At 51.2% G+C, this 141,106-nt stretch overlaps 1 protein-coding gene across 1 annotated transcript; it reads left to right on the top strand.

Moving 5' to 3' along the window:
* Positions 1-25,922: 25,922 nt before the first annotated feature.
* Positions 25,923-103,105, top strand: LOC110474083 (ephrin type-B receptor 1). The gene is made up of 17 exons (XM_021537200.3): positions 25,923-26,027; positions 50,849-50,913; positions 53,842-54,523; positions 73,538-73,693; positions 76,286-76,621; positions 78,908-79,089; positions 80,758-80,920; positions 83,077-83,185; positions 83,383-83,447; positions 87,314-87,436; positions 88,547-88,794; positions 89,125-89,340; positions 91,432-91,581; positions 92,094-92,287; positions 92,734-92,889; positions 93,192-94,543; positions 102,771-103,105. Exons 1-16 carry the CDS (start codon positions 25,970-25,972, stop codon positions 93,298-93,300), a joined length of 3,012 nt encoding a protein of 1,003 aa, XP_021392875.2. The 5' UTR covers positions 25,923-25,969; the 3' UTR covers positions 93,301-94,543; positions 102,771-103,105.
* Positions 103,106-141,106: the final 38,001 nt, after the last annotated feature.

Genomic DNA, 141,106 nt, shown 5'->3' with positions numbered 1-141,106 from the left:
GACAAAAGAGTTATATTGACTGCCCAGCCAGCCTGGTATTCTCTAATACAATGGCAAAGAAAAATGGAAGGCAACTTTGGAAGAAATACCTGGAGCTCAGTGTGAGTCGTGGTGTTTGAAGGAAGTGGACATAGTAGGAATCATTCCTTCTGGAGTGACAGGGACCCTGCAGGGCTGAACCTCCAAATCTTCCTTCCTGAGACACCCTAAGAATGGGGCTGTTGTTCCTTGGGAGCTTGGCCTGCAGGAGGACAGGCTTCTTGGCTGTGTTTATCTGGGCTGGAGCTGAAGGACCTGAGTGGTCATTTAGGGGCAAGATCATGGAACAGCCCTCACTGGGGTTATTTCTTCTCTACCCGAGGTGCCAGGATGCTGTGGAGGGAGCTGGATGCTCTCATGGTGATCCTGGACACCTGAGCTATTGGATGAGCTGAGGACACAACGCTGGCAACAGAAACAAATTCAGCACTGACCTGGAGAAGTGTAGAGGTAACTGGCTCTTGTTTTTGAGAAGTTCTCTCCATATTTGCTGCAGTGTCAGGAGTAAGAGTCAAACAGTTGGAATTTGCTGCAAGTCTTCTGTTTGAAGAAGTACCCCTGGTGTTTCTTTGGGCACCCCTCTGAGCTATGGCTACCAAAACATCATCTCAGGTGCTCTTCAGTGCAGAATCTGGTGCTTGTCAGGATGGGATGAGGTGTGACAATGCCAAAAGGAGACACATATATTTAATTCAGAGTGAGTCAGGCTGGGTTTTGCTGCCTTTGGGCATCGCTGGACCTGAAACCCTGCTGATTCTGTGTGTTCTCAGGACTGGAGTAACACAAAGGAGGTTTGTTGTGTCCCTCACAACATGTGAAACTGGCTGGCAGGAAGAATGTGTCCCCAGGGGAAACTGGACTATTTCTTCTGCACATTTTTGGCTAAGGCCCTGGAGGTATGGATGAAATCCTTATTTTCTGCATCTCCTGCCTTCCTTGAGGGCTACACCTTCTCTCAGGTTGCTGTTACTGCCATTCCCACCTAAAATCCCAACACCAGAGTGGTGTGCTCTACTCCTGCTGCCCTGCCATGGGGATGCTGGGGTATTTGATATGGGCTGGAGTATGAAACACCCGCCAGGTATGGGCTGCTTGCACACTTACAGGCTGTGGGAGAACCCCAAAACGCCAAATCATTTTGTACCTGCCAAACCTTCCAGAAATTCTTTTATCAAGTACCAATACCTTCCAAAAAAACCTGCCAAAAACACCTTTGCCAGGAATTTTGCCACCAGCTGGGAAGAGCCATTTGGCTTGTTCCACAGGTCAAAGCCCCTGGGTGTCTGATGTGCTGCTCCTCCAGCAGCCTGGGGGTGCATCAAGGGGAATCAGAGCCCCTCTCAGTTCCTTCTGCTGAACCTGGCAGCTTGAGCTCCCACATGGACATTGCACCCAGCTGGGATCAGCATTCCAGAGTTGCCATGGAGATGCCTGATGGGCATCTCTAACTTTTCAGAAACCTGTCAGGATGCCAGGGCATCCTAAGCAACATTAATGATGCTGAAATACATTCCTTCTGCTCCAGGAGGCCCAAAAGTAGTCAGGGAAGGCTTCTCCCTTTGGGAGGGAATGAGCTCACCTGTGGAGCTGAGCTGCCTGTCTTCTTCAGTCACTGCTCCCATCTCCATGTGAACTGCTGGGAATAGGAGAAAATATTATTGGACTTTTTTCTGGACCAGCTGCCCAGAAACCCCATTATGCTTTTTGCTCTGCATGCACAGGGCCAGGAAGCTGAGTGCTGAAGGGCACAGCAGGTCTGTGCTGTGGTGTGCACTGTGCTCTGTGTGGAGAAAGGGAAAGTTGTCCATAAAGAACTGGGAGAAAAAGAGGAAGAAAGCACAGTCAGCTGCACAGTACATTGGCCTGAGTACCAGAGCCACACCCAAAGGGTTAAAGCAGCCCAGGAAGCCTAAGGGGATCCCTCAGGATGCCTCTCGAACATCTCCAGTAATGAGTTTTCACTCCTGTACTTTCATTATCATCATCCCATTGTCCCCCTTAGCTCTGCAGCGCATTATTCCTGTCATTGAGGCAGCTGCAAGGACAGCGCTGTTCCCTCAGCATTCCTCTTGGAAACATGATGGGCTCAGCCTCAGGGCAGGAGTGTGCATTGGCTGTTACCCCAGGAGTGATGCTCTGCTTTGCCTCTCTCTCCCTGGCCCCTTCAGATTGCCCCCAGAAGTCCCAGGTTTGTCACAGTGCCCAGCAGAGCCTGGAATTTGGTTATTTTCTGTCTTTCTAGAAATATTTTATAACTTCATGGGACTGGTTGCCCAGAGAGGCTGTGGCTGTTCCACTACTGGAAGTGCTCAAAGCCAGGTTGGACAGTGGTCTAGTGGAAGGTGTCCCTGCCCATGGCATCACAAACCATGCCCTAATTCTATGAAAATTTATTAGTTCCTTGGAAGCTGGGGAACTAGGGTGATGCCAGTGGCAATTTGCTATTACATCCACCATACAACACCACTTGGAGTTTATCCCTCCTGATTGATAGAATTGGAGAACGTTCTCTTTCTTTTTCCCAAGATCTCCCAAAAGTGGAAAAGCAGAAGAGGTAAAGCCATGTCCTCCATGAATCCTAGAGTGCTCTACTTAAGGTCACATTTTTAAGTACCAGTGTCACCTGATCTGTCACTCCAGTGCTGGTCTCACAGCTGACTTACTGAGGTCATTGGCTTTATTGTCATCCTCACTTGCACAGCCTGGGCAGAGCCTGCAAGGAAAACATGGCTGTCACTTCTCAGTGCTTGAGTGACCAAGCTGCAGACCTGCAAGGGAATGGTTCTCCCTCAAACCTGTGCTTTGCTTCTTGCACTGGATAACTCATGGGGACATCCATTGGTGACATGCACATGGCAGCTCCTTCTTCCCTGCCCTTGCTCAGGTTGTGTTTGGAGCTGGTGCCTCTGGGCTGAGGGCATGGGTTGCCCTCCTGATCTGTGCTGCTTTCTGCTCCAGGCTTATTCAAGCTCATAAAACTCAACCCCAAAGAGCCAAGGAAATATGGAGCGGTCCTCATTCAGTGAGGGAATACCCTGGAGAGGCAAAGCATCTTTATCACTCTAAAAGCACTCCTTAAATAAGCAGCCGCAAGAAAGGTAAGAGAAGAGCTCCTGGATGTTAGGTGTGGGGGTTGTGCTTGTTGTGTTTGGTGTTTGGACACCCCAGTAGAGTCTGGAGTTCTGTGGATGCTGTTGCCAGCACAGCTCCTCTCCAAACAACCCTGCAGCCCTTCCCATCGGTGGTTGAATGCCAGTGCTGGGGGCAAACCCAGGCACCAGCTCTTTGTCTCTCCACACAGGGTCAGATGACAGCTCCCCCCACCCGCCCATTGTTGTTGTTATTTATTTGTGTCCGAAGTGCCTGGGAACATCCCCCGGGGCAGGGAGCCTTTCTCACTAACTGTGGACACAGCACAGGTGAGGACATGCAGAGCCAAAGGAGTAAATGCTGAGTGTCGCTGCAGTGACACCCCTGTCCTCAGCTGTGCCAGCATGGAGGCAGCACCCAGCCAGCACCCTGCCTGCCTGCCTTCTGGTTCATTTGGTGACCCAAAATCGTAGAATCACAGAGTTCTTTAGGTTGGAAAAGACCTTCAGGATCATCAAGTCCAACCTCTGCCTGATCCATCCCCTGGTCAACCAGAACAGAGCACTGAGTGCCACCTTCAGTCATTCCTCAAACACCTCCAGGGATGGTGACTCCACCACCATCCCACCAACAGTGGAACTGGCAGTTCCTTGTGTGGAACAAACAGAGCTTTGGTGGGCAGCATGGTCCCACTGCCTCTCACTGCAGGGATCTCTGGGCAAATCAGGGCTGTACACACAGTCCTGTTTGGTGAAAGCAACAGGTCTCCAATTTAGCAGGAATTGGTTCCCTGGGTTTTGCTTCTTGATCTCAGCTGTCCTAATTAGCTGGCTCCCCTTACAGTGTTTTTCAACTGTACAGAGATGAGCCAAGGACACATGAACGTAACATGATCCAGGAAGATTCCCTGAGTGCCAGGAAGTTGGAGCGCGGCTGCCTCTGCTCTTTATGGCCGTGCTCACTGCTCGGGGCTCCTGGAGCAGGGTTTGGAGCTGTTTGGCTCTCATGTGCTCAGGGCTATGTTGGTGCTGCAGTAACTCCCTGGTGCACCCCTGAGCCCCCACTGTGTCCTGCCATGGGGGCTCTCGTGCCATTGCCCAGGGTGACCACTGCTCTTGGCCAGAACCCTCCCAGTTTACTGGTGAGGGTGCAAGGGCAGGGAAGCACCAAGGGGTGCATGCAGCCAATACCTGCACATGGCTTCTCTCCCTGCAGCCTGGCAGCAGGAGCTGACTCCAGGCCCATGTCCCCAGCCTGTGAGGTGGTGGCCAGGCACAGGACCTGCTTCCTGCCATTGCCACCCCTTCCCTGCTCTTTTCTGCAGCCCAGGAACCCTGTTGTATCCTGCTGTGTCCCTTCTGCTCCTTGTGCCCTTGTCTGAGGAGCAAACGGGGCAGCGGCTCCTTCCTGGGAGCTCTGGGCAGCAGGATGAACCTGCACAACTACAGCCACCACAGGTAGGTCATTCCTGGGTGATTGTGGCTTTTGAGGATTTGCCTGAAGCGCTGTGATCCCTCTGCCATCCACCTTTCCTTAAGGCTGTTTTTTCTTGCCAAATGCTGCCCACGGCTACCCCAGTCTGCTGCTCACCCTGGAGCGGGAGCAGGATCCTCCACAGCAGATGGTGATGCTGGGAGGGCGCTGTGGTTTTGGCGACCGTTCAGCGCTGACCCCTGCCACTGCCAGCAGCTGCTGTGGCCTTGTCCCCGGGGCGCAGTGTCCTGCCCGGCCCGGGAGGCCCAGGTGGCCTCGGCGGGCCCCGTGTGCGGCGAGGAGCCGGGGCCGGCGGCGGCCACGGGCCAAGCGGCTCTGGCCATCTGCTCCGTGCCGTGCCAGGCCGGCGGCTGCTCCGGGCAGCGTCCGTGCCACGGGGCGCGGGCAGCGCCGTAACCGGAGCCGCAGGGCTCGCACAGGAGCTGACTCTGGCTTTTTGGCTCTGCCTCGTGTGTGTTTATCTGGACGTGCAAACAGAGCCCTGGCTGAGCTGGCTGGCTGCTCCAGGCTGAGCCGGTGTCTCTTGTCCCCGTGCCCAGGGCCGTGGGGAGTGGCCGGCAGGGCAGCGAGGGCTGCTGAACGTGGGCAGCGGATTTGGGGGTGTTCTGTGCCTCTTTGCAGTCCAGAGCGGTGGTGTTGGGGGTCTCTGCCTGCTTGTGGCACCAGGTAATGCCAAAGGCCAGGAGCCATGAGGCACCTTGGGATGGGGGAGAGCAGGAGCAGAGCCTGTCCTCTCCCTCTTGGGAGCAGCAGTGAGTGCTCGGTCAGAAACTGGACTTTTATCTAAAGTACACACCTTGGCCATGCAGAGGAAAAGCAGGAGAGGGCTTTTTTCAGCACTATAGAGCAGCTGACAAACACCTGACTCTACATTTTTCATTTGAGCCAACCAAACGAATGCAGCCCAAGGCACGGCTTTCTCTGAGTTGGGGTTTGGTTTTTCAGGGGAGTCTGTTATCAAAGGCAGAAATGTGTCAAAAGGATTGAATGAGCACTGCTGGAGTATTGTGTGCCCATGGACATGGCACAGCATGGGGCTGTGCTTTAGGACCTCAGAATTTGGGAATTTTCTAATAGTCTGTCTTTGAATTTCAGTCTTTGGCTTTCCTTGTAACCTATAAAATGCATAAGGCCACTCCTAACCCCTTGTGAGCCAATCTGGACAAACCTCAGGATTCCCTTAATGCTGGTTTGGGTCAGAGTGAACCTCAAAGGGAAACTCATTTAATTTGAGCCTAAAAATGTGTCAAGAATTGCCTTAAAAGGAAGGATTATCAAAATAAGGCAACATGAAAAAGAACTGCTTGAAAATATACCAGCACTTATGATAACTGAATTTAGGGGACCAGGAATATAAATGTGGGAAGAAATGGGTGGTGGAGGCTCCCTGTAACATTCCCTAATACTAAAGAGGTCTTTTAGTTCCATCCAAAAAGCACAGCAAGAGTAAAAGAAAAAGAAACCTGAATCTAGTTGACTTAAAGGTCATGAGACTTAGCATTGGGATATTTGAGGTCTTGTGATTTTTTAAATGTTAAAACTGCAATGCCTGCGGTGGGAGATTCACTGCCACAATCACCAGCTCTGACCCAGGGATTTGAGCTGCTTCTGCCCTGCTTTAGTGGGGGTTTGATGGTGGAGTTACCAAGTTACCTGTAGGAAAGGTCTTTCATAAGATGTCCATGAGAAAATATCAAATGGGATTTTTTTTCCTAATTCCTATAACTTTTCTGCTGTTTTCTGACCAGCCCCAAAAGTGTTTAGTTATTTAGGATTTTGGCAGCTGAAGTCACCATTGCACCATTTTTTTTTTGTCCTCAGGGATCTCAGCACACCTTGATGAGGTCACCTGAGCCCCTGCCCAAGTCTCAGAGAGTGAGGACCGAGATCTGAGGGTGCAGAGCTGAGGTTAGAGGCACATTTCTCTGTAGCATATGACTTTCTGAGGCTGCCTCTCCTTTCTATAGCCCTGAATTTTACCCACACATCATCTGGAAGCTGTTGGTTGAAATATTTCATGCTCAGTTTATATGTAACGCTCAGCAAGTGTATAGGGCAGCTCTTAAAAGGTCAAGTTTATATAAATCTATAATGCAGTGTATAAAATAGATAATAAATTCAGGACCCCTGTAAAACATGGAAAGGTTTTTTAGGGTAACCCATTTTAATGCTAAGTTGGGGGAGGCCTGCACCTGATCACCCTCATTGGGAAGAATTCCTTCCCAATATCCCATCTAACCCTGCCCTCTGGCAGTGGGAAGACGTTCCTTGTGTCCTGTCACTCCATCCCTTGTCCAAAGTCCTTATGCAACTATTCTGGAGCCCCCTTAGGCACTGGAAGGGACTTGCAGGTGTCCCTGGAGCTTTCTCTTCTCCAGGTGAACACCCCCAGCTCTCCCAGCATGGCTCCAAAGCACAGGGGCTCCAACTTCCACTGGATCCTCCTCATATCCTTTTCATGTTGTGGACACCAGAGCTGGACACAGCACTGCAGGTGGGGTCTTGCCTGAGTAGAACAGAGTGGCAGAATCACCCTCCTCAACATATTGTCCTCAAGCCCTCTCCCATCTCTCCCTTTCCTGGAAATGGCTCCAACATACACCAATCAGCCACCAGCAGATTGTCTCCTCAGCAGCTCTTACCCTGGGCTGGATCCCTGCCTGGGGATGGGGGTTTTCCCTCCTGGAGTTCCTCAGTGTACACAAGATAAGGAAGTGTACACAAGATAGGAGGTACTGTTATGGCCTGAGCAGAAGGGCTGTGATTCACAGAGCCAGTGACATCCCCGGGCCAGTGACACCCTTGGGCTGGATGGTCCCTGATTGACTTCATTCTGGGAAAAGACATCCTCAGTAACTCAGCTTACTGAGAAGCAAATAGTGATGATTCAGTATTGCTGTACATAACTTAAGTGAGGTGAATTCTTGCTCTGCACTTAAATACAGTGAGGCAGGTGCTCAGCTGCTGGAGTCACGTCTGCTCAGAGCAGATTAGTCCCCGTAGGGCAGCAGAGCTGTGGTATTTACACTGTGGTTTACAAACCCGTGGTGCCTCCATGCCAGGAAGCCTCTCCGGTGATTGCCCACACTCTGCTCAGTGCCTGCCAGTCCCTTCCCCACGCAAACACCTCATTAATTCCCATGCTTTTAAGGAAATGAAGCCATACAGAAATACGCCACCGGTAACAAATTACATGGTACTGATGCCACCGATTAATGCTGCAGGAAATAATACTCTATTTCAGATGCTGAATGGTTTTATTTTCCTCCTAAATTAATTTGCCACTGTACAATAAATCATAGAATGAATCACAGAAGCATTTGGATTGGAAGGGACCTTAAAGATCATCCAGTTCCAACCCCCCTGTAATGGGCAGGGACAAAACTACTGTTCTGTCTGCAAGATGCTAAAATAACATGCAGACATTGTCTGAAGGGCTAGAAAGGAGCCTCATTTTTCCCTCTCTAGTTTTCACTCTCTGAGAGCAAATAAGTGGGTAAGTCTGCAGTACCAGGGATGCCCCAGTGCTTCCAGCCTCCAGCACACCTCCCATCCCAGTGCTCCCACCTCACCTATAGGTCCTGCAATATTTCTAAAATCCAGTGGCTGCCAAGACACCATCAGTCCCTCTGGGTTTATCATTACCTCCTTGCCCAGGTGATGCAGAAGCTGTGGAAGTTTCCCATGCTGGTAAGGATGCAAGCAAGGCCTTCTGGTACTCTGTCAAGTTGGTTGAAGCTTTGCTTTCCGTGGAGTGGATGAGTTATGGGAAAAGGAGGAAATGAGATTAAATACTTAGCCTGACAGGCTGATCTTTGCACCTGCCAGGTCAAGCGTCTTTATCATTTACGGAAGCCCATAAAGGAGAAGGTCCCTCTACCTTGCCAGGTGTGGTGGTTTTGAAGGAATGTCCATGTGTGAATGCACCAAGAAATACCCAAACGTGCAGGTGCCATGGAACACAGAGAGATAACAAGGAAATGAGCTGGGGCAGAAAGTGAAAGGAAAAGGAAAAGCAGGATTGGAAAGCAGAGAGCTAGCTGGGTGGTGGCACCTGGGCAGAAAGAGGTGTTTAATGGCATGGGCTGCCTAGAAAGTTCTCTTGGGTAATCACCAAGGTCTTCTGTGGATTCCAGGAGCAGTGATTAGTTTAAACACCAAATTAATCTCACTTAAATTAGGCCTCAGAGTTGGAAGGCAACATTGGTTTAGCAGGGCTGGCATGCAGGGTGTAGCCCACCTCTGTCTGCAAAGATTAGCTCAAAAATAGCCGGGCTATCATTGTCAATATTTTTAATTCTTTATACATTATTTAAAACCTTTCTAAGTGTATGATTAACCAAAACTAGCATCCTAAGACATTTACCTCTCTTGCTGGGTTGCAGTGTGGCTCTGATTGGTGCCAGGCAGTGTGTGGGGAGATGAGGAGGTGCTGCCATCGTCTTTGTAAGGCCATCAGAAGTGGTCTCAGGCCATCAGCCAGGGAAACATCTCAATGCCAGGGACAATGAGGCCAAGACCAGAGACTTCCAGCGAATCAGCAGGGAGGGAGAGCAAGCAGGGTGAACAACTCTTTAGCAGGAGCTGCTGCATCCACAGCTCCAGGTGGTGCAGGCAGTGCTGCAGGTGAGGACAGGTCACATTCCAGGACATTGGGCACATGAGCTGTGAGTCCAAAGGCAGAAGAATTCAGTTGAGAGAATGTGAAATTAAGACTGTTACTGACCTAAACCAAGCTCTGTGAGTCCAAAGGCAGCCACTTGTATGATGTGTTTTAAAACTGGTGTCATGCAGCAGCTCTGTAAGTTCTTATGTGGCGCTTTCCCCTCTTCCCAGTCTTAGTGCTCTATCTTGCCAAGACATAGAATTAGTTAAAAAGAGATTTTCTTTAACCCCACAGACTCTTACCTGGAGAGGATACCCATCAGCCAGGTGTGTTCTCTAACAGCCCTGCAAGTTAGGACTTTGACCTAACTCTTGGCAGCTCAGCTGTCTGGAAGGAGCGATGCAGTGATGTTGGGGTGCTCCACCTGGCTACCCAAACACCAGTGTGGGTAATGGGAAATCACTTTGACAATGTGGAAAATCTGGGCATTATTGAGAAATTAAATCAGTCTCCAGCTGGATTAATTCATTGCTAGTAGCTGGAAAAATTAATTAAGTGAAGATCTGTATCAATCTTGGTGACTTTCTGTAAAGCTGTAAAGTATGAACATTATCCATGGCAAACTGCTACAACAGGAGCTCAGGCTCGGACCAGTGGGAGGTTTTGTGTGCTGGGTTACTGCAGCCCTGGAGCCTGCTGGGAAGGGACTGGGAGGGATGTTCTGGCTTCCAGCCTCTCTGCCAAGGTTGGCAGGATGTTCATATGGGTTCCCCGTAGCCAGCCAGGATGTCCCTGCACTTGTGCCAGTAAAGCGGAGTGGCACCGTGGGTGTGCCTTGCTCCTGTCATTCCTCACATGTTGTCCTGAGCGTGAAGCTGGACATTTAAATCCCCAGCATCCCAAATACCAGCTTCAGGATGAGGCTTTCAGAAAATAAAGCCTGATGAGTTGAGCTCTGACTTTAGGACTGCAGTGAACACAATGGAAATCTATTAGGCACCCTGCAAGGGAATAATTTCCCAGCTTGTACTGGAAAAAGTTGAAGAGATGAAGTCTGAATTTGGGCTAGAGGTATAAAAAATGCACAGGTTAAACTGGCTTTTTGTACATGGCAAGAGATGAGTATCTGAAAGTTAAACTGGCCTTGGCTAGTGTTGAGTGGGGTTATCTGTGCCGGCCATAAATCGAACCAAGATGGCTTAATTGCTCCTTCGCAGTAAATAAAGCTCTAACTGAGATGTCTGCTCTATAATATAGAGGGGATCTCCCAGGCTATGGAGGATGATAGATAGCCATAGAAATCCATTTGGAGGCTCTTTGGGATCGATAAGCAGTTAAGGGAGCGGCGGGAGGATGACATTGCCTGTCTTTGTGCACGGGCACCACAGGGAAGCTGGGCTGTGAAACATGCGAAGGGCAGGGCTCGGGCTCAGAGCCATTGGCTTTATGGTGGCTTCAGGTGTGATTCTGGACACCTGATGTTTGAATACAGAGAGGTAAGAGCAGCCTGTATAGCAGAGTAAAAGGTTCCTGATGCCACAGTGATGGGCTGAGCCATCAGGTTTATTAATACTGTGAGGGCTCCATGGCTCAGAGGGCCCCCAGGGCCAGCCCATCTTGCAGGTAACCAGCCCTGGGGCTGCCTTATTTGGGCTGGAGCAAACCCCCTGTCACAGCGGAGGGAGCTCAGAGGCTCAGAGCTGGTTTCAGCTGAAGGCTCTGAAGAGGTGCTTCGGTGGGGCAGCAGCTCCATCCAGCTCTGTTGGAAGAATCCCTTCCACTCACTCACTGCTGGTGGAATGGTGTGTGTTCCTGGAGTTTTCCTGTGCTGTTTCCCCCATTCCTGGGGCAGTCAGAATGTGCCATTGACCATGGGAAATGTAAATGGCAATGAGCAGTTCATCCCTAATAATTTACCTTGGAATGCTGTTGTGCAGAAGGGAGATGAATTGGCACTTAGCTTCCAGCACCCGCCCTCCTGCCTTTGAAAATGGAAATATTGTCTTCAAGAGGCAGTACTCCCCACCTGGCCTGTGTTTAATCATTAATTCTCCTGTGCTGGGGGACTGCAACAGGAGCTGGCCTAAGCTGCTGCCCCTCCAGCCCCAGTCTGACTGGGATTCAGAACAGACCAGGAAAACCCCAATCTTTTCTGCAGTGGTTGTGTTTAGTGACCCACAGGTGCTTCACCTAGCATCGTTTTCCCTTGGGCACACACTCCTTCCTCATCCAGGAATGCAAAATGCTGGAATCTGTGGGTGATACCAAACTCCCACTGGCCCCAGGAGAAATTAGACACCCTTCCATCCTCTGAATGATTTCCTGTCCTTTTGGAAAAAGGAAAGTTCTCCCTGATGGTTCTGGAGCAGATGCACTCAGCACCACGGTTTGCCAGCAAATGCTTGGGAAGTGCTGGGGGTTGGTCATGCTGTGCAAAATGATATATTACATTTTACCTCATGAGCACATGAGAAAATGGCCTGGCTCACAATACTTTTGGAACGACATGAGGATGTGAGGCTCTTCAGAGCTGATTTGCTTGGCCTTTTTTAATTTGCTGTCCTTGAGCCAATTTTCTTAAGTGGCACTGAGTGTACCCCCATGCAAAGTCCAGACTCATAAAGATGGAGCTGCATGACGTGTTCAGTGCACGAGGGCACTGTCATCTTCTGCCTTGATTTTTTCCAGCAGAAGCTTTGTGATCCAGTCACAGGAATGTTAATTATAATGATTTTTTTGGGGGGGAAAGTGGGGCAAACCCCTGCTAAAAGCTTGTGGACCCATGATGTTCAAGCTGGGCAAACCTAATGGGACAGTTTGAAATACGAGTCCAAACTTGGCTGGGTATTTTTGCTGAAAGGATATTATATGTATTTGAGCAAGTAGCGCCATAATTCTCCAAAAAGTGTGGAAGTATGGAGAAACCCACAAAGTGTAGGAGCAGAAACTCCCTTAGCCACCCCCCTGGCTAAAATGATCCAATTGGTTCTAAAATTGTGGACAGGGAGTGGGGCTGGGTGCAAATGTGCCTCATTTCCTCAGGGAGGCCGGCTGCAAAAACTTCCTTGCAAAAAGAAGGTACCTGTTTTGCTCTTTACCATCAGGAATGTTTTCCCCCTTGTGATATCTATTAAAATGAAACTTTAACTGTTTAAATTGATCCTGCCCTTACCTCTGTGGCCTTATTTAGATGTGCCTGCTGCCTTGCATCCCGTCCTTGCTCCCTTCCTGTGCCAGCCCTGTCACACTGGCATGGAGTGTCAGGATATTGCACATGTACAGGTGGTGCTTCCAAAGGCATCTGTGGGGACAGACACTTGGATCCAGGCTGTCAACATGGACATCACTGCCTGTCCCATGGGAGCATCAGGCTGCCTTCCCTGGAATAGAACATGTTCACAGCATCATTCTCCAGCACTCTCCTGCCAAAATCCCTTTGCCCTCATCCCTTCTCTGCTCTGGCCTCAGGATTATGGTTCTTTTCCCCCAGAAATAACAAATCCCTGAGCTTGGAAGCATTGCATGGACACGTGTGAGCTGTGGGAGGGATGGCAGCTTTATTCTTCGCTTTGGCCACACCATCAGATGTGCTGGGGGAACTGAAAAGCCTGGGCAGGGGCATTGCTGAGACTTGCAGCCATGCAGGAACTGCTGTCCAAATTCAAGATGTTCTCTGTATTTATTTTTCTGTCTGGCTACATTTGGTGACAGCAAATGACCCGTGGTTTTGGGCAGCCGGGGTCTGTGCTACATATTTTTGTTCATCTGTCCCTCCCTGCCAGGTGCTGAAGTCAGACAAGTGGCCCCGGCTGGTGCCAGCTCTGGTTGCTCACACTGGGATTAGCACGTAAACTGGTTCGCTCCCCCTCTGGAGGCTGAGCAGGACCTTCTCTCTTACCCTCCTGCTGCAGTGAAAGATGTCTGTGACTTTGCTTTTGACTTTCTGCAAGAGGTTGTTGTAAGAAAAGGCTTCTCCTGGTTTTTACAGGTGTTTCTGCACCCTGGGTGAATGAGCATGAATGCCTCGTGGTACTCCCTGTCTCAGCTTGGTCTTGTTCTCGACTCTTAAGTTGGACACCAAGAGGGATTAAGGGGAAATGTCAGACATGGGGATCTCCAGGAAATCAAGGAGTAATCTCCAAGTGCTGGGAGACCAAAGAAAGCAAATCCTACATGAGACGGTGAACACAACTGGACTGCTTACAAGTGAAGCTCTTGTGGTTGGTTGCTCTTTTCTGCAGCCTTTGCCCAGGACTCTACAAGTAAAATTAAAATCAGCTGAAAAAATACAGGAGAGAGGAACTGGGCAGATGATGAAGTAAGACAGTAAAACCAATACAGAGATCCTGGGCCACCTCATCAAATAGCAGGAGCTGGCGTAGGGGTATTGATTTCAGCAGAGCTATGCCAGTTTATGCAAGTTAGGACTTTGACCTAACTCACAGTAATAAAGATATCCAAATGCTGGAAACCTTCCAGGGAAACTGTCTCCTTGGAACACATTGATTATTGATGTATATACATATTGATACACACATATTAACACTAAAATCCCACACTAAAGGCAAGTTACAGCTCAATTTCACCATGCCAGGTGGTTACCTGCACAACCTGCCAGAGCGAGGTGTTGTCCTTGGCAGGACCAAACGTCATTGCTGTTCTCTGGTGCTCAGGGAAACTTGATCTTTGCTCTTCCCGTCACCCAGAGCGTGACTGGGAGGTGGCCAGGGGGGTGAGATGTGGGATTTCTGTGAACCTGCCGGGGAACAGGCGTGAGGGGGTAGCCAGGGCGGGAGCGTGCTGCAGGGGGAATGTGCAGACTCAGTCCTTCCTTGGAGAAGCTGGGGCAGTGCTGCTGCCAGGGGGGCTCCTTTTGGGGTCCCTGGGCTGTAACCCTGCCCACCTGCTGCTCAGCAGTGCTGGATCTCATTGCAGGGAGCAGTGCTGGGCAGAGCCTGCCTCTGGCTCACTGGGGGACCCCAGTGAGGAGATACTGGTTGTGCTGGTCCTGCCTGGGGTGCCTGTGGGTGCTGTGCCCTTCATCCACACCCCAACTACCTCCTCAGGGCATCCCAGGAGGTGCTGTCCTTCAGTTAGGACCTGTGAGCCACCTGCACATTCCAGGACCGTCCTCTGAAGCCTACTCAGGTTTGGCTGCCAGAAAAATAAAGTCAGGTCTAAAGCTCTAGGCTTCCCATGCTTCCAACAGGTCCTTGTGAGTGCTGAGCAGGATGCTTAGAAGCCACTCGAGTGGGAATGGCTTGCTTCCATACGCTGTTACACCTGTTTTGAACAGGCTTCTTGTGACTTTTTACACAAAGCCCTCTCACCTTGGAGCAAAGTGACTGCTTAGGTCTAATTTCTTTCAATGGGACTTCAGCATGTGCTCAAGTACTTTGCTGATTTGGTGCCCCAGTCATTAGCTTTACAGTTGATTACTCAAGTGGATTTTAGGTGAGGAAATGGGAATGCTAACATCCAGTAGGAAGAGTTGAGCCAGCACTCAGGCTTAAATTGAAACCAGCCTCAAGGCTGGCCCGTCAGGAGTGTTGGTCAGCACTGAGTTCCAGTGTTGTTCCCATGTTTCCCTGAATCACCCAGGTGTCCTCTGGCCCAAGGGAGCACCTGGACAGTGCCTGGTCCTGGCAGCATCCTCCCCCGGCTCCACTGAACAGTTTAATGGTGTTTGGCAGCTCTAAAATCATGGTCTAAGCGGCTTCCCCCACAGCAGAGAGGAGAATGCCACGGAGCTGATTGCATACACTGGAGGAGCTGATTACCTTCTGGTGTCACAGATCATCAGAAATGCAAACAACCTGCACAGTAAATATACATTTAGGGCAGATCAGCAGTGTGTGCATGCTCTCAGGCCCTCACCAATTACACAAATTGGTACGTTTTGCTCATCGCACCGGCGGATTTGGATGTAATATATCATAGAAAAATCAGCGGCTCACAGCTAAGGTTGTCTGTTGTGCCGTGCCTCTCAACTTTTGGTTGTCTTTTTAGAAGAAAGGTAAATTGATTATTTAAGATGTACATTTATGAAGTTTGTAAAATTGCAGGCACAGGTAGGGGTGGAGTGTGTCAGCATCAAGGTGCTGTCTGGCCTTGAAATAGTGGCATTATCCCCATTCCCAGGCTCTGGCATGTGTTGTGCTGGCTCAGTGGTGCTGAGGGGAAACAAAAGATTTTTTCTTTATTTGATGGATGATTTGCAATCAGCTGTGGGGGCTTGGATTCTGGCAAAATGACAACATTCAATGCAAATGGGGAAAAAGTGTGTTTTTATCTCAGCACCCCCAATTCAGGCTGGCCTGTGTGCTGCAGCCTCCGGCTGCCAGCCACATGGCCTGGAGCAGCAAAACCAAAGCAAACCCTGTGTTTTATCCCTTTGAAGGGGCTTGGCCACACCCTGCAAGATTTTTCCAAGTTATTTAACTAAATGCAATACTGAATAGCCTCAAAAGTGGTATTCTGCTTCAAACATATACATACAAACCTGCATGGTTGTACTGACCTTTGAGAAAACCAAACTCACATGAAAATCAGCTAATCTGAAATGAAGGCTTGATTTTGTCATTGCAGAAGAGGCTGGGAAGTGTTACTTTGCTCAGGTTTATCTCTTCTCCCTCTCCCAGGTCTTGCTCTGGTGTGTGGTACTGTCTCCACACCCTGCTGGTGGGAGCATCGCACCTGCAATCTGGAGATAACCTTTGTGCCTCCAGCTGTGTCTGCCCATCCAGCCCGGGAGATCTTCTTCCCTGTTTCTTCCTTTGGCATTCAGGATCACTGCTGTCTGTGCTGGCGTGACCCAAGCACGCCTGGGGGCGTGGAGACTCCCAAAGATTAAACACTGTGTTTTGAGCTGGTGTTAAACACACTTCATTATAAATCTCCATTTTCTGGGGATGTGCTTGTCTGATAGACAAAGACGTGCATCTCATCCCACGGAGCTCTGTTGTAACTCTGGGGGCTTTTTAGGGAGCTTGTGAGACTCAGGGGGGGCTTTGACACCGCGTTTGCTCCCCCTGGGAGTGCTCCCATCTCCACACTGGGTGCAGAGCCCTTCCCAGCACAGTGGCTCAGCTCTGCAGGCAGCAAGAGGTAAACAAAACACCGAAGAGAAAGGAGGTGGGAGATGAAAAGAAACTTTGATGAAAGAAATGAAAGGGCAGTGAAGGGAAGGGGGTGTAGCATGATGTCACCAGGATATGCTTGAAACTCCTGGAGGGAAAGTGGGAGCCATACTGTGGGAGAGTTGCTGGTTTGAAGGAAATGCTGATGGACGGGGACAGTGAAGGTGCTGGTGGCAGCCCTGTGGCTGCCTGGCCACAGCCACAGTGTGGAGCAGTTTAAGTTGGGAACATGTCATGATCCATCAACCCAACCCAGTCAGAGACTCACAGGATGATTTGGATTGGGAAGGACCTTGAAAATAATCTCAGACTTTCTTGCTATAGGTAGGGACACCTTCCACTAGATCAGGTTGTTCCAAGCCCTGTCCAACCTGGCCTTCAACACTTCCAGGGATAGTGCAGCCACAGCCTCCCCTCCTCCTGACTTTGAAAGATTATCCTCAGCTCAGAAAGAGCTCCTCCTGATGCAGCAGGAGAGCTTTCACCTGGTATCTGAGAGTTGTCACCTGGTGAGGAAGAGCTGGACATGGAATAATAGGGAGAGGTGGTACCCATTGTCTGTGGGTGCTCCCCAGCAGGGCTCTCCAGCTGCAGAGGAGCCCTGCTAGGAAGAAATGAGTCTCAGTTGCCATGTGGCTGCAGGATAAAGAGGGGTCCAGGTGTGCTGCAGGAGGTTGAGTAGTTGAAGTGATGCTTATTGTCCCCTCTGGCAAAGTAGGGGCCTTTTGTTCCTTCCGCCAGAGTAGTGGTTGGAGTTGGCCATCTGCTCCACTGCCCTGAGCCTGAGTGAAGTGTCTGATCCATCAGCGAGCTCTTGGGATGTCGTAGCCTACCTTTGATGGGAGATGTCCTCTGCCAGGTGAGCATTTGTTCTCTTTGCCCAACACAATTCCAGACTTGTTACCTGCCCTTTGCTTCCATCCATTTCAGGGAGTGATCTGGTATTGGTGCACAGTGGACCCATCCACTTGTCTGTGCTTGTGCTGTGAGCCTGGAGCTCTGAGAACACACCTAGAAATGTAATCTAAAAATAATGAGATTAATGATCCCCACTGAAAGTCAGACTTTAGCTTTCCTAGAGAGCAGGATGGAAATTGTAATGGGAACTTTTTTTCCAGTGGGCAGGAATTCTTGTTTCTAGCTAACCAAGACTGAGCTGTAACCCAGCCCGAAGACAGCTTGCCACAGCCTCATTTGTGGAAAATCCACCTTTTTGGTCAATATTTAGCTTCTGGCACACAGCAGAGCAGTGGCTCTGAGGGATGCTGGCCCATGATATCCTGGTGATGCTCAAGGAAGCATGTCCCTGGGAAGAGGTCTCTACCTTGTCCTGTCAGACCTGCTGCCCTTCCCTGCCTGGCTGGGGAAAGCAGGAGGATTTCTGCTGCTTTCCTCTTTTGGTTTTTATCTTTTTGGACCAGATGAAGGTAAGGACTCTCTTTCCTGCTCTGCACAAGGGAGTCTGGATATGCTTCCTTCCATCCCTCCAGTTCACTTGCCTTAGTTCTTGTTGGTGTCTCACATTGTCTAGAAACCTGTTATTCACTAGGAACGTGAAGATTTATGCAGGACAATGTCAGATTCTGTGTAATAAATTCACCAAGAGGTTTTTTTTTTTTTTTACATTACCAGCAACTTGTAACCTCTGTAAAATCAGTAATGATTTAGCTGTAAAGGGTTTGCTGTAGCGTCCTTCAGACGTGAAATGAGCAAATGACATTGGAGGCTGGCAAAGTGAAATGGGGATTCATTCCTTTTCCCAGAACGGGGCTCACTTGTGGACAAATTGGCACAAGACCTGAAGATATTAAATGGGCAAAGCAAGCTTTGGAAATTAATCATTTCCTATTAACGAGGAAGGTTCTGCACTTCTGCATGCCTGCAGGGAAGGAGAGCAGTGGAGGGAGGATGTGTGCCAGTCCCTGCAAATGTTTAGGTCACCTATGGTGTGTAGAGAGCATCTTGTGTCCAAGCCACCGGGTCTTTCCCCGAGTTCCATTGCTTTTCTGGCTCGGGCTTTATTTCTTTCCAGCGGCAGCTGCCGGTGAGGAGCCCCAGTGCTGCCGGCTGCTGACCTCCAGAGGTTGGTGGGGGTAAACCGCAGCCACCTGCGTGGCCAGAGGGGCCTCGGGGTGCTGGTCCCCAGCCCAGGCAGCAGCAAAAGGGGGTGTCTGGCCCCAGCCCTGGTTGATGAGTGAGGAAAGGAGATGGATGGTTTGGGTGAAGCCTTGAGCAGCTCTCCTCACTCGGGTGCTCCCCGAATTTGTACAAGCCAGGAGCTGTTCCCCAGTCTGATGGGTCCATGCAGATCCATGGCCAAATCTGGCCGCTGTTGCTCAGGCTTGGGGATCTCGGGGTGTGCTCAGACTGTAGGAGTGGGGACAGACCCTCCCAGTAACCTGTGCTTGGGTATGTTGTTGGAGACTCACCTCAAATGCTGCTCTGTGAGATGGTCCTGCTGAGGAGCTGCTTCCTCTGTCCATGCCCTGGAGCTGGGATGAGCTGTGGCATACATGGGAGAAATGCCAGCAGAGAGGCATATGTGTTCAGGCTTCATTAGGACAATTTCCTCTGTAATTGGAGAGCTGCCTTGCTGCTGCACTACCCATTCCTGGTGAGGACTGTCACTGTCCCCAGCTGGCTGCAGCAATCCCAAGTGCAAACCTGGCAGAGAGATGGAGAGCACAGGATGCTGCTCAGGTGGGGATTGTCCTTATGACCACAATGAAACAATCTGGTCACAAATGATGGTCTTACACGAACTGTAATAACTCATGACAGTTAAATTTCAGAATTACCTCTGAATAAGTTTCAAGTTTTGGCTGAAAGATCTCTTTAAGCTTTTTTTTTTTTTTTTAATCCAAATTCAGATTTTCCTGTTGGTTTTCTGTAAATTGGTATTTCTAAATGGAAATAATTTGATGTCCTTATTAACTTTATAAAAATAGAAATACAGGTAACAATTAAAAGCTTTTTTTGCAGACCCTGATCAAAAGTCTTTGCGGGCTTTGATCAAAAAGGTCTGATTTTGGTTAAAAAAAAGCTGTTGCTGTGTTTCTTCTTCCTCCACCTGTATTACCCCCTCTGTTCTCCTCCTGCTTCCACTTAGACAAAAAGAAATAACATTTCCACAGGCTCAGTCCGCATCAAAGAGTCGCTTACTTAAAGGGAGGAAGAATATAGTGATGTTTCACTGCCTGTTTTGGATTCTGTGAAGGAATTTCATCCCCTCCCAGTTGCCACATCTCTGGCATCCCTCCCAGATCCGAACTCTCTGGAGGACGAAGGCAGAATTATCTCTGAGCTTTGCAGCTGCCAGATGTTAACCGATGAAACAGCAGCCTTGCTGCTTCCCTCTTCACTCCGGGTAAACCTCTGCCTGCCTGCCCTGTTTGAAATGCAAAACTCCCTCAAATCCCTCTTGAAGGGTTCTTGATGTCTCCTGCCAATCAAGCCTGGCGAGGACTCCCTTTATCCCTCTTTCAGCAGGCTGCTTTAAGAATTGCACTTGTGTGTGGCTCTGCGGAGTGCCTGGGCATCCTGAGCTGTGTGCAGAGGGCTGGGAGCTGAGGCTGGGGCACTTATCCTATCCCTGGAAGTTATTTGTCCTCCTTCCTGTAAGAAAACAATCTTCCTCCCCTCCCTGGATGGAGATTCATGGAACCACAGCTAGGAATGTGCAGGTCACTGGCAGGCTTATCACAGAATCACTGAGGTTGGAAAACACCTCCAGAATCATTGAGTTCAAGCTGTGATGGATCCCCACCTTGTCACCCAGCCCAGAGCTCTGAGTGCCATGTCCAGGAGTCTCGTAGACACCTCCAGGGATGGGGACTCCAAATGTCCCTGCACAGCACTTTCCAATGCCTGCCCATCCTTACAGTGAAGAAATTCCTCTAATGTCCAGCCTGAGCCTTCTCTGGCACAGCTTGAAGCTGTTTCCTCTTGTCCTGTCCCTTGTTCCCTGGGACCAGAGCCTGGTTCCACCCTGCTGAGTTGTAGAGAGTGAGAAGGTCCCCTCTGAGCCTCCTTTTCTCCAGACTGAGCCTCCCCAGCTCCCTCAGCTGCTCTTCATATGACTGTGAGCCCCTGTCAGAGCAGGAGGTTGTGCATGATGGGAGGCAGGATGTGGCGTCTCGTGGTCTTGGCAGCTGATCCCTTGGGAGTGACTGTGGGAAGGGCTGGCTGGATATTGCCAGCTGCCCTGTGGTACCTGTGATCCCTGTTCAGAAGGGCCCAGGGTCACTGCTGGGGCAGTTCACGTGTGTCCCTGGGTTACTGAAGAAGTAGCTTGGTAAAGACCTGGTTGGGAGGCAGGTTTCTCTTGCAAGCAGTGAAATGATCACGGCAGAACTTGCTGTGTGAGGTTTGGTGTGTGCAGAGAGGCCAGGGGGGTGCAGCAGGTCCTTCTGGCCATCGCCTCCTGTGTCTGTGAGGCTGATGATCAATGCAGAGACATTCACTGGCTTGTATGTGTGACTAGCAGGTTTAGGGCCTTGAATGTTCCTGGTTTTGTTCCTTTTACCTGGGAAAAACTGCTGTTAGTGCCCTGGTGATGCCAGCAGGACCAGGCACTTGTGTCCTCTGTGTAAGGGTGCAGGACACATGCTCTTGCCCTTGAGTGCAATCATCCATGTAATTACCCTGTGAGCGATAGGATTGGGGGGAAAAATCATATTATCTTTATGATAGTGTTCATGGGACCACTGATCAAGGTGACAATTGGAAATTCATTACGATAAAGCAGGAAAAAATGGCAAGTTTCCTGTGCATGAGGTGAGCACCTGACCCAAGCCAGCTTTTTGCACTCTGATGTGTGATTTCAGTAGGAAAATATCTGAATGGGACCCCAAAGCAGCGGATATGGAGTGGGCTGGACCATTCTCCCTCCTCCCTCCTTCTTTGGATGGACTTGAACCTTAAAAACTTCCCATCCTTTGTGTGCTTCCAGATATGGGAACACAGCTCAGACTGCAACAAACCAAATGCTAAGAAAAAGTGAAACTCTTGTGGCAGGTTCCCCTCCCTGCTATTTTTTTTTAAGCTTCCAAAGATAAATTGCATTTCGCTTCAAGATAATGAAATTTCCTTGGAGAAGCGACATATTTTTCTGTAGCTTTTGCATTTGGAACATGAGGAGAGTTTTTATTTTAAATCTCCATTGAAAGTGTTTGTCTGTCTATATTTTGCTTTCTTCCTTGTGAATGTTCTGACTTCACAGAGCTAGCAGGGACTCAGAGATTGAGTGTTTCTGTCACTTATTATAGCTTGCCTTGGCATAAAATTTAATCTTTGGATTTTTTTTTTCTCTCCTAAAGAAATGGAAGTTGAAGCTAGATTAGAAACAGATAAAAAGATGCCATCCATCCTCAGACAAAGGAGTTTTTGTTTTTCTCTTGCATTTGCCTTTGTTAATCCTCTGCCTTCAAAGGGAACAAAGAGATCCTTCCACCTGGAGATCCTGGGAAGAAAAGGAAAACGAGGAGAAAGTGGCACAGCTGATCTGTGCTTGTGTTGTCCCACAGCTAGTGGGTCTGCTGGGACTTGCAACTGCCCTGAAAAAAGCAGTTAAGAGGAAAAGCCAGGTAGCAGAAATTGCAGCATCTATGAATTAAAGTGAATTCTTCCTCTCCTAAAGGAACTTATTGATCTTTATCTGTCTTTCCTGTCCTTTGCTAGAGGAGCAGGTGCCTTCCCTGCCTCCTTCCCCATCTCTGTGTCAGGGTGGAGGGGAGGGTGTGGCATGACCATCCCCTTACATGGTGCTTGGTGTCACACTGAGCTGCCTGAACACTCATCCCATCAGTGACTAATATGTTCTCAGGCACTGAGAGGCTCGAGGCACTTGGCACTTGACTATCTCCTGTTTTGGAGCATAATAAACAGAATATTCCACCAGTAGAACCTGCAATTTATCTTTCCATACTGTGTGAGGAGTTACTCCATGGCCTGGCTCAGGCTGCATCTCTTGCCCAGGGAATTAATAGACTCTTCCATACCCCACTCCCTCTGTTCTCACTCTGGTTTCCAAATTAACCTTCATCTCACCTACTTTTTCTTCATGTCTCACTTCAATTTAGTCCTCAAATTGTTCACATGACAAAGGAGTTGTCCTTCCTACAGCTTCTTCTGCTCTGATAAGACACCTGAATTTTCTGTGAATGCCTGGAGAGGACAATAACTTCTCTCCCTCCCTCTTTCCCTTCAGCTTCCTGATGGTATTTAAGCCCAGAAGTCTCCCTGAAGTTATTTCCCCTGGGAGAACAGTAAGCAGTTTGGGTTGCACTGTGCCAAGTGGCTGAGTTGTGCCTTGAATACACTGAACGTTTAATGCTGCTAATTAATGTTATTACATCATATTACATTTATTTGGACTTGCAGGAAGGGGTTCAACTGCGCAGGAGGTGTTGCAGGGGCTGGATGCTGCTTGCCAGCATTGCCCTTGTTACCTGTCTTACCTGGCTCTTGTTACATGGTACACAACAGACAAGTCTGGAATGCTGGAATATTGAAGGGACCTGCCTCTCTTATCAGGGAGAGGATTTACCAGCTCCTCAGGCTTTGGCTTTTAGGAGGATGCTGTAGGTGCAGGCTTTTCCTCTACAATTAATGCACATGCAATCTGCTGGGAGCAGCCTGTGCTGCCTTGGCAGGATTAGGGATGCAGGAGCAGTGCTCCTGCGCTGTGTGAAAAGCTTCCTGCCCTCCCTGCAGGCCTGGCCTCGGCTTGGAAAATAAACCGGGAGTGTCACGGCTGCTTTAGCTCTGTGCTTGTCCTGGCTGGGGAGGCTCAGCATCCTCTGCCAGCTCTGCTGCTCTGTGAGGCTGATGCAGGGGAGGTTTGTTTGACCTTTATCCTGCTCTGAGCCACTCCTACGTTAGTGAGTGGCTCATAGGATTCTCCTGCCACCAAGGGCACCATCCCAGTGAGCTCCCAGTCTGAGCTGGGTGGTAGCTCTGGTGCAGGGCAGGAGCCTTGGTCACCCCCCACCTACTGTCACAGGAGATGTCAGGCTCCCAGAGTGTGGGCTCGCTGCTGCCACCAGATGCACCAGGATGGCCTAGTGGGATTCATGTTTGTGCTTCAGCTGGTCCTGTCACAGCCAGCGTGGTGGGGACGAACGGGGACTGGTGCAGGCTGTGACCCTTCTGCTCTCAAAGGTGGCTCTGAGGGTTTTTTGAGAAGGAGATCTGTGCCATGCTATATGACAAATCTTGATGCTTCCTTTCACTGGGATCCCAGATCTTCATCCTCCACAAAGGCCTTGGCATCTCCTGAAGCAGCATCTGAGAACAAAGGCAAAGCTGTTAATTAAGACAGAGCTAATTCTGGCAGCCGACTGCTGCCATCGCAATGTGCTGCGGGCTGTGAGCACGGAGGGACCAGCCGTGCACCCTGGGCACAGCACCACGCAAAGCCCTCCCTCTGTGGGGCTGCTCATGCTCTGAGCAGGTCTGTGCCCCATGTCCTTCCCTCACAGGGGCCTGATGGGCAGAACTGGAGGTTGCTGGTAGCCCAGAGGGTGGTTTTGCCTTCTATGGGGTGTTTGCCTCCCGCACATGGCTGGCTCACAGAGGAAAATAGAGCGAAATGTGCCCAAAAATCCATCAGGCTTTAATGCCCTTGATGTGCCCTCCAAGGGGATGCTGGTGGGCATTGTCTCTGGGGCAGGTGGTGACAATCCAATGGTGTGCAAGGAAGAGTGGCCCTGTGACAGGATGCTGCCACCTTCCCACTCCCACCCCCAGATGGTACACAGCTTTTTTGGAGATGTGTCCTCCAGGAGAAGCAAAGCCTTGCTGTTAGGAGACTTGGAGCAAGGCTGACAGAACAGAAAACATTTTGAACAAACACAGCTGGCTTTCACCCAGCGCAGCCAACTCTTTGGCCAGCTGAAAAGAAATCAGAAGAATATTGATGTGTTATTCTTTTTTTTACCCTACAGAAATTGTCAGGCTTTTTTTGGTCAAATGTTAGTTTCTGAATGCAAGGTTTTCAGTTGTTAGCTATTATTTGGGAGGAAACCCCCCCTCCCCAGAATGAGGCACTTCTCTGGGTAACTCACAGGCTCAGCTCTTTGCCTCTTGTATTCTCAAACGATTAACATTTTTTTGCTTTGCACATCATGAATATTCTACACTTGAGCTGTTACTGAGTTGTGCTAGATCAGATAAATAACATGGTGTTGCTTTTATGGCAGACTGGATAAAGATGCAAATAATACTGACATTTACTTCACAGTTTTCTTTCTGTGATCCTCTGAGTGAGTAAACTGGATTGCTGAGATATTCATGGGAAGGAAATGAAGAAGGGTTGTCAAGATGAAAGCAAATTTCCTTAAAACTTAGCCAGAAGGTTCTTGGCAATTTTTTCTGTTATTTGCTCAGCTGAATAGGAGCCGCTTGCAAATATATTTTGCACAACCGCAAAAGGAAAACTCTTGTTCCCGTGGCACCTCTGACTGTTTTTTGCACGCTCTTTCCCTGAAAAGCTGACGATTTTGCAGCGTTCGGTGTCTCTGCAGGGTTTCTGGTCCTTCCGTGGCGGCAGGTGTGCGGCCGTGACCGAATGAGCCCGTGCTGCCCGGCGTGCCCGCGCTGTTTTCCCCAGCGCTGGGATCCCCGCCGAGGAGGGCCGCGGTCCGCTCGGCTGTCGGGTGGGCAGCGGGGGCTGCTGAGCCCTGCCAAGGCTGACCGGGGCGCTGCGTGGGGTGAGCGGGACCGCGCGAGGGTCCTTCTGGATGGTTCCCTTTGGAGGCTGTGGATGCAGATCGCTCCTGGCTGGGTACCAGGGCACGGCCCCGGGCTGGCAGTGGCGGGGCTGCTGCTGAGCATCGCGGTGTCCCCCGAGCCACGCCGCCGCTCCCGGCTGCCCATGTGGCCGCGGCGCCCGGAGCGATGCCCAGCGAGGGGTGAGGGCGGTGGAGAAGGCAGGAGGCTGAGGGGGCCCGCGTTGTGCCCGACCCCTGCGGCCGCAGTGGCTGAGCCTGAGAGGAGCGGCCCCGCTGAGGGCGGCTGGGCAGCGGGGCCACGTCTGTGGGGCGACGGTTCGCTCCAGATTCCTTTTGTGGGTGAAAGAGGGGAGCGGGATTGCGGCACTGTGATCCCGCCGGCACGTCCCCGCCGCCGTGTCCCCGCCCGCCCCTGCCCGTGTCCCGGCGCTGCGGGCCGCGTCCGCCCCGTCGCGGGTCCCGCTGAGGGGAGACACGGTGAGGGGGGGCGTCCTTTGGCCGCCAGGGGGCGCCGTGCCCCTTCGCACGGGCGCTCGCGGATGGTGGGGGCGTGGCCGAGGCGGGGCGCGGCGCGGGGATTGGCGGGGCGGTGGCGGGGGCGGGGCCGGGCGGGCGCGGGGATTGGCGGGGCGGCGGCGGGGGCGGGGCCGGGCGGCGGCGGGGGCCGGCGGCGGCGTGGCCGCGCGCGCCACTCGCGGCGGCGATGTGACCCGGGCGGGCGGGCAGCGGCACCGGCACTGCCACCGGCCCGTCCCGTCCGCGGCCCGGCCCGCCCTGCCCCGGAGCCACCCGGCCCGCGGACGCACCCCCCATGCCCGCTCACGGCCGCCCGCCGGTAGGGGCTGACGCCTGCGGGGCCCGAGGAGGCGATGGCTGCGGATCTGGTGGTGCTGCTCTGCCTGGCCGCCGCCGCGGCTGCCGTGGAAGGTGAGCGGCGACCGGGACTACCGGGAGCGGGTGGGATGCTGAGCCGAGGGTCTGTGCGCCGCCCGTGGCGTCTGCAGCTGGGGAGCAGGCAGGGAGCGACTCCCCCGCTGGAAGGCACCGGTACTGGGCTAGATCTGGCCCCGTGGCCCCGGCCTCTGGTGACAGCCCGGGTTACCCGGCCCGCGGGCGGTGCTGGCAGCCCGTGCCCTCGGGAGGGGGGGCCGGGGATGGAGGAGGAAACCCGTCCGCATCCGCGTGGGGCTCGCCTCCCCTTTCCTGCGGAGCCCTGCCGGGTGCCGCGGTGGGGTCACCTCCGAGGTCCCTTCTGGTCCCCGGGGCCGCGGTGGGGCCGTCTCCGGAGCCCGTCTGGGTCTGCTCTGCTGCCCGGGGCCGCGGTGGAGCTGCCTCGGTGGGCCGTGGCGGTGCGCCGAGCCGCCTCTGCCAACCCTCCTCCTCGCAGCCCCGGCGGAGGATGGATGCGCCAGGAGCCGTGGGCAGGTGGTCTCCGTTTCTGGGGGTGAACTGAGCCGGGGGACGCTTTGCCCGGCCATGGAGCCACGGAGCAGGTGCGTGCTCGTCCTCTCAGCACAGTGCGTGCCAGTGGGCTGGGATCTTTTCCCCGTCTCCCTCTTGGTCGTGGGATTTGCTGGGCAGCAGGAAGGTGCCTGCAGCCAAGACCCAGGCTCCGGGCGGTGGCCTGGTGGGACAGCCAGCCCGCCCCAGCCTTGGTGCTGTGTCGCTGCTCCGTGCCCGGCACGGTTCTTGAAGTATTGCTTCGATTATTTTGTCTCTTTATTTTGCCACGGCCACCTTTTTTGCTGGTGCAGCAGCAGCTCGTGGCAGGGTTGCCCAGCGCCGGAGCGGTGGCTGCGAGCAGGGGACGTGGTGCAGCCCCTCGGTTGTGAGCAGCGAGAGGCGCGGGTGGGGAGATGATGCTCAGGCTCTCAAACCACTGCCGGCCGGCGTGGGGCTGGCCCTCCTCGGGGGGTTTGAATGTGGGCATGGCTGTGGCTGAACTGGAAGCTGATGGCAGGAGACTCCGGCTCAGCGCGGGCAGCTGGTTGAGGAGCTGGAATGCTGCTCCGGTGGGGCTTGGCCGTAGTTCCTCTCTGCTCGGAAGCGCGGCTGCGGGATCGTGGCGGGGAGGCCCGCTCGATGCAGCATCCCCCTTCCTGCTGGCTTTTGGCTGGCACACGTGTTTGCTTTCCGTATTTCTGGGGCTTGCCTGATGCCATCTCTGTAGGAATACCTGGAGGTGGGAGTGCTGGTGCCATGCCGGAGCGCGGTGCAGCGAGCGCGCGTTTGCTCGGTGGCCAAGCCGCCCGTGAAGAGGCGAGACCTGTTAGCTGTGCCGTGGCAGCGGCAGCGGCTTGAGGCGCTGCTGGAATTGCGGCTGGATGGGAGACTTCGGCTCCCTCCTGGTCTGAGGCCACTCCTGGGTGTCACCCCCAGTGTTCCCCGGGCTCTCCCCGGGAGCACTGGTAGAGTCAGTGTCCCTGCCCAGGACCAAACCTGTCGAGGAATGGTGATATTTCTACTCTGCTGAGGAAGTTGCTTGGATAGTAAAGTAGTATCCTAGGAGAGGTCTCAGATTTCAGGGAAAATGTTGGATGGGGAATTTCTGAAGGTAGAGCAATCAAATCTGATTTGGAGTTAAGGCGAGAGTCTAAAGATGTGGTCATGTAAAGAAAATGCCTTTTAATGGGGTTTATTTAAATCTTACTGGATCTCTTGATACAGAGATTGAATTTGCTAGATTGAAACATGGTTTTCGGAGCATCTCCTGGGACCTGCCCTGCCCTGGGGTCTGGCTTTTCCCCTGGAGCATTGGCGAGGCTGGATTAGCCGGCAGCACTCTCTGAAATCATGGCAAAGCCACGGCTGGTGCCCTGCTCTGCCCTGAGCTGCAGAGGCAGCTGAGCCAGGGATGGCTTCCTGCATCCCAAATCAGCCAACGAGACAAAAATTCTTTTGCCTGTGATGGTGGGGGAGGCATCTGGGGGTCTGGACCTGGCTGGAGTGGGAGGAGGATACAGCTGGAGTCAGGGCACAGGCTGCCTCCAAACCACTCTCGTTATTCTCCATAAAACCTTGCTAACTCATTGCCTGTGGCACGCGAACCTGGATGTAATAGAGTAACTTATCTGACTTTTTTTATGGTTCCTTGACTTTTTGCTAAATCCTGTGGCTTAGCTGACCCTTTTCTGCTGGACACCTGGACGTTTGTAGTAATTTATGATTTTTTTTTTTGTGGCTTGCAAAGAGGAAGAAGGATGTGAGAAGATGACAGCACCAAATACTCTGTCTCTCCCACACCCTGCAATCACTCAGGAGCCGCTCGCGTGCTCTCTCTCGTGTTAGCTGAACCAAATATAATCCATTTAGCATACAGAGAGGGTGGTAATGGACTGACGTTACATGTTTTAACTCAGGTTGGGGCTGTTGGTAGGTCATATGGGGCTGATGACCATTCGGTGCAGCTCTTCTGCGTACTCTGTTTCATCTGCCTAACCTGCTCGCCTCTCCAGCATCTCCCTCCCTCGTGCCTGCTCTTTTAAAACCCAGTTTTTTCTCTCTGTGCTTGCAGCATCACGATAAGCAGAGCACAGGAGGGAGGTAGAAAGCTCTGCTTGGGGCTGGTGGACCCGGCTTAGTTTTCTTCCCCTGCTTATCCACTGGCTTCAGAACTGCTGCCTGGGAGGAGAGTAGGGATGGGGTTTGACTGGAGAGCGAGTCCCTGGCTCGTGCTCCGTGCCTGCCCTGCTCTCCTCCCTGTTGGCTCGGGATGCACACATCTGTTGCAGGCATCCTTTGGGCTTCCTGCGCTTCCACCAGGCGCCGGAGCGGTGCCTGTGCCGAGCAGCCTGGGCGCTTCCCCGAGCACCAGCACCCCTTGGGCTCCCACCTCTGGCCCAGCTGCTCCACCCCGAGCTGAGCCCTTCTCAAGGAGAAGCTAGAAATAAGTCTTCAGAAGAGAATTTGCAAGTGCAAACGGTAACCTTCATGGGAATTTGCAAGTGCTACTATTCAGCTGTCCATTTACTCTTTTTGCTTTCTTTGCTCAGACTAACTGAGGGAAAAAAGAAAGCCCTAAGGGGAAAACCCTTATTCTTGGGATGATGAGTGAGCCCAGATTTTGTCAGCCTGAAGGGAAAGTGTTTTGTCAAGTCATGGAAAAGGGGCTTGACATTGCAGATGCTTATGCTGCTTTTTCTTTTTTTTTTTTTTTGACTAATTCCTGGTATCCCTGCTCATGGAGAAGTGAGGTCTGTGTTTTCCTATTCTTTTTGGATATTGGAGTGCTGCATGTTCTCCCGTGTGTTAAGCGGCCCTGACTGCTGTGGCATGAGCTGCCAGAGGGTTTGCTAGGTGTCCTCTCATCCATGTTGGGTGCAGCCCCTGACACAACAGGAGGGAATAAAACCCTTCCATTGGTCTTAGAAATTGGAAGAAAATACGGATGTTGGATGATGAAAGAGGTCAAATATGTTTGTCTGGATCTGGATCCAGGCTATGGTGCTGAGTAATTGATGTTTCTAGCAGAGATGGGTAAGGAAAATAAGTGCTCAGATTTGATGAAAAGGGGGAAATGGTATCTTGGGCAATGGGTGACTCTATGCTCAGCAAATCAGATCAGCAAAGTCTCAGAGACCCTGGTCCTGGTGCAGTGGGAGTGCTGTGGGATGAGGCTGGTGGAAGTGATGCTCAGAGCAAGGCTGAGGAGGCTCCTGTGGTGTGTGCACTGCACTGGCTGAGTCCAACCAGCTCCAGGGGCTTTTTTACCTCTCCCAGCTGGGGGTACCCTGAGCTCAGCACACATGGAAAGGGCTTCCTGCAGGAAGCCCAAAACTGTGTGATGCTGCCCAAAGGGCACCATGGTGCTTTGTTCCCTCTAAACAGACAGCGTTGGTGTGAGGAGCCATTTAAGGGCACAGCAAGGCCAGGCAAATACTTGGGGTTATGGGAGGGAATGCTTTCCCCAAATATTCCTTACGATTTGAAAGTGCATTGCAATTTGACTTTGTTCTGCTGCAAAGAGAGCTCTCAAGGGTCGATGCACACATCAGTACTGGGGTAAGGCAAATGTTAAGGCTGGATGTTGGCTAGGTGGCAATTTGGGAAGGCATCTCCCCAGCTGGAATGGTAGAAGGTTGGAGTAAGTGTTGCTTACAGGGGTCCCAGGTTGGTGTGGGAGCAGAAGGGTGTGGAAAAGGATGGAGTGATGGCAGAGTAGTCTCAGGAAAGAGCTGGGGCCTTGGGTGGCCTCTGGACTCTGAGCTGGCTATTGCATTGTTCAGCTTTTTGGGGTAAACACACAGACATTCCAAAAACGAGCAGCTTGAGAGGCTGACTGAGAGTGTGCAGGGAAGGGAACGGGCACAGGGTGTTTGCAGACACAGCCCTTCCTTTCCTTAGGGACAGTGGGAGCAAACCCTTGCCCAAATCAGCTCCATGGCTTCCCAGATAAGTGGCAAGTGTGGATGGGCTCCCTCCTTCCCTGTAAATGTTGCTCACAGCCACAGCTGAGTTTTTGGAGCTCTTTTATTTTGGTCACCATCCATTTTCCCACCAAGTCACATCATGAGAAATAGTGAGAAAAACAGGACACGTGTTTTGTAGGCACTAAAGGATCTGTGCTCTATTTATTTATTTCTCACAACTTTTGAATTATTGAAGTGCATTCAGGGGAGATTAACTTTCCCTGCTCAATATTTATTATTGTTTCATTTCCCTGAAAGTTGGAGCTACAAGAGCTTTGATGAATGGGCTGGAAGGTTCTGTAGTTTCTCTATGGCTAATCTAAATATGTCCGTATCCTTTGCTGAAAAGCTAATTTGTAATTTCCTATGGTAATGCTGCTTAGTGAATTATAATGATACACCAGGGCCTGCTTTTCATCCCAGCCCTCTGTCAGGGGAATAACGCTACCATTGGAAAACGGTGTGAAACCTGGAAACTGGCCATTAGTCCCCTAAATTTCTGGTCTAATAACAGGAATCCAGAAAGCCTGTGCACCATCTGGTCTGTTTTTTCACGTCGGGGCTGGAGAGCATCCGTCTGCCCCAGGTTGGTTCCAGGCATGGGAGAGGTGCCCTGTGCTGATGCCACGAGCCGTGGGTTTGCGTCAGCGACCAGAGCTGGATGGTGCACGCAATCCCTGCTTCTGGAAACCTCTCCCACCGCCCCACTTATAACCAAGTGTTATCAGTCTTTTGAATAATTGAAGAGGCTTTCTGTTGAATATTTAATTACAATAATATTTGGTTAGCAGGGGTTGTTGGGCTCAGTTTGTGCAATTGAGGATTGCTGCAAGAAAGGCTGTTAAAGGAAAATGTTGTTGTCTATGATCATTGATTTATCTTTTTTTTCTTTTTAAGCTAATCAGTTACTTAGTTGAAATTGGTTAATTAGCTCAGCTCCATTAAGATTCTTTGGCATTTAAACTTGATGTTTCTAAATAATTATAGTTTTGCCTGCTAAGCCCACAACCCAGGGTGACCTAATTACTATTAAAGCAAGACGTGCTTTGGTCTGGCTTTAATAAGTTCCTGCTGGGAGCCCCGCAGTGAAAAATCACAGAGGCAGCAGTTCAAAGGGGAAGGGGCTTGTGCTGAGCCCTGGACAAGGAAGATGAGTGTCCTTCAGCCCCACTTCTTCCAACTGAAACCAGGGATGGTCTTGGCTTGGGAGGAAGGGAGTCCCAGAGCATCACATGGTCGACATTTCCATATTGTGCACTTATGTCACAATGGATGGTCATGGCAAGCAGCCGTTTGGAGGATGTGAGGGTTAAGATTGGTTTTAGTTAATCGATGAATTTTAATTTGCTTTTTTCCTCTTCTCAGTCATTCCCCTTAATAAGCAAGATGAGTCCTTTCAAGGTCTTTCTGGATGGGGGGAGGAAAAAAAAATGGTATTATGTTAATCTTGGTGATTTTTAACAGTATTAAGGTTATTTAGCTTATTACTAAGATCTAGTGGAAGTTATTCCTGCCCACAGGAAGGAGTTGGAATGAGATTAAGGTTCTCCCAACACAAACCATTCTGGAATTCTAGGATTTTATTTATTTATTTAAAATTTTGAAATATCCAGGCCAAGTGATTAGGCATCCGTAGAGCCTCAGGTATGTGCTCATTAGTTAGTGAAGGAAGTGTTTATTATCTGGGGAGGCATCCAGTGAGGGTTACTGGTGGTTGGAGCTGATGGAGCTTTAATTTGTTATGCAGTGAGTAAAAGTGGAGGGTGGGAATAGGTAAGGGGCTGTGGAAATCCTCACTTCCAGGCTGTTTCCTGCCATCCTTGATGGGGGTTTCATCACAACTTCAAAGGATTTTATGATGCTCTCTCCTCAAAAGCCCTTCTTTCCTCCCACCTGCCTCTCCAATGCACTGGTACCCAATGTGCCACATCCCAGCAGCAACTGGGAGCCAAGCTTTGGATAATTCAAACCCAACCAGCATTTTTCTTGGATTTCTCCAAGCACAGCTGGGTTTTGGTGTCTTTGCTTGACTATATATTATTTTTATGAGAGGATGGGCAGCTTAACTCACTGGATGCCCCCTGCTCCTGGCTCTGTCTCCCAGGAAGCCTCTGAAGTCCTGCAAAGCCCAAGACCTGCATGTCCACATCTTTCCCTCCCTTTCTCTATTTTCTTCCTGTTTGCAGGGCAGAGCAGGGGGACGCCTTTATTTGTGTGTCCTGGGCAAGTCACCTTCAGCTCAGAGGGGGACCGCTTCTCCTTGAGCCCCAAAATCTGGGCAAACAGGGCTGCTGTGCCTGCTTGGAGCAGCAGGTCGTGCTCTCTGTGTGCCGTGGGTGACCTGGCAGGTGACACCCAAAATGCAGCTGGCTGTGATGGAGCTGGTGTTGGTCACTCGTCTCCTGCTGCTAAAACCACACCCCGGGTGCAGGGATGGAGCAGGGAACAGCCGTGTTTGAAGTTTTATGGAGGTTTTTCATTTCTTTTCCAGCAGTCAGAGGCCAGGGACGGGCCTTTGATTACTCGAGGCCTTCAGCCTCTTCCGTAGCCGCGGGGCTGGAGCCGCCTCATTATCATCCTCACTAGGGCCCTGTTGATATGAGGATAATTGCATTTTGCTCAAAAGACATTAAATCACCTCAGAACAGGCAGAGGATGTGAATTACATATTCCCCAGGAAAACTGGGAACTCAGCAGAAGAGTTAAAAGGGAAACACCGTCCTCAGAGGGCAGGAGAATGGGGCTAGCTGTGGGGGGCTGCTCTGGGCTCCTGGGCATTCCCTGCTCTCTGAATGGGGGAAACTGAGAGGGAGACAGCTGATGTACTGGAGGCAGTCTGGGGCTGATCTTGGTGTTTTCACCAAAAATCTGTAGTTTCTTATTTCCAAATGCCCAAGGAACAGGATGGACATGTAGGGAGAGAGCATGAGTGGGATGCCCTTGGAGTGCTCTGATGCTGGCTTTGCTTTTCATTTGAAACAAATGTGTTTGGAAGTAACAAAATTGTCACAATTGTATAGTCAGAAGTGCTTCTTGTAATGGTTTTGACTATTTCAGGACCTTTTCCTCCCATGATGTGCCCATAGAGCTGGAGAGGCTGCTCCACTGGTGTGTTTGCCCTCACCACGTGGCCACTCCATCCCTGCTCTTCTACTGTGATTATTTTTAAAGCAGTTTTTATTTAGCCCTGGAAATTATGGGCATGACCTGGCTGCAAGTGAACCTGGAGCACAGAGCTCTTCCCCAGCTTGTGGAGTTTGGTCGAAGCTCTCCAGAAGCTCCACACAAGTGGGTGAATCTCCTGGCCTTTGCTGCCTGTGCAATTTCAGCTCAACTCCTTGAGCTGAATTTGCTGGTGGGGGTCTAAGATGTTCAAGCCCATCAGGCTCTCAACAGAGGCGCTGTGAACTCAGATACAATGAGGTTATTGTGACCAGAGATGGACTGTAAAGTGGTAATTTCTGGTGTAATGAAATAAAGGAGGATCAGTTCTGTACTGTGTTTCCTGGGGAGGGATGTATGGCTCCTTGAGCTGTGTGCATTGTGCCAGGTAACCTCCCTCTTGCTCAGTCAAGTGGAGAAAAGCAGCAGCTGTGCAGGAATTAAAGGCATCAGTGCTTTTTTCTTTGGACCCAGCTCAGGTCGAGCCCTCCCGAGCTCTGTCCATGGGCTGGCGGTGTCCCCCCGACCCCTGGATGCTGCAGCCAACTCAGTGGAGGAGAGGAGGTGGCTGCTGGGAGCTGTAAGGGCATGAGCTGATTGTATTCAGTATCCTAAAACTCTGCTTTTATTCTCCTGCCGTGCGTGGGTTATTGCTGCGCTGGCGGCACTGCTGCGTGCCCACGGGAGGGAGGCTGCTCAGAGCCTGCCTCCAGAGCCTGCTCAAAGCCATGGAAAGCTGCTCCCTAACTTCATTGGGCTGTGGCTGTGGCAGGAGAAAAGGGGCTGCTTTGAGAAGGATGCTCCCTCCAGCCTTGCTTTGTGTGCCAGCGCTGGGTTCCGCTTGCAGGGCTGATCAGGGATGAGGAAATCCTCGTTTTTGCATGGTCGGATCCTTAACTTGTGGGAAGATGGTCTGGCTACCTCCCACCAGTGGGAACCACTTGGCAGCATCCCTGAAAGTAGTCCAGCTGCCTCCCACCAGTGGGAACCACTCAGCAGCATCCCCAAAAGTGGTCTGGCTGCCTCCTACTAGTGGGATGCACTCAGATCACCCCCAAGAGACTCTTTTATTAAAAAGTCCCTCCTGTTTCCTGGTGAGAGGGCTTGGGAAGTGATGGGTGGGTACCGACCTTAACCTGTGCCCTGATAACTCCTGTGTTTTCCCACTCTGGACCCCTCTGGGCTGGCCTGTGAGGCCACTCCCATCTCCTGAGCCACCAGCCCAGCAGATTTTTGGAGGTGGTTTGCAGCGAGGCACGTTTTTATTTTGTTCTTTAAAGCTTTGCAGCATTTGGGGGAAACTGGGATGTCTTTGAACCATTTAAAGTATTCCTAATAGGTTACCTTGAAAGCTTTCTGCAGTCTTGAATGAATCAAAGTGCAAATGTTTATAATGCAACACCCACACAGGCTGGGAGAGGAATTTTATTAAGGCAGGAGAGTCAGAAAACAATAATAATAAAACATGTTTTATGAAGTTGGTGAGAAACTTATAAACTAGGTGGAGTTTTACAGCAGATGAATTTGATACAAGTAGTAAATTTGAATTCCCAGGCTGGTCCTCAGGTCCTGCTCTTTATTACCTGAAATAACATTCTCCACTTTTAATAGCTGGCTGCGGCAGAGTGAGCGTGGTTTTATCTTTCTAAATGATCCACCGTGCGTGTCTTATAATCAAACTTCTGCCCATCCTCAGGGTTCCAGCCCTTTCCTCGAACAGCCAATTAGCAAATTGCTGCTCTTTCCTTTGCTGCTACAGGGGGACTTTGGGAATCCTTCAATACCTCCCTATGTCTGGATTAATGATATTTTTTTTCCAGCAGAAACCACTTTATTTTCTGATAAGAGAATGTTTTATTAATACATCAGCAAAAAGGGATTGAAAGATGCTCTTGATAAATCAGTGTTTTGCAGTATCACCCTACTGTGTTTCCCTGCTCCTGGCACTGCTGGGAGGGATGGGGGCATTTTCCAGAGCATCGTTGTGAGGGGACTGATGGCCTTTTGAGGTGTTTGGTGTCTGTTCCCATTTTCATTTCCCATGTTGCCTTGAGAATCCCCCCTTTTCCAAACAGTTTCCTTGTGGTGCACTGCAGGGACCAGCAAGGTGTCAGGGCATGAGGTGGCTCTGTCCATATTCCAGGGGTGGCCTCCCAAGGGTGGCATGCACTGAGTTCCTGACTCCCCTCAGTTCTGTCAGCCCCTCCATGGCACTTGGCTGTTAGCAGCTGTACCCGAGGAAAGGGTATAAAAATGGTTTCTCAGTCCCCTGTCCTGTCTGTGCACACACCAGCAGATTATTCCTCTTGAAAAATAAGTGATTACTTAAGTAAAGCATTTGAGCTAATGGCCAGATTATTCCCTTTAAAATGGGAAAGTAATTAGGGATGTTTTTTAAATAGGCTTCCCACCCTTGGATCTGCTGGGATTAGCTTATGTGGGTGTGTAAATATTTAGTTTCCAAGGACTGGGTTTTTTTTTTTCCTTTCTTTCCTCCTCCCCTCCTCTTCCTTGAAGTAACAGCGGTGATAAGCAACAGAAATGAGGCAGCAACTGTTCTTGGACCCTTTCCCCAGCACCCGAAATATAACTGGAATTAAATATGATCCTAAAAGGCAAACAAAATCGAGGTTCTGCTGATGTGATGCACGAGAGGTTTCCTCTGTGTGTGTGTGTGGAATTGAAGTCATTGGATGCTGGGGTGTTTGGGATGATGGGAGAACAAGTCCAACCCCGAGTAAGAGCTGTGGTTGAGCATGGTGGGCTTGATTGGATCTTCTTCCCGTGGCTGCCTGCTAGCTGGAGGGAATTTTTGAGCTTGTTTCCCTGTGTGGAGGTCTCTCTTTAACATCCAAACAATTTAAACTTTGTGAACCAAGGCGCTTTGATGTTTGGCTTCAAAACCGCTTCTTGTTTTGAAACTTGTTGCAGTGCTTGCAATGTGTTGGTGAAGCTGGGAAGGCAAGCTGAAAAGAAGCTGAAAGCAGAAGCAAAATATGCAATTAGATGCAAAAGTAGTTTTAAGAGAGTGATGTGATGGAGTTGCAGATTAAAGGAACGGTTGGAACCAGTCATTTATGCAGCTCTCTTCAAGGTCTGCATCCATGGAGACTCCTGCAGCTGAGGAGCACCTTGCCAAGCCAGAGGAGGCCAGATCTTGTATTCCCCCATCTATACAATGGATAAACTCCAAGCCCTAGTGAGCCACCATAAGAAAACCTGGCTCAGAAGAAAAGCTGCACAGCCCCAAAGTTGGAGCTGTCATTGATTTACCATGTAGCTTTGGTTCAGTCCTGCTGCTGGGAGGTACTTAGGAGATACTTCTGGGCCATCGGCTTCAAATCTTCATGCACCCATCATTTTTCTTTCTGGCAGGGATTATTTATTGCAAGCATTAACCTGGAGCTGCTTTCAGGTGCCTCAGTCATTTTTTAAAGGCTGCATTTGTACTGTTCAGCTGTTCTTGGCAATTTGGGACTTTTTGTTTGCTTGCCTGCCTGCTGGAAAGTCTTCAGAGGTTGTTTAGGAGGCAAGGGGAGCCTGTGGATCCAGATTTTTTTTTTTGTTATTATTATTATATATTATTATAATTAAAACATATTTTTAGCAGCTGAAATTCAAACCCGTCTGGGTATTTATACAGCAAGATGTTTTGGATGAGGAATAGGCCAAGAGAGTCACGTGGTTGGGGCCAATGTGAAACAAAAGAATCCATTTATTATCCAGGCAGGAAATTTGTTCCTCGGGATGTTGTAGCTGCAGACATAATGATTTCATTTCCTCTGGTTCACCCAGATTAATGGCTTGTGCTCTTTTGTTTGTGTGCCTGTGTTATTCCTGCAGCCTGCCTTCCCCTCCTGCTCCGTGCCGGCGTGTGCGAACATGTGTGCGAGTGCCCTGGGCCAGGAGGGGGCACGGGGGTCTCCAGGCTGCAGCAGGATGCCTGGGATGGTGGGTTGGGGTGCTGGGAGAGCTGAGCAGAGCCCCAGGGACCACCTGGGCGAATCCTTCCTGGCAGTGATGTATGATGTGTCTGGAGGTCTTCTCCTGCTGCATCTGTGGGGTTTTTATCCTACGTTTCTGGGGATCTTCTTCTGCATCTGTGGGGCTGTGGTCACCAGAGCAGTGAGAGGTGTTTTCCTGTGAAGGTGTGATGGGATGAGTGAGATGAAGAGTTTTAGACAAGTGTGAATGTTGAACTTGAGGAAGGTGTGAGAGCAGCGTGTCTTCTCCACAGCCGTGCTCCAGGGTTTTTGTAGTTTTGTAGGTTGAGTACTTGGTGGGAAACCCAAACCTTTGCACCGTCCCAAACATCAGGCTGGGAAACAACCTCTTTCCCCAGGGAACTGTGCTGATGCACAGGGATGCAGGAGTTGGCCACATGGCTATGGGTGAGCAGCTCCTTCCTGGCTGTGAGTTGGCCTTTCATTTCAGGTTGGTCCCAGCCCTCACTGGTCCACTGGCCATCTGGGGCTGGTGGTACTTACACTCTGTCCTTGATAAAAACCCAGCAGATCCATTTTGTGGACACTCCAAGATTAGCAGAAGCCTTAATCACTCCCTTTCTCTCCTTCTGAGTGTTTGCCTTTCAAAAGTGATGTGACAGGCAGATGGTGCCTTTGTGTTGCTGTTGTCTGGTGGGTCCTTGTGGAGCTTTGGTGAAGAGCTTTTAATTTACTGTGTGCAGCATGACCCTTCTCTTCTGGATTGATCTGGAGCAACCTTGTGGATTGGAAGCACCCATTTTTGATGAGGCAGCTCATCACCAATAAGTGTGGTGCTGCCTAGAATCCACCTGGGGAAGGATTGGTGACCACCTTGCTGCCCACCTTGCTGCCCCCATGCCTGGCTCTTCCTCCTTCCCTTCTTTACATGTTTCTACTCCAAACTGGGGGAGGAGAGTTTCTTCTACTTTTTCTGGAGGAGGTTTTCTAGCAGGGACATAACTTGCTGAAGGAAGGCCCTCTTGGCCATCCAGGTGCATGGGCCAACTCCTTCTACCATCCACATGGGGCCTTGGTGCACTGGTCCCATCTTGGACATGTATTGCTCCTTCTTGCTTTTGTTCTCCTGAGCTTTTGTGCCATGAGGGGTGCGAGCCCACTATTCAAATGCTGCAGATGAGAGGAATGGGAAGCTGGTACCCCTGTCAAGCCCTAGGCGCTTTCTTCCCACCTGCCTGCCCTCCCAAATGGCTCCTGTGTCGCCCAGGTGACAGAGTTTTTGAGGATGTGACAGCTCTGTTGCGCAGAAGATGATGAACAGTAATGAGACCCTGAGCACAATGTGCACTTAAAGTGATTTATTTCAGCAAGGAAACCACAATCAGGGAGGATGGGTCACCGTCATCAGGAGAAGAGGTGGGTATGGAGATGAGCTTCAGGGGAACTTTATCATCAACGAGCAATGCTTTAAAAATGAGCAGAGCTGGTGTTGCATAAAATGGAGCTCTTCTGGTTGTGCTGGGACCATCCCTCACCTGCAGCGGTCGCAGGCACTTCCTGGGCTTTGGTCAGTGACTGGGCTGGCTGACTGGAAAACTTCTCCTTGGTTACCTCCTGCAACTGTGCTGATGTTTTTTGGTGAGGTGTCACCTGTGTGTAAAGTCAGCATTTGGGAAGGAGACTGTCCTGAGGAGGAGAGGGGAAAAAACATCCCTGAACCCGCTTTGGCGCAGCTCCCGGCACGCAGATGGCCGTCCTCATGCTGGAGCCTTTTCCCAGCTTGCGCAGGCGCTGGGGCTGGAAGCAGGGGTGTGCCAGGCAGGCTGGCTGCCAAGTGGCACCTCCTGCCAGCATCCTCCTCTTCTTCCTCCCCTTCCTCACCTCCAGGGCCTGTGGGAACTGTGGCTATGTAGCAACTCAGCTGGGCACTGCAGCTTGCAGGATAAGCATGGCCTAAGAATGGCGCTGAGCAAAATTTTGTGATTTAAGGTTGACTTAGAGTAGTGCTCGTCTTTCTTCCTTCTCACAGAAGAGGCTGCTGGCATGGGGGGGATCCCTGGTGCTGCCTCTGCTGGCACAAGCTGGGGGCAGGCAGCTGCTTGCCCATTGCTTCTGGCACCATTTGGATGGTGCACCAAGAGCTTACAGCAAAGGGTCCTGAACCCCTCTTGATGAAGAGCGTCTTCCAAGGCAATTACAGTTGCTCATCGTTGTTGGTGAATTTGGGCAAAGATTTAACCCAGCCCCACTGGCCTGCTGGAGCTGGCACCTTGTGTGAATGGGTGTTTGGAAATCTCGGCAAACACTCGCCAGACCAGCTGTGTGTGTACATACCTAAAGGCAGCTCAGACTGATAGGAAAGCTTTTTGGATAGGTTGCAGGATGGTTACAGATCTTGGCCACTGCTTATTTTGTCTAAATCTAAAAGTGGAGAAGAAGAAAAAAAAAAAAAGAAAGGCAAAGGATGAGTTTCCAGCACATTTTGGGAATTCCAGGGCATTTGTATGTTTAGCCAGAGCAAAGAACCCAGCAGGGTCTGCTGATGGCGTGCTTGGCCCTTTCCAATGGACTGGTTGGCTTTGCCATGTCCCTTTTTGATGGTGGGGGGGTTTGAGTGGGTGATGGACTTCTCCACCAAGACATTCTCAGGGATGCAGGCAGAGCCTTCCCTCAGTCCCATCCGTGTCCTGACGGAGGCTTCCCTGTGCTGCTGGCAGCCGTATGCCGCTGTGGTGGCACAGATTTATTGCTCTTTGCCTCGTTTGCACTCCGAGCTGGCTCCATATGGTGCAGAAGCCGGAGAGACGATGCTCGGTGCTCGGCACGGCCGGCGCCGGGCTGGGGGACAGCGCAGGAGCGGCGCTTTTGCAGCTTGCTCCATTTGAGGTTCAATATTTCCACCTCCTCCCCTCGACGACTCTGCTCCCGCAGCTGCAGAGCGCTCGTCACCTCCAGCGCAGCCGGAGCATCCCGGTGCGATTCATCTCTCGCCTTGCTGCTTTCCCTCTTCTCCCCATGAGATCCCCTGTGCATGGGTGGACCAGAAATGCTATTTTTTAGTTCTTACTCGTGAAATTTTTGGCTGGCCTCCCAGAAGGCTTTAGTGTGTGTCAGAAGCTGCATTAAAAAATAGAGGATCAAAGCCACCAACAGCAGCTGGTCTGTGCTGGGGTGAAAAAATGTTGGTGACTGGGGGAACACCAAGCCCTTGGCTGCGCTGGGAACAGTTGTGCCCGGGGTAAGCTTGAGTCCCCTGGCAGTGCTTGCTCTGAGCAGTCTGTCATGTTTGTGGCTCACGTAGAATCCTTGTGACATTTTAAAATAAGATCTAGTAAATAGGAGCCGGACGGTGCCAGGTGCAGCTCTGGGCGCGAGGGCTCTCTGACAGCAGGGCTGGCATTTCAGAGTTAGGGCTCTGTGAGATGCCTGTTTTTGTAGCGAACGTGAAGCTTTTCTGGAGAACATGGTCCAAGACAGTGACTCATCCTGAATCTCTAAAGATGTGATAAAGGCGTGTAGGGAAATGCAGGATAAATGTTTTGATTTTTAGAGTTTTCCTCACAGGCGGTGCTACCCTGGAGTAAGGCAAAATAAATCCAGCGGGGAAGGAGAGCTGTGGGAAAAGGTGGGGACAGGTCTGGCACATGAATTCACCAAAGCTCAGTGCACCCACTGTACTCCAGCACTGGAAGTTTGCTTTGGAGTCAAGCACATGCCCCTGTAAGACATATGTGAGCCCGCTGCTTGGGAGATCCCCTGCAATCCCATGGGTCCTGTGGATCCAGGCACAAAGACTGTGGATCCTTGTAATTCATCCTAGCACATGTAATTGCAGATGCTATTGATGTTTATGGCAGCTCTGTCTTCTCAGATGACTAATTCTGTATTTAGAGGCTCTCATTTCCAAGGGAATCCCAGCTGATAAGGAGCCCACTTCCACGGAACTCATTAGGCTTCAAATGGCCCTTGTCTGCTAAATCTCACATGCTGCTTGTATTTATTATTTTTTATCTCTTTTTGGAGTTCCTTGCTCTCTGATAATGTGATGCAATTCCCTTTTCCCAAGAGGGGAGCTCCTGGCAGAACATCCTTATGAGTGAGCTCACTTGCTTCCATGGAACCTGGCTGGAGCACACCACATGCAGCCCATGTGGGTACTTGGATATTGACCAAGATGTGAGCTATGGAAAAGTAGTGGAAAACAGGAAGTTGTTGGCATTATTACCCAACAATGCTTGGATTATTCTTAAGACTTGGTGCTTCCCCAGGATGTATGATGGGTTGGGGATCTGGATCCTCCTTGTTCTGTCGGCTGTGAGATGGGTGTCCAAGCCAGCTGGTCTCCACCCAAACAGTCCAGCGATGTGAGGCCACTGTGCCCTGTCTATGGTGGAGCCACCTGACTACATGGACAAGGGACAGAGTATCCTCAGGCACCTGACCTTCAGCCTTCATCTGCTTTGCCCTGTGCTCCTGAGGGGTGACCTCATGGATACTGAAGATTAGATGAATGCTCTGCCCGACCTCACTGATCTTTCCTTCAAACCTGGCCTTCTCCACCACTTAGCTGGACCTTCTCTGAGGTAGTCTCACAAAGATTTTTGGAGGTTCAGGTTGCTCAGAGAGCCTCTGCCCATCCGTGGTTGGCTGAGTTCCTCTCCCACATCTTGTGGAGGATGAAGTGAGTTACATGCCAAGCCCTGACATATGGTGATTTCTGGGGCAGGCTGTGGCATTCTGAGAGGTTTGCTGGCAACCCAGCCTCGAGAAAGCAGGGATGGGGATTTAGATGCATAGTGACATTGTTCTGGAAAATGTTCTCCTGAAAGACAACTGTATCATCTGCCTGCCCTGAATGGGCCCTTGGTGTGGCTGGGTCTGTCTTGGGTGGGGGCAGGATGTTCATTAAAATACTCTCTCAGCCCTTGTTGCTCCTTGACTTTGAGTTGCCAGACTGTAAATGATGATGTATGGATGGTGACCCGTGCGGATGGTGTGTGTAGATTTTGGGTATCCAGGGCCTGTGTGCAATTATAAAAAGTATGATATCAGCGACTGATTCTGTCATGATAGGAGCAAATGAGTTCCTGATAGTTAAAAGCTTGTTTCCAAATTTTCTAAAATAGGTTTGCAATTTAGAAAACAAAAGGTATTGAAAGCCCTATCTTTTTTCTCTTATCTTTCCATTTGATTTGGTCCCCTTTGTTTGTTTTTTTCCTGTGATGTGTGCATTTTTGGGTAATTCTCTGTCATTTCCTTCCCTTTCCCTTATCTCTCCCTCTGCAGTTCTCTCTCTCTCTTCCCTTCTATCCCTCTCCCCTTCTCCCTCCCCTCAGTAATTTATTTGCAGGCGGGTTGTCTCTTTGATTTACTGTCTCTCTCCTCGGTAGGATTATGATAAATGGATTGTATGGCTTCATCTGAGCTTGTCCAACATCACGTACCCACGCTGGGTCAAGTCCCTTTGGAGCCTGGAAACCAAGGGGCGATGCTGGGGCTGGAGGTGGAATGAGAGTTGTAAACAGGACTTGGTCCCTGTGGTCCTGACTTTGCATCACCTCCTGAACTTTCTCTGGCTGGGGTTTTGCTTTGGGTTTTTCTCTTGCCGCGCATGGGTATGAGTGCATGGATGCTTGCAAAAATGGAAGCAGGTATTTGATTGGGTGCTTTCAGGCACATCAACCAGCATATTTCAATTTAGTGTATCCTGATGTGGGGAGTGTTTGCCACTTGCAATTAGAGCGTTTCATCCCGCGGCGCAGCAGGCAGCGCTTTATTGATAAAGTTGTTCTGTAGTTGCTGAGCAAACACCCCCAAATCTGAGCTTCATTAAGTTATCGCCTGCCCTGCTGCGATGCATCTTCATTGCTCGCTGAAATCCATGGCATTGACGGGGGATCCCGGAGGAGGCCGGGACTGTGCTGTGCAGCCACAGCTTAATGCATCCCATCACAAATTGACACAGCACACTCGTTCTCGCCTGATATATAGAAATTCCTTCCCTTTCCAGCTGGAAGTGAGGGGTTTTTTTGGCCGGCACAGATCTCCTCATGCTGGCAATGGCTGGGATGTCTTTGCAGAGCAGGCTCAGCTGTTCCTCTCTCCTGAGAGGTTCGCACAGACCCTTAAAATACAGGAAGGCAATATTTTGTGTTGACTTGTTGTTGTTTAGCGCATCCTCCCCCTCCGTGTCTGGGTTTGTTACCCGGTGGGTAATCCTTCATAACGAACCCGCGGGAGATTGATGGGGAGAGCTCGTTATGCACTTCCAGAGCTGTTCCACCGTCGTTCTGTAGCAGCAAAATGCACCATTAAAGGCAGAGAGCCCTGGGAATGATGGGACGTAATTAGTTGTTGCTGTAATATTTTTGATTGAAGGCTCAGAGATGCTGGAAGCGGCTTGGGGAAGTCAGTGCTCTCAGGAAGCTGTGAAGAGCAGCAGCTCTTGTTGGAGGGGAGAGGCTGATCCTGTTCTTACCTTTGCTGCCACTCCAGTGCTGTAATTAAACGTCTGGGAGATGCCACAGCGTTCCTGCTGTGCAGGAACTGGGCTGGTCCAGCACAGCAGTGCTCCCCTCACAGTTCCAAGCAGGAACCAAATGGGGAGTCCCCCAGCAGAAGAGACATTTTGGGTGGGATGTGCCTCCAGCAGCTCACTGCATTAGTCCCTGTGGCAGAACTGTATGGATTTTGTGTTCCTTCTTTTTCCCTGCTTAGTCTAAATTTCAGGATATATTAAAAACTTGCACAGGCAACCGTGGACTTGTGGTTAGAAATGTGGTCACAGAGAGGAACCTGGATTTACTCAGGCAACTTCCTGGTGTGTGCTTGAATGCTTTCATGGAATCATAGAATCCCAGAATGGTTTGGGTTGGAAGGACCTTAAAGCTCCTATTCTTCCACCCCCTGCCAGGGCAGGGACACCTTCCACTATCCCAGGTTGCTCCAAGCCCCATCCAACCTGGCCTTGAATGCTTCCAGGGATGGGGTAGCCATGGCTACTCTTGGAAATGTGTACAAGGCCTCATCTCCCTCACAGGGAAGAATTTCTTCCCAATATCCAATAAAAATGTACTCTCTTGTCAGTGGGAAGCCATTCCTCCTCGTCCTGTAACTCTATGCCCTTTTTCACAGTTCCTTTTTGGCTCTCTTGGAGCCCCTTTATGTACTGCAACACCAATATATGGGAGCCTTCTTTTCTTCAGGCTGAACAATCCCAATTACCTCAGCTTTAACTCATAGCAGAGCTCCTCCATCCCTCTAGGTATCTTCTTGGCCTCCTCTGGACTCCCTCCAACAGCCCCGTGTCCTTCCAGAGCTGGACACAGCACTGCAGGTGAGATCTCACCAGTGTGGAATAGAGGATAAATTAACCTATGGGAATAGTGGGAATTAAATTCTGATTATTCTGCCGGCACCTGTGAGACTTTCCTTCATTTGGCATTGGGAGGTGATGCACACCACGAGTGTATGGAGTGGTGATGATGGTGCCACTATAGTGCCACCTGCACGTGGACATGGCTGGAAGTCACGACAGCCCCGGGAAGGCAGAGCTTGCAATACCATAGCAGTTAATGTTATTTAGCACTAGGCTTGAGAATAAAGCGTCTTGGCGCTGTTTCCCTGTCATTCCCTTCCCCTGGTAATGTCACCAAACTTGGACAGAAGCTTCCCAAGCTGTGCGTTTGCCTTGGGCTGATTTTGCTGAAGCTCTCGGAAGGGTAGGAAGAGGTAGGAAGCAAGCTTGGCATTTATGAGCGTGAAATAGAGGGGAAAATATAGTGCTTTCCTTATGGATAAGAAGCCTTGCTATTGTTCCCCTTCAGAAAACCACGCTGTGGGGCTGGGAGTGCCCAGGGACTGGATTTTGCCCCCATTGACACTGACTGAGGCACATCAGGATGAATCTCTGAGGATCCCACCTGTGGAGCGTCCTCTGCACCCCAAACCCGAGCCCTGTGTGCCCTGCCCCACCCCTCACTCGCCTGCACTCCCACCTCCCCTCCCTCCAAAGGCTCAGCTATCAGCACCCACCTCCCCGCTCCCCACGTATCTTGGGGGGCTTATTTCCAGCAGCTGGCATACTTTCCAAATCTCCCTCTCCCCATCTGTTGTTATCAAGCCTCCTCTCTCCTTATTTTGCTTAATTTCTATCTTTTTCCTCTTGGTTGTCTTAGACAAGCCTGCGTCTCTCTACATATGCCCAAGCATTTGCTTTCGAGTGCCTTAGGCTGGTTCCTGCCGTTATCTTCTTGCAGGAGGGAGAGAGCTGCTGTTCCTTGCTTTGGGAGAGGGACCCGAGGCAATTACTGGGGAGCGATGCACTTGCAGAAGTGTCTTTGCGGCCTCCCTGAGCAGAAAATTTGTTGTTGTATCTCTTTCTTTCCAGATAACAGCATCAAAACATGATCAGGTTGGGTTAGTTTGGGTTGACCCTCTTCCTTTATGTGTCTCTGCCTGCAGCCAGACCCCACCCCTTTCTAGGAAGAAGTGGCACCTTCTCATGGCATGATCGGCAAGAACCTGCTGTTGGGAGGTCTGAAATATGGGTTTCAGGCTGGGAGTTTTGGGAAATAAGTTCTGCTTCATTTTGGACAGTTCAGAAAGGTTTTTCTGGAAGAGGCTTCATTCCTGCGGGAAGAGTGGTTTGCAAGACGGCATCAGCTGGTGTGAGATGAAGGCTATTCTCGCCCAAATAACTTATTTTTTCCTTGCTGTTGGAAGGATGCCAGCCCATCCTTCACTCCTCTGAGGCGCAGCTTATCCTGCCGCAGGCATCGTCTCTGACCAGGTTTGCCCAGGAGGGTGTGGGGAGCCTGGGACAGCAGCGAGTCCTCCCTGCCTGGATCACACGAGTGCCATCCCAGATGGAAGCACTGCTCGGTACAGGGAAGCTGGTGCATTCTAATTGCTGGCATCTTTACTTGTTACGAGTGTAATTGTGAGTAGACGTTTGTTTTTGTATTGATAATTAGGGACTGGAACAGATGGTGAAGGCTTAGTTTAAAGTAATGTGTCCATTAAAGAAAATCTACTGTATACAGCTGAAGATTCTTCACTCCAAGAGAGCTCAGCTCTCGGTAGCCGAGCTCCTCTCTCCCTAATGAGGGGTTGGGCTGTCACAGCCTGGCCAGCAGAGCCTCTGATCCTGGAGACTTCTCCCAGTGAATGTGTTGAGCTCCCTCCTGATGACAGAGCATCCCCAGGGACCCGCTGTGCCCATGTGCAGGTGGGCAGGTGTGGAGGGAGATGCTGGAGAAGCGAGCCTGGGGCAGGCAAAGGGGTGTCAGGAGCTTGAGCTTGGCATGGTGGGACTGCTTGATCCAGGTGACATGATTCACTCCACCTGGCCAATGTTGCTGTGCTGATGTCAGAGGTGCAGGGAAAGGATGCTCCCCTGGGGGTTTAATTAATACCCTGTGCCAATTAACAAGGACTGGTCCTTATGGAAGGGTGAGGCAGGTGGGATGGGAGGTGCAAGGTGTCCATGTGGCTTCTCCACTCATTAGGGCTGCTCTGGCACTGATCTGCACTAATCCCCTCATTACCAGCGTTCCCTGCCTGTCCTCCTTGCCCAGTCCCAAGTGATGGATAGGTGGGGGTTGGTCCTGTGTCCCCCAGCCTGTAGGGATATTTTGCAGATGTGGGTGGTGGTATCTTGATCTTGTTCCCCATTTCTCAGCAATGATTTGAGATCTGTGAACCCTCTCCTGTTGAAGGAGGGTTCTCAGCAGCCACAGCCCCAAGCAGCCTGGCCATAAGTGCCCCACCAAGGTCACAGGGTCACTTTTTCATCACAGAAAATGAAGTAAAAGCCAAGGTTTCCTCCAAGAGGAAATAGGAGAGGTCAATAGGAAGTTGCTGAGCCATGTCCTTCTGATGCCATTGCCTCTGCAGTCACAGGGTTGGGTGAGCTCAGCAGGAATTTGAACTCAAAGGGGGATTTAACCATCTTATTGTATTTAACAAAAAACTCCCAAATTAACCATTTTTCCAATTTATGGATCTTGTCTATGGCAGTGCCCTTGGGAGATAGGACAGGATCTGTGCAGGAGATGGTCTATAGGGGGGTCAGGCTCTCAGCCCTCTTTTTCCCTTGCTTTGCAAATTTCTTTGGAAACATGGAGCCACGAAAGTGCAAATGTTGTTCACAAAAATGGGATCCAGTATGCAGCAAGCCAATAATTACACACTTGAGAGAGACATTGATTATTTATTTCAGAGTTGCCCAAGCCTGGATGCTTGGTGGTGTTCAAGCACTCCAACTGTCAAAGCTTTTTACTATTTATACATTTTAGCAATCAAAAGAATTAGCATTTGTTGGCTACAATATTCTCTTATTAATTAATATTCTATATTCTGTTGGTTAATGACTATCTTGTTTCTCATGCTAATTAGTCCCCATGATCAGTCTTTCTCTTCTTTTAGGTCATGGTCTGTGAGTTGCTGGTCATGACCTGCTCCTGCCAGAATTACCTTTTACCCAGTCAGGGCTGATTTCAGCACAGTTGCTGGGTTGGCTTTATTAGTTTCTTCCTTATTTTGGGGGTTCTGCTAAATGTCCTTGTGGCCTCTAAGTTCTGCATTCTGTGTGCCCACTCTCAGTGGCACATCACACACATCCTTCTTCCCAAGCATTGTCAACCTCCCCTAGGACTGGGATCATTGAAACATGTGGAGCCCCAGACCTTAACAAGGCAATTCTACCAAAAAAGGATTTCTCTTCCCAGTGCCTGGACAACACTTAGAGTTGTGAGTTGCTGTTTCACAGATTAAATCTCCTTTCTTGTTGATTAGGCTTGAAAGTTACGAAGATCAAACATTATGAAACATCCTTTCTTAAGAAAATTCTTCATATTCCACATTTTGCATCACAGGCTCTGCATTCTGTGGTGGAAACTTCTTGAATGTGACCTGCCTGGTCACAGGCCACAGAATCACCCAGGGACTCCAGAAATATCCAAAGTGAAATCTTCTCTGCAGTTTCTTTCCATTTATTCATTTATTGTTAATTAATTTCTCTATTTGCTTAGTTATTTTGAGCTCTTCTTCCATATTGCTGCTGTGCCTTCCTGCTTTCCTTCCAGAACGTGGAGGCTGTGGGGAGGAGCTCAGGAGGAGGGAAGGGGTGAGACTTTGGGAAGGGTCCTGGTGAGAATCATCTCGGAGCAGAGCTGCTCATCGCGTGCTGCCGTCCCACAGGGCAGCCGTGCTTTATCAAAAGCACATTCCTCTGTCAGCGCCCGGGGAAGGAAGCTGGGAGTGTGTGGGACAGGAAGGGAGATGATGGAGTGAAAAGCCTTTCTGAATAAACCTTTGGAAGAGGTGCCCTTCCTGTAGTGGAGCCTGTCCTTATGTATTACAGAGGGTGGATGAGCCTGCTTGGTTCCCATCCTGGCCGTGGTCCCCGTGTCTCCCTGTTCTGTGCTGCCTCAGTTTCCCCTGTGTGGCACAAGGACACCTTGTTTGTTTTGGGGGAGAACACCAAGTGTTTGAGGGGCTATCAGATCATCCCTTGCATGCAGCCCACTTGCAAGGGGCACTGGAAAATGTTTGCATGGCCTGTGGTTTCCATCTCCAAACGCATTTATGCCTGTACACATCTTCCTGCTCATTTGAAGGGCTGTTGCAAGGATTAATGGCTGTTTAATTAGGGGCTGGGCTGTTTGGAAGGGAAGGAAGGTGTGGAGGTGGTAGGAAGGTGAAGGGTGGTGAGAGTAGAAATTTGCTGGAGGCATGGAGCACAAGCCCCTGGCCCCATTTTGACAAGGGCCTGGAGCGACAGAACAAAGGGGAATGGCTTCCCACTACCAGAGGGCAGGGTTAGATGGATTGTTAGGAAGAAATCCTTCTCTGTGAGGGAGGTGAGGCCCTGGCACAGCTTCCCAGAGAAGCTGTGGCTGCCCCATGATCCCTAGAAATGTCCAAGACCAGGTTGGACAGGGCTTGGAGCAACCTGGGATATAGTGGAAGACGTCTCTGCCCGTGGCAAGGGGTGGAACTGAGTAAACTTTAAGGTCCTTTCCAACCCAAATAATTCCTGGATTCCATAATTCAAGGCTGGAGAGGAACTGCAGCTGGGATACTTCATTTTTAGCTGCCTCCTGCCAAATGGAAAATGACCAAAACTCTAAAGTGATGTGTGACAGTGTGAAGGTCACCACACTTTTCTGTTTCCCAAGTGGTGCAGGAGTGAAACATCTCCTCTCCGAGGGCACTGAGAGCAGGAACAGCCTGGCTCCATGCAAAACAGGGGGGCTGTGGGTTTTGAACACCCCTGGCAATGCCACTGCAGCATCCTGGGACCTGTTTGAGGTGCAGAAGCTTTGCCAGCTCCCAGCCCCTTTTCACCCCATGCCTGGGGATTGCCTTGCTCCCCTGCCCTGAGGCCACGCTCCCCCCTGGGAGGGGTTTTGGGAGCGTTTATCACTCGTGTCAGGGTGGGGAGTTCCTGGTCACGCTTCTCCAGCTTCGCATCCTGGAGCGCCGGCAAAGGGAGGGGTTGGAAGATTAATCGGAGCCTTGTTTCCCGCTTGTGATTGCTGGAGCAGCCGTGGAGAGATTAAAAGCAGCAGCCCGGCGGCAGCACAGATTCCTGGGCTGATTTTTGTTTCCTGACCTTTATTTCTCTGGTTGCACCTCTTTTCCTGGCACTGCTGTGAGTACCTGGGCCCAGGCAGGAAAGGGGAGGGATTGGGGATGCTCAGCTCTGCCAGTTTGCCAGCGGCACAGCTCCTTGTGTTTGGTCGGGATGCAGGAATTGAGGCAATTAATCTGCATGTCTGCTTGCTGCAAACAAATAAATAAAACCTGGAGGGTTTTCCCCATCTGTTTCTTTATGGTGTTGCTCTTGCTATTATTCTTGTTTTTTGTTGTTTTGTTTTGGTTTTTTTTTTACAGTCTAAAAGTAGGGAATGATGCGACTCTGTGAAATACAGCATCCTTTTTGTGTTGGTGATAGTATTTTTCTTTCCTGGGCAGGGAAGGGTCAGAGCTGGCAGTGTGAGCTGGGTTTAGGCCATGACTCCTTGCAGAGTCTTGTCCTGCACCATTTGCTCCAGAGCAAAACTGCCTCGAGTCCATTAGGGCACCTGCTGTTGATTCCTGAGCTCTCCAAGGGTCAGGTGCATGCTCTGGGAAAGCAACTGAATGTTTTCCCACATCTCTGTGCTCATAAAGTAATGGAAAACTTAGGGAATAACTACTTCACTTTCCTTTTCTTCTGTTTCCTCAGAAACTTTAATGGATACGCGGACGGCAACGGCCGAGCTGGGCTGGACTGCCAACCCACCTTCAGGGGTAAGTTCCACTTGTCCAGCTGACCCTTATGTGATCTAGGAGATGTCCTTGCTTTTAACCCCACTATTTATAGGGGTAAAACCTGGTGGGAAGCCAGAGGAGTCACAGTGGGAGCAGCAGTACCTCATAGGGCTGGTGTGGAGTGCCAGGGCATCGCTGTGTGGCTGAGCCAGGCTGAGCATCCTTCCCTGAGCTGGTCCTGGGCCTTGGTGAAGATGGAGCTTGTCTCCATCTCCTTGCTTTCTCTTTCCCTTCCTGTCCTCCTTCCTCGTGAAGGGTTCAGCCCCATCACTGCTCTCCATCCCCCTGCTCGTGCCTTCCCTCTCCCTGTGCCAAAAGGCTTATAATTAGGAAACATTAGCAGGCTCCAAACAGCTTTCATACCTGGAACATCATCCATAATTGCACTCGGCAGTGCTCTTCCTTGGCTATTAATGTCACTTTTATGAAGTAATGAGGAACCAAACACCCTGAGGCACTTAAAACATCTTTTTTATATAATACGAGCCTTTGAGGAATGGAAGCATAAAATAACCTGACTCACATTCTCCTGGCAGAAAAAGTGAGAGATGAAGCTGCAGGTGGGAGGGGATGTGAGCTGATGGATGGGCACCACGGTGGGACAGGCAGGCTGGGAGCAGCAGCAGGGACCATCCCTGGGAATGTGGCACCAGAGGGGAGAGGATGCCAGGCTGCATCTTTGATTGGGTGTCACTGGCTTGGCCAAGTCTTCAAAAGAAATTGTTTTGCACACCATCACCAAAGCTGGGCCGCACCTGCAGCAGGCATGAAATCCACTCCAGACATGTCAGAGCCCCTTAAATTGGGGTACTTTGCTACTGAATTGCTTTGGAAAAATTCTAGGCCCGGATAAATTTCTGGAAAAATGCAGGAGGGGCACGTGCAGGTGATGGAGACAGGATATAAATAGCTGCCTGCAGCTGCTGTCAATGAAAGCCTGTGCGAGGCAGGCGGGGAGCTTGTGCTGTAAGGCATGGTGGTCTCACCCTCTGCAGAGCAGCTCTGAAAAACCCCTCCCCAGCCCCATCCCTGCATCTCACTGTGTGCATCCCTCCAGCCCTCTGTGCCTCCCTGCAGCCATCCAATTCTCACTCCTCTGAGTGTTCCTGAGAGTTCCTGGGGAGGCTTCTGCTTTGCAGGAGTGTGTATTAAATCATCCAAAAAGTATTTTAAATACCAAGTCTTTTATCTAAAATCATAGAATCACAGAGTCCTTTGTGTTGGAAAAACCCTCTCACACCATCAAGTCCAACCATTAACCCAGCACTGCCAAGGCCACCACTAACCACGTTCCCAAGTGCCACAAAAGCTGTATGGATAGCTTTTACATTGCTCTAGAAATGGGGACTCCACCACTGCTCTGGTGCCAAGGCAGTGCCAGGATCTGGCCCTGGACTCTACTGAGGGTTTTCCAAGGGCATTTCATGTTATTCCTAAATGCAGGAAACGTTGAAATGCAGAGGAGTTTGTTGGCAGGTTTAGGCTGAGTTTTGAAGGTCTGAGGTTTATGAGGATGAAGAGGAGGACTCCTGCAGTGAAAACAGTGGAGCCATGGGCTGGTGTTAATGCTGGAGGAGACCTTGTTGTCTGGCCTTAATTTGAGGCAGGGCTGTAATGCAAAGCCCAGGTGGGAACAGCAAACAATGGCAACCCCCTTGGTTGGGGAGCATTGTACAGCTCCTGCTCTGAAAAGGTGTCTGGTTATGAAGGGGCGCTGAATCCCCATGCCTTGTGCACAGGGGAGAGAGGGGGTTTTGCAGTGCTTTCCTGGCATGGAATGAGAAGGAAGAACACTGGGCTGGATGAGGGAGGCTTTGTTCCTGGTTTGGTAACCGTGGCTTAACAACAATGCGCAACCTTGAGTTCTGATCTTGACTTAAGTGTAGCAAAGCTGAGTAGGTGGGCCTGGGAGTGAATATTCTGCTGCATTTGTTGGCAGTGTGAGGAGGACCCTGCTTTGAAAACAAAACAAAAACCTGTGTTTTGTTACATGAAGGCTGTGGTCCACAGGAGGGAGGCTTGGGGAAAAGATGAGAAATGTGGTTGTTCAATTTAAAAGGGAAGAGGGAAAAAAATCTGTGAGGTTGCAGGGTTGGTTGTCGTGCATCAGCTTGTCAGGACTCAGTGTGACAGGGCAGGGTGGCATCACCTGTTGTGCCCTGTGTAAACACAGGCGTGAACGCTGCTGCAGCATTGCTCCTGGAAGTTATCACTGATAGTGAGGGAGCTGCTTAAAGATTGCCATATGAATAATGCTGTTATGAGGAGACTGTAAACATGGATTAGTTAAAATGAATGGATTATGAGGTTGTAAATCTGTCTGTAGGACTCTAATGTCATCATAGACTATTCACAGTTTGCTGCTGTCCCTTAATTGAAATTGTAGCCTGGATTATATTAATGCCCTCCTATAAATCGAATTGCGAATCTATATTTCCTCTCTCCACAGCAGTAATGTTTTATTTAGTTGGTATTCTTTGCTGGGGGAAATGATCCCCTTGTGCCGAGAGCTTGGGGTCAGGCTCACTCTCCCACCCACATGCTGGCTTGGGTTTTAATGAAGCTGTAGCCTCCTGTGCTGCCTTCTCTCCTGCCTCCAGATGCTTGGGCCATCTTTCTTCCCATTTTTTACATCCTCTCAGGGCAGATAAGGCAGTTGCCCATGTGGAAAAGACATTTTAACATCAATTGGGAACAATGGGGAGAGGTGTGGAGGGGTAAGAGGATGGGGATTTCTTCTGGTCCTGGCCTGGTTGGTCCTTCTGCATATACATCACATTATGTGCCCATAACCACATTCCTCATCCCCTTTGGAGCTTTGGGATTGTCCTCCCAGCCCTGCCCTGTGCAGGCTATTGCTGTTCCCTCTTCCTCCTTCTCAGCACTTCTCCCTGCTCCTTTCTGCAGTGGGAAGAAGTCAGTGGCTACGACGAGAACCTCAACACCATCCGTACGTACCAGGTGTGCAACGTCTTCGAGCCCAACCAGAACAACTGGCTCCTCACCACCTTCATCAACCGGCGCGGGGCTCACCGCATCTACACCGAGATGCGCTTCACCGTGCGGGACTGCAGCAGCCTCCCCAACGTCCCTGGCTCCTGCAAGGAGACCTTCAACCTCTACTACTACGAGACAGACTCTGTCATTGCCACCAAGAAGTCTGCCTTCTGGACAGAGGCACCCTACCTCAAAGTGGACACCATCGCTGCTGACGAGAGCTTCTCCCAGGTGGACTTTGGGGGCCGGCTGATGAAGGTGAACACGGAAGTGAGAAGTTTCGGGCCCCTGACCCGCAATGGCTTTTACCTGGCTTTCCAGGACTACGGGGCTTGCATGTCTCTGCTGTCTGTCAGGGTCTTCTTCAAGAAGTGCCCCAGCGTGGTGCAGAACTTCGCCATCTTCCCGGAGACGATGACGGGTGCGGAGAGCACCTCTCTGGTGACGGCGCGTGGCACCTGCATCCCCAACGCCGAGGAGGTGGACGTGCCCATCAAGCTGTACTGCAACGGCGACGGCGAGTGGATGGTGCCCATCGGCCGCTGCACCTGCAAGGCTGGCTACGAGCCCGAGAACAACGTGGCTTGCAAAGGTAAGGTTGGCTTTGGGCAACAAGCCCCTTGTGTTTGTTTTAGGGCAAAACGTTCGTCCCCAAGCAGACCGTTTTGTGCAGCAGGCAGTACTTTGGCTGATGTGGTTTTGCTCCAGGAAGTAGGCAGGAATTTGGGAGCAATGGTCAGCCTGTGTTTTCTTGGTGTGCTCTGGTCAGTGGCCAGACCTGGTGAGCAGTGTGGCAGTGCTGGTGCCGCTGCCACCCTGCTGGAAGTCACCTCTGTGATGTGCTGCCTTCCAAGTGCTGCACTCGCCAGACAGGTTCTTCCACCTGCCTCCTTATTTCCCTGGCAGAACTGGGCAGCTGCTATCAGGCCTGGCTGCTGTGGGGCTGCTCTTGATTCTCTGTGTTAATTGGAATTGTTGTGCTGGTTTTTGGGTTCCCCAGCCACGCTGCCAGCGTGCTGCTGCCTGCTGGAGTCCTGCAGTGTGAGGTTATAAATAAGGAAACAGTGCTCACTGATTTTTGTCTCCTTTTGCCCTTGTGGTGAATATTTCCCAAATACCATTGGACTGTTGGTAATTTTTTTTTCTATTGGCCGCTCTTTCCTTCTCCTCTCTGTAATTAAGGTTTTGCATGCTGCTTGGAAGGAGGGGAGAGGAGAGGGCTTTTTGCTCACCCTGTTTTGTGAGTTCCAAATAGCTTCTAGAAGGTCAAGGAAGGGTTGGGTTCCAAGGAAGGGTTCCTGACAAGGAAGGGTTGGGAAGAAGGAGAAGGTCAGTGTGCTTAAGGGCTGGTTTGGCAGGCTGTGATGGGAAGAGGTCCAGCTTGGATCTCCTTTGATGCAGGCAGGGGAATGTCTGTGCCACCAGGCTTGGCTGTGATGCTCCTTGGGGAGTCCCTGAGGGTGTTTCTTCTCCACCTGTAACTCTGGATATATGGAAATAGCAAAGCTGGGATTCAGGCTGTGAAGAAGCTTGTTTGATGGTTTGCTCTAAACCTGGGAACTTGTGTAGGTTTTCACCACGCAAAGCCTCATTCCTGCCTGGCCAAGGTGGGGGTGGTGACACCTTCCTGTGCCAGGGGTGCAACAACCAGGAAACCCCCAGAATCCTTTCTCAAACAGCATGGCTGGGGGATTCCTATGAGTTTTGTGGTTGAGCTTTAGGGTGGTTTTGTTCCTACCAGGAGATTCCTGCGAGGAGCCGAAGTGCTCAGTCAGAGGGAGGGCTCTCTGCAAACAGAGCGTTTCTGGCGAGACATTCCTCTGCTATTGAACCAACACACAGAAAGCACACATGGTTATATGGCAAAATGACATTTCTCATCATGGGAAAACAAATACTAATTTTAGCTAAACACTAGAATTGGGAAGTAATGTCACTCTGCCAGAAATGGAGGAAAACAGTGACAATGTAAAACCGTGGGTTTTGGTGGTGTTGACCTTTCTGCCAGCTGGAGGAAGGTGGGGTCTTGAGTGCTCCTGACCCTTGGGAGGACCGTGATGCACCTTCTCATGCTTGGGGAAGGGCAGAGGATTGACAGCATCAGGACAAGAAGCATGGGAGCAAACCTGCCAAGGTTGGGTGTTAGGCCCATCTCCATGGCTTTGCTTATTTCCTTTCCTTGTGCAAACTCCACCAGGGATGTGAAGTGTTCATGCCATCAAAGCTACATCAAGCAGACCCCAGGAGATTGGGGATTTGTTGGGTTTTCCGTGCCCTGGTGCCTGTCTCCAGCTGTGCTCCCACTCCTCAGCACTCATCTCCAAGGAGAAACTGCTGAGCCTCCAAGGAGAAACTCCTGAGCTCCTGGTGAGCATTTTGCCTTTGCATGGGGAGCTTGCTTTGTATTCAGACTCCTTGAGGCGAAGATTAAGGGATACTGGCAGCTCCAAGGAGTAGGAATATCCTTTGTAGATTGACTGGCAGCATGTAGGATCCTGAAAGGCACCAGAATATGCTGTGGGTGCAGGGCAAGCAGGTGTTAAAAGGCGCCAAGCACGTCTGTGATGACAGGAATGTGCTGTTTGATGATTCCATGGGTGCTGGTGAGATGCTGTCTGTGGAGGAGAGCTCCAAGTGTTTTCCAGTTCCTATATCAGGAGGACAGAGAAAAGGCTGGGATTGAATGACACCTGTGTGTCTGACAGCCCTGCTCAATGCTGCTGAGGAACCCAAATCCTGTATATCCCTCATCCCCTGGAAGTTCGCTAAAACCCCTCCTAAAAGCTTGATCCAGGGTTAACATCTTGAATCTTGGAAAATTAACTGTGTTTGAATCTTGAAAATCTGACCTTGGGTTGGACTCTAGCTCTGTGGTAGTTCATTGGCCATTAAGCTCCTCCTTGTAGCCACATGGGCCTTGGAGCAGGCAAGGGAAGACCCAAGCCCACTGCTGCCCTTCATGAAGGTTGGTGGGCGGGAGGTGGCACATTGCAAAGTTTAGAAATAAAAATTCCTTGCTTTTCTATTTGACTTTGTTTTCTCAGAAGGGGTTGTATTCATCTGCCTGGTGTGCCTGGCAGGGAAGCTGCTGGGATTGTGCCCTGGCTCCTGGGAAGCACATACTCCTGACATCTGCTCCAAGCCTTCATCAGCCTGAGACCAGACACTTAATGAGCCTGTGGGAATTGTCACCAAGGAAAAAAAAAACAAAAAAGAAAATCCCTCAGTATTTGAAGGCTGAAGAAATAGGCTTAATTCCTGCGTGGTGGGGAAAAAGATAGGGTTGGATTGTTTAGCTCTCCCAGCTCTGTCTCATCCTCACTCCCCTGGGAAGGAGGAGGCTGTGCCTGTCATGGGGCCATTAGGCTGGAGCAGGTTGGGGCTGACAGTGGAGCTTGGAACACTCAGGGATTCATTAATCCCAGCTTTTAGCGGCACTTACAGCTTGAGGGAAGCACGGGCACAACGTCACATCTTCGTTGGGGGTACTCAGAGCCCTGAGGAGATTATCCTCGTGTTTTGGGGTCAGAGGGATGGGGGGCTGCTGCCACCACTGAGCCAGGGTGGGCGTGGGAGAGAGGGGAATTGTCTTTGTGGATCAGCCCCATTATTTGTTCCCATCCCAGGCTGGATTGGCACAGGCTCCCTGGCACAGCTCTCAGCTGCGTGCCAAAACCCAGTGGACTGCCCAGCCCATCCTCTTGGACACGCTGTGCCCGTGGGGGCGGCGGGGCAGTGTGAGATGGAGGCTCTGCCTGAATCCCAAATGAATAATTCATTTGGTGTGCAGGAGAGCCCACGCTCTCCTCGGGCTGATATTAAATCCATTTGTCTTGCTCTGCCCCATCCCTCAGCCCTGCTTTATGGCTTCCTTGTGTGGTCAAGGGGCAATGCATCACGGTGCTGGGGAAGAGGTGGGAGGGAAGTGCCAGCTGGGATCACTGGGAGGTGGGGAAACCTTGGATGAGCAGGTTGGGTGGATTTTGCTTTTTCTCCCCAATGGAGATTGTTAAACCCTTTCTCTCCTGGTGTTTGAAACCTGATGGTGGCAAAGGAACCCCTCACTAGAATGTTGGCTGCTGGGTCTCTTGGCTTTCATCCTTTTTGGGTTTGAGGACTGGGCACTCACTGGAATCATGCTGGCTTTATCTCTGACCTTCCCAGTGCCAGGCACTAACTCGGGTGTACGAAGAAGGAAAAAGTCTGGGAGTGAACAAGCTTTGTGCTGAATTTCTATGTTGTATTTATAAACTCAGGAAGAAGGGGTGAGAGAGCAGTCCTGCTGCTTCCTGGCCTTGTCTCACTTTCAGTTTTCCCCTCCTGGCAAATTCCTGTGCTGGCGGGTTCAGGAGCCTCCGATCTGCCGCTGCTGGCCTGTCTGCTACAGCAGCTGGAAATCTGACCTGGCAGGGGGAAAAAATCAAAATAAACCCCACAAAACAAGAGCAAAGCTGGGCTGCATTGCCTGCAGTGCAAAGGCTGCTCATGGAGCAGCTTTGCTTCCAGGCATCCCTGGCTTTGCACACAGCAGCCGCTCCCCTATCCCATCTCCAGCCAGGTCCCCCATCCTTCCTCACCTGCTGACCCATGTGCTGGGCTCTGCCCAGCCTTTGCCAAAGCTCTGTGTGGGTTTGTCCTGATCTCCTTCATCCCTTAGATTTCTCTGCCTCCTTGCCGTGTTTGTCCTTCCCTTCTGCCTTTTGTGGTGAGGAATGAATCGGGAAAGGAGCAGCGGGAGGGGCAGGCCCGACCTTGAATGTTGAGGAGTGAGCAGCTCCATGCTGGTTCCCCTGTTATCCTCCCCTCCTGCCGAGCAGCCCTGGTGATAATTATTGATTCCCTCTACTTATCCATCACAGAAGATTGGAAACAATGTGATTTATAAAGTGATTTTTTAAATAATTGCGAACATTTTGCAATTAGTGGTAGAATAATTTGCTATCACTTAAAACAAGGGAATTGTCACATTTTCCTAATGAAATTGTTGCTTGTATTGAGAGCTGGGAATTTTTGGTCTCTGGCTGTGCCCTTGCCTGCCTTTTCCCTGCTCCATGGTGCAGTGTGGTGCCCCTGCACCATTTTGGGGCACCGAGGAGAGGTTTTCTTGGTGATGAAGGTGATGTTGGTTTTGTCCCATGGTGAATGGCAGCAAGGGAGGTCATGGGGATCAAAGACCCTGCTCCCTGTGCCCTTAGCTGTATCTATCCCACCCCAGTGTGCTGCAGCTCCGTGCCCAGCTGCCAGGATGCCTGGGGCAGGGTGAGCACACCAGGCATTGGCAGGGGCTGCAGAAAAGGGTTTTTTTAGCTTTTAAGGATGGCTTATTTTTTTTTATTTCTTCTCCAATCTGCTGGTCTGTGCACTTGTGTGTCGTTGGAAATCATCTTCTTTCCAGCCTCTCTGCTGACCTCTCTCCTCCCCACCACTCCAGCATCTCATTCCAGATCATTCCAGGCCTACAAATGATCTTTTTTTTGGGTTTTATCCTCTGAAACAGGCAGGGGAAAACAAACAGGTAAAAAGAAAGCGCTTGCCCTGCCCTTCTCCCCTTCCACCTGCCCCTGGATTTGGTTTAGCAGGGCACAGGATGGGGCCAGCAGCATCCCAGGGTAGGCCAGGTAGAACAAAGGCTGGGGACAAAAAAATAAATGTTTGGGCTTAAAAACCATCAGCACTTCCCAAACCTCTTTACTGGGGACCAAGTTTAGGTCAACCAGTTTGTTCCCAAACTTTTCCAGACCTGTGGACAAACAGCTGATGCACTCTGGGGTCTCTGCCTGGCAGCTGGATAGAAAGGAGAGTCTGTGGGTGATTCTCATGATGATTTAAGTTTCCCTGTAGATTGGAATTGGGGTTTCAAGCTTTCCTCCTGCTCAGCATCCCATGGCTGGGCAAAGCCAGCATGCTGGGGCTGTGGATCTCCTCCTCCCCGTGCATTGCTGTGCCTCTGCTGGCTGGGGCTTGGGCAGACCTGTGACACACTACCCCACTAACCTTCCCAAAAGCTGCTTTTAGACCTAAACCAGAGCAGCTGGGGCACTTTCCACCCTGAATGGCAGCAAAGGTGTCCAGGGTTTTTTTTATCTCAGGCTTAGCTGAGCCACAAACCTCTGACTGCTCAAAATGGACATTTTCTCCGTTTTTTTTTTTTGTTTCCCTTCCCTTTTTTTTTTTTTTTTTTTTTTTTTTTTTTTGGCATAGTATCAGGTTTCCTGCCCCTCTCCCATCCTGCATCAGCCCAAGCCTCTCTCCCTGCTCGGGCTGTGCTGGGAAGTGGCAGCTCTGCCAGCTCCTGCCGAATCGGTCTGGAGGGAGGGAGGGAGGGATGCTCTCCTTTTGTTGGAGGGGCTTTGCCTTTGCCTGGAAGCGATCTCCCGGCTTCCACCACTGGGTGGAACAGGCAGCCCAGTTTTACCACGGCCACACTATGGAGGAGAAACAGTGGAATCAGAAAAAAAAAAAAAAAAAAAAAAAAAAAGAAAAAGATAAAAAGAAAAAAAGTGTGATTTTTCCTAAATTATGCCTTAGTGAAGGCATCCATTAACCTCCGTAATAATATTGCAAGGAAAATGTCCAGGAAACCTTGTTAACTTTTTTTTTTAATGAGTGTGATGGGTTTTAATGAAACTCTTAATTAGACATTATTAGCCCAAATGTGCCTCTGATGGATTCAGGCCCTTTTCCTTCCCCCAGCACAGGGATGGGGAGGGTCCATGAGTCCTGGCTGCTGCCAGGAAGGAGGCTTGGGCACCACAGCCACCACACCCTGTCCCTGGCCCCAAATCATCCCTGTGATCCAGACCCATCCAAAGGAGAAAAAAAGGAGAAACATAGAAAATACCCCAGGCAAGGTGTGAATGAGGGCCAAGTGAGCATTGCAGGGTTGGGATTCCCAAGTTGGACTGTTGCAGCAGTGACCCCAAAGGGATTAGGGATTAGCTTCCACGTATGGCTTTATTTTCCCATTTGTCAAATTTCCCACTTATAAATTGTTCCATGGGCCATTTATGTATTTCCCTTCCCTACCATGAGAACTTCTGAGTGTTAATAACATTGATTCCAGCCTTAAAACAGGAAAAAAAGTCCTCTTTTGATTTTTCCACTCACCTAAGGGTCTTTCCTTGCAAGTGTTTGCAAATGGAGTCACAAAACTGCTTCCAAACCCTTGTTCTGTTAATGATCCATTTAGGAAACTTCCTGTACTAGCTGAAGAGTCTGGGGAAATTAAATTTTTGGGGAATTTTGGAGTGCAGAGCTCCATGTGTGCATATTCATGAGCATCTCTGCAACAGTGGGCTGTGAATCCCACCCATCTTTCCCAGCCTTCTCCACTGACCCAGCCCAGGAGACCTGGCTCTCACCCTGCTGCCAGCACGTCGGGGGCCTTTGCTGTCCAGCAGGAGCAGGGATTGTTCTCCTGGACAATGGGAGAGCTGCAAGGAAGCGCCAGATCCGGCCCATGTCCGGCACCCGCATTGTTTCACCCTTGTTTGCAAATAGCCAGCACCTGGCAAGCCCAGTGACTCAGCCAGGGACTTTTAAAGCCTTTCTATAACTTTTTCCTTTTTGTTTTTTTGGTTTTTTTTCTTACAGTCACGAGAAAACTCCTTTGGGAATGGCTCTTCTTGCTGCAGTTTGCTTGCCAAAGGGTGGGAATCTCATCCATGTTTGGGGCTGTGCTGCACCCTGCAGCCCATGGCGCCAGTGTCTCTCCCAGTAAGACAGCAGTAATAATTTAGAACATGAAAAAAGGAGTTTTTTATCCTGGCTGGAGAAGGGGTTGGAGCACCAGGAGTGGCTGAGGGAGCTGGGGAAGGGGCTCAGACTGGAGAAAAGGAGGCTCAGGGGAACCTTTTGGTTCTGCACAACTCCTGACAGGAGGGGACAGGACAGCTGGGAGCTTGGGCTCTGCTCCCAGGGAACGGGGACAGGACAAGGGGAAATGGCCTCAAGAAGTTTAGACTGGGAATTAGGGAAAATTTCTTCCCCAAAAGGGCTGCCAAGCCCTGAAACAGGCTGCTCAGGGGAGTGAAGGAATAACTATCCCTGGAAGTGTTTGAAAGGTGTGTAGATGTGGCACTTGGGGACATGGCTTAGTGGTGGCCTTGACAGTGCTGGGTTAATGTTTAAAGTCAATGACTTTGGAGGGCTTTTCCAACCTAATGATTCTGTGATTCCATAATAATAACAATAACAATAATAATAATAATAATAATAATAATAATGAAATGGGTTTCCCCCCTTCAAGCCATGAGGTAACTCATCATCACTCCCCTGTGCAAGGCATCATTTGGAAACTGAGTTGGGCTGCAGTAGGGCTTTGTGGGTCTCCTGCAACCCCTGTGTGGGAAAACAGCCCTTCACTGATGACGTTTTAGTAAGTCAGAGACCCAGAGTGGTGAAAAATCCATGGACAGGTAGAATGAGTTGCCCTGCTTTCCCCTGGCTGTCTCTGGAGGTTTGTGTGGGTTGGATTTGCCAGCTGGGACACTGCTGGAAGGATGGAGCCCGCTGGGATGAGGGAAAAGTAATCAGTGGAGATGGCGAGGTTTTAATTTGCTCCCCTCTCGGATCCCGCCACGCGCTGGGATGGTGACAAATGGAGCGGTGCCGTGGGTGTCAGCTCCGAGTGTGGCACAAGTGGTCATTTGTCACGCCTGGTGCCTCAGATGGCAGAGGATGCGTGGAGAGAGGAGCGGGACGATTAAATCAAAGCGCCGCTCGCACTCTCCAGCAGCCCTTGGAGGAGCCATGGGAAAACCCATCCATCTCCAGCCAGTGCAGCGCTCACGGCCAAGGAGCCTCCCTGCCTTCGCTGTGGGAGCATCAAACCAGACTCCTGGGCACCCCAAATTAAGTTCTGCACCCACCCCAGAGGGGAATTGCTGTTCTCCCACCCCGGGCTCCAGCAGCAGCTACAAAAATTTCATTAATGGCATGTAGGGAGCTTCATCGCTTTGTTTCTGTGTTCAGCCAGGACTCATCTGCTTGTGTCATGTTTATTGTATGAAATGGATTTGAGGCAGGAGAGCTGTGAGCTGGGGTACAAGCTGGTCACCTCGGTGCTCTCAGTGTGGCTGCATCCTGCCTGAACATGGCTGGGCTCCCAGCAGCACCACGCCTGGGATCAGGGACCAATTCCTGGGATAATGCTGTCCTTTTCTTGTCTCATCCCTCCCCTCCCTGGGGCCTCTCTGGGATGATGCTCGGTAGGTGCAGGCAGAGCTCTGCTGTAGGCACACAGTGCTGAGCTTTGGGATGAACCCTGAGTATTTGCACTACTCCCTTGCACCCACAGGCTCCTGGAAAAAGGAGGTACTGGGTGTTGACTGCAATCAATTCACAAAAGCTGTGAAGACTAAGTCCACAGACTATTGCCTAAACTGAAGATATGACAAGCAAACCCAGGTGACTTTTAGCAGTTTGACTTGCTGCTCAGGGCAACTACCTCTCTACAGGCTATGCTCCATGCCTTGTACAGGCAGCCTGGGTACCTTGCCCATGTCTTTGTGTAGGCACACAGCTTGTGGTGACTGGGAGTGGGGATGGGCTGAACCTCATCCCCAGTGGGCTCAGCTGTGAGCAGCAGGTGAGCAGCACTGACAGCAATGAGCCCTGGAGTGCCCAGTGCACTGAGCAAGCACCAAAGGGAACAGAGAGCACACAGGTGCCATGCATCAACGTGAGGGAATAAAAGGTTGGGCTAAAGAACAAGAAGGGCTGGTGCTTGCACCTTCTGAAGTGGGGAGGTGTTACTGTGTATGGGTTGAAGCCTGCTGAAAGGGTGTGATGACACTCTGTGTATTGTGACCATCTCCTTGCTGCTCTGGGGGAGAGCTGTGGGGCACAGAACTGTGTGCCAAGGTGAAGGTGGAGAGCTCCAGCCTCAGCTCTGGTCTCTGGATTTGCTGCCTAAAACTTGTCTGTAAAAGCAGGGGCATCCTGGAAAATTATATACAGGGGAGTTATGAATTGAATTTCTATCCTGGCTTAAGCAGCTTTGCTGGGTCTGCAGCCCAGAGAGGAAATTGCCCTTGAGGAGAGACACGATATTGACTTACACTTTAATTTTTTATTTTGTACTTTATTATAGTATGTATTGCATCCAGGCTCAACAGATCTGCCCTGGCCCTGGACATAGATTTGGTAGGGGCTGGTGCACACTGGCATTTGTCCCATCCATGGTGCAGAGGGACCTGGTCACCCTCCTCCCAAGCAGGGATTACGCTGATGTTTGTGGGTTTTGCAGTGATACAAAACAGAATTTGAAATGGTTCTGGGCATGGCAGAAAGGTTCTCTGGGTGTTTCCAGGGACTGTCATTCTCTGGTTAAACCCAAATCTCCTGGTTCTGCCATGGACATCTGTCAGCACACCAGGCAAGCAAGGGTGGCAGTGCTGGAGGGGAGTGACAAGAGAGACCTGGGATTATCACAGATCTCCTGCCTCACATCGGATTTGCTCCTGAGCTCTTAATCGTGTGTTATTATTGAAGACAACTTATTCTTAGAGAGCCCAAGGTGCAAATTATATTTCACAGCTAAGAAAAGCTTACCAAGCTGCCTATGTACAGTAAATCCCTGCAATCTCAGGTGGCTTTGACTTATGTGTAGCAGATGTTGAGGATGGAGGAGACCACTCCTTTGTGCCTGCTTGTTGCTATCACCAGTGCAGACACAGGTGGAAATTTAGGTAGGGGAAAGCTGTCTGGGCTCAGAGGTGGGGTCAGTGAGTGTTCTTCCACCTTGCAGCTCTAGACATCCATCCTGTCCCCAGTGGTGGCACCAAAATGGACAGTGCCAGAGTGCTCACACTGCTTGCAGGAGGTCCTTTCCTGTCCAGGAGCTCTAGAGCAGGTTGCCTGCCCTCCCCACTGTGGCATAGGGGTGACCCAGTATGGGAATCATGGAAGCATGGAATGGTTTGGCTGGAAGGGCTTTTCAAAGGTGCCACCCTTGTTGGTGCCTTGTGTCCTCTCTCCTCTCTGCAGCTGGGTAGGAAGGTGCCTTTCCTCCCAGGAACAGTAATTATGGCTTGTTCTACTATAAATATCCATTGGGAAGCTCTCTTAATTGTTTTTCTAATTGATTTCTTGCATGGTGCTCTTGGGATGGATGAGGAACGTGCCTTGGTTGGAACATCCTCCCATGGCAAATCCATCCTCCCATGGCCAATCTATTCCTGGGCATAGTCAGCCAAACCACAGCCCCCCAGGGCTCACCTCCACCAGGATGGCAATGTCCTACTCCATGTTGGGACATCTCAACCACCCCAGCGTGACCCAAGGCATGATGTCTTGCAGTGCTGTGGCAGGGACACAGGGAAGCTGGGTGTCCCCATGTCCCCCCTGCCTGTGCCAGCAGTGCCAGTCTGGTCCTGAGGCTGAAACTCTCCCCAGCCCCATCCTGGGGTGACTCTTCCTTCACGGTGTCAGCACTAATGAGGAACCACTTCAGACGTAATTAATGAGCACTTGATGCTCTCTAAATTGAGGGGACACTGCGTGGCATGAGCTGGAGAAGGAGGAAGAGGTACTTAATTAGTTTCTGTTAGGGATGGGAGATGTTTGCTTCCCAGCCAGGAGGGGACTGTGCCTTGGGGAGCCCAGTGGCAATGCCATCCCAATTTCCCAGTCAGAAGAGGGGCTGGAATTACGGAGTGACATCAGTGCTTCCCAAAATCTCTAGTTGCAAAGAAAAGATGCATCTTTTTCAGGGGGCTTGTAACAACTTGTAAGGCCCTGCCAGCAGCTCTGTACCTGGGGGAAGAACTTCTCCTGGAGATCTTCCAGGAATTTTTGTGCCCTTTTACTTTGCTGTTGATGAGGTGGCTCGATAGCTCATGCAGGTGTTGAGGGGTGAGCATGATATCCTGGGTTAGGTGGCACATGGGAGTATTGGCTCTTCCAGTCTGTGACAACTCTGGAGTTTCACATTGCTGCAGTTTGTGAAGGAAAAAAAAATATTTCTCCATGGAGTCTGATGCCTGGAGTAGGAGTAGAGCATCTCTGGGGGTTTTGATTTTGGGACATAAGTCCTGACCTGAATCTCAGTCCTCCATTTTTTTACTCCAAATTCATTGTGAGGCTCACTGTGAATGACAGATGGTGGTGAGGCACTGGCCTTGGACATTTCCAGGGATGGGGCAGCCACAGCTTCTCTGTGCAACCTGTGCCAGGGCCTCACCACCCAAGAATTTCTTTCCAATATTCAATCTAGCCATGCCCTCTGTCCATGTAAAGCCCTTCCCCCTTGTCCTGTCACTGGAAGCTCCTGCTTGCAGGGATGGCAGAGGGAAGGTCCTGTGTCAGGCTGCAGCTGCCAAATCTGTTTTTAAAGAAGAATATGAAGAGGTTAAATAGCATCAAATCCTTGATGACAGTTTCATCCCCCTTTCATTTGTTGACTCAGAATAATGAGCTGGAGCAGTGAGGATAGTGAGGAGCTGCCTGTGCCTGGTACTGCTGTGGCCATGTGTCTGCTGCTCGCTCTGCTGTGAACCTCCCTGTGTATGTGTGTGAATTGACTGGAGTTTGATTAATTTATTCAGTTTGATCACTCAGACTGGCTGGTTTATGGCAAGGAAGTGGAGCTGTGGTCAGGGAGCTGTGCCATGGGACTGGGCAGTGAGCCTGGAGCCAAGTGGAAACTAAAACAGAACAAAACCCGAGTGGGGAACAGTGATTTGGAAAAGTGACCATGACAACTGCTGGGTTTTCCCCCCTCCTCTGGCTGCTCTGGAGAGCAAAGTGGGTTCCCTGCTCTGTGGCAAGCTGGCAGCCCCGTGGCACCATCTGCCCAGGGCGTGCCTGCTCTTCTCTTTCCATCCATCTGGGACAGATTTTCTCTTCAGACCTTCAAAATCCTCCCAACCATGAAAAACAGAGAGAGTGAAGCCCAGAGTGGTGATTAAATGGGTGAGCACGGACCTGTTGGGAAGCTGCAGGCAGTGAGCAGCCAGGCCCGTGGGAGCCTGAACCAGCTGCTTCCATGCCCTGCTTGAGGCTTAAACTCCTTGTTTAGGGCCATGATGTCACCTAAACAGTTGGTGTTGAAGCTCCTTTGCATTCAGAGACCCTTAATTTTTCCAAGTAAGCCTTTCTGGAGCAAAACTGCTTCTGGGTGAGCATGGACAACATTTTGCTTCCAGTGAAGCACGTGGGGCTCACTCTGGTGAGCATTTCAGTCTGTGAGCACCTTGCTCCATCAACCAGGTATTTGCTCCTCTGGGAGAGGGGTGGGATTTTGGGAGAGGTGAACAGTGATGCATCCAGTCCTGTTGCCTCTAATATGCTTTGCACAGTTCCCTACCCCGCAAGCACCTTCGAAATCCTGCCCTGCTCCAATTCATCTCTCATCCATGAGAAGAAAAGCAGCAAAAAAAAGCCCTGAGAAAGGTAAAACCACATTGAATATTACTTCCCTCCATGAATAAACCATGGCAGGCCGGCTCTGACTTTAATTTACATGTGTCCCAAGGCAGATCTAAGCCTGTTCCTCCTGAGGTGGAGGGCTGGTTTAATTAAGCGGCTGCGTCAGGCGGAGCAGGGAGAAGACAGAGCCCGTGCCCGCAGGATGCCAGCCCGGTGCTGGGAAGCTCATGTTTATCTCATGAGTTTATCTCCTGAGTTCCTGCCTGTGCTGAAAGAAGGGAACACAATGAGGAGGGTGCTGTTTGTAATTGGGATGGCCGTGGGGCAGGAGCATCTATGGGTGAGCCAAAATTTGTGCATTTGGCTACACAATGGTGAAGCTTGCACCAAAATGAGGTGTTGGGACATGGCTCTGCTGGCTGTCCTGTCCCCATGCGCTGTGGTTTCTGGCATGGCCTGGGGTCCTGTGCTGAGCTCCCTCCATGGGAGCAGAAGGATACTTCAGGGCTGGAATGCTTGGACTTGCCTGTTCCTCCACGGGTTGCACTCTGCTCTCTGTGCTGAGGCCTGCATGCTGGGATTTGGTGGCTGATGGGTGTTTGAGGGCTGAGTCTCCTTTCTTGCCATGGTCAGGAAGGTGGGATGCAGGTACCGTCCCAGCTCTCCTGGCTTGGCATTGCCCCCAGTACAGCAAGCTCTCAGGATTAATTTGTGGATGCCTGGCGGAGGGTGGCATGGCAGAACACCCCCTGGCACTGCTGGCTGCCTGCTGGGCTCCCCGTGGCCGTGCCAGGCTGAGGTGTTCCTGGAGAAACACTTGGCTTAATATGAAAGGCAATCAGATCATTATAAAGTAGGTATGGGGCAAAATCCTCACAAAACAACCTGCCAGCCCCCTCCCCAAGAGAGAGGCAGGAGGGAAGGGATGACAGGAGAGCACCATGTAGGGGTGCAGTTAAACCTCTGGCACCACATGCCTGCTCCCTGCTTGGATGTGTGCAGGGAGGATAACGAGGGAGATGAGAGCAGGGTGGGAAAGCAGTGCCCCTGTCATGCTTTGAAGGTGGGAGATGACAGCCCCTGCCTGTGGGTGACAACCTGCCCAGTTCTGTTGTTTTTCCCCCCAACCTGCTGCCTGTGTCATCATCACATCAAAGCGTTGAAGCCCAAAGGCATGGACTGGGTGGCAGCCCGGGGTCTGTGTGTGTCCCCAAGGATCACAGTGTCCCAGTGCTGCTGGCACTGCCCCAAGGGGCAAGTGGGAGCCCTGGGAGGCTGTGCTAAGTGGCTGCCCCTGTAGTCACAGCATCCTCCCGATGACACTTTGCTGTAGCACACGATTTTGTGTGGGTGTTTATTTGCCTGGATGGTGTCTCTCAGCTGACAGTGTCTGCGAGGGTGTCCTAGCCAGCGTCTCGGCCGCTCAGGGTGACAGCAGGATGGCAAGGAGAGCATTTCAAAACACCCATCTCTGGGGCTAACCAGCTTGAAGGCTGAAAAACTGATTTTTTTTTTCTTATTTTATTTTTTAATATATTTAAAGATAGATTCTGTGTTGGTGGTGTCTACAAAAAGCAGAAGGGGTCTCTAGCAAACAACTCCTCCCTTTTTGGGGGAGTTTAATCAAAAAATTATAAGCATTGTGCACAAGATGTTGGGCTGAGGTGCTAGTATTTTTTCTTAAAGATAAACTATTGTTTGCAGAAAGTGGGGCCTTGAATCTCTTTCTGGCAGGCTGCAAATGCAATGAGCCACAATTTCTCCTTTTTTCCTGACCTGTGCTGTCCTGAAGCCCTGCTGCCCATCTCCCAGGGATGCTGCTGGTGCTTCCACATCTCTTTTTGGAGCAAGGCTTGATCATCCAGGCTCTTTAGTGCCTTTGCACCTGACAATGCTCTCCACACCTCCAGCTTGCTTGAGGGCATCATCTCGTGCCGTGCTGCTGCTTCTAACGCAGCTTTTCATCACCTGCTGTGCCAGAGTGCCACAGGTGTGCTTAAAGACACTGGGAGTGCCCTGGAAAAGCGCTGGACCCAAAAGGGAGCCCAACCCAAGCGTGAATTTGGAGATCTGGAAAATGGGGTTAGCTCTGCCACAGCAGGGACAGAGGGACATGGGATGCATGAGGCACTGCTGACTTGGTTTGCTGGGTGCTGGTGAGAGTTGGGGCAGGTCAGGGCTCTTTGAATCGCTGCTGAATCTGTAATTCCTTAAAGAAGCTCCTTTTTTAAAATCTGAGAAGGAAAAATGCCAGTCTGCATCCCCAGGGAGTTTTAGAGCAAGTTAATGTAGAGGCGATGTCTCCTTTCTTTCTTCCTTTCTTCTTTTTCTTTTTTTTTTCCTCTTTTGACTTAAGCTTCCCTGAGAGAGTAATTAAAAAGTGCAAGTTCCAGGTGCTGAGAGGATTTAGTTTGAGAGTGAAACGCTTGGATGCCCCCATGCTTGAATATCCCCACACTTACACCCTTTCCACAGAGGCTGTGATGGTGGCTTGCCTCGGGCAGGAGCAGGGATGGATGAGCCGAGAGATCCTGCTTATCTCTGGCTCTTTCTAGGACTCCTGGCACCTGGAATACTATGATGCAGGATACAGGAGAGTGTTAAGCAGTTAAAAGCCCTCAGAGTGCTGCTGTGTGCCACGAGTGGTTCCATAATCCATCCTGCTGCTGGGCACTGTCCAGACTCCCCAGGGAATGGGCACGGCCCCAAGGCTGCCAGAGCTGCAGGAACATTTGGACAATGCTGTCAGGGATGCACAGGGTGGGATTGTTGGGGTGTCTGTGCAGGGCCAGGAGCTGGATTGATGATCCTTGGGGATCCCTTCCAACTCGGCATGTTTTGTAGTTCTGTGGTTCTGTGATTCTGTTATTCTCAGATTTTGTGGTTATGTTATTCTCAGATTATGAGGTTCTGTGACTCCATGATTCTGTGGTTCCGTGATTCTGTTATTTTCAGATTCTGAGGTTCTGTGATTCTGGGAGCTGCAGATGGAGGTGGCTTTGCAGATGGGACAGGGGTTTTGTGGTGCCTTCACTGGGTGTTTGCCTTGTGTGAGAGATGTGACACATCCCTCCTCTGAGCCTCTGAGGGGGGATAGGAGAGGTTCAGCTCTGGCTGGGAGTCCCAGTTGTATCCAGCCCTATGGCCATGTCCTTACAGTCACCCCTTGGAGGTGACAGCAATTTGCAGCTATTTTTCCCCAAATTTCCACTGATGACATCTTGCTGCAAGAAGCCTGAGTTTTACCAGCCCCTCAATGATGTTCTCTCCCACCTCCAGACATGTCAACCCTGGAAAAGGAGTCCTGCTGGCAAACTGACACCTGGGATGTGCAGCATTCCTAGTGTGCAGGCAGGATGATGGATCCGTGGGCAGCTTTGGATTGTGGGGGGGTTAAGTGCTGAGCATCCTCCCTGCTGAGCAGCACGGAGGAGTTCTGTGCCTCAGCATTTACAAACACACCCCTGGTGCCTAAATGTGAGGAAATGGATAGTTAAGCACATCATTAATCTTATCCAGCCCCCATAATAAACAATCAATTAATTCTTCTCTGGGCTGAAGAGATGCGGGTTGTGCCATAGCCTGGGCACAGGCAGAAAGAGTCCCTTCCCCCAGGGAAAGCTGAGACAGAGCCTCATCCTGCACTTGTCTGACACACTGTCGTGGATGCAGGCCTTGCCAGCTCTGCAAAGCTCTTGGAGCAGCCCCTAAATTAGGGCAGATGTTGCATTGGCCATTAGTGGGTGATTTATTGCTCCCTCCTGGGCTCAAGTCTTCCATCTGAGCCTTGCACTTGGACTGGAGGTTTGCCATGTGAAGGATTATGGATCCCACCATGGCATTGCAGGGCCCTGGGGGTTTGTGCTGTGTTTTCAGTATGAGGTTCATGGCTCAGCTCCCCCAGAAAGAGAGGACACACGGGCAGCAGCCAAAGGGGAGTGCTGCACCCATGGCGTATTTGGGAGGGAGGAGAAGGCATCCACCTCCCCAAAACTGTGTGAGACTTTAGGCAAGCACAGTGTAATTACAGGAGAGAAAAGCCAATTGGTAATAATAGCAATTAAGAGCCACGTGCCTGCAGATTACAGGAATTTGTGGATAAGCGAAGTGATAACCAGTGGACACTGGGGTGCAGGGTGCCATGTTCAGGTGTTTTGACAAAGCACCACTCAGATTAATTGTAATTAAGCATTGACAATCTTCAACCAACCCACCAACATGCCCTCAGGCTTAAAACTGAGGCTTGCTCATAGCACTGCAATCCTTGCATCATCCTCCTTCCCTCCTCCATTCTCTTCCATCAAAATACAGGTGGCTGTTCCCTGGTTCCAGTGCCTTCTCCTTCCTGCTCCTCTAAAGAATCTGGCATCTTTCAGGTGTGCTCTGACACATCCTCCAGCTCCAGAGCCCACAGGTCCCCCTTGCATGTCTCATGGATGTTCCCCCTTCCTGTGGGAGCACAAGGCTGCTGGGACACGGTGGCAAGGCGATGGGGGGAAGGGAGAGGTGAGGAGCTGGAGATGCACTCAAAGCCTTGGTATCCATTTGTGGTTTTGTGTCCTGCCCTGTGTGTCTGTGTAACTCTGTGCCTCCTTGTGCTGTGTGTGTATTGGGGAAGGGTCTGCATCCCTCTGCCTTCTGCTGTGGAGCATCCTGAAGGTCTCCTCAAACCCTCTGGACTGCATGGTGACCTTGTGTGTCTCACTGCCCACTGCATGAGGTGCTGGATTATGGCCCCGAGCCTTCCTTAAGATGCCACATTCATGGGATGGCTGTGGTGGATGTGGAGGACTCGGCAGTCCTCTGATGGGGAAAAGGAAGGGCAGTGGGAGATGGTGGCTGGTTCCTTTGGAATGTCACATCCCCACCCAGCTGTCAGAGCCACTGGAAAGAGACAGTTCATTGCAGCCAGTTGTGTGCCTCAGGCTGGGTGTGTGGGGGGGTGGAAATCTTCTGAATAATAAAATTGTAAAATATTGTTTTGATTTATTCTTTTCTATCATCTGTTAATATCTGGGAAGGCTGTGTGAGCAGGAGGCCTTCATGAGTTTTGAATGACAGGTTAAAGGGCTCCAATAAAGATTAGATGGTCCACTATCTCCCAAGGAAATTGCATCAAAGTGGTTACTCCTGCTTGCTCCTATTAATTTCCTCTTCATGGCTGCTAGGAGATGCCTCATATCCTGATGCAGCAGACAGGGGCTAAGAGGCACTTTCCATTATCTCAATCATCGCCGTGTTTATGAGACACGTCGGGTGTTTCTCTGCAGAGCTGTGCCTTGGGGGGGATGGCATCACAGGGGCAGGGTCAGGAGCCAGACAGGGCTGGGACCACCCTGGTGTGAGGCCAGGACCAGTCTCTCCTGGGCTAGCTGGAAGTCTGATCCCTTGGGTGCATGTGCCAAAATACAGATATTCCCTTCTGCAGCCTTTGGTTCCATCAGATTTTGTTGGATGTCAGGGATGGATGAGCATCCATTCATCAGTGCCCGTTGGTGATGATGGGTGGGGTGGGGCGGAGATGAGGGACCCCATCCCTGTCACTCCATCCTCGCCCTCTCTCCACAGAGCAGTGAGATGGTTGATTAATGAAACCTCCCCTGTGGCTGATTAAACCCTCACTGTAACTGGAACATCCTCTCCATTATGAATTAGATGCCATTTCCTGCTTGAATGAACTCAGAGGCTGGGAAGCTCCAGCCCTGGGCTGTGGGGGATGAACAGGATGGACCCATAACACACTGTCATGGGCGTCACACCGACTCTTTAATTAAATATTTAAATTTTGCATTAAAAAAGAGCTGTGGGAACTGAGCTGGGCTTTTGGTGGTGGAGAGGGACCGATTAGGAGAAGAGGAGCGCTGTCCTGCCCCTGCTTGTCCATATCCCCACGGGTGCTGCTGGGGCTGGGGGTCCCACAGCCCCCTGCCTTACCCCTGGTGGGGTACAAGCAGTAGGGAGCAAAGCAGCTACCGCAACCCCTTGCTCTGCCTGGCTAAAGATTGTTGCCATGTGGTTGCAGTGTTTGTCTAGTAGCTTCAGGAATAATCCACAGCCAACATGAAAAATTCTGGCCATCCTAGATCCATGGGAAGGTGCTACGCCATTTACAAATCTGAAGCTTTTCTGTGTCTCCTCTCCCCTCCTTCCTTTCCACCCCATTCCAAGGACAGGACCTGCTTTCCCCTGTGTCCTGGAACAGCTCAGGACCCAGCTGCTCTGCTCTCTCTTGCAGCCTGCCCTGCAGGGACGTTCAAGGCCAGCCAGGGCGCGGGGCTGTGCGTGCCGTGCCCCCCGAACAGCCGCTCCACCGCCGAGGCCTCGCCGCTCTGCGCCTGCCGCAACGGCTACTACCGGGCAGACTTCGACCCGCCGGCCGCCGCCTGCACCAGTGAGTACGGGGCTGGGCCTGGGGCTGCAGCCTCTCCCCTCCCTCCAGGCAGCAGCAGGGCTAAAGTCTCAATCCACCTTGCTTTATCTTCTCCCCCTGTCCCACTGTGGATGGCAGCAGGAGCGCGGCTGGGCGGGCAAGGCAGAGGGATGGGATGGCCCCACGTCCCGCCTCACTGGCAGCCTCTGGAATTTATACATCACCCGGGCAGCGGCGGTGATGGCAGGGAGATAGTCCCCAGGATAAATTAGGATTTAAAGTTATCTGCTCTGGCTGTCTTGTTCATAGTCTTGCAGATGGAGTATTTTTTAATAGGGGGAAGGCTGCATTAAGCATTGGTATTCAGCGATGCGTCGCTGCTCGGCTGCCTGCCCGAGCTGCCTGGCACGGCAGCAGTGTCCTCAAGCCTGTCTTTTGGTGGGAAGAGAGCCCAGGAGAGAGGAAAGAGCTGCTGTGCTCTTCATCCTGCTGGAAACTCAGGCCTCAACTCCCCTCCCAGATACACTGCAGGCCCTTGAGCCAGCCTATCACGGAGCTTTAGCACACGGATGCTCCGGACCCTCCATGCTGGGAAGTGCCCAAAGCACACGTCAAGGAAACAAGGAAAGGATTTGTGTGTTTTGCTGGATCACCTGAGCTCTCATACAGGTATTCAGCAGGTTGCACAACTACAGATAATCTACAGATCTTTATTATGCCTCATTACAGAACTGATTTACAACCGTGCTGTGCTATAAGAGTACAGGAAAAAAGTCTCTACTGATTTTATTTCCTCTCGTCAGTGCTTGATTTTGTAGTGCTCCAATCTGAGGTGCCATCTGTTCACCCACAAAGTTTCTCTGTGTCAGAGGAGTACATAACATTGTGGAGCTGCTGGCAGTGCCCTGGACTGGAACCCTTCCAAGGGTGATCCCTGCAGTTCCTGGGCCCCTGTGGAGGAAGGAAGGGGTTGCAATTAAAGTGGGAGGAATTTGGGGAGGCAGCAGTTTGCTACTGGGAAATGGAGGAAATGTGGGTTTTTTTCCTTTTTCTTGAAAAAGTATTAACTGCTTAAGGTATGGAGGGAGGATTTGGATCAAGGCTTGTGAAAGACAGGTTGCAGATTTCTGGGGGTAACTGATATTGATCCCGTTGAGCCTTTGTGAGTCCTGCAGTCTTGTTCCCCTGGGGAACCAAGGTTCTTCTCTCTGCTCCTGCCCCTGCTGTGGCCCCTACAACCCTCCTGTAAACTCTCTGTGGCATCTCTGCCATGGGACAGCCTGACAATGCTGTGGTGCCTCAGGTACAGGAAAGCCCTTTCCAGGAAGGAGGCTGCACTGATGGCTGCTCCACAACAGACACTTCTACTCATAAAGAGGAAAAGGGTTAAAGGGATTGGAATTCTATTATCTTAATTTTTTTTTTTTTAAAGCTGTTATTTCTCTGGGCATTTGAACAAAATCTTTCATCTGCATTATCCACTGCTGCAGCTTAGAGAGGCTCCCGGAGTGTCTCCATGCAGAATGACCTCTCCCTCCCATCAGCCATGTCACCATGGTGCTGATGGATCTGTCCCTGTCCAGCCCATCCCTGGCCACTAACAGGGCTGATTTATCCACAGCCCTAATGATCTTCTCTGGCACATACATGAGGAGGGCTCCTGTGGGATGGGTTTCCCCAAGACAGAGTGTGCTTCTCTCTCTTAACCTTTCCTTGAAGGTCAAATCCTCCATCATTTTTATTGCTCCCTGTATCATGGCAAAGTCCTTTTTCTTTCTTGGAAGTGCAGGCCCCAGCCCAGCCAACATCAGGAATTCCTTGCTTCCCTTATTTAATATAACCAAGCAGCTGAATTTTGTGGTTTTGGCTGCAGAGCCGTCCTTGCTGACACCAAATCCTTCCCTGGATCTGTGCAGTTGTGTGTTTGTACCTCAGTGCTGCTCTCCTGGGTTCCTCCTGAACGGACTGCAGCCCTGATCCAGCAGTGTTGCAATTGGATTTGTGTTCAATTCCCATCCTCTGAAGTATTTGCAATGGCTGCTGGCAGCTTTGATCAATGCAATTTTCATCTCTTGTCCAACATGGGAGCTGCTTGCAAACCATAGATTGGTGCTGGCTTTCCTCCATGCTGGGAAATTCCTGGGTTTCCAACTTGAGATATTGAACCCTTAATAACCACTTTCCATTTTTGACTCTCTCTTCTCCTGCTCCTTCTCTGGTTCTCCATGGTGCTGGCTAAGTGATTTTTCCCTTGCTGGGATAATCTGCTTCTCCATGTGAGCACTGCAGTTATCTCAGCATCTCCTAGTGGGATTAAAAGGGGTCCAGCTTCATGGATGGATCTGTGTGCATTCCACATGAAGTTTTTTTGGAGGCTTAAGTGGGTTTGCGGCATGGGAGTTGTCATCTCCATCTGGGAAACTTGTTTGCAGTGCAAGTGGTTGGTGTTGCCAGTGTGGGAAGTCTGACCCTGAGCCTAAACAAAGCTGTGGACACCAAATCCCTCCTCAAGGAGGAGGTGATGAATAGTGCAGAGCCCTGGGGTGTCCTCCTCTGCGCTGGAGCCTCCAGGGAAGGGCAAGGACCCGTCTCAGCGCCTCTCCTTTCCCACAGGTGTCCCATCCGGGCCTCGCAACGTCATCTCCATCGTCAACGAGACGTCCATCATCCTGGAGTGGCACCCGCCGCGGGAGACGGGCGGCCGGGACGACGTCACCTACAACATCGTCTGCAAGAAGTGCCGCTCGGACCGGCGCGCCTGCTCCCGCTGCGACGACAACGTGGACTTCGTGCCCCGCCAGCTGGGGCTCACCGACACCCGCGTCTTCATCAGCAACCTCTGGGCTCACACCCCCTACACCTTCGAGATCCAGGCGGTCAACGGCGTGTCCAGCAAGAGCCCCTTCCCGCAGCAGCACGTCTCCGTCAACATCACCACCAACCAGGCCGGTGAGCGCCGCGTGGTGCCGGGAGTGTGGCTGCCCCGCCGCCGGCTGCAAGCTCCGTGCCCAAAAGGAAAAGCTCCCGGGGTGTGAGGCTGTGTGATGGCTGTGGGGTTCCCAGCCCTGAGCGGGGAGAAAGGCCAGAAGAGGGGGGGAAAAGGAATGAGGATAGGGAAGGGTTTCCTGTGCCCTGGGCAGGATGAGAGTTGGCTTGTGGAATAATATCAATCTGATACCTGCTTTTATCCCTCTCTAGATTGCTTGGGGATGAAATGGCATCACCATTTTTCCAGTTGGGAGAAGGGAGATGGGGTGAATCCAGCCTTGAAATAACAGTCTGACTGTGTTACAGCACAGAGGGAGCAGCATCCCAGGGCTGAGTCCAGGCTCTGTCTCCTCTGGCACATCCCTCTCCCATCATTTTCCTCGTCTCTTTTTCCAGGCTCCCCTGCTCCCTTTCCTGTCCCCAGTCAGGCATCAGGAGCTGAATGAGCAGCTCTGGGTCAAACAGGGATACTGGGGGGGTGGGTGTGCAGATGGCAAGGGGGACACTGGTCCTGGGCTGCACTGAGGATCAGAGGGGATGGAAACTCACGTGCTCTGGGTTTAAAAAGGGAATGGGAATTCCTGCTTTGTGCCAGGGCAGGCAGCCTTCGCCATCCTGCTCCCTCTGGATAGCACAATTGAGAAACCTGGTGTAAATACTTCAGTGTAAATATTTCAGTGTAAACCAGTGTAAATATTTCAGTCTCCTGGCTCCAGGGAATACAAATCTACACTTGTGCCTGGCTGGCATTGCTGCCTGCTGAACCACGTGCAGCCAAACCTGTCTCTTGTTTCTAGGCCATTTTTTTCAGGAGAAAAAAGGGTGGATTTTTGGGTGTTTTTTAGCTCTTCTCCCACCATGGGGAGCTGAGAACAGCCAGGTGACCCTGATCTGTCTGTCTGTACCCCAGTGGTCCCTGTTTGTCATGCAAAGGCTGATTACAAAAATGGAAATGTTGGGCTGTGGGGTCACCTGATGGAAATGCACCAGGGATATCCATGGCATTGGTGCTCTCCCTCTGAAATATCTTTGGCTTTGCAGCGTTTTTTTCCAACCGTTTTCCCAGCCCCATCCAAACTAATGGGAGTTAATAAAACAGCAGTCAATCTGAGTGCTTAATTTCAGTCCATGAGCATCTTCCTGGACCAGATGTGGAGAGATTAAAAAAAATATATAGGATTAAATAATCTGGGTAAACAAAGGCAGTGCTGAACTATCCATATCTTCCATTGGAACCATGAGAAACAGGGCTCCTGCCACCCCCAGATTCCCTCCATGCCTGTGCCCCTGGCTGGTTGTGCTGGGTTCAGGTATTTCCTGGATTTACGCAGGGGAGGCATTTTCCCTGCCCAGCACTGCCCTTACTGTAGGCATGGTGAGGAGGAGGAAGAGGGCAGAGATGGCTGGACTGGGAGCTGACTCTGCACACAGGACATGCCAGTGCCCCCTAGGCTGTGGACAGGCTTGGATGCCTTTCTTTTGATAGGATTAAGTGCAGGATTAGGGCTATATTGGCTGGCTCTCCCTGTATAAGTATAGCTTGGAGGGCACAAAGCATTTGGAAAAGGGTCTCCTGACTGATTTAGTGGCTGATTGTCCCCAGTGGTGGAAGGACAGTGTTGCTGTTTTCCTGGGAGAAGCACAACTGGGTGCTGAGGATGAGCATCCCCTAAGAGCCCCTAAGAGTAGCCCCAGCAGCTTCTCTGGAGCCAAGGCTGGGCTGGGGTGTCCCTGCCCTGGTTCCATGTCACTGTTCTCAGGGTGGGGAGATTTTTGCTCCCACATCCCATTTCTGAGAGCATGTGGGGTGGCAGTTGTGGCACAGCTCCTTGGGTGCTGAGTGCTGGCTCCCCAGCTGTTACAGCAAAAGATGTCACACAGAGCTGGACCTTGTCACCAAACCTTCGTTTGCCCTGCTGGGGAGAGCTTTGCTGTGTTTCTCTCACCATGGGAGACATCCTTGGAGCAAGCAGTCCCAGGGAGAAGGAACACCAAGGATTTCCAAGCCCCTAATTAAAAGGAGTAGTTGGTTTAAATTGCAGAATTCCCTCAGTGACTTGCTGTTCTGCTTCCATATAAAGCTGCTAAGATGCCGGTCTTCCCACTGCTAATGAGTGAGCTGCTCCCATGGGGAAGCCAACCACAGGCATGGGAGATTTGGGATGCTGTGAGGATTTTCCCCCCTCTCAAGGCCATTTTTCCTAGCCCTCTCCATTAATTTTCCCTCGCTCCCTGCTTCCTCGGCAGCCCCCTCCACCGTGCCCATCATGCACCAGGTGAGTGCCACCATGAGGAGCATCACGCTGTCCTGGCCCCAGCCTGAGCAGCCCAATGGGATCATCCTGGACTACGAGATCCGCTACTACGAGAAGCTGAGCCGCATCTGCACGCCCGACGTCGGCAGCACCGTGGGCTCCAGGCCGGCCCCGGTGAGCCCAGGGAGCCCTGCCGTGGGGGCTGGGCTGGGGGCATGGGGGCAAGGGCACCATCAGTGGGCTCTGAGACAGGCTCTGCTGGGAATGGTCAGGTAGGATGGGCACCAGCTCGCCCCAGCTGCATCCAGAAGGTGGGAGTGAGTTGTGACTGCAGATGCTACATCCCAGAATCAGAATCGCAGAGCAGCTTGAGTTGGAAAGGACCGTAAAGCTCATCTAGTTCCAACCCCCTGCCATAGGACACCTCTCACTAGATCGGGTTGCTCAGAGCCCTGTCCAGCCTGAGCCATTCCTTCCCCGTGGCAGCATTCAGCCAGCACAGCAGTGGCTGTGGCTGCCTTGGCTCTGGTATTTGGTAGGGTGAGCAGGGACCTGAATCATGGGGATAGCATCAGGAGGAGGGGAGGGGGTTGGGGAGGACCAGGGAAGGTTATGGACCTGCCCTGGGTCACTGCCTACCACTGGTCCTGTCCCTGGCAGCTGTCCTGTCCTGCAGGGGACACACTTCCAACCCCTGCGATGAACCGTGCCTGGCCCAAGCTGTTCCATCTCTGCTGTGTCTCGCCAGCCCTAATGAATTCCTCTAAGTATGAATAATTAGATGATTTCACCAGTGGCCTCTTACCAGCAAAGCATTGGGGAACGTGGTAAAAAATGACAGTGGAGACACCGACATGAGGTTTCCAGCAAGGTTTAGGCCAAGGACCTGTGGCAGCAGAGCAGGACTGCAGGGGCTGGGGATCTCAGCAGAGAGCTGCTCTTGAACCTGCTTGGGCAGGGTCTCATAGGGCACATTTAGTGTTTAGTGGAATCACAGAATGGTTTGAGTTGGAAGAGACTTTTAAGATCTCTTTCAGTTCCAACCCCTGTAGTGTGGGCAGGGACACCAGGTTTCCATTACTGTGGGATGTTTCTGAAATGCACAAGGATGTCAATCATTTGAAGAGGAGGAGTCTGTTGTTCATAAGTTATTTTTACTATGGATGATCTTATTGTTTCCCTCTGCTACTCCATGCTCCCTGCTCTGGTGGGACCAAGGGGCTGCCTGGGAGGCACATGCAGCAGGGGCCTCCCCAGTTCCTTGTGGGTCCTGTTTCATAAAATCATAGAATGTCCTGGGTTGAAGGGACCTTGAAGCTCATCCTGTTCCACCCCCTGCCATAAGCAGGGACACCTTCCACTACACCAGATTGCTCTAAGCCCCATCCATCCTGGCCTTGGACACTCCCAGGGATGGGGCAGACACAGCTTCTCTGGGCAACCTGTGTCAGGGCCTTCCCACCCTCACAGGGAGACTCTCTTCTGAATATCCAACCTAAATGTATCTCTGGCAGTGGAAAGCCATTCCCCCTTGTCCTGTCACTCCAGGTCCTTATAAATAGTCCATCCCTATCTTTCTTGTAGCTCCCTTCTGGTACTGGAAGGCCACTATTAGGTCACCCCAAAGCCTTCTCCAGGCTGAGCAATCCCAATTCTTCTAGCCTTTCCTGTGGGATCCCCTGGGTCAGGAACGCTTCTGAAGCAGAAGCAGAGCCTCTCCCTTATCCCCCTGCAGCCGAACCCCATCCTGCCCTCAACAGGGACAGCTGGGCTGCGTTCCCACTGTCCTCCCGCTGTCCCCTGTCCTGTCCCGCTGACGGTGGCTCTCTGGGGTGCCCGCAGGACCACAACGAGTACAACTCGTCCATGGCGCGCAGCCAGACCAACACGGCGCGCCTGGAGGGGCTGCGGCCCGGCATGGTCTACGTGGTGCAGGTGCGCGCCCGCACCGTGGCCGGCTACGGCAAGTACAGCGGCAAGATGTGCTTCCAGACCCTCACCGACGGTGAGTGCGGCGCGGCGTGCCTCCTGCTCTGGGGGATGGAAGGAGCTGGTCTGCACAGCCCAGCCCCTGTGCCAGGGCAGCGTGGCGGGAGCCGGGGGTTACGGCGGTGTCTCGGTAGCCGCCCGCGGGAGGAGCGATCCGCCCTCGCTCTCCTGGCTCCAGGCTTTCCCCGCTGTTTATTTCTGTCTCTGCTGCCTTGAGCTGCGGGGACAGAAGCCTCTGGCACCAGCTGTGATTCTGGCATGAGGGAGGGTTGTAGTCCCTTGGAGGAAGGACTCTGGGATGTTTTCCTGGGATACTTGGAGTCCATCTGAGCCATCAGGGCACAGCTGGGATGGTCAGACCCATTGAAAGCTGATCTCCCATGCCAAAGGGGTGTGTTGGGTCAGCTCATCACCTTCATGGCTTCTTCTGGCCTCAGCCCTTTCCTGCACCCACAACACCGCCTTCCTTTAGAAGCTACTAACTCATGGGAATGTTTTCCATAAATCCCAGCTTCAGGAGTTATCTAGAAGTTGGTGAGTAAAGCAGGTCCTGTGTCATGGTTTGGAATGGGAGGAATTTAGGTAAGTGAAATTAGTGAATTTAGAGGCATTTTTTAATCAGGGAAATCTTAAATTGGCGAAACAAAACCACTACATCCTCCTACCCCTGGGGCAGCTGAGAGCCTGTTCCCTGCTGCTGCTGGCTTAGGTGACATCCATGGCTCCCAGCCTCACTGCCTGTCTTTCCTAAAGCTTTTCTTCTTTCCTAAAGCTTTTCTTCTTGCCTAAAACGGGTCACCCCAAGCATGCATTAATGTCGAGTGCCAGCTGGGGTGGGAAGAGGAAAACCATGCTGGGTGACCAAAGGGAAGGAAATGGTAATAAACCCCCCTCCAATGCCTCAAAAATTCAGGATTAGAGAAGCAAGAAGAAAAATCCTGCCTCAAATAAGCAATTAATTGAAATTTAATAAGAATGGATTGTGTAGCTTATTAAATAATAATTGATTGTTAGATGAGAATTTCTCAGGATTTAAGCAGCATGCAAGAGATAAATCTAGGTGCCAGTAATTAACTGCAGAGTAGAAAATACAGATAAAAGAGTGCTAAATGCTTTCTTTTGGGTAAGTTTTATTTTAACCCTTGCATGTGGCTGCTGGCACAGCCTGGCAGACCTCAATGGGGCAATTGGAGAGAAGGGTATTTCTGGAATGCTACAGAAGCCCCAGGAATGTGGGATCTGCTGGATGCTGCCTGTTGAGAATACCCACACCACTGATGGGGGAGACACAGGGAGGGTGCCAGTAGCTTTCTGGGGGTTCCCCCAGACATATCCAGTCCTCCTGGTGCCACCATGGCCTGCTGCTGAAGGATGCAGGGAGTGGCTGAGCAGACAAAGGAGGTTCCAAGGGATGCTTGGTGAGGAAGGGATGTTTGTGGGTGCCATGGCTCTGCAAATGTTGAGATATTAAAACCTACAAGCAGACCTGTGGTGAGGGTTCCTAGGGTCTCCTGAGCCTCACTCCCAAAGTTCACCATTGTATGAACTTGGATATCATTTGTGTGAACTCTCCGATGTCTGATGTGGGTGAAGTCTTGGCACAGCATTCTCTGGCTGGCTTGGTTATTAATGGTGTTCTCCTCCTTTCCTACAACTTGTAGGAATTTTGTATCTGTGAGACCCCAAGTTAAAATCGGTCAAATTGGCCAACAGATTTAAATCATAGAGTCTCAAAAAGGTTTGGGTTGGAAGGGACCCTAAAACTCATCTTGTTCCAGCCCCCTGCCATGTGCAGAGACACCTTCTGGTAAATCAGGTTGCTCAAGAAATGGATTTTTTGATGAATGGGAAATGCCAAAGCCATGGACAAAGCCCCCTTGTGAACCTCATCTCTTTGGGAAACTGGGCCCACGCACATTGGTCTGACATGATTTCCAGAATCTTCTCTCTCCTGTCTTTAAGCCAAAGGTGTGTGAGCCAAGCATGACAGTGCTACCCAGTGCAACAGGGCACTGGCTCATCTCCTGCCTCAGCTGATCCCCTTGCCTGATCCTCCTTGTCCCACTGCCTTGGGAGCTGCACCCTTGGAATCAGAGGGGATCCCTTCCCAAAGGCTGCTCCCACTCCATGAGCATGCCAGGGAGGATTGACCCCATCCCTCCTCTCTTGCAGACGATTACAAGTCAGAGCTGAGAGAGCAGCTGCCCCTGATCGCGGGGTCTGCAGCGGCCGGGGTGGTCTTCATCGTCTCCCTGGTGGCCATTTCCATCGTCTGCAGCAGGTGGGTCCCCGTGGATCAGTGTCCCTGGAAGGTGGAGGTGGTAAGGTGCAGATTAGGGGTGGGATGGGGGACCAACGTGGCCAGAGGGAGCAGCATGATGCCACTGCTCGTGGGGTGTTGGTGGCAGAGGAGCAGCCCGGGGCCACCAGCAGCTGCTGGTGCCTGAAGCCTGGCTGTTGTCTCCCCTGTTCCCCCAGGAAGCGTGCCTACAGCAAGGAGGCGGTGTACAGTGACAAACTCCAGCACTACAGCACCGGCAGAGGTGAGCAGGGAAGGGGGGAAAAGCAGATGGGAGAAGCTCCCAAACCTGCACCCGGCAGTGCCCCACTCCTCCCCTTCCAAGGGGACTGCGGTGTGCTGGGAGCCCCATGGCAGATGGACAGGATCACAGGGGAGATGTCCACTTGTGCCTGTCAGGGTGTGGGGGAGGGCAGGCTGCAGTGGTGCAGAACTGTGGGTGGAAGAGTACCAGGAGGGATCTGGGGAATGATGATGGATTTGGGGGTATATCAGGGGCAGGGGGGGTGTAGGGGACAAAGGATGGGGAGAGAATGCTGTGAAAACTCCCAAAGGAGGAAAGAAGGGAGAAGGGTGGTGTTCACAAGTTCAGAAGATCCCCTTGATCTCCTGCCACAGGCTCTGCCTGGGTCTGGGTGGATGCTGAGCTGTTACAGGGATTCTGGATTTTGGGGGCATGGTTGGGGTTGCTGGCATTACTGCTGTCCTGGCTGTGTGGCTGGTGTTTGCTCTGTACCTTGCTCTGGGAAGGATGTGCAGCCAGTGACTGGGAATGTTTAACTGGCTTTGGGCTGCTGATCCTCTTGGCAAACAATTAGAGGAGAGCCTGAGCTTTTCCTAGGAGATCTCTGGCTGGTGGAGCTGTGCACCAGAACTAATTCCTGGTGTATTTGTGTGTAATGTCTGCTCTGGTGCCCCTCCAGCAGCCAGCACTGCAAATGAAAATACAGCAGCAAAGCAGCAGCTTTGGGGGCCAGGATTTTCCTGGTGTCCACTGGTTCCATGCCTCATCCCTGTGGGATGAAAATCCCATTTATGCTCTCCTAGAGTTGCTTCTCAGTTTGCTTGTGGGAAGAACCATCTTGGTCCTGGGTGCCTCCCTGAGGGAAAGAGGTGTGGGGTGCAGGGATGGAGGAAGGATGGGTGGGGAAGGCAGGGAGCAGTATGGGTGAGCAGAGGGGAGGAATGAGGATGGAGCAATCGGCCTGACTGAGAAGAACAGGAGGGCTGGAGAGAGCTGAAGAGGGAGTGGAGATAAGCAGGAGAGCCCAGCCAAGAGAGCAAAGCACACTGGATCTCTTTAGACCCTCTCGGCATCACACTGAACCCTCCCAATGTGGTGGCAGTACTTTGGGGGGCCCTGAACCTCCTGTCAAACAAGAAACTGTTTTTCAAACATCACTGGGTGATGACAAACCTGTGCTTTTCCTCCCTCTTTCCTCCATGTTGCTGCACTGTGGGGGGCAGGGCAAGGTTAATTTGATGCCCGATGGATAAACTCAAATCAGGCTGCAGACAGACTGAATTTTCACATTTCACAATTTCCCCCTGTTTTGAAGCATTCCCTACTGCACATCCCAGGCAGCCCAAAATCCAGGATGCTCAACCTAGGTAGGGAAGCAATTGAAGCATGTGCCTGTCCTTTGTTTCTAAACCTGGGGGCTGTGATGACTGGCATCAGAAATCCAGGGTGCCAGCAATACCCTGTCAAGGTTAGTGAGCCTCTGGGCACTCTGTCAATGCAGAGGCTGGAGCAAAACAGGTGGGAAATTTGTGGTGAGCAACTAATGGAGAAATGAGAGCATCCTCTGGAACAAATCACCATGTGTTCAGTGGCACAGCAATTACAGCCTCCCAGCACAGCTCTGCCATCCCTCCAGCATCCCCCTGGGATCACCGGCTGCTGGTAGAGCACTCCAAGTGGATTTTGGGGTGTGATGGGGTCTCTTGGAGTGTAAATTTTTGTGGTTTATCCCTTCCATGGCTTTACTGGGAGCTTTGAGACTGGGGAAATAGGAAAAATCCCCTTTTGAAGCACCAGCAAATCAGCAGGAAGTGTTCTTCTCTGTCCCCATGATATTTATTGCCAAGGAAACAAGATGCCAGAAGGAATTGGCCGCTGGAGTCAGGGTCGTGGTGCAGAGCGCTTCAACTTTCACAGAGTGATAAAAGATTTGCCCTTGTCTGCAGTAGTGAAAAGTGACTTAATCCAGTTTTCAGGATTCTTGGGATGATTTTAAGAGTACAAAGCTCTTTGCAGGTGGGCTCACCATGGCTGCCTTTGGTGGTGTGCTCCAGTACCTGGAATTTCACCCAGCCTTTGCTGGTGTGGGAACGGTGAGCCAGGGGCTGATGTTGGCAGAGATGAGGAGTGGGTTTAGGTCCCCAATTCCTCATTTGGATGGGATGAGGATGAGGTGGGAGTTCATCCTGGTGATTACTGAGCCTATGAATACATCAGAGGGTGTTTAAAAACCAGCCTGCGTTGACAGGGAACAGGAAACTTGGGCATTGTTTTCTCCTCTATTCTTTCAATATTTTGATCCGTGAGCTAGTCTCTGTTACGATCCTGTAAATCCCTTTGTAATCCTGGCTGGAGCATCAGCTGCTCTTGTAAAAGAATTTATGGGGCAGTTAAAGTGTATGAGACAGAGCCATAAAGGGATTTATGAACTGGGAGATGCACAGATGGCTTCATTGCAGCCTCCTCTGCCTCTGAGGTGCAGAACTTCTGCCCCAAAGGCCCCTTTTAGGGGTGAGGATGCTGCTGCCTGGTCCTTCCTGAGTCCTCAATGCCCCACAGCTCTCTCCTGGTGGCTGTTTGGCACCAGCAGTGCCCACTGTGAGGCTTTCATGCATCCTCCTGAGTTATTTCACAGCTGGGAGCTGATTTAGATTCCTAGTGCAGAAGTGATGCTGTTGTCCATGCATCCATCTGTATGCTGGGTCTGGGGGGACTCTGGGAAGCACTGGTGTGATGGGATCATGGCCTAGGAAAGGTCCTGAACAGTGTAACTGAAGGATGTTAATCCCTATAAAGGTGAAGTACCTTGGGGAAGGGACCAGGCAGCAATGTCCCTCCTGGTCTTCTCCAGAGATGACCTTGAGGGGCTGCTATGTCATCCACAGCCCCCTTTTTGGGTGAGAAATGGCACAGGAAGCTGACTGCCCCCATCCACCCTGGGGGATGCCACAGCCTGTTGTAGGTCCCTTTTGGGTGGCACTACAGCACTGGTGCCAGCTGAGCCCTGTGTCTTCACTGTGCCTCACCACTGTGCCCTTGTCATCTCTGTAAGCCCCTGCCATCCAAACGTGACATCTGCAAACCCCTTTGGGAAATCTGGGGAAATATTTTTGGTTTTTCCCCCTTGGAAAAGGGCAAGAGCCCACTTCCTGTGTGTCCCTGCAGCGTGGCCAGATCTTGTGGCCACACATTGCCCCGGGCGAGGGACCGCAGGCGTGTCCCGGCGCCCGGCCAAGCCGTATTTCACGGATCCATAGCAGTTGTTGTTATAATTGCTGCACTCTGTCAATTTAGTAGCTGCCACAAAGCCATCAGAGGCCTTTTTGGGTAAATAAATGTTTCTTCACTAACGCGTGGAGCCTCGTAAAGCCTTCACTGTGAAGGCAGCATGCTGTAGTTCAGGTCTGTAACTGCTCCCATCGCCATGGAGGAGAAAGAGGAAGGATAATGTCAGGGGAGTGGAGGGCAGAGAGGGAGAGGAGGAGGTGCAGGGGAGAGTTGGGTGAATTGGTGGCCCAAAGGGAATGATAAGGGTCTGTGGGAGTGGTGTAGGTGAGTACAGTGATAGTGGCCACTTAGTGGAGAGTGTGAGGACAGAAGGGTCTCCAGTTCTGGGCCATGGTACAACTGTTCTTGTTTTCCAGGCTGCCCAGAGACGGTGGGGATCCACTGTACCTGGCATTGTTCAAGGCCAGGTTGGATGGGGCTTGGAGCAAAGTGGTTTTAGAAGAGGCTGTGAGGGTGTCCCTGCTCATGAGGGATGGTATGGAGTAAACTTTGAGCTCCTTCCAACCCAAACAATTCTGTTAACTCTTTTTTTGTAATTCTCTCCCTTTTGCTGTTCTTCCTGCCTTCCCTGTAACAAGGGTCTCCAGGGATGAAGATCTACATCGACCCTTTCACCTACGAGGACCCCAATGAAGCCGTCCGAGAGTTCGCCAAGGAGATCGATGTGTCCTTTGTGAAGATTGAAGAAGTCATTGGGGCAGGTGGGTCTCTGTGTGTCCTGCTCCCCATCCTTCCTTGCCCTCTCTGCTGCTCCTGTGTGGCTGTGCACCCACCTGGAGAAACTTTTTGGGGGAGCACACACAGTCCTTCACCTGGAAGGCCTCAGTGAAGCCTTGAAACATCAGGCTTTCCTGGATTTGTGGTGGGTTAGGGTGGATGTGAGGTTGTTTCACGCTTTCAAAGTTCCTCTGAGGTGGGAAAGGCTCCAGGAATGTATTCACTGGCTGACCATGGGGCCTCTTGGGATTTTCCATGAGATAACAAGAAAAGCTTGACCTCACTGTAGTCTGAGCCATGCTCCCCTACATATACACACACACACACACACACACACACACACGTGTGTGTGTGATCTGTGCTGTTTTATTGCCATTTTTAAATAACTGTGTCATACTCTTGGAGGAGAAAGTGAGAAGCTGGGGAGGGGAAGCTTTGAGGAAGCAATGAGTCAGTTTGTTTGGGATCAAGTTCAGCAATGTGTCACCTGGCCTTTGCTGCTCATCAAGGCAAAGTGGCTGCAAACATGGCTTAAATATAATTCCTCCACAGGCAAATTTTGCTTTGGTGAAGTGAAAGCTCTCCTGCATTCCCTGTATTTTAAATCAGAGAGCAGCAATGTAAACAGCCCAATTATTTCCCACCCCAAGATAAGTGATGTGCAGAAAGGCAGCTGAGATTAACAATACAGACACCTGATATTTGAGGTAGTCCTTAAATGGGGATGCACTTTCCCTGCAAATCCTCCTTGTGGGGGTTTGCACAGGCAGATGCAGCCTCTGCCTGTGTCAATGTTAGGCTCTGTCACCTTGGAGAAGGTTGCAAACCTAAACATGTCCCCAGCAGCAGACACTGGCCCTTTTAAAGAGGACAGGAGAGCAGATTTGTAGAGGAGAGTGTTGTTGAAGTGTGAATTGGCTGCCATTTCTCAGCTGGGTGAAGACTCCTTGCTCTTTGCAATGTTTAGTGTGGAGGAGGAGGAGGAGGAGGAGGAGGAGGTAGCTCTGGTGTTGATTGATCAAAGGCTGGACTTGGTGATCTTGGAGGTCTTTTCCAACCTAAATGAGGAACCTAATTCCATCTTGCGCTCGCAGGGGAGTTTGGAGAGGTGTATAAAGGGCGCCTGAAGTTGCCAGGCAAGCGGGAGATCTACGTGGCTATCAAGACACTGAAGGCCGGGTACTCGGAGAAGCAGCGCCGCGATTTCCTGAGCGAGGCCAGCATCATGGGCCAGTTCGACCACCCCAACATCATTCGCCTGGAAGGGGTGGTCACCAAGAGCCGGCCGGTCATGATCATCACCGAGTTCATGGAGAACGGGGCCTTGGACTCGTTCCTGCGGGTAATTCAGGCCTTTACAGATCTCCCTGGCAGCTGGGAAGTGGTGCTGTGATGCCCCATGAGGCGGGGCCATGTGGGCTGTGGGATGAGGGAATGAGATGTTGGTGTCCTGTTTGTAAATCCCAGCCTGTTTGCTTAGTTTGGGAGCTGGCTGGAGTGTGCCATACATCTCCCGAATATGTCTTTTGGGGTGCTTACCTCTTCTGTAATCAGACAGGGCAGCTGGAGCTCTCTGGGAAGGTGCAGCATCCTCCTGAGGTCAGGGTGAGTGGCCCTGATCCCACTGTGGGCTCTGCATGCTCACCCCAGTGCCTGCTCTTTCTGCTCGCAGCAAAACGATGGGCAGTTCACAGTGATCCAGCTGGTGGGAATGCTCAGAGGGATTGCTGCTGGGATGAAGTACCTGGCAGAGATGAATTATGTGCATCGAGATCTGGCTGCCAGGAACATCCTGGTCAACAGTAACCTGGTGTGCAAAGTGTCTGACTTCGGCCTCTCGCGCTACCTGCAGGACGATACGTCTGACCCCACCTACACCAGCTCCTTGGTAGGTGCCTCCTGCAGGATGTCCTCCTGCCCAGCATTCCCTGTGCCCTGTACCTGCTGAACCTGGGAGAAGGGTGCTGGATGTACAGTCTGCCATGGGTGGGGGTACCTCATGTTCCCACCACATAGGCTCATGGTCCAGAGGTCCAGGCTGTAGTTTTCACAAATTATCCTTTCTCTTCCTCCTTTTTAGAAGGTTTCCACCTCCCTCCTCCCTAAGCATCGTTCTGCCTTCTGCAGTTTCCAGATAAGCCTCTTCCCTCTCCTCTGTGGAGGAAAGGTGCAGAGGAGTCCCTGGAGAGACAGGAGTGGGAGGCAGGGAGATCACAGCAACTCCTGGAAGCACAGCAATGATGCTCCCTCCCCCAGGAGAGGTTTAACTCCCCTTCCCCCAGTGCTCCAGGTCTGGTCTGCTTTTCCCTGCTGGAAACCTGTTGCAAGCATAAATTAAAGAGACAAGCCTAACGGGAGCTCTGCCATTCCCCAGCCACCATTCTCCTCTTTAATTAACTCTTTTGTAGGTAAGGGCGGATCTCTTCTCCTGGTGTTCCTGGCTACCCCAGGGGACCCCCAGCTCCCCACCGTGGCCATTGTCCTGCTTGTGAGCCCCTGAGAGGTGTTAAGGGTGATCAGAGGGGGAAGGGATGAGCAGCTCGCTGGCCTCATCTAATGGATTAATAAAAGAGTGTGCGGTGGGTGCCGGCACGAGGCTGCACCAGCTGCTGCCAATGCAGATCTTCGCCCAAGTGCCAGGGCTGGCTCCAGCTGCCAAAATGGGAAAGCCAGGGATGTGCCTTTAAGGCTGACTCAATGTTTTGGCCCAGTTGCAGCCCCTCACTGTCCCTCCCCTGCTCAATGGGATGTTCCTGTTCCCCCCAGACCTGCCCCGCTCCCTGCCCAGACCCTTCCTGCAGGCAGCAGCCTTTGAGCAGACACCCGGCTTTTATTTTTCCTTCAAAGACCCCAGCGGTAGCTGCTGAGATGAGGCATGAATTAGTCTTTTCCCCACCTTCAGAGATAAAAAGAGATTATCTCATCTGTGTTTTTATTTAATTTAGGCCATAATAGATCTCCCCAGCAGCTGGGAAGTGATGCTGTGCCTGCGATTGCATCACTCTGCCTCCCACAGCAGGCTTTTTGCTCTGGGGAAAAGGCAGGAAAAACAACCTAGCAGTTAATTTCTCCATTTGTAGTTATTCAAATCAAATTTTTTGCCATTCATCCTTCAAGAGCGGCTGACGCGTCCTCGGGAAGGCTATGGAAAATCATTGTGCTGAACGATTCGCAGTGCAGTCCTGCCCCCACAAAATTCCCGTGGCATGTCTGTGGTTTTCCTTATCCCTTGGCTTTTTGTGTGGTTATTTTATGGAGCTTTCCCAGGGAGCAATCCCTCTGTGCGTGCTGTCCCTCCTCACATCCCTGAGCCCTTGGCATGGCCTTTGGCCCTAGAACCTGCCCTGGCTTGGCTTGAGATGCTGAGCCTGATTTGGAGCCTTTGGGAGAAATGAGGAGCTCTCTGCCAAAGGCACTTTGCTACACCAGTGCTTTCCATTGGGTTTTAAAGGTGTTTTGCTTTTTGCCTTCCACTCCAACAGTAGGGCTGGAAGGACCTTCTAGCAGTTGTGGGAGCCCAGACGAATCTGTAGAGGATGCCTTTAGCTCAGCCTTGTTTCCACTGAAGGCCAAGGGATGGGGATGCCTGTGGCTCCTCACCTGTGACAAGCACTAGCCCAGTTGTGCTTGGCCTTGTCACCTGGCGACTACCTGGGAAGGGACCTGGGGACAGACCACTGATGTGCTGGGGTCTTGCAGGGCAGCTGGAGTGGGCTGGTGTCAGTCAGTGGGGTAAATCCTTGGCTAAACCCATTTGTTTCATTCAGCTAAGCCATTTTAGGAAGGTACAAGATAGATTCATGCAGTTGTTCTTGGCTCCTGCCTCCTCATCCCATCAGGTGCCACCTGCCTGCTCCTTGGTGGGGTCCCCAGGGACCCAAGGTTTGGGGTGTGTGGGATGGCCCCAACCCTGGCTTGTGAGCATCCAGCCTCCTCTGCCTAGGAAGTCATTTCTCAGCTGAAGTCCCTTTTTCTGTAGGGGGGCAAGATCCCTGTCAGGTGGACAGCGCCGGAGGCCATCGCCTACCGCAAGTTCACCTCGGCCAGCGACGTCTGGAGCTACGGCATCGTCATGTGGGAGGTGATGTCGTTCGGGGAGAGGCCCTACTGGGACATGTCCAACCAAGATGTAAGCACTGGGGGTCATCCACACTGCTCTGGGGGCCAGGGGGTGCTCATTCCAAAAAGAAATCCCTGCCTGAAGGGCTCTCTGCTCCTTCCTGGAGCCTCAGGAGCGCTCGGTTTGGAGATGAAACAGGTTGGTGAGTGAGAGGATGCAAGGAGGGAAATTGGAAAGAAAAGCCAGTGGGCTGGTAATTGGACTTCAGCAAGCTGCAGGGCCTTTGAAAATGTTCAGAGGGTTTATGAGCAGGGAAGGAGCTTTGGAAGTGTGACTGCTGTACTCCGGCGAGATCTGCCGAGATAATGAGTGGCAGCTCTCTGCTGGGAGGAACTGCAGCCGCGGAGCATCAGAGCGGAGATTAACCTCGGCGAGCACCCGGCTCCTCCCGCTCCCTCTGCTGCTGATCAGCCGGGCTGGCTGTCCCTCCCCGGCTGCCTGCAGCCCTTCTACCTGCACAGGCAGCTCAGGGAGCTCCCCGAGTCCTTCATCCTCTTTCCCCCTCACTCATCCATCCTCAGGTCATCAACGCCATCGAGCAGGACTACCGGCTCCCGCCGCCCATGGACTGCCCGGCCGCCCTGCACCAGCTGATGCTGGACTGCTGGCAGAAGGACCGCAACACCCGCCCGCGCTTCACCGAGATCGTCAACACCCTCGACAAAATGATCCGCAACCCAGCAAGCCTCAAAACTGTGGCGACCATCACCGCTGTGTGAGTGCTGGGCGTGGGGATGCTCCCTGCCACCATCCCACTCCTGATTCCGCTTCCTGAGCGGCTCGAGAATTCATAAATCCTTAGATGGGGGCAGGGGGGCTCTGCCTTCACTCTGCCTGACAGTCAGACAAAGAACATGCAGTTTTCAGCCAAGCAACAGCAGTCATTCTTTGCTATTGATTCTTTATGGTGTGTGGCCATTTGGGTGTGGTGGCTGCTCTGCTGATGCCTCATCCCTGTGGCTCCTGCAGCTGGAATACATGTGAGCTTGCAAAGCGCTGCTTGGCACGGCAGTCTTCCTCATGGCCTTCATGGGTGTGTGCTGGGGGGAGCACAGGGATACTGGGGGTGGACTGGGGAGTGTGTCCCTGTACTGGCTGGGTTCAGGAAGGGCAGCCCTCGGTGCCAGCCAGGTGTGTCACCAGCGGTGTGTCCTGTTTCAGGCCTTCTCAGCCCCTCCTCGACCGCTCCATCCCCGACTTCACTGCCTTTACCTCAGTAGACGACTGGCTGAGCGCTGTGAAGATGAGCCAGTACCGGGACAGCTTCCTGACTGCTGGCTTCACCTCCCTGCAGCTGGTGGCCCAGATGACATCCGAGTGAGTTGGCCGTGCCAGGGCTGCGTGAAAGCAGGGTGCTGCCCAGCTGGGGAGGGGGGGAGGTCAGTTCAGGGCAAAGGACTGGTGTGAGCATCCCTTACATTGGTCACCAGTGTCTGGAAGTGGCCACATTCACTATTTGGGGGTCAATGTGTGGATGTCGCCTTGCTCTCAGTGATGCTTATGGGGCCATGCTTGGGCCCTGTGGATGTTCCAGCTGAGCTCACCTCCCTTAGCAATAGCAAAACAGGTGCACCACCCTCAGCTGGCCGTTGACCTTCCTCTGTCTGTCTCTCTTCCAGAGACCTCCTGAGAATAGGGGTGACTTTGGCTGGGCACCAGAAGAAGATCCTGAACAGCGTCCAGTCCATGCGAGTACAGATGAGCCAGTCTCCCACCTCGATGGCATGACGTCCCTTGTTCGTGGGGAGGGCGCGCAGCGGAGGGCAGAGGTGGGAGGGGAGGAACTGAGGCGGGGCAGCGCTGGGAGAGGAGCCGCCGCTGCCTGGGGACTGCGACTGCAGCCAAAGGATGTTCCTGGGACTCACCTCTGACTGGTGACTTCGTTCCTCACCAACAGAAGCACACTTACCAATGTCATGGGGGACAGCGTATAAATACATATAAATATGTACAAATCATATATTTAAAAAGCAAAGCAAAATGAAAAAAACATAGAAAACAATGAAGACAAACCAATGTGCGTTGGGGAAACAAACCCAAACCCTAGAGACCAGACTCCAATCCCGCCACCAGTGAGCAGTGGTCGAAACTGAGAAGGAGGAAGGGGCTGTTGGGGAAGGGAGAGGCATGAGATGGAGCATCCTGTCCAGAGGAAACACCTTCCTTTTTCTTCTTTTGCCCTTCCTCCCTGCCCCAGCCCTCCTGGCTCACCCTGCTCCCCTCTCTGCTCACGGTCTGGGTGGAAGTGTCCTCAGATGTCTCTGCAGCTCCCTGTCATCCCACCCGGGTGCCACTCTGGCAACTACCAAAGGACTTCGCTGACCACTGCATGGGGGATCCGACTCAATCCAGTTAATGTCTTCATATTGAAGAAGAGATGTACCTTCAATAGAAAACCTTGGGTTTTGTTTTTTTTTTCTCTTTTGCTTGCATTTTTTTTGCAAAAAGGAAAAAAAGGATTAAAAAAAAAAAAAAAAAAACAAACTCTCCATCCTGGAAAATGGAAAGAGGTGTTCCCGTGTGTGTGTGTGCGCGCGCTCGTGCGCCTGTGTATGTTGTCAACCTTCCGTGGACTCACTGCTTGTCCATGACCGAAGAGCAGCGCTGACCCTGCAGCCAGCGGCCGGCCGGTCCCTGACCCCGGGGGCCAGGGGTTGTACCCACAGCCCCCAGGGGCAGGAGGCAGCCTGGAAGCACCTGGTGATGAAGGAAGTGCTCGGCATCCTGCACCTGGGGAGGAGGATGCCAAGGGCCGGCCGGCACTGTGGGGATGGGACGGGACTGGAGGAGCCAGTGGCTGTGACTGGGTTGGTGGCTGCTGGAGGAGGAGAGTTGCTCTGGGAAGTGGACTGCTCAGGCCTCCAGGGCCTCAGTGATGTCTGGAAGATGGCTATGGAGGACTTTTTCCCCCATCTTGTGGACCTAAGGATTTTGATATTGATTTACGGACTTAGGTTTCATGGCTTCAGAGGTAGGTCTGAGTGTTTTGTGTGTCTCTGTCCATCCATCCGTCCTGCTTTGTATTTTTCTGCTCTTCTTTATAGCCTCTCTTAGTTGATGTTTCCCCATATTTAATTTGATCTTTATTATTCTTTTTTTTTTTTTTGTTCATCCACTGTTCTCCTAGGCAAATTGATCTGGTAAAAATTGCCCAACACGGGTCAGTGTTTACTCAGAATATTGTAAGGCTGGGCCATCTGACTTCCCCCTGTGGATCGCCCCAGGAGTTTATGAAATGAATGAACTCCTAATAAGGCTTTTACTTAGAGGGCTGTGTGTGAGTTGCAGAGATCCATCACGGCGCTCTCGCTGGCGCTGTGCCGTGGGTGGCAGAGCAGTGGCACGGGCTGGCTGTGCCTCAGGGGCTGCAGGTCCCAGCTGGGATTTGGTGGTGTGGTGGCTCATACATACACTGAGATCCTCTGTCCTCCTCACTCACCCTCCATCCCTCTCATCTTCCATCATCACTATGGCAATACTCCACATCTGCTAGTGCTGTGGGGACATCCTGCATCCATCCATCTCCTGGGGGTGTTCCTGAGCCACAGGGATGCCCCGTGTCCAGCTGTGTTATAGGGGCTGCTTTACTTCTCAGCCCATGTCTGTCTGTGCTGAGGTGATGTCCTGTGTCCCTCAGTGCTGTGAGGATGGCTCACGCCCACCTGGCCTGTGGTTTTTCCCCATGTCTCTCTTTGCCATGGGGCTGCCCATATCCAGCTACACCATGGCATTGCTCCATGTCCATCTGCCCCATCTTATTCTCATCTATGCCTGGAGATGCCTCACCAGATTTGCTTGCTGCCACTGTTCTCTGCTTGCTGCCAGCACTTGTGCACATCTCCTGAGTGGGAACACTGTTCCTCCTGTGTTGGGGCTGTTAAGGTCCTCTGTGGTTGGGTGGACCCCTGTGTATCCTGTGAGGAGCACATGTTCAGTTCGTGGTGGTTCATGAGGAACACGTTCATGCTCATGGTTCATCACCACCAGCAGCTGAAGGACCTTTTGAGGTGCTCTCTGCACCTCCAGTTTTTTTCCTCCAGTGCCCAAGGCAGATGACCTGTGCTCTGCTGAAGAACAAGAACTAACAGGATGCAGGAATGAGCTTGTTTCAATTCACTGAACTCCCCCCAGAGAAAGAAGCAGAGAAAAACCCCCCTTGTTTACAACAGCAGGGACTGCTCTTCTTCCTGTCTGATAGACGATTGCTAATACCTCTCGGGATGTTGGCGGCCCAAATCTGCATTCTGGGATGTTGTCACACGGAACACAACATGCAGATGGAGCGGGCGCCGCGCATGCTAATGCGCCGCCCCGCCACATTGGTATTCGCTGGCACTGACGGGCCCTTTGTGGGTTTTTTTATGATTTCTCTTTTATTAGAAGGAAGCTAAAGGCGTTTAAAGGAACGAGTGACAGGCACACAGGCTAAATATCAATACTGCACCTTTATGGCTCCCCTGCTGCTGTTGCCAGCCCTGCGAGCACCTGCGAGGCAGCTGCTGCTGCTGGCTCGGTGCTGTCCTTGCCCCAGCACACCACAGCAGCCCTTTAATACAGAACCACAGTGTCATGGCATGAGAATGGATCTCTGAGAACATTGAGTCCAACCTGTGACTGATCCCCACCGTGTCAACCAGTCCAGAGAACTGGGTGTCATATCCACCGTTCCTTCAACATCTCAAAGGATGGGCATTCCACCACCTCCCATTCCAATGTTTAATCACTCTTTCAGTGAAGAAATTCTTCCTGGTGTCCAACTTGAGCCTCCCCTGGCACAGCTTGAGGCCATTTCATTGTGAATATGAAATGTGAATCATTCAGTCCTGCCCATCCCACCCAGCAGGCCAAGTACCCCTGAGGGGTCGAACAGGCTGTCTGGGTGCTCAGGTGCTATCAGAGATGCCAAGACTATCTTGGTTCAATTTCCCAGGGTGGATGATGCTCCTTGACTCTGGGCCACCAGCAGTGCCCCTGGGCATTGCCAGGGCTGGTGGACTTTCCATTCTGTTGCCCTTTCCCAGCTGTCCAACACCTGATGTCTCCTGAGCTGTGTCAGAGCAGATGATTCCCATATGCCACCACTCCTAACCAGCTGTCTCCACATCTTGGCCTTGTGCTGGGACCTGTATGTGTCCCCTCCAGGGTCATGCAAGAGCCCAGCAGCAGACTGGTGGTGCTCTGGGCAGAGCAAAGAGCAAGCAGGTGGGCTCAGACAAATCCCTGCAGCGAAGAGCCATCATGGGCCAAGGGAATTGCTTGAGGGAGGGTCACCATGGGCCACCTGTTCTCTTGCCTTTCAATGAAAATCGCTTCATCCCAGCCAAAAGATTTCATGAAAGGCCATCAGTCTGTTAGTGGAAAACAAAGGGGAAAATCCAAAATAGCCATGTTTGGTTGTTGCTTTTTATTGAAAAAAAAACAGCATACAAATTTCAGATGATTTCTGACAGACCATTCTGTTACTTTAGAGGCCTTTCTTTCACATAAAATCAATTTTCCAAACTGTGAAGCCTTTCTGTCTGGAAGTGACAGTGCTGTCCCTGCCTGGCCATGGCAGCAGCATTGTGTTTGACCTGTTCCTCCTTTTCCTTTGTCAGATGCCAAAGAAGAGACTCTCACCGTGACTTGGGTGGCAGCTCTTTGATGCTGTTCTTTTGCTCCTACTCTGGTGAGAGTCTCTTCCTTGGTCTAAAGATGAACATTCCAATTTCACATCTTCCGATCCACGCTGGTTGGTGTTGGACTTCCTTTCTTTGATCACAGAGGAGAAGGGATGGCTCAGAAGCTGTTTTCTCCCTGCAGAGTTATGGTTTAAAGGAAAGAAAAGGGAGTTTTGGATCAAAGAGGACCCATTGCACAGGCCTTTCTTTTGGGCTGGGCTCTATCCATCACACGGGGTCCTGATGGGTTTCTGTGTTGGGGGGGCATTGCTGGGGTGGATCCTGACTGCTGCCACTGCTCCTGAGTGAAGCTCAGTCACAGTGCCTTGCTCCTTTGGCTGCATCCCACATGAATGTCCTTGCATGGATGAGGCTGCATGCCCGGGTGAGCCCACCTCACCCTTGCCCCTGATCCTGGCCTTTCACTTTGTGCTCTGCAGTCATCAGCTCCTTCTCTCCATTTCTATGGCAACTGTAAAAACCTCAACCCTTTTGTGTCTTTTTAGGGTTTTTTTTTGTGTGTGTCTGGGTTTGCTTTATCCTTTTCACATAGAGTGTTAAATTGAAAAAGAGACTTTTGGCTACCAAACCCCTGCTCTGAGCTTGGCCCAAGGTCTTGTGTGAGAATCAGTGGGCAGGATCCTCACAACTGGACTGGGTGTTGCCAAGTGGCTCCACATTTCCAGCCCCACTGTTACTTCCCTCAACCCCCAAAAATCCCCATTTGCAATTCAGCTGCATTGTTCTCCCCTGGGGCTTTTCCATGCTTTTTCCGCAGCCCCATCCCTGGGTGTGATGGAGGAGCAGCAGGCTTCTCAACGACAGTAATTAAAAGGAGATGTGGTGCCTCTGCCAGGGAAGGTGAACCCAAGCCCCTTGCATCTCTGAGGCTTGAATGTGGAAGAAGAGCATGTATTAATGGCATAATTACGTGCCTCTTTCCAGAAAAAAAAAAGGGAATGTATTTTATGCCATTTAATGACCTTCAAATTAACAGTTCTTTGAAAGCACTTATGTATATTTAATTTAAAATATTTCTGCAAGTCAGAGCAGGGCTTGCAATGAAAACAGCAGGCAGTGGTTTTTAAACAAGAGTGATCTCAAACCATTATTTCTGAGCCTGTCAGCTTTTGGTGCCTCTAATGCTCCTTTGCTGAGGAGAAAACAGGGCTATTCTTCCCCCTTGCCTGAGTCCCATGGGATCTCTTCTGCTTTCTGCTTTTCCAGGTGTTTGATTCAGAATTGGATTGGGGTTGGGTTGCAGAATATCACCAGTAAGTTTGCCTGCATCCCAAGGACATCTCTGTGGGAACATCCCAGTTGGCCCATGTTCTGGGATAAATCACTGGGCATCACCTATGCAAGGTTTTTTGCACTGCCATCAGCCCCTGCCGTTGTTCTGAGAAGGGGACAGACATGTTTCTCTTCATTAAGGTCTGATTTAAGGCTTTTGCTTCTGATCCATAAAAACTGCCGATATATCTGAGCCACTCTGTGTTCACTTGGAAATCATTACTCTTAAACATTGAATTTGAGTTTAAAAAAAAGGATCAATCAGCTTCTGAGACGAGGAATGGATTTACAGACCCAGAAATGTTCTGTAGCTCCAAGGCCATCTGTCCTCCTTGAAATGTTGGTAGAAAGGGGGGGGCCAGGGAATCACATCCAGCTCCAGCAGCCATCCAGGTGCTGCTCATCCCTGCTGCCCCAATGTCCCTGCTGCATGAGGAGCTGCGGGGAGATTTAATGTTCAGGTCATTGTCTACTGTGGTGCCTCTTCTGTGAAGGATCCTGCCAGGGTGCTTAGTGATCCAATACTTGGATCATTCCCAGTGAATCTCCTCAGAATTTTGGAAGTGCCAGAAACTTCTTGAGTGATGATGGGGGAGAAGCCAACTCCACATTGACAGGACTCCTGTGGCAAGTTGTTTCATGTCATCAGGGATTTCTTTGCTGTTCCTGTTTTGGCTTATATTTTTCCAATTTTTGGGTGTTGGAGGGGTCCTTTGGGATCATCTTGGATCATCAGCTGTAATGCCATGGGGAAATGGCTCTGCCTCTCCTAGCTGAGCTCAATCTCCTCCAAAGCCTGTCTGGGAGGTGTGAGAGCTGCTGTTGCGTTGTGCTCTCCTATTTTTGATGTCCTCAGAGTTTGACTCTGTGTCTCAGGGGAGATCTGCTGGCTCATCTCCACCACTGGGCCCTGATGGGCTGTACTGCCTTCCCAGGGTTTGACATGGAAAGGGGAGCTGCTCCAAACAGGAGAGGACCTTCTCTCCTGGCAGGAAGAGATGTGAGGTGGGAGCCGTGAGCATCCATGGCAATCAGTGTGGTGTCTTGGTTCCTGTCAGAGCAGATCAGTGCTGGGGAGGGAAGTGCGCCTGTCTTGGTGACCATGGTGCCCTTCACATGTGCCTTTTGGGGTTGTCAGAGCTGCTGGCACTTGGGTGGTGTCTCAGGGCTGTCACTTCTGGCTGGCTGTCTTCCACGGACCAGCACTGTGAGCACCCCTCCAGCCCGGGCACAGCTGCTCGCCTTCTCCCCGTCTGTGTCCGAGCATCGCTGCTGCTTCTGCTCTCCTTCCTCTGCCACTGGAATTTAAACAGCCCCGAGGCCCCTGGCGTCCCACTCTGCTGCCTTGCTCTGCTCTAGTGGCTGTTTTGGGGACATCTCCGTGTCCTTGCAGACCCCAGCACGTGGACAGCTGCGTTGCAGGTGACACAACCACGGAGGGGGTGGCCCCATCGGTGGCAGAGGCAGGATGGTGTTGAGGTCTCCTGGCCTGTCTCTGGAGGATTAATGCTGGAGGAGGTTAATCTGAACAAACCAGCCCTGTGAATTTTAAGTGGATTAGCTGAACTCTGCTCCTTCCCAAAACAGACAGTGCCCTTTTGGGCGGATGTAGAAGTGGATTAGGCAAAAATCTACTTAAGGCTGCATTAATTCTAGATAAGTGTAGGGGGATTAACGCCCGTCCACTTAAAAAAATTAATTGGAGTGAACTTTTCTCTGCGTCCCCAAGTAAACAAGACTCGGCAGCTTTCCCCATCCAGCAGCTGGGCTGTGCCTTTTCCTTCTCTGCTCTCCCATCCCCTCAGGTTGTGCAGGACCTGCCATTGTGGTGGGGGAACCTGCTCCTCTCTGATTATCCTCAGGGGCCTCATTAGGCCATTGAACCCTTGTGTGAAGGTAGGGAGAGAAGGCAAGAAAATTATGGTTACCATCAGTGCAATTATCTATGCTAATTAGTGCCAAGCAGGACTGACAGCAGGAGGTGCAGCCCATGGCAAGTGTTGTCTGAGGAGCCAGGTGAGCCTCACATCGCATCCTTTTGGGGCTTCCATGGACAGGCAGATGTGGAATGTGCATATATCACTTGGTTCACTTATTTTTCCCCACCGTGCTTTGGCTGAACTGTTCAGATTCCACAGCCTAAATATTTGGGAGCCAGCCAGAGGCTGCTGTGGTCAGGGACTCAGGCTGGGGTTAGTGCCTGGGTGGCAGTGCCATGTCATGTCCCTGATGGTGCTTGGGTGGGGATGGAGCTCTGGGAGGCCCCAGGGGAAAGGGGCTGAGGTGTGACTCCTTTTGCAGAGGGTCTGGATATGGGCCGGTGCTCAGGGGGGCTTGCAGGATACAAGGAGAACTTTGGGTCACTCCCAGAGTTGCCTCCATCCTTCCCCATTCCCACCAGCTGATCCCTTTCCCCGTGGCACCACACGGGCACAGCAGCTGCGTTCGCAGAGCCACCCATCCTTGATTATTTTGGGTATTTGCGGTTCTGCCCATTCCCAGGAGTGTGGAAAGGGAGAGCGATCGGGGGGTTACACAGTGCCCGCATCCCAGCCCCGCTGCTGGACCACTCCTTCCCTCACGGATGCCTTCTCATCGCACAAACGTGGCTTTTCCATCGCTGGTTGTGTCACGCCAAAGCCCTGCCTGCCTCGCAGGGGTTCCCACGCCGGCGCTCCGGGAGGAGGAGGAGGAGGAGGAGGAGGAGGAGGGATGAAGGATGAGCTGCGCTGCCCCCAGCCCCCCCGCCATCCTCCTCCAGCTGTTCATGCCCTGTCCCTCGGGTCTCTCGAGCTCCATCCTTTGGGATCGGCCCGAGTCATCCTTAGCTGTCCCTGGATCGCTTTTGCCCCGCCGAAGGGAAAGGCTGCAGCTCCCGTGGGAGAGCCGAGCCTGCAGCCGCCGCCCAGGGCAAGCAAACCCCGAACCCTCCGCAGCTCTGCTGCTGCTGGGCTCGGGGAAGGGCGCCTGGAAGCTGGAATGCCGCGGGGGAGGCGGCGCCGGGGCCGGGAGCAGCGCCGGGGCCGGAGCCGTGCTCGCCTCCGGCTTTAATGTGGCACAATCGGGGCCGATACAAATCACCGCCACCCCACCTCGACTTGCAGCCACCCCCCGGACCCGCCCGGCTCAAGCAGCGAGTTCAGCATCCTTACATCACTTGTGTCTCTGTTACAGCTTTTTTCCAGGTGTTTTGCTGTTCTGATCCCATTAATGTTAACGAGAGCTGTGGGACCAAACCTCCAAGCATGGCACTGAAAGTGGCTCCCTGCACCCAAGAAATATCCAGCAATATTTTTTCCCCCAGCTGAAGTTCCCTTTTTAAAAAGATAATCTCAATTTCTCTTCCCTTTTCTCTGCTCCTTTTTCCACCAAACACTACATTACTAAATAAAACTTTCATTACTACCTGGGTTTGCTAAAGAAAAAAATTATTTCCATTCAGGAGAATGATGAATTTTAATAGGAGTGAAATGTCAGGCACAGCTGGGGTGGGTTTCTGAAAGCATTGGTATGTTTGGAGAGGCACAGAGATGCCCAGCAATAATTATCCAGTGAGCCCTGTTTTTTTGTGGCCCAGCAAAGGGACCCAGCAGTCAATTGCTTTGTTATTTAATGTGCTACCTTTATGTTTCCAAGGTGCAATTGTATATTAAAAGCATCTTTGCCTCTCCAAAGTGGCTAAGTAATGGGATTTTGCTGCTGTGTGGTACTTGTTGGTTATGGGGTGTGGAGAAGGTGTTGCTGGGGCTGCTCCTCTGATTCCCAGACCTTCTGGTTTCCCCCTGGCAGCAGAGAGAATGGGGATTTTTTTTTTTGTTACATTGGAAAAAGCTATTTGATGGAGCCTGGTGGTTTGCTCCTGCTTTACACCCGGGGGGCTCATTTTGCAGTGGGAGGAGAGGGAAAGGCAGCTTGGCTGTGGGGAGACACAGGTACCCTCCCGCCCCCAAAATCATGTCCCAGCTTCCGCTCCCTAAAGCAACTCAGCTTCACAAAGAATTCCATCTCTTCCATTCCTTCCTTTTCCCCCTGAAGAGAAATGGAGAGCTTTCAGTGAAATCATCACTTTTCTGACAGCATATTAATTAATCCCTGCTCTTTTTTTTTTTTTTTTTTTTTTTTTGAGATGCTGGGTGTGCTGTAAGAAGCCTTTGGGTTTCTCTGGGTGCGGGGGGCTTGGTGGGGCGCTCTGAGCTCTGGATGTGCCTATTCTCACCCTCTCCTCGTCTTCCTCTTGCCTTGCAGGGGCGTCGAGTGCAGCCTTGCAGCGGGGCAGCAGCGCCGGAGAGGGGCCCCAGGGGCCGCTTCCCACCGCAGGATGCTCCGGGAGGTCCCGCAGCGCCCCGGTCCCCGTCCCCCCGAGCCGCGGCGTGTCCCGGGCCAGCCCTACCCTGTCCTGTACATAACCAGTGAGATGTCTGTAAAAGATTTCAACCCCTGGAATTTTTTTTGCTCCTCCCTCCCCCTCCCCTTCTTCCCCAATTTGTTGATTGTGTTGAAATTGTCGGAGTTTGTAACAGTATCTTTCAGAGAATATTGTACTAAAGAGAAAATTGCACTCAATAAAAAGGATGAAATAAGCCTGGTCCCTCGCCTTCCCCTTCCCAGGGGCAGCCTTCCTGCTGCCGGCTTCTCTTCAGCTCGGAGCTGGGGGAGTGTTTCTATGAATATTCATTTGGGGAGCTGGCAGCGCTCCACCGCTCCTTGACTTACCTCGAATGTTGATGTCTATCAGATTTGGCTCCCCGGTTTGTAAATGAAGTGACTTTATTCTCGGCGATCCCTATCGGAGCTTGCTCGCAGCAAAAAAAGCCGGGAGAAGGAGTTTTCCTGGCACGGCTGTTTGTGCGGAGCGCCTTTCAAAGCCCTGGTGTGCGATCGCGCAGGGAAGCCGCGCTGGAAGCGCTGCCTGGGATCAAAGCGCCGTCCCTGCTGGCTCCGAGCCTCCCGAGTCCTGCTGGAGCCTGTCCATGCATCTCGACTGGAACCTGCTTTCCTCAAGGATTACTGTCAATGATGGCTGGCAAATGGATTCTTCCTCGTGCATTGGCTGCACTTGGGCGTTTTATCCTGCTGGGATCAGTCCCACAACCCATCTAGCTCTGTCACACACACTCTTGGGGTGGTCCTGTGCAGGGTCAGGAGTTGGACTCCATGATCCTTGTGGGTCCCTTCCACCTCAGGATATTCTGATTCTCTGAGAGCAGCTGGTCCTCCTGGCACTGGGAACATCCTCCAGCCGACAATAAGGGCTGAAACAAGGGCTAAAGGTTTTGTAAATTAAAAATAAGCAGCCACCAGGAAGTTATTTGGGGTTCAGAAAGGAGAGCTGTTACTGGGAGAGCTCTGGAGGTGGGGTGAGGGGTTCCCATGGTTTTGGGGTGAGCCGTGGGGAGGGAGGCAAGCAGTGCTTCAGCTGTAGGTGGGACTGGCAGAGCCCTGCAGTCCCTGGCATCCTGTAACTGTCCCACCAGTGGTGGTGTTGATATGGGGTGTTTTCCCAGCTCCTGTCTGGAGATTTCCAAGTCCTTTCTGCTTCTCCAGGGCCATTATAGCTGGGATGTCTTTATTACAGGGATTTTTGAGTGAGTGAGTTCCATGGGGATTGCTCCAGGTCCCTGCAGGCAGGACTCCACTGTCCCAGGCTCACATACCACAGTGAGGTTTGCCTCACACTTTACACAGGGGGTAGAACTGTAGGTTTGGGTGTTTTGCATGCTTTTTTGCCAAGCCCATTCCAACAAATGGAAGCAGAGAGTCTCTGCCATCTTTGGATATGCAAGATGCAAATAGGCAGCAGCTGATGAAGGGCAGAGTCAAGTTGTGTGTCCTTAATTGAGTAGACACTTGATTTAATGGGCTTCTGGTGTGGTTTAAATCAGTTTGTTGAATCCTCTGGGATTTGGGATGCTGGGAAGGTGTGTCCTTCACACAGGTCGCTCTGAGGTTTTCCCCTTAAGTAACCAAGAGACATTGACAGCTTGATGTTCCTGAAGTAGTTTGCCTTGGAGAGCCTTTTAACAGGGTCTGGGGGTGCCGTGCTGTCAGCATGGTGGTTAATGGGGCTCTGAAGGACCCTGGGGAGCCAAAGGGCCCTCGGCAGAGCCTGGATATGGCCAGCCAGTCCCTGACAGCCCTCACTCCCTGATACAGGTTTACACAGCTGCAGGCTCTGGAAGCTGTGCTTTATTTCCCCCAAGGGATAACCAGTCACCATCTCTGCCTGCGTCCCAGCTGGAGCAAGATGTCATTTATGAGGCCACACAGCATCCAAAGGAACTTTCCCTGAGCTTTCAATACAGACACAGGCAACTGTCACAGCCAGAACAAGAGCCTAACCCTCAAAATGAAAAATCTTTCCTTCATGGCGCTCAGGTTTGAAAAATGGAAGGAGCGTGCTGGGTCTGACTACCCCGCAGCAGCTCCCAGAAATCCCAACGCACCCGGCGCTCCGGCACAGCGGAGTGATGCCAGCCTAACTCCAGCCCTGGCGCTGGAATAAATCCTTATTTACCCCACTGCAAGGAGAAAACTGAGCCAGGACTGTGCTCAGCTCCATGGGGTGCAATGAGGGGCTTCCCTGGGCGGTCTGGTGAGACACTCTTGCTCTTATTCCAGATATACAGCTCTGGCCCAAGGACAGCCCTTCCCACGGGAAGGAAGTGGCTGGGGATGTATTGGCTGTGCAGAGATGTGGCAGTGAAGGAGGGAGAGGTCAGGCACACATCTCCTGGCCTCTCCCACCTCCCCTCCCTCCCACACTTGACAGTGAAAGACAAATAAAAGATGAGCCCAAGAGGACCATAGGCTAAATTGTAATTGGAGCAATATGGGCCGATGATAAAGTTTTGTGCCAACCCACATTAACTGGCAGCATCTGCTGGAATTAATGGAGATGCCTCATAGCCTATTAAAAGTGGTGGGATTTTCCTGGAGGACAAGCCAGGGAGGCTCAGCAGTGCTGGAGAGCCAGGAGGGCTCGGATGGAGCCAGTCTGAGGCTGCTGCAAAATCTCCTCCAGGCCCTCTGGAGAAGTTTTAAGGGGTGCTCTCAGGAAAGTCACCTCCTGTTGCAGCCAAGGGACTTGTTCCTGTTTATGTGGTCATCCCCCATAACCCTCCTAAGTGACACCACGTCCTCCCTCTGCTCCAGGGTGATGGGGACAGAGCAGGATTTACTTCAGACAGTTCTTTTAGCTGGATCTCAGCTAATTTTAGCTGGAGTTCAGCTAATTTTACCCTGATTCAACCTGCACAGCTGCCCCCTTTGCTGCCCCAAAGCCACCAGCAGCACCCAGGGAGGGGATTCTGCCCCTCTGCTCTGCTCAGGTGAGACTCCACCTGCAGTGCTGCATCCAGGTCTGGGACCTCCAGCAGAAGAGGGATATGGAGCTGTTGGAATGAGTCCAGAGGAGGCCACGGAGATGCTCCAAGGGCTGTAGCCCCTCTGCTCTGGAGTCAGGCTGGGAGAGCTGGGGGTGCTTACCTGGAGAAGGGAAGGATCCAGGGAGAGCTCAGAGCCCCTGCCAGTGCCTAAAGGGACTCCAGGAGAGCTGGAGAGGGACTTTGGACAAGGAATAGAGGGACAGGACAAGGGGGAATGGCTTCCCACTGCCAGAGGGCATTGTCAGATGGGATAAGGGGAAGGAATCCTTCCCTGTGAGGGTGCTGAGGCCCTGGCACAGGTAGCCCAGAGAAGTTGTGGCTGCCCCATCCCTGGAAGTGTCCAAGGCCAGGTTGGACAGGGCTTGGAGCAACCTGAGACAGTGGGAGGTTGGACTGGATGAGTTTCGAGGTCCCTTCCAAACCAAACCATCCTAGGGTTCCATGAAGCTCCCAGATACACGCTCTCACCCAGCTGACTGAGCAAATCCCACCTGGGCTTTGGGCAGCGTGGAGGACATGTTTGAGCTGCTCCTGTGCTGTGGGCTGTTCTCCTCTGCCCCTGCCCTCAGCAATGGGGAGGATTCAGAATGCTTTCCTGCAGGACCAGCCCCTCACACCCACTTAGCCCTGGAGGAGTGGGAGTGCTTTCCTGTAAGGTGCCTTGGGGTGCTGGCATTAACCTGGGGTGAGAAAATGTCTCTGCGGCCACCCCAGCTTTGGGGACTGGCTCTGCTGCCTGTGGACCCAATGGGAGATGCTGATGCCCCTCTGAAGGAACATGGGAAGTGGAAAGCTCACTAAAACCTTACAATATCTGTGCTGCCTGGCTCAAGACCCAGGCAGGTTCAGCAGTCCTGCCCATATCCCCTTGTTCAAGTCCCAGGAAAGGCTGGGAGGTGCATTCCATTTCCCATCCCAGCAGAGGGGACGAGGGGATGTGTTCCCCGCCTGGCCCCGTGCCACACCCAGAGCTGCTCCCCGGTGCCAGGCAGCCCATGCATTATTTACCACCCTCTTCCTGCACGCCGAATTATTCATTTCCCTCGTGGGCCCTTTCCTGGCTCTCTAATCAGAGTTTCTTAGCTCCTTATGAACACTAATGAATTTATTTCTCTATGCCCTTATGAGGGAGATGGGATATTTTATCTTCTTTATACACAGTGAGCTCAAGTGTGGATTTGGGACTTCAAAGCACGTTGGCACCCTGTGTGGCCTGCAGAGCTGGTGTTCCACAGCCAGGCGTGTTGGGCACCCAGCAGTGGCCACGGGCATCAGCTGGCTCTGGATGTCCCAGCAGGGAGAGCAGGGTGATGTCCAGCCTGGTGCTGGCCCCATGCTGCTGGTCCCTGCTCAGCCTTCATCCCAGCAGCTGCATCCTCCCAGGGAACCTTCCCTTCTCTGGTCAGTGTCTGGTCACTTGGCTCTGAAAACACTGGGTGGGTCCAATATCACGGGTGGCAGTGGGTGACCCTCCAGGGGACTGCAGTGTGTGCTCTGAGAAGCCAACCAGGCCCCCAGATTGGTGTCCAGCTGCAGATGGTGCTGGGGTTCTTGATGTGGCTCCTGTTTTGACCAGTGAGGCTCACCAGGCTGCACATGTAGGCAGTGTCTTAAAACAAGAATAACCAGGAGCAGCACAAAATCACCTCAGCATCTTCATCCACCACTGGGGGTTTTCCCCTAGGACAACTCAGGGGATGTTGAGGCTGGATATCAGGAAAAGGTTTTCCTCCCAGAGGGTGCTGGGCACTGCCCAGGCTCCCCAGGGAATGGGCACTGCTCTGAGGCTGCCAGAGCTCCAGGAGAGTTTGGACAACGCTCTCAGGGATGCCCAGGGTGGGATTGTTGGGGTGTCTCTGTGGGGCTGGGGGTTGCACTCTGTTCCTTGTGGGTCCTTTCCCACTGAGCCTATTCCGTGATTCTGTGATTTTAAGTCAGGGAGAAACCGGTGGATTGTCTGGAGCCTGCTGTCCCCAGTGTGAAGCTCAGGCGGTCCACAGCTGTGCCAGCATCCCCGGGATTACCTGCGGGCCCGCTGGGAGCTGCCCAGGGTGCAGGAGCACCCTGTCCTGGCCTGATCCCCTTTTCCCATTCGTGCTGCAGACATTCCTTGACAAGCTTTGCTCCCCTCGAGCTGCGCCGGGGGCCCAGGAGTTTCCTTGCCGCTCTCTTGTGCTCCTGGGGCCCCCGGGCTCTTTGTCCTGCCCTCTGCCCACGTCCCCTCGCTCTTCCTCACAGGGTGGCCTCGCTGTGCCGAGTCAGCAGCTTTTCCCCACGCTCTGTGCTCGTTTGGTTCCTCTGTGTGTCCCCACAGCCTCCCCCGGACCCCTTTCCTTCAGCTTCCGTCCCTGCTGAGCCCGGCGGGCCTCGCCGCCCCTGTGGGAGCAGCTGCGGGCGGTGCGCGGGATTGCTTTGGTGCCCGAGGCGCGGCCGGGCCGGGCTGCGCTAATTACCCTCGGTTAATGAGCCCCGCCGGGCCGAGCCGTGCCCTGCCACCCCCGGGTGCCGCGGGGAGCTGCAGCCGTGGCAGGGCTGCGTCCCCCGGGGCTGAGGGAGCTCCCGAGGAGCGGAAAGAGCCGCTCCCAGCCTGTCCCTCGGGAGCATGGACACACGCGTGGGTGTGGGTGCTGCACAGGACAGACCCAGCTCCTCCGCAGGGAAGAAATAAATAGCGCCGGAGAGCCGGCCAAGAGAGCTGGAGAGGGACTTGGGACAACAGCACGGGGTGGTGGGACGAGAGGGAGTGCCTTAGGTGAGATACCGGGAAGAGAGTCTTGGCTGTGAGGGTGCTGAGCCCTGGCACAGGCTGCCCAGAGGAGCTGTGGCTGCCCCATCCCTGGAAGTGCTCCAGGCCAGCTTGGACAGGACTTCGAGCAACCTGGGATAGTGGAAAGTATCCCTGCCCATGGCATGGGGTGGGAATGGATGAGCTTTATGCTCACTTCCAACCCAAACCACCCTGGAATTCTGATTCTGTGCTGAGCCTTCAGTGTGCCAAACTAATCCAGGTGCATCCAGCAGAGATTTGTCCCTGTGGGTCTCCAGAACCTGATGGTTGGGGAACAAACCTTGCACTGCTCCCTCCAGCCTCCCGGCTCCCCACAAAACTCAAACCAACATCCTTCTCCTTTCCAGGAGCTGTTCCCTGGGTGAGCTCAGTGCTGGCACGGTGGCGTGGTGTGCACAGCTGTTCTGCCAGCAGATCTCCTGGGATGCTCTGCAGCTCCACGCTGCTCCCTCTTCCCAGCAAAGCTGCCTGTGAGATGCTGCTCCTGTTTGAGCAGATGCTGGCACCGATAGCCCTGACAAGCAGCAATTATTGTGCTGACAAAATAAAAGTTTTGAGTTGTTTTGCAAATATTTTTGAAGCCCTGATACAGCAGCAGAAGTAGGCGTAATTACACATGGAAGTGTATCTCCTTTAATTATCTACTCAGGTGAACCATAATTTGAGGGGAAATGCTTTAAATCTGTTCATTTCTAATAATAAAAAATGAGGTGGGAGAGTGTTATTTTAATGTAATTAAGAGCAGACATGGCTGGATGGATGGCTGAGAGACCAGGATCTGTGCTGTGCTCTGGGGACCTTGGGCTCTGTCCCCTCCTCTGCCACCACACCAGCCCTGTCTTTGTGCTGGACAGTCCATTAACACCAGAGTGGAATTAACTGTTCACATGTTGTCACAACACTGTTTTTTGTCAATACTGAGTAGTCTTGTCATCAGCTTTCCTGAGCTCAGCTTTGCCAGGCCCTGCCCTGTAAAACCTGGGACTATTGGGGGACACCCTGAGACTGCTCTTCTCTTGCAGGTCACTCTCCAGCCAGGAGAACCTCTGGAGGCCAGTGTGGGATAAGAGTTGTCCTGGGAAGGAAATAATGGAATGGTTTGGGCTGGAAGGGACCTCAGAGCTCATCCTGTCCCACCCCTGCCATGGGCAGAGGCGCCTTCCACTATCCCAGCTTGCTCCAAGCCCTGTCCAGACATTCTGGGCACCTCCCAGGACTCAGCACCTCTTGCTGAGGACCCAGCTGCCCACACCAGTGGTGGCACCTCTAGGCTGATCCCTGCCTTAAAACTGGTTCCAAATCTCCAGTTCCTGCCAAGCATTAGCTGTAACTCTGATTTCCCCTCTTTCCTCCTTGAACTGCTGTCAGGAGAGGCACCTTAAAGTAAGTTATTTCCATCCAGTCTGCAGCTTTCCAAGAGAAGACTGAGTGTTGAACTTTATTTCTCTTCTAATGGCTCCTCAGAGCCCCTGGTAAGATCAAAGCCTGGCTCCTTCGGGTGTGTGCTCCACACATGTGGCACATCTCCTGTGGAACTGTGGAGCGGGATGGATGATCCATCTTCTGGGGAGCAAAGCTCAGGCACGAGGGGATGAGGTGACTTTTCCAGGAGTCTGCAGGCAGCCCATCCCAGGGGTGCTCCAGGTATTTGTGTGAGGCACACAGCTCCCTGCCTTTGCATCTCCCAGGGATGTTCCCAGCCAGTGGAGAGGGAAAACCAGGCTGTTTTTCACTCGCTTTCCCGGGAATCCAGAGCCCTCCCCGCCTGCCTGTGCCGCTCCTGTTATCGTGAATGTCAAGCACTTTGCAAACAGAGGCATTAAATGTCAGATCCTGTCCCTTACAAGCCCTGCTTGTAATTTGAATGCTCAGACATGCTCCGTGCTCACCTCAATCCCATTCCCTTCCCCTGATAAGTGGCATGCCTGGTGCTACGTGGCCTTGGGAGGTGAGGCCACCAAGCAGTGCTCTTTACATCCCTCTGGACCCTCATCCCAATGTCTTCACCCTCCCTACCTGATATTTAAAAATCCTTTGGATCAGATTTCCACCTGGCCCTCTCCTTTGGGGATGGTAATGGGAATTTTTGGGGATTTTGAATCCCACGACTCTATCTCCTTGTGCTGAGCCCTTTAACAGAGTCAATCTTCCCTTGCAGCTGTGTCCAGGTGCTCATCTCCTCAAAAGCTCCTGGTTCCAGCTGAGGCAGACCTGTTCCAGGGTTTCTCACCTGGATTTGCCATTGCTCTCCTCTTGGATATGCATTCCTCTGGTGAAGTTCAGCATGGCCAAGTGCAAGGTCCTGCACCTGGACTGGGGCACTCCGAGGTGCAAATAGAGGCTGGGTGGGGAGAGGATGGAGAGCAGCCCTGAGGAAAGGGCTTGGGGGTGTTTCTGGACAAGAGGGAAAGGCTTTCAACTGCCAGAGGAAGATTTAGATGGGACATTAGGAAGAAATTCTCCCCTGGGAGGGTGGTGAGGCCCTGGCACAGGTTGCCCAGAGCAGCTGTGGCTGCCCCATCCTTGGAAGTCCGAGGCCAGGCTGGCTGGGACTGGAGCACCCTGGGACAGTGGAAAGTGTCCCTGCCCATGGCAGGGGTGGGACTGGATGACCCAAACTATTTTGCAATCTCTCACATCTCATACCACAAACTGTCTTCTCTCCCCGTTTTTCTGTCACTTCTGTGTATTTGCTGTTATTTTGGATAACTGGGTGGCCCACCAGCACACTGCTGTGAGTCCTAAGGGTGATACCCAGCCTTTCCCTTCCCTACATTACTGCCTTCCCCCTGGTGTGCAGCCTGGCACCGAGCTGGTCCCTTTCCCACCCGTGGCAGTGGGAACAGCCACGGTGGCTGGCAGCTCTCTGGCTGTTTGTCCTTGATGGAAAAGCTTTCCCCAGGAACAAAGGACATGCCAGCTCCAAGTCACCAGTAGCAGGGAGTGCTCAGCTCTCTTCCCTCTGGAGCCTTTGAGATGGAGTTCCTCATTTGCACTGTGGCATTGACACAGTAAAATAATGCAGAAATTGCACAGAATAAATTAAAGCAAACACTCTATGTACTGCTGCCCAGAAATGAGGGACTTGCTGCATGGCTAACAAGGTGCATTTTAATAATTACAAATGAACCTGTGGCCAAGAGAGCCTTCACTGAGCACACCTGGAATGAATGCTGATGCTGCTGCTCCCCGCAGAATGCTGATAATCACATTTGCCAGTGCATTAGAGCTGATTTAGGGGTAAGCAATAGCTTCCATCTGAATTTGTTTTACAACCTATTGACTGTAGCAGGTACCTTTTTTTCCATTGAAATAATTGTAAATATTTTACCAGGCCTTCACATTGCATTTGTTCTTGGTGTTTGTTTGTTTTGTGTTTTGGTGGCTTTTTAAAAAAAAATAATTATTTATTTATTGTGAATTGACAACAATTGTGTTCACCCTCCATCAAATCCAAGGAGCTCATGGTTGTTTCCTCCCCTCTCTGTCCTTTGTTGGAATAATTGTTCTTCCCACAGTGCTACTGCATGGTTTGTAAGCTTATTTCAGGCTCAACTGTGGGGATTAGTGATAACACTGCCTATTGTAGGAAGGTTCATATTATTTAAAATTGGAACTAGAACAAAGGCAATTCAATCCCAGTTCCTTGCTGCCATTTACTGACTGAAACTGCATTTACTGACGCTGTCCAGGAAGTGCCAGGTAGGAGCTGAGCCTCTGCCTGTCTGCAGGCTGGGGAAGGGGGGTCATTCTGGCTGGGCAGCCCAAATTCAGCCCCAGAGCCTGGGCAGGAGCAGGGAATGGCTCATCCTTGGGTGCCCCTTCCCTGAGGGCTGGTGTTAGTGCCCCCTTAAGCACTGCCCTTGGCCTGGAGATCTCCAAGTCGCTGCTGCAGCAGGGGTGGGATGTGGTGTTGGGCTGGAAATGCTCAGGTTTTAATTTTTTTCCCAGTACAGCAGAGTTTTGGGGACATTCCAGTAGGTCCACACCGGCAGCAGGGACTGGGGCAGGGGCTGCTCCCAGCTCTGGTGGTCAGGTGGCTTCACACACACAGCGCTGCTGTGGCTGGGCTTTGATTATGTGACAGCAAAGAGCTTGAGCTGGCAGCTCCTTTCCCCTCTTCATGGCCAGCAGTGTGAGATCAGATCTCCAGCAGACAGCCCAGATCATCCATCCATCCATCCATCCATCCATCCATCCATCCATCCATCCATCCATCCATCCATCCATCCATCATCTCTGTGTATCTGCTTTAAGCCAGGTAAATGCCTGCAGTGTTGTCTCAGCTGGAGTTTGTGTCCCCATATTGGCACACACAGAATTGGTGTCCTCAAGCACCACACACCTCTTGCACCTCTTGAGAAGATTCTCCTGGGCTGGGGAGAGCAGAGGAGCTTGTGGCAGGGTGGAGAAAGCTGAGAGTGCAAGGAGGTCCCAGTGCTGGCACCACTGGACCTTTCCCTTGGGATTCTTCAGGCCTCTGTCACTGGCAATTCAAGTCTTGGCTCTTTAGAGTTCACATGGGGATTCCAGGGATGAAGGAAAGGCATTGCTGCCTCTCCTTCCATGGAGCTTTTACAGCCATTGAGGTTCATTGAGTCGACAGAACATTCTGAGCTGGAAGGGACCCACAGGGATCATCAGTCCAGCTCCTGGCCCTGCACAGACACCCCAACAACCTCACCCTGGGCATCCCTGAGTGTGTTGTCCAAAGCTCCTGGAACTCTGACAGCCCTGGGGCTGTGCCCATTCCCTGGGGAGCCTGGGCAGTCCCCCAGCACCCTCTGGGGGAAGAAGCTTTTCCTGATATCCAAGCTAAACCTCCCTCCTCCCCCAGTGACAGTACCCAAGGGAATAGCTGGAGGGATTTACTGTAATATTTTTGTCAGCAACATTGAACTCCCTGCTCAACTCTACCCCATCCCTGACCCCAAACCCCTGCACTGGGTACACCCTGAAGGGAATGCTGACTTCCCTTCAGGCTGGGAGGTGCGTGTGTGACCTGCCCTGGCCACTGCTGGTCCTTGAGCTTCCCATCCATCCCCCTCCCCTGCTTCCCCAGAGGAGGGGAGCGCGTGGGGTGTGCGAGTGCGCGGGGGGCGGTGAGAAACCCCAGACACACAAAAGCTGGAGGAACCACCAGCAGCTGTAACCCTGGCAACTGTGTCTCAGCATTTGAATGTAATTATACCTCAAACGTGATAAACACTCCCAAGGACTCCTTATGTGGAGATCATACTAAACAAGTCTTTGAAATTACCCTCATCAAATATTGATAGAGGGAGAGTTTTTAAAAAAAATAAGAAAGGGAAAAGGGAAAGAGAGAGAAAAGGCAAATTCTTGCTCTTGCCCACGGGTTAATGAGGATCTGTTGGTTTATCACCACGGTGCAAACCCCGCCGAGAGCTCCAGAGCACTGCAAAGTTAAAAGTGGGGGCGGGAGGAGAAGAGAAATAAAACCATCAGGTGAGGCAGCTCTATTGATCGGCATTTTGTTTTATGTTTGGCACACAGGAAAGCCATCCCAATAAACACCATTTATCTTGCCCAGCCCTGGCAGACAGGGTTTAATTGCTCAGGAGCAGGAGTGGGCGGTGGAGAAGGGGCGTTTCTGAGGTCCATCAGCATGGAGGGTTGTGTTGGCCTGCAGAGCACTGAGCATGGGCATCTCCTCCCACCTGCAGGTTTGGACATAGCAGGAAGAGTGTTTTCCATCAGGAGAGCAGGTGGAAGTCCCAGGTGGTTTCCAGCAGCTGTGTGTAGGAACATCCCTGGAAGTGTTGGCCCAGTGTGGGATGCTCTTTGCTGCTACTCGTGTCCTACCGGCACCCTCTGTCCTTGGAAAAAATCCACCAGAGCCCTTCCCTGGCTCTGGTGCTGTGCAAAGGGAGGGAGCTGGGCTGCAATTGCCTCCTCTCCTCAACCAGGTAGGGGCAAGAGATGCACTAAAAAAGGGGCATGAGTGGAGTTGGGACGGGCTGCTGTGCTCAGCAGATGCCCTGTGCACTGCTTGGAGGAAGTTTGGTGAGCAGAGCAGCTTCTTGTCTCTTGAGTGATCTCCCAGCAATGTGTGGGGCTGGGGAGAACATGGGTGAAGAAGCACCAGTGCTGCCCAGAAAAAGGGAGCAGCTCAAACTTGGAGCAGAGGCTCTGGAGGTGTGGAGGAGGAAGAGGAGAGATAAACAGCTCTTCATCTGGGCCCTGGAGGCTACCAATATCAAGGAGAAGGAAGCTGCAGGGGACCAATTTTGTGAATTGCTGGTTGTGAGGTACTTGGTGACTTTTTCAATTGGCTTTTAACAGGGAGAAGAGGCAAACAGGCTGCAGTTTGGTTATTGTGAGTGCTGGTTGATCGGCCATAACCAAATCTTATGGAGACACGGAGACCTGGAAGCAAAGGCATGTTTTCCCTGTGTGCTGGGGGTGGGGATGGTGGTGGTACTGATGTGCTTTCACCTGACTGAAGGTTTTATCACTTGGGAGAGGTTTGAGGAGCAAACGTGACCTCTAGAAATAGAGGCAGCTGTTGACATCCCCATAGGATCCCTGTGGAACCAGTGGCCAGGGGCACTGGGAGTGCAGCCAGAGGGCAAAGAGCATTTTAATAGGAATAAGGGAGGCATGATGGGATCTCCAGCTTGGTGGAGAGGTGTACATCCCTGCTGGAAAACCTCTCTTCCCCACTGGTCATCTCTGCTCCTGGCAGACCTGCACCTAAAACAGTCTCAGCACTCTCTGAAAGAACCTGGAAACATCTCCTGAGCAAGAAAACTCCAACTTTCATCTCCAGCCACACATATCTGCAAAGTCAGTCTGATGCCAAGAGATGTGCCAGGATAGGTGCCAGCCTGTGACCGAGCAGAACTGGCACATTGTTGAGATCCACCCAATGTGTTTCCAGCCCTGTGCCAGGGCCAACTTGGTCCTTGTGCTGGGCACAGTGGGCATGACTGTGACACACGGGCACAGAGCTCTTTCAAGCACTGCCAGCTGTTTTATGGGCTGCTTGGAAACAGTTGGAAAGCCCTGTAATGCCAGTGCTCAGTATTATTACTGCTGATGCAGCTGGGAGAGGAAACAGGGGAATCACAGCTCTGAAAGATGTTTTGGGCATCTCTGGTCCAACATCAAGGGTGACTTTGTGGAGCACAAGGCAGCTGTGGCTCAGGAGTGGGAAGCAGAAGGTCTGCTGGATTCCTCCATGCTGGGAGATGATTGTGAACAGTGTGGAGCATGTTGGGGGGAAAGAAGAGCTAGGATTCTAAGTTGTGATCTGAAACGTATTTCACAAATGATTCAAAGAAAGCTGCACTAACCCCATGGCTGCTCTGCCTCCTGCTGAGCTTTTGGCTGAAGCTGTTTCCCATCCAAGGACGGATTGGGGTGGATCCTATCCAGTATGTGCTGGTGATCACTTGCTGTTAGCTGGAACAGGGAAGGGGGTCTGGACAATGTATTAGATCTGAAGCCTTTGAGGGGGGATCCAGATGGTGTCTGTATCCCTTGTTTATCAGGCTAAAAATAAAGAACTAAAGAAAAATCTCAGTCTTCCTTTTCCCACTGAAAGTTCCCTGCTCTGGAGTCTTTGGAAGGGATAAAGGTGGTTGTGTTCCTGCACAGCCACCCTCGAGAGATGCACTTGCCATCAGCAAAAGGTGCCAGGGGCGGTGCAGATGCTTTGAGGGGGAGTTGCTGTGTGAGGGAGCTGTGAGAGGTGCGATAGGAGGGCAGATGTGGTCACACATCACCCGCGGTGTGTGCAGGGAGGAAATATCAGCTGAGGGCAAAAAAGACGCTTTGACCTTTCGGAAGAGCTGTCTGTGTGAGGTGGCTGGGGTGCAGTGAGCCGTTTAACAGAACAGCTGAATCCCTGGGCTGCACCACGCAAGGACTACCCCAGCAGAGGAGCTGCTGCTCCCAAGAAGGCTCCCAGGGCTCATGCTTAGATGGTTCCTTTAAAGGTTAATTCTCACCGGCAGCATCTGGAAGAAAACTGCGAGCACTCAGAGGGAACTCAACCCACTCCAAAGGGTCTTCACGTTTGTGGTTCTTTTTGTCTTTGTTTTTTGAATGTTAAAATTTGCTCTTATTCATTTCTCAAGTTAAAAATAAAGAGAAAGCAAACGGAGAGAAAGCCGGCCCTCCCAGCTCGGCTCCCGGCGCAGAGGCACAAAGACACAGCCGTGCCATTGCCGGAGTCGGCAGCGCGGTGGGCTGCGCTTCCCCCTGCTCCAAGGTGGCAGAATAAAGAGCTCCTGCAGTCACCTTTCTTTCCAAGAGTTCCATTGTTAAACCCTTCCGTGGGGAAATCCAGGGAGTGTAATTGCCCTGGTCTGACTCTGCCCGCTGAGCCGCCTGAATTAAGTGGGTGTTCTGGCATCCCGAGCCGAGCCTTGTGGGAAGTGACCTTCGCCTTCCTCCGCTGCTCCCTGCAACCTGCCGCTAATTAGGATGGAGAGAGCCCTCCTTTGTTTCCAAATAGTGGTTTACCTCAGTGCCGGCGTTCTGCCGGGAGCTGCCCGGTGTGACTCGGTGCATAATGAGCGCGGCGCAGCGCACGGCCGGGCTCCAGCGCCGCCGAGCGCGCCCGCCGAGCGGCAGGAGGAGCGGCTCCGAGCCCGTTCACCGCACAGCCTCTCCTCAAACGGCGGCTCAATTAGCATCTCAAACCACGCTTTGTTAAAAAAAGGAAAAAAGAAAAAAAAAAAAAAAGAAAAAAAAAAGCAAACCCCACCATTTCCATGGCGCCTTTCATCCAGTATTTGCAAACTTGGGAGCGGCGTCAATGCCCGTGGTGTCACACAAGGGTCATCGCGGCAGCCTGCGGAGATGTGCGGGGTTTGGGGAGGTGTCGAAGGTCCACACGAAAAATCACAGGGTGGTTTGGCTTGGAAGGACCTGAGAGATGATCCAGTTCCAACCCCCGAGCCGTGGGCAGGGACACCTCCCACTAGGGATGAGCTTTACCTGCTCCTGGGACAATTTTCCCCAGGTCTGGAATGGTCTGAGAACTGGCTCGGCTCCAGGCACTGCTAAAAGGGGAAAGAGAAATTTCTGCCTTTTGGAAAGATACTTATTTCCAACCTAATAAAACAAGGACAAAGATGATCATGTTTTCAATGGAAAAACTCAGCAACTCCCTTGCAGGAGAAACTGTAATATGGGACACTTAGAGAGTTTAAGGGAAATTTACTCAGAAAGAGGATTAGCTAAAATATGTTGAAGTTCTGTGTGAACACCCCCACTAAAATGTAATCCGGTTTATCAGCATTTGTGTTGGAAATGAGCTTGGTAAACCCAATTAATGTCACTTCAGTTCTGAGTGAGAAGAGTCTGCAGGGATTTCCTGACTTTAAAGCAATGCGCTTTAAATTCACACCTTTAACTTTACCCAGTGCTTCCCTTGAGCAGTTTGCCACATCTGCTGACAAGGGGACAAGGAACCAAACAGATTTATGGGCATGTGTGAAAAACCTCTGCCCACTCTCTAGAAATACTCAGACCCTGATTCTCCTGAGACATCTTGGATCAAGGGGATCCAACCCAAAAAGCATTGGGTTGGGTGAACAGTGGGTTGGAGATGTGTGCAGACAGCTCAGCTCCCAGGAGGTCACTGATGCTGTCAAAAAGCCATCTTCAAGCAGTGGCTGCTGCTGCTGCAGATCCCACAGATCCCATAGCAGGCTCCTGGCATGAGCAGCTCACCCTCAGACACCTGTGGAACCTGCTGGGAAGGGAACTGAGCAGGCAGAGCAGGGCAGGTGTTGCCCTGGGATTGGCCAGGGGCTGAGACCATCCTTTGGTGGCAGGACCTGACCCCTCTGGGACAGTTGTGTGGCAGGAACAGGAGGAATGTCCCTACACCAGAAGCAATGGGAAGAGCCACGCAGTGAGCAGGTGCTCAGAGGAGAGACAGAGTGCAGTGTCTCAGTGCAGAGAGAGTGATCCACCCTGCAGGGCCTTGGGGTGAAAAATCCACATCAGCTCAGCCTCAGCACCATCCTGCCCAGGCTTAGGGAGGGGGTCCTGCAGGCCTGGCTGGCTGCCCTGGGGCAGAGCAGCTGCTCTGCATGGAACAGGATCTGCACAGAACAGGATCCAGATCCCATCTGGCTCTGGCGGGGAGCTGGCTGTGCAGGACAACCTTGGGCAGCCCCAGCTGAGTCCCCTCCTGGCTGTTCCAGGTTCACCAGGGAGTGAGGGTGATGCCTCATCCTCTGCAGGTGCTCCCTGAGGATTTCCTGGTGTGAGCTTTCTAGGAATTGCCACCCAGCAAGGGGAGTGCCTGGCAGGGCAGGGCTCAGACTGCCCACCTGCCGTGTCCTTCTCTCCACACCAGTTCTCCTGTGTCCTTAATGCTGCTCAGAGATATCGGAGCTTGGATGGTAGCGCTGAGTTGGCAACTTTTAGTATTGCTGAAACATAATCAGCTTTTGCTTCTACAGCAATTAGCATGTTATTACCCATAATGTTTTGCATGGCAATTTTGTTGTAAACATTTGTACTAATTCACCATAACCTAATTATTTTTATGACACATAATTATGAAATATTTTTGGAGGAGGAATGGCTTAATTTTCTATTTATACCATTATTTCCTGGAAGTGTCAGTTATTTTTACATCAGGAAGCAGCATCTCCCCCCTTCCCCAATTAGCCCTTTCTATTTACTGCCTCAGCTTGCCTGTAGAGCGCAGTTGCTGGGACCACGTTCTCCTGGAGCTGTGTGATGGATTCTAGGAGAGCCTAATTGAGCTGTAATTTGTGGGAGCCTGATACATAAATGGAGGAAGGTAACAAGTGGTTTTCTTTGCTGCTCAGTGGGTGGATGTGATGATTCCCAGTAACAGCATCTACCAGAATGACCCTTTCCAAAGTGCTTAAGGAAAGAGTGATGTGAAGGTGAAGCTGTTGCCTTAGGACTATGATTTTCAGGAATGCCAGCACCCTGAACTTGGAGGCAGGACCTCTTGAGGTAGATGCTCTTGAGTTTCATAGAGCCATGGAATGGGCTGAGCTGGAAGGGACCCACAAGGATCAAAGTCCAGCTTCTGGCCCTGCACAGACACCCCAACAATCCCACCTTGGGCATCCCTGAAATTGTTGTCCAAACACTCCTGGAGCTCTGGCAGCCTTGGGGCTGTGCCCATTCCCTAGGGAGCCTGTTCAAACCCTGGCCACTCTCTGGGTGAAGAACCTTTCCCTGATATCCAAGCTAACCCTTCCCTGGCACAGGTTTGGACAGCAGTACCCTACTGCTCAGATCTTGGCATCAGTGCACCAGAACGCCCGAGAGCCTCCCCAGCCCGCTCTGCCTTCCAACCCGCTGTGGCTGTGGCAGTGTGGGGAGCAAGGCCAAGGCGGGTACCAGATGTGGTGGGGATGCCTGGAGGGCCAGGAGAAACATCTGGGCTGTGCTTTAGGCTCCAGAGAAACATCCCAGGCCTGAGCTACAGAGGGAAATGCACATGAACGTCTGGAGCGCAGCCGTGATGAGCCCGGCCTTTAGGGAACGCTGCAGGACGGTGGGAGAGGGGGAGCTGGATCCCTGCAGCCAAAGTTTGGTGGCAAGAGGCCTTCCTTAATCGCATTCACGGAGGCACCGTGCAGAAAATTCTGAATTCAGGCTTACTCCTAACAAGTATGAAACTTGGCAGGCTGAAAGGCTTGTATATCTTGTCTGATCTCCAGTCTGGAGAGGTCTCAAAACGGAGCCATGTGTAGCGCATTGACATCTTAAAAGAATTTCTTAAAAAAAAAAAAAAAAAAAGCATTTCTAGATGACTGTGTGTCATATAAATGAGATTTATTTCAATGCCTGTCATGATAGTTGAGGCAGTAACAAATCCAGTAATTGCTGGTGCTCTGGTCGTGTATGCTCTGAATGTTTAACTCAGAGATACATTTTTACAGCAAGTCTCAGGTTATTGAGTCAATCCCATTCCCATTTTTCCTGTCTCCTGGCTGGTGAAGGTGGAGCTGCACGGTGTGTTAGGCACGTTGGGCAAGGGGAATGTTGCAGGCAGGCTGCTGTCTCAGAACCTGCCTATAATTACCTGTTAATTGTGTGTAACTGGTGGGGACCGTGGAAATTGGGTTAAGGAAAACTCACTGGCATTTTCAAATCATTCTCAGTGCTGGGTATTAGTGCACAGTCACACTTTGGGAAAACCTACAAGTAATCAGAGGCGCAGAGCTGAAATGATACAGTGGATTTCGGGACTGCAAGACCTGGGAACTGAAGTGGGTAGCTATGTGAGGAATTTTAGCAGCTCTAAGTACAACAGACCCCCTCAAAAGTGATTTGTCCAACAGCCCTTCTTAAACGAGGTGGCTTTGTTCTTTGGTTATTCACTGCCTGTGAGAAAAGAGGAGGTGACTTGCCAAGTTCTTTGATCTCCAAACCCCAGTGTTATCCTTGATCTTTCCACAGAAGTAATGAACTGAGATAGTGTAAAGACTGTCTCATGAAATGTCTTGAAAATGAAGTGAACTCTGCTCTGGGTTATGATCCAGCTGATATTGCCAGATCTTTAGCAGAACTTGAATATTTTGTGCCCAGCTGTCACTGTGACTTTTTTTTTTTTTTCAGGGATTATGCATCAACAAAGTTATTCTGGGCACCAACAAGGTTATTCTGGGCATCAACAACAGTTAAAAATGTGTCATAACTTGATATGGTGTTTGATGTCTATCAGCTGAACACCCTTAAAGGCACTACCTTTAAGCATACTGGGCAGGGATTTTGGGGTTGAATCAAGGATATCCAGAAGGTCTCAAGTGACTGGCAATCACACTGATAATGCAGGGAGGTCACTTTTGCATAGGATGATATTTTTGCAGGGAACCTATAAGAGGTGAGCAGGACAAATGCAGCTGGAGTGGATGGAAATGGGTAATTTTAATTTTATTTTAATACTCTGGGGAATTGTGTCCTGAGTGGGAGCAAGCAGAGTATATTTCTGTATTTTCAAAGTATCTGGTAAAGATCAGACTAGTCTAATCTAATGCTATGGAGGTCAGGAAATTGGAAGTAGGGGCTCATTGCAGTGGAGAACTTTCCCAGCGCATGACTGGAAATAACACAGTCAAGAGTCTCTGATATACTCCAGGAAATATTGTTGGGTCATGGCACTGCTTTGTTTTTTGCAGGAACAGGTGAAATAAAAGCAATAAAAGGAGGCAAAGACAAGGGACACCTCTTCTATGTCAGGAATCTTATGAGAAATCCATCCCTTATCGCTGCCTGAGGTGTTATGAAGACTGAGTTAAATGCGTGTATGACCACATGAGCCAGATCATATTTGTGAGAGTAGACAGATTGATATCATCTAATCATAAAAACACCCCAAAATATTCCACCTGCCTCACTGGAGAGCACGTTCACCTCTGCCTCTGTGACCTGCTAGGCCGCCTGCTTTAAATATCCGTGAAATGAATCCTTTATTAACATACATTGGGAGCCTTGGCAGGGGCAGCCTGCACCAGGAGATCTTCTCGAAGCATCTGCCTGGGAGTGCTCATCAAAATAGATTTTTAAGTGGCTTTTAGTGGTTGTGCAAGTGTCAGAGGGCTTGTCCATGGTGCATCCAGCAGTGAGGGAAACCATGTGCAGAGCTGACAGGTACCTGGTCACCCCAAAGCCACATCTGTGTGATCTCATAGAAGCCCTGACCTGCTTTGATTTTCCCTGAAAAGGGATTTGCAGTGCTGGGATCTGGAGGGAGCACTGCAGGAACCGACAGATGGGCTCGGAGAGACACGGGGAGGCAGCTGAGGCCTAAGTGTTCCAAATTTATGGTGGCCATAAAAACCTGTGGAAATGATGGATTCTGCTCATTGCTCACGCTCATAGTGACAGGTTTTCGAATAAAGCAGTAACTGATAGCCCCTGGGCTGGGAATTTAATTTCTCCTTTCATGATGTCATCATGATGTCATACTTTATTGCCTGTAATTCTAAACCCCATGGCTGTTGTCAGCATGCTGGGTTCACGTGTGTGACATCACATGGGGCTTCAGCTCCAGTCTCTGATGACAGCGCTCTTCTAACCGTGGTATAAACTGCTTTCCTGTCCTGATGGAAAAGTTACAGCTTTCCTGGGGCATATCGTGTTCCAGGCCAAATGCTGTCGTGGCTGAGGAGAGAATGTCATTTGGAAAGGTCTTTGGAGGGCAGTGAGTGCAAGTCTCAGTGCTGTGTATTCAGAAAAATATGGGGTTTTTGGCCTGGAGGACACTGTCACAGCGAGAATGATTGTTTGGGAATGAGAGGGTGACTGACACATGTAATCCTTGTGTCCTTTGCTTCCTCTCTCCCAAAGGAATATTGAACTGCTTTTCTCTAAGGACAACTAGAAAGGAGAGGAAATATGGACTCATGCATGGCCAGGCTGGTTAATGGATCCTCATGTCCTCCTTCGAACACACTTGTGCTCAAAAAAAGAATTTGTGAATAACCTTCCCCAGGTAATAAGTGGTGGAGCTCTTAGTTCTGATGAGATGCATTTTCCTCCTGTCCCAGGAAAGTGTCTTGCCTCTTCCAACCTCTGGCTCTGGGACTTAGGGAAAGGGGCTCTCAAGGGCAGGAGGAGCACAAGCAGCAAAGCCAGGCCTGGGTGTTGGCTGCTTGGATTTAGTGAATGGTTCAGGTATGGTTACCATGGTGATACACGTGGGTTTTGTAGGCACACAGTGTGTGGTGATTGGGATGGGCTGAGCCTCATCCCCAGTGGGCTCAGCTGTGAGCAGCACTGACACAATGAGCCATGGAATGCCCAGTGCACTGAGCAACCACCAAAGGGAGCAGAGGGCTCACAGGTGCCATGCATCAACGTGAGGGGATAAAAGGTTGGGCTAAAGAACAAGGGGAGCAGATGCTTGCAGCTTCTCAAGTGCCATGATGTTGCTCTGTAAGGGTAGATGCCTGAAACCTTCTGATGAGGTGAGGTGTTGCTCTGTATGCGTGAGTGCTTAAAGCTTTCTGAAATTATGTGGTGGTGATGCTCTGTGTTTTGTGGCCCTCTTGACTGTGCCATATGCTGTGACAGGCTTTAACCATGGTGGAGGGAGGGGGTGTGGCAGGGAGCTGTAACCCTGTGTTCCCAAGGCTTGTACTTCACAGGGGCTCTCACCAGACCCTGTTGTGGTCTGCCCACAGTGGAGAGCCCAGAGCATGTGTTTTACCAATATTCCTTCTATGCAATGCCTCTCTTCTCTTTTTGTTTTGGGGAGGACAGGCTCCAGGAGCAGGTCCCTTGTTTGAGCACACCCTTGTCCCCTCCAGCCCTTTGAATTTGTATCTGTAACCCTCCTGTGCTGCTTGTTTTGAACTGAAAGGTTTCTTTTGATGCTTCTGCTATGTCCCATCCTCCCTTCAGCCTCCTCCCCAGCTGACTGAACTGAGCCTGGATTCCCTGGAACAGAAGGGTAGGCACGGGAGCAAAGTCTGTCTTTCTTTTGCAGTGCTTGTGGCAGCAGATTGCAGGGTTTGCTGTCAGTTCATTAATTACAAGGGCATTAACTTCCGAGGCTAGAAAACACTGGAAGCACAAAGGTTGCTGCTTGGATGTTATAAACAACATATTGGATAGTTTTGAATTGGTAGAGAGCTCGAAAGCTGCCAAGTTTTCCTGGGAACACCTGGAGCCCCTCTGTGATGGGGCTCAATTATTGGAAGAGCCTGTGCTTAGGTGGCCAACAGAACTTGTCCATTATGGAAATATAAAGGATCAATGTGGGATCCATGGTGTGGGGATGACAAGTTAAGCTTGCTATAATTCCTGCTGCCAGCTTATGGGGACAACCCTCCAGGAGTAAAGTGAAATTATTGTTGGATATGCTGCCCCAAAACTGCACCAGGAAACCTTAGGAAGTTGACATCAAAGATCTCACTGATATTCAGAGTCTTTGGTGTGTGCCAGCTATTGCAGAAGGAGAAAACCAAAGCAAAGACATAGTAGCAACAGCAGTGACACTGATTTTTTTTTTTTTTTTTTTTTTTTTTTTAGTATTTTGATTTTTTTTTTTATTAAAAGTGCACCCCTGCGGCACAGCTGGCTACTTGCTCAGTGCAACAGCACCAGAGAGGAAATTCCTTCCCAGCGCTCACAGGTGATCAACTTACACATTGAAGCATGAAGTTTGATTACCCTTGTAACATTTTATTAGCTTGCATAGCTGCAAATGTTATTAATGCTCATAAAATTATTCAGTCCTTTAAAATGTCTGTTCCACTGGTGTGCGTCTCCATGACTTCCTGGGGTAGTGGATTCCAGGAGTGACTCTGCTGGGTCAAGCCATATTTTTCTTTTATTTCTCTTCAATCTACAGCTCTTTTGTTTCATCAGGTGCCCCCAGTTTGCTTTTAAATTATGGGGAAGGCTAATGTGAGGCATCAAACTGGTTTTGATGGCAAACTTGGCTATTTCATGGACTTTTTTTTAGTGTACTGATATTTTCTTTTATAGGATGGATTAGTAAGTAATATATGTCTGTGTATATCTGTAGGTGCATGAATATACCTGAAAGTGTGTGCAACTATTTATGTATAAACATGAACTCGTGTATTTATTATGTCACTTGAATGTTTTTTGGGTGCCAGTGGTTTGCTGCACGGATCCCACTGCACTCTGTGTCTCTGAGGGATGTTCTGTGAGGCAGAGTAATAACAGGGAAGAAAAATGTGGCTCTGAGCCGTGTGTCAGCAGACTTCAGACACAATGGGGCCCGTGTTTCCAGACAAGCCTTTTTAGCTAATTAGCTGAGTAAAAAATCTATTTCTCTTCTTAAATTCCCTGCCATCCATCCACCTAATAGAGTCAAGCAGCTCCATATTGTGGGGGTTATGCAATAAATCATCTATCTCCAGAATTTATCTCATCACTCCCAGCCCGGGCTCTCCATCTCTCTGTCCACAGGAGCTGCCTGGTTGCCCATTCTGGCAGTGACTGTAATGGAAAAGTTCTGCTCTGGTTCTGGGTGTCCCTTGGCTGTCCCACAGCAGCTCAGCCATGGCCATGTCCCTACTTGTCTATGGGTTATCCTACAACGAACTCCCAGGCAGCAGAGGCTCCTGTGGCTGTGTGGTCTGGGTGACCTCCTCACCCTGGGCTTTGCAGCCCATGCAGGGTCTGAGCTGGTCTCCAGCATCACCTCTGGAGCCAGCATGAGTGAGGGATGGGGCTTTGGGGAAATCAGGAAGAGTTGTCTTGGCTTCATCATCACATAGACAGGAGGATACACCCCCAAATTTTGGTTGTGTGGTCAATTGAGCAGGAACATCTCCTCTGGAAAGACATCTGTGTCTCATGGACCCATATGGCAGCAATTTTCACCTCAGGTCTGGATTTAGACATTGCAGCTCCAGCCTGTGGCTGTTGGATTGCAGCTAGCAAGAGCAAAGAGCCACAACATTGTTTTGGGTAGCAATGCCTGGACTGGAGTCAAGTTGCTTTTTAACCTTCTTCTTAGCAAAATAAATTGACTGAACTCTCAGGTTCTCACCTCAAGGCTGGTTTTTCTCACCTAAAATTTATTATTGTAGCTATTGTCTGAACTCACTGTTTCTGACAATACTTTTTTTTTTTTTTGTAGGTGTGAATACAAGAGCTGGACAAAATGTTCCTGCCAGCACCAGGCAGTGATGTGAAACATGAATCCCTTTGTACTCCACTGGGCAGGGGGGTGTGGGTGGCTCAGCTTGGTGCAGGAAGCTCGTGTTCAGCCAGGTGTCCACCCTGACCTTCCCTTGCTGAGCCCCCTCGTGTCCCACTGAAGTGAGCTGCACTGGCAGGGACACTGCATGTGGGTGGGCTGTCAGTCCTCAGGGGTGGATAAAGGGTGAGCTGGTCACTGCTTTGCTGGGCTCTGCTTTTGTTTGCAGCTCTTGAGATGTTTGAGGAACGTGGAGTCGGCTCCTCTGGCTGGAGGAACAGCGCTGCCATGTTTTGTTTAATCTGTTTACCACGTCATGTTGTATGAAATGGTTGAACCCTCATTAGTTTACCAAGAAAACACATTTCCTACGGCCTGGTGACCTGTCCTTGGCTGGAGTTATTGTGCTGTTATCCTTTGCGTTTCCTACAGATGCTCTCGGCCATTTTTCAACACATCTCTGAAAACCCTTGAACATGAGCCGAGAGTTGCTGTGATCCTTCCCCTGGTTTGTGCATCCTTTTGCTGTCTTGCTTGTTCTAGTAAGAGAAATTAAATTGTTGGGCGATGATTTCTGAAACTGTTAAAAAACAGAACAAAACCCCAAGAAAATTCTGGAACAGAATGCTTTTGTTGGCGAGAGTGAAGGTTTGTAAATATTTATTCTTTATGAGGAAAAAATATCAGGCTGTTGTGATAGAAATACCCAGGCAATTCAAATTTAAAGTGACAGCCACTATGCAGGAATCGGGAGCTGCAGAAATGTCAGTAGGTCAGGCCCAGTTATGTTGGCATCAAGCTCCTCTACCATCCAAATCCAGAAGAGTGCTTTCCACCCTGTGTTGCTGTTTGGAAGACAGTCACAAGTGTGTTTGTATCTCTGTGCTCCTCTTGGAGGATTATCCTGCCAGCACCCAACCTGTGCTGCAGAGAGCTGCCATCCCAAAACCTGCCTTGGGATCATATTTATGCTGGATATTCTGGAAAATTTCTTTGCTGAAAGAGCTGTCGGGCACTAGAACAGGCTGCCCAGGGCAGTGGTGGAATTCTCATTTCTGGAGGGATTTAACAGACATGTGGACGTGGCACTTTGGGGCATGGGTTAGTGCTGGTCTTGGCAGTGCTGGGGGAATAGTCAGACTCTATGGTCTTAAAGGGCTTTTTCAGCCTAAACCATCCTGTGATTCTGTACTGTTTGGATGCAAGAAGATCTTGAAAACCTTCTTCTGACAGGAAAACCTCTATAGCAATCACATTCAGAGTGTTCTGTAAGTAGAGTAAGGCATGGAGGAGGCTGTCCTGGGAAGCACAAAACGAACATGGATGTGGGACATGGGTCATTGGTGGGCCTGGCAGTGTTGGGGTAATTGTTGGACTCGATCTTAGAGGGCTTTTCCAATCTTAAGGACTCAGTGATTCCAAATATCTCCTTCTGCTAAGGTGTGATGGGAAGCCCCACACTCAGCTATCCTCTCCCTCTTGCTCTTGGCTCTGCTTTGCCATGCTTTGAAGCCAGGTGGAAGAGTAATCCCAAAAATACCTTCCCTGACTCCTGCCAAGGATCCAAGAATTTAATGGGTTTTGCTGAATGACCTGGTGCTCTCTAGACCTCCCTGGTGCAGATGACTGGCATTAAGAGGTAGATTACCTGAGTGACTCTGCCTGGACAGACCCCCCTGGAAGCAGCATGAGGCTTCCAGAATGTGTTGACTGCCTGAAAAGTCTGCTGGGGACTTGGCTTTCCAGGAGATTTGCTTCCTGCAATGGAATGAGGCTCCTACTGCATGCTGGAGTTCTGCAAAGCCAGGGCTGTAAGCTGGAAGTTGTGCACAGGAAGTTTTTTCCAAAGAAAATGAAATTGAAACCGTGGGGAAGAAACTGAAGGCATGACAAGGCCTTTGTTCTGCTTTGTATTCTTGCCTAGGAATGCTCTGCTCAGCTGTGCATTAATCTCTGGTTTACTGTGCAGCCTTGGTGCTCACACTCCAAACCTCAAAGGGGGTGTGTGCACAGGTATTCATGGAGGTCACTCCACCCTGGAGCTGCAGGGCGCCAGGCCCTTTTTGTGAGCAATAATTCATTGCTGCTGCGGCGCCTTGATTTCCCTGCCAGAGCGGGATGTGCCGTGCCTGGGCAGCAGGAAGGAAAACTGGGAGCTGAACCCAGCAACAGCCCCTGCAGCCAGAGCAGCCGGGATGAAACGGCTCCAGCGAGGAGCAGTGACAGCAACAGGAGCCCGGCGCCTCCTTAGCGGTGACCTTGGTGATCCCAAGCCAAAGGTCGGGCACAGGCAGATCCTCTCAAACATCAGATCCTCTCCAGCAGCTGAGAATTGGGTGTGGGGCTGCTGGAGAACTCTGCTGCAGCTTTGGGCTGGGGATGTGATGAGCATTATTAGCAAGCTGCCTTCTTTCCTCTCTGCCTCCTTTCAGAGCTGCAGTGTTTGGCAGGAATTAATGGATCTGGAAAGGGATGCTGTGGTTGCAGACTCGGGTCAGGTAGCAGCAGGCCTGGAGGTGACAGGGTGGCCGTGCCAGCTGTTTGACAGTCCTGCCCAACATCCTGCAATTAGAGTTTTGCAGAGCACATCCCTGTGCTCTGAGCTGTGATATTTCCAAATTTCAGGCCCCGCTATTTGGTCCTGTGTGTGAGCTCCACATCATGGAAATGGACACCTAATGAGCCCTAGGTGATTAACCCGCCATGCTGGTGGATATGTGTTCCACCATGGCCCCTCCATCTCTGCTGCTCTGCTGTCTTTCCTCGCATCCCTGACTTCTGCAGGATTGGGAAGAGCAGGGAATTTTTATCCTCTCCCATGCAGTTAATTAGGAAGCATTCCAGTTTGTGCAGTTTGGTGGGGAGCATATCCAGGCTGTTCAGCAATGCTAGGAGAGAACAGACCCTGCAGGGAAAGCGGGAATTCCTGACACCACTCCCTGATTTGGGATGAGCCCAATTTCACCATATTCTAACCCTTCAGTCTCAAGATTGTAGGCCCTCCTGTGATCATTGGCACCAGTGAACAGAAAAGCAAAAATCATCTGAGAGTGGAGGTGTTGGTCTGTCTGTGGGCTGGCATTGCTGGCTGTGGGCTCCATCAAGAACTCGGAGCAGGATGGAGGATGCTGAGTTCAGGGGGAAACAAATTCCTCACAAACTCTGAGCAGTCTTTACACAGCAGGGCAGCAGCAGCTCTTGCTGGGAGCTGTGGGGAAAAACAGATCAGTTGGGTATGGCAGAGAGCAGACTTGTCCTTTGGGATCAGGGGAGCTCTGTGGTGGGATTGGGCTGTGCCCTGGAGCTCTGGGAGAAGCTCCCACACTGGGAGGTGCCCCTGACCTGAGTGTGCCGTGAGGGCAGCAGGTATAGTACCACACATGGTCCAATTGAGCTCCTTAGAGAATCACAGAATCCTTTAGGCTGGAAAAGCCTTCTCAGGTCATTGAGTCCAATTATTAACCCAGCACTGCCGAGGCCACCACTGACCCATGTCCCCAGATGCCACACCCACATGTCTGTGAAATCCCTCCAGGGGTGGGGACTCCACCACTGCTTTGGCTGCCTGTGGCAGTGCTTGACAACCCTTTCTGTGAAGAAATTTTCCAGAATATCCAACCTAAACCTCTGCACAACTTGAGGCCATTTCCTCTTATCTTATTTGTTGTTACTTGGGAGAAGAGGCTAATCCCCAGCTGGCTACAACCTCCTTTTAGGTAGTTCTGGAGAGAAATTATTCTGTGTTTTCTCACCAGCAGCTGCTGGGGCTTCACAAATGGGAAAGGGAGGTGGTCCCTGTGCTTCAGGCTGGGCAGGATAATCTGTTTGTGCTTGATTGACACTGGGAAAGCATCCCTGAACCCTTGTGGAGGGGTGGTGGCTCATTAAGATTCAGGCTCAGTTACTTTTCATCCTCTGTAAAATGCAGCACCTGGCAGGATCACTCACCTTGACCCTCAGTGACAGAAAGAGATGGCCACCAGCTCTTGGTCACCAATGCGGCATGTCACTGGGAATGACAAAATGGGGGGAAAGAGCACAGGGTGGGGAGAGGGGGATGGCACAGGGAGAAGAAATATCTGCCTTGGCTGAGCTCAGGGAAAGCTGAAAGAGCAGCTGCTGTTGCATGAATAATTACTGTTGTCCATCCTCCTCTGGACAGGCAGACAAGAGACTCCTGCCCACCACAGCAGTGGGGATGTGCTGCCTGGGGGCCAGGAGCTGTGGACTTGGAGTGGTGTGGTGTTGTATTGCTCTGTGAAATGGTTTTTCTCTCCCCAGAGATCCCTGTAGTTGTGACCATGTTAGTTTAACTCTTCCTTCCTTTCTTGACCCAATTGGTTGGGAGCCAAGTAGCCCCTCCTGCACTGAACCTAGATAAGGCTCTGTCCCTTCCTTGTTTGTTCTCTTTCTGTCTTCCTCCCCTGGAATAAACATCTTGGACCACGTCAGGGGTTAGAGCCTCTTTTGGAATCTTTTGCCTTGCTCCTGAAATATTTCCCCACAAGGCCTCGGAGATCTGGGCTAGTCTGGTAACTTCAGGTGCCTGTGGGGGGTAGATATTTCAGTGTGGGGCCAGGAGCAGCCTGCAAGCTGGGCCATTTGGGACACAAATGCCTGACTGGGTCACCTAGCCCAGGTCCCTGCCTCAGCAGCAGCTCTGTAAAGAGAACACACAGGAATGATCTCTTTTACCATTCATTCCAGTTGTGCCCAGAATCCCCAGTCACTGGAAGGGGGTAGTACAAGGTATCTGTCTTGTCTCTTTAATCTGTTTTTTAATCTCCAGTCCATGAATCTGTATAATCCCATTTTGCTGCCTGCTGGTCCTGTGCTTTGATGCTGATTTCCCATTCCTCACATCGCAGCTGAGTTTGGTGTTGTGCCATCACCTACAAGGGCTCGGGAGCCTTCCTCTCCCAGCCTTCCCTGATAAGGGAGATTGGGAAGGTTGAAAGTGTTGTAGGGTGGTCCCTACCATTTCATCATCACCTGCATCTTTGTGACAGGTCACGAGCTTCAGCTTCCTCCAGCTCAAACTGGGATGGCCATAACCTGGTACCTGGAGGGAGCAGCTCAATGTGGTACTCTGCCAGGTCCCTGTGTGTGGGAACATCTTCTCTCTGTCCTGCTCTGTTCCCATCTCTTGCAAGCTGAAACTCCTTGGCTGAAGTAAGGGCTGAGCTCCTGGAAATGAGAATTTGTTCTTGCTGACATGACTTGTGATCTTTACTTCTGCCTGAATTAAGGGTGACCCCCTGACTCTGGGTCTGCTGCTCCCACCCGGGACTCAGTGGCTCTTCCAAGCTGGTGCTCCAGGCAGAGGGATGAGAGATGGTGTCTGCTGTTAATCTGTGCTGATAGGTAAGCTCTGAGTGGGTCACTCTCCTCTGGGTAGCCACTTCTTCACAGTCATTGACCTTTATTTGGTTTGTCTTATTTACTCAGGTGGTGAATTAGGTCACATTGAAGTGGCTCCTGTTGAACTGAGCAATGGCCACTTAAATCTGGAGTGACTGTGTCCACACAGAGGTTAATGCAGTTTAATCCAATCTCTTTAAACCTGCCCTTGCTATTGTGAGGAGGGATTTCCATCAACATCTCTGCTCAGGTCTGTCCCTTGGTGAGGCAAAGGAGGAGCAGGCTGCTCCCAGTGGGCAGTACTTGGAGAGGGAACTCAGCCCTGCTGCTCCTCTTTGCCCAGAGAAGGAGTCCTGGTTCTTGGCAGGGTGGATCTCTGTTTGTATGTTGATTTAGAATTCCAGCTGAAGGAAAATGAATAATGCTTATTGCTGTCCTCAGACTCCCTTTAGTTCTGTTTTTACAGCTCTTGACATCAGCACAGAGCAGAAGAATGAGGTTCCCAAGAGGAGCAGTGTTAACTAATGAAGTAAGAAACTTCCTGATCATTGGCAGGTGCTGGAGGGCTGTGCTAACATTGCAACTTCATCAATCTTGGGCTGAGTAGTAAGAAATTGTCAAAACAGGAATGGCAGAACATGCTCCTCTGGGACCTGGAGATGGTCCAGCTGCAGCAGCTCTGACCATGACAATTTGGTACAACTGAAGCAGAGATTTTCTGGATTGTTCTCTTGCTTGGGATGGCTGGAGCTTCTGTCTAGGGCCACTCCTCTTCTGCACCATCAAGACCTTTGCAATTGGTGGGGAATGTATTAACTACCAGGAAAAAATTAACTCTATCCCAGTGAAAGCAGAATGTCAGGGCTCCTTCTGTGTTTCAGCCCAGAGGATACCCCTCCCTCCCCACCATCTCCCGGGGTGTTGGATGTCTAAAGACTGCAAAGTGTTAACACACTCCAGCATGGCTGGATGGAGAACTGCTCTCCATGTAGATCCCACTTGAGACCCTTCCTAAGCCTGCAGCAAAGGCTCGGTATCAAACTGGACAAACCATGTGCTCTGGGTCTCTGAATACCCCCCGGGCAGTAAGACTGCACCCATCACCTTGAAATGGCATCTACCACCCATTCCCACTCCCCATGCACTGTTCAAAACCCCGGGGCTCCTCTGTAATGCCAGGTAGGATCAGCAGTGGATTTGCCATGAGATCAATCAGCCAGGATCAGTTGGATGCTCTGCTCTGCCAGCAGCTGTCCCAGTGTTTAGCATCGCTGGCAGGATCTAATATTAATTAGCTGTGTGGGGAGGATCAGCTGCCCTGCAGAGCTCAGCCCATTTACACTCTTATTTCATGGAGTCACAGAATGTCCTGAGCAGGAAGGGACTCACAAGGATTCACTCCAGCTCCTGGCTTTTTGCCAGGACACTCCAACAATCCCACCCTGGGTCTGAGAGCACTGTCCAAGCACTCCTGGAGCTCTGGCAGCCTTGGGGCTGTGTCCATTCCCTGGGGAGCCTGAGCAGTGCCCCACAACCTCTGGGGGGGGAAGAAAATTTTCTTGATATCCAGTCGAACTCTCACCTGACACAGCTGAAGCTGTTTCCTGGTGTCCTGTCCCTGGTCAGCAGAAGGAAGGGAAGCTGCAAGGTTGATGTTGTCCCATCCATCCAGCTTGGTCACCCTGAGCCCAGCTGGGACAGATGCTCTGGTCTGGCCCTGGGGAAGGCTCAGGCTGTCAAGAGCTGCTTTGGGTGGCTCTGTCAAATTTTATCCTTTAATTTGATCACTTTGAGTGTCTTCTCTCTGAGGAAATGCAATTTTAACTCCTGTAGTCTATCAGTAGAAGGGAAGAGAAGGAAGGGGAGGAAGATGGAGTTGTGTGGTGGCTGAGATCAGCAGGAAGTCACAGCTGTCCCCCAGACCTGTAATACACAAACTTCCCTCAAACTGAGCACTTAATGTGCAAGGAAAGAGGTGACTGATAACAGAGATTACCCTAATGAATAAACAAATGTTTTAAAAGACCGACTCCTCATGCAATGCAGTTATTTTTAACTTAGTGGCAATTTGCATGTGAGTCAATTTGCATACATTAAATACATCTCCCCTTCTGCACCAAGCTCCCCCTCCCCTTCAGTACAGCATCTCATTATGGGGCTGCTGGGACTGGAGAGCTGGTGGCTCTGGAGGGGATATTAATTTGCCCAATGTGTGCTGTGTAGTTTTTTATCAATTGCTGCACATTGGACCTGGTGTCTTTGAAGTCACTAGTGCCTCGGAGGGCCTTCTGCTTGAGGTGGTTGAAATGGAAAAAGAAAGGAAGGGGAGGGGGAACCACCAGGGGAAGAAAGGAGATTGTTCAGCTGGTGTTAACTTGACAGAAAATGAGCAATGCAGAAACCTCTTTCCTCTGCCAGAGAGCCTGGGTGTTGTGAGTGAGGGTTGTTTGGTTTGCTTCTTGTTGGAGATGAAATTTGCCATCTTCCTGGGAGCCACAGAGAAGGAGGAACGGGCCAATGAGAGCCCCAAGAGGAAGCCATGGGGTGGAGGCACAGATGGTCTCACCAGGTCTGTGTAGTTGTGGCTTTGGGGGGATGAGGTTTGTGTGTGGTAGGACCCCCCTGCCACGATTTGGTACATGGGGATCCCCACAGGGGCTCGGGAGGTGGCAGATCTCTGCCTCCAGAAAGATTTGGGCTGGATATTAAGTAAAAGAAAGAGCAGTCAGGCACTGGAACAAGGTCCCCAGGGAGGTGGTGGAGCCACCATTCCTGGAAGCGTTTGAAAAATGAGATGTGGCACTTTGTGATGTGGCTTAGTGGACAAAGAGGAATTCAGTCAAAGGTTGGACTTGATGGTCTTGTCTTTTCCAACCTGAATGATTCAATAATTCCATGCTGTGGGAGCTGCTGCTACCCCATGCCTCAGTTTCTCCATGAAACAGAGGATTAATGATGCCAACTGCTCTTAGAAGATTTCAGGGCACGCTCGGAGCATGTGGTGATGGCGAATTGGTGGAGGAACTATTCTCCATGACCTGGATGTCTCTTTGAGGCATGTTGTGAAGAAAACACACAGGTGTCATGACATCCTTGTGTCTTTGATAGACAGAGAAGTCACTTTGCTGCCCTAAGATCAGCTCACAGGATTTTGAAATGCTGCTGATGCAGTGGAAAAAGCTTTTGCTGTTGTACAGCAGAGCCCAGGGGGGTTTTTCACAGTTCCAAGTACTGACCAGAAACCCTGGAAATGTTTTGAGGAAGGAATGAAAAAGAAAATTTCTTTCAATTAGTTCAGCATTTTTCAGCCAGTTCTGGTTGCAATCAAGAACATTGTACTGAGCTGGAGTGTTTCTTTGAAAGAGCCTTACAAAAATAATCCAGGAAAATGAATAAAGGGAGTAACCCAAATCTAATCTAGAATGATAGGCTGCAGAAGACTTATCCTCACCAAGTAACAAGGTCCCTTCTCGCTTCCCATGTAACAGGAGTCTTAGCCAAAGCTCCTGCCATGTGGCAATTCAGGAATAAATGTCAGCAGCTCCTCCATGCAAGGAATATTTGGATGTCAGCAGCAGGAGGCAATGTTTCTAATAAACTGATGCAAATGGGGTGCTGGGATCAATGCTGGGGACCTCTGATCTCATGCAATTTCCATGCTGTGATGGTACCCAACCTCTGCAGAGCAAAGGGTCTTGGGCAGGTAATGGGCAGCACACCCCATCCTCCTTGGGAAACCCTTCAGGGAATCACTGGTTTTGGTCCACACAAACACCAGCCAAGGGAATGAAGAGCATGGAAGGTGGGTTTTGTTAATTAGAGAGGGTGGGGAAATCCATATCCTGCTGCAGCAGCCTTTGTGCTGTGTGTGCAGCAAAGGAGAGCTCCTGCCCTTCCGAGTGTGGGGCGGGGGGGGTGACAAAGGCAAGTGACACATCTCATCTTGGATAATGAGCATGGCTGGCCAGGAGTGAAAAACACTTGGTGGAGGAGGGTCTATTCTATTCAAGCTGGACACTGAGTGCAGTGCAGCTTGTTTCCAGGTCCCTTGGGCAAAAGGGAAGCATCAAACCAAAGGAGAGGTGCCTGTGGAAAAGCTGATCTCTGCCTGGAGCTGTGCAAGGCAGAGCTCCCAACCTGGGCTGTGTTCCAGCGGGGCCTGATGGAGTGGATGGATGCAGGGTTGGAAGGGTGTGGTCAGAGGTGTTCTTTTGGGTGTGTTGTGATGCAGGGTTGGAAGGGTGTGGTCAGAGGTGTTCTTTTGGGTGTGTTGTGAAGCAGGGTTGGAAGGGTGTGGTCAGAGGTGTTCTTTTGGGTGTGTTGTGAAGCAGGGTTGGAAGGGTGTGGTCAGAGGTGTTCTTTTGGGTGTGTTGTGATGCAGGGTTGGAAGGGTGTGGTCAGATGTGTTCTTTCGGGTGTGTTGTGATGGATTCCGGGACACCTCCCTGTCTCCAGAGTGTCCCGTTGCCCACCAGGCAATGCCTGGATGTCTTCACAGAGGGAAGCCACCTCCAGCCCCTGCAGATCTTGGTGAGCAGCCTGGGCTTGTGCCCCTTGGTCGGAAGCAGCTCACCCTGCCCTCCTGAGTGCTGTTTGCAGAGGGCACAGCACAAAACGTGTCCCCCGGAGGCCGCCCTGCCATACAGGATGTCATAAGAGCTGCCGAGTGAAGTATCCGGCCCCGCTCCCTCCTGGCTGGCCCCAGTGCCGGGATTGTTTCCACGGCAAGAGAACAATACCTCTCCTTCCATCCAAGAAACATTTATTACATGATCCGTTTCAGATGTCTCTTTGGGGAGGAGGGGAAAGCGGAGGAGAAATAGATCTCTTTTTTACGGCAGCACGGCAGGATCCATCCCGTAATGGATTAATTATCCCCGCGCACAGGCGGGCTGGGGGGATGTTCGGAGCAAGCGCCAGGGTTGCCTTCCAAGAGGAGCAGACGTGGATATTTCTAGCCTCCCTTTTCACAAACTAAAAGGGGTAATTAATTAATCTGGAAGCTTTCACGTTCATTATAATTCCTTCCCTCTCCTCGTTTTGTTTCTCCCCTTCGATTGTACGAAACGTGGAGAAAGGTAAAGAGTTTAGGGGCCTATTATGCTGCTCCTTCCCGAGCCCCTGTCAATCTCCCTGCTTGCTTTCATACCTCTGCCTCCTTTTCTCTCCCTTTAAAGCTCTCAGAGGTCAGAAACATTTCCTGGTTTTCCTTTGCATGCCCTGAAGGAAACGGTCTGGGCGGGATTATCTGCAGGTATAAACCAGCACTGATGCACAGGCTCTGTCAGCAGAGTATTCCATGCTTCTGGAAGCCCCTTCCATCCATCTCACGGGCTAGGGAGGGGAACCATCCCTTGGGCCTGCTCCTCCTCAGCTGGGGGGAAGGCGCAGGATTAATGCTGACAATACAAGCACTACCTAGGTAAAGACAGAGGCTCCAAAGCCCAGGAGGTAAATGCTGTCACGATGCCATTTCCCTGTCCTTTCATGTTTTTTATTTCCACCCAGCCAAGCTGCAACTCGAGCAAGAAGCATAAATTCTGCTGTCCCTTGACTCCATCTGAGCACGGAGCTAAAGAGATATAAAGGATGTGGCCAGAGTGAGCCAGTCCATTACAGAGTGTTCTGGAGAGGATGAGGCAGAGATGGAGCCAGGGATTAGAGGACATCCAGGAGCAATTGCAGCCCCTTTGAACTAAGTATGACTTCTGCAAGACATCTAACAAAAGCTAGCTTCCCAGGGATGGAGAATTGGAAAAATCTCATTTCAGGCTGTAGATCCCAATTATTGTAGCTCTGTGAGGCCAGAGATGGGCTGGTGGGAGACATTTTCACATATCCCAGGAGGCAAGGAGCCCTCAGCCAAAGGTCTGGGTGCTTGCAGGAGGAATAGTTCTGTTCCATGCCTGGCTGACAACCCAGCTTTCTGTAGGAAAGCTTCTGGACAGCCCAGCCTAGAGAAACTCCATGGTTCTTGCAGCAAGGTTGCTGGTGCTTTGTCTCCCCTCAAGGTAAGAAGGAACATGGATTTGCATCCAAAAGCGAGCCCTGGCCGTGGAGCTCTGAACAAAAACCCCAGTGCATCATCTCATCTCTCCCCTTACCCAGTGCTGTGAACATTTGACATGGCTGATAGGAAGGTTAAAAAATCAGCACAACCCTCAAAAATGCCCTTCCAAAGGCACCACCTGCTGCCCTTCTTTGTTTTTTTTTTTTGGGTGCCAAGTGTCCCAGTGGTAAGGGACAGAGTTCCTGGTGTCTCTGAAAGTCTATTTGATTCTCTTTGTCTTTCTGCCTGGTGTACTCATGTGTCATTTGCTGCTCTTGGCAGTGAGTGGGAGTTTGTGGAATGAGAATATGAAATTCCTCCCTCTTCCACAGTGGTACACAGCTGAGAAGGATGGGTTGTCCTGGCTGCATCCCTCCGAGTGGCAGAATAAATAATTGGGATATGAAAAGCTGCTGTCCAACTCAATGTCGTGTTCAAAGGTTCCTGGTTGACTGGAGAACAGGATAAGCTGTTCCAGTAATGGGTTGTCTGTTGTTCCGCTGCCCAAAACCAGGTTTAATGAAGCATTTGTTCTTTTACTGCCCTCTCCTTAACTGGGTTTTTAGAGCTTTCCCTCAGAGCTGGGTGACAAAAGCAAAATTGTGTCCTGATGTGTTTGTTTGAATTCTTAAGTGAATTTGCTTGGGCGATATTCCCAACCTTTCCCTGGTGACTTTCCAAGAACATTCAAGCAATGAGATTTTCGCTGGCAGAAAACAAAACAAAAAGCAAATTTCAAAGTCACATTTGCAGGTTTTTTAGCACTTTTGATACCTGCAGTGCTAAAATATCCTGAAATGGTCTTAAAACAGATTGGTGAAGATTTTGATGAATAATGAATTGTGATTTCTTTTTATTTGCCTTCTGGTTCTGGTTGAACTCTTCAAGCTCTTGAGTTATTCTTTGTAATCATGAAACTGGAAACTGATTTTCCCTTGGTCTGAAATGATGAGCCTTTGTAGCTGAGCTTGCTGAAATGCAGATGTTTGTTCCTCAGCATTTCTTCAGGTGTTGGTTCTGGTCCAGTTTGGACCAAAATTGGATGTAATTATTATTTCCCCCCAAATCTCGCTATAAACAGGCGATCTTGGAACTAAACCTTAGCCAAGGTATGATGTTACATCCCTCCAACTCTGTGTAACCTTCATTTCTGTTAACTTGATCTGTGCTTGTACAGGGTCTCCCAGGATCACAGACTGCAATGGTTTGGCTGGGAAGGGACTCGGGAAGTCTTTGGTCCAGCATCTTGCACCAGGGTTTGTTTGGGCGTCAGAGCAGGGTTTGAAAGCCTCCAGGATGGAGACTGCCCAGGCTCTCTGGGGAACCTTTACCACATTTGCCCATCTGCTGTAATACCCAGTGCTTGTATCTGCTTGCTTCACTTTGGGCCTGTTGTCTCCCATCTCCCTCTTCCTGGAAAACCCCAGGCTCCAGCTTCTTGCTAACTCCGGGTAGGAGTTAGACTGTGACGTGTCCCTAAGCCCAGCTCCCTTGGCCTCCATTTGGGGTAAAAAATGCCTGGGACACAATTTTCTCTGGATCCCTTGCATTGCCATGCTTGTCACAGAGCTCCCCCAGCTCAAAGAAGTCAGCCAAGCCCCAATTTCCCAGTTTTCAGCTGGAGATGTGGACCTGACAGGTGACTGACACCAGCGCAGGGCTGGAGCCTGGCAGAACAACCCGCAGGGATTTCTGAGAGCTGGATTTACCAGGCAACCCTCCTCAGCTGCTGCAAGTCATTTGATTGTGGGGTGTTTCTGATGAAATGTCTCTGCTTCAATGGGTTATTGCTTCCCAGGAAAACTCAATTTCATTGGGAGACAACTGACCAGCTCCTTTCCTAATAAGCACCGCCAAATCATCTGGTGTTATCAACAGCAGAATGAGAGCTGGCAAAATATTTAATTTGAAATGCGGAAATAACTAATATTGGGGGAAAACCTAACTTTTCTGCTCCACTGGGGACTAGTGCAGTGCCAGGGGATTCACTAAACAGCACAGTTCATATTTTAAATATTTGCTAAGTGAATGTAGAGGCAATTGTTTGGGGAAGTATTTGTCAAATAAGCTCAAACAACAAATGCATTTGAGGAAATTGGATTTGTCCACCTGATATTGTAGGAACAGGAGAAGAGGTTAAATTCATCAGATAAACTGTTCAGCTGAACTGTTTGTTCTCCTCTATCCACCCTCCAATCATTATTTTAGAGAGACTACAACTGTTGTAGGCACTGTGCAGAAAATTTATAGGAAACAGATCTCTGGCTGCTGAGGCCCAGAGCCTGCATGATGGACGTGGCAGATAGGGGAAGATTTAGCATCCAGCACTCTGGGGAAGGAGGAGAGCCCATCTCTGTGCCCAGAGTGGTGAATTCTCTCCCTGCACCCATACCAGCCACTGATGAGATTTGTTTTGTTTCATCCAGCTGCAATATGGGAGTGGGAGCTGCCCCTGTGATCATCAACCTTCAGCTGGTTCCATCCTCAGCCACAAAACAGCAGCTGGGAAGGCAGGTCAGGACTTCTGGGGTGTGAGCACAGACTGCAAACACGGGGCACCAGTAGTTGGTACAAACTCAATCTCCTGGCTCCCTCCCAGCACTTGAAATGAGGAGACAATTGCTCCAGGTGATTTATGGCTGAGGGGGAAATGGGTTCTGGGCAGCTGCTGCCCATCTCCATCAGTTTTATATGGCAAACCCTTGGCCAGGTGCTTAAAGCAGGATGGGGAGATGTGGCTCACTTTATTTTGCAGGCAGGGACTGTAGAAATCAATTTTATAGCTGCCCTGGCCTCTAGGAATGCTGAGTTCAGAGAGCAGGAAGAGGCTCCTCAGGGTTAACTGCTGGGATTTGAGGATGTGAGCAGAGCACAAGGGGTGGACACAGTCCTTGCAGCACTCTGGAGTAGTTGTTGAGGGAAGGAACAAGGAAAAGAAGAAGGAATTTGATTTCTAGGAGAGCAAATTCAGGGAAGTAACTCGAAGATAAATTCAGAAAAGCAAACGGTGCAAAGCTGCTGTTGTTGGAGCTCAGACTAGTTCCCAAATGGCTTGGGAAGCTGAGATCAAGGCAGGAGGTGACTGTAGTTTGGAGATGCAAGATGTAAGGTCAGGAGCCAAATCTCTGAGCTGCAGAAAAATGAAGCTGTTTTTTAGGCTTGGAGAAAGGTGGAGAAGTGATGGCAGCGAGAGCGGAAGGAGCTCAGCTGCAGGGGAGGCAGCACAGTAGGTAGGGCAAGAGAATTGTTCCCTTTGGAGGGGTCTCAACTGAGCTCCCAAGGCCTGCCTGGGTAATCTTTATTCTCTAAGACCTGTATCTCTAATGTGGGTTTTCTTTGTTTTTC

The sequence above is a fragment of the Lonchura striata genome, chromosome 10 (assembly GCF_046129695.1).
Source record: "Lonchura striata isolate bLonStr1 chromosome 10, bLonStr1.mat, whole genome shotgun sequence".
Taxonomy (NCBI): Eukaryota; Metazoa; Chordata; class Aves; order Passeriformes; family Estrildidae; genus Lonchura; species Lonchura striata.
This window is presented reverse-complemented; position numbering and strand designations above follow the sequence as displayed.

Coding starts and splice junctions, on each gene's coding strand:
- LOC110474083 (XM_021537200.3), top strand. CDS start 25,970: ATGGCTGCGGATCTGGTGGTGCTGCTCTGCCTGGCCGCCGCCGCGGCT. Junction 80,921..83,076: donor CTTCCAGACCCTCACCGACG/GTGAGTGCGGCG, acceptor CCTCTCTTGCAG/ACGATTACAAGTCAGAGCTG. Junction 83,186..83,382: donor ATTTCCATCGTCTGCAGCAG/GTGGGTCCCCGT, acceptor CTGTTCCCCCAG/GAAGCGTGCCTACAGCAAGG.